Source organism: Ammospiza caudacuta, chromosome 7 (assembly GCF_027887145.1).
Source record: "Ammospiza caudacuta isolate bAmmCau1 chromosome 7, bAmmCau1.pri, whole genome shotgun sequence".
NCBI classification, from domain to species: domain Eukaryota; kingdom Metazoa; phylum Chordata; class Aves; order Passeriformes; family Passerellidae; genus Ammospiza; species Ammospiza caudacuta.
The window spans coordinates 40,134,121-40,241,413 of record NC_080599.1 but is presented as its reverse complement, the minus strand read 5'-3'; the positions used below and the strand labels follow the sequence as shown (position 1 = coordinate 40,241,413).

The following is a 107,293-nucleotide window of genomic DNA, read 5'->3' as shown; positions in this document are numbered from 1 at the left end:
ACATACATACATTTATATATATGTATGTATGTATGTGTGTTTTAAAATATATGTATGTATATATATATAGATACATATATATATCTATCTGTATATATATATCTTATACATATATATATATATACACGTATTTTATATGTATATATATGTATTTTTATATATATATATATTCATATATGTATACAGCACCATGTTGCTGACAACACACTGAGCACAGAGCAGATGAGCAGGAATGGTACCACAAGTATTTTCTTGACTTTAATTTCTATGAATTACAGATTGTTGACTATTTAAACAAACCCTTTAAAGCATCCCTTGCCTTTTTAAAGCCTCCCTACAAAATTTTAGCTGCTAACCCCATCTCCCCATTGGCCTGGGAGCCAACGCTTGCTTTTGAGGGTTCTAGGCGAAACTTCCCCCAGATGGAAGAGGGGAGCCCTGTGCAGAGCCCCAGAGGAGGGACGTGGGGGTGTCCCCTCCCAGCCAGGCTGAGCAGAGCCCTGGAGCCGGGGCTGGGCTGGTTCCATGCCAGGCTCTGGGACAAGGCGTGGGGCAGGTGTGGGCAGTGTGAGGCTGCTGGGTGCTTATCTGGAGCTGGGAGATCATGGCTGCACATCTGGGTTAACCCCTGTCTCCTGTTGTGCTGCCAGCCCAGCAGGAGCTGATAGCTCACCCACTGGTTATCTCTGCCTCCCAGCTCCTGTCCCCTCCCTCCCTCCCTCCTTCCATTGCCTGCACAATCCTCCCTTCACCTCCCCCTTCTGTTATTTTGCTTTCTTCAAGTAAAATATCCTTGATGGCCACAAGTATTTTGCAACCAGCAAAGGAAAAAGCATCCTTAAGGGGAAACCACCTGCAGGGTGAAGGCTTCAAGTAACTCTGTGCGCATTTATAGGTTCTGTAACCTATGGAAAGGGCTGAGAGGCTTCCAGTGCCACCTGCACCATGGTGGGATGGTCAATGTGCATCACTCCTGATTGACCCTGGTGGTGGGGACACCCTGGGTGCTGCTCTGCTGGGACAGGCTCCAGGGTTGTGTCCTCAGGTGGTGGCTTCATGCTGGCCATGCTGGAAGAAGCATCTTTCTTCCATCATCTTTTTCTCCTGAGCATCTGGACCTTGGTGCTGCTTGGCCACCAGAATGCAAATGCTGCCTTCTCTGCAAGAAAAGGCAGCAGACACTCACCTGCCTTTATGTTTTGTTTTTTTTTAAGTAATTTTTAAAAGCCTTTCCCATTCTTGTCTTCCAAAATTTAATTAATTACTCACCAAATGGCGATTTCTTTCTACAATCGTGTTGTTTTGCAAAGGATGATGTGCAATGCTCTGTGGATTCAAATATATGGGGAAAAAACCCCAACCCAACACAGGTTTTTTTCTGTTCATGCAAAACAGAAAAGAAAGCTGGGGAAAGCACCCTAAGGTCCTGGTTGCCCCTGGATGGAAGGGAAACAGCCTGGGTGCCATGGGTGGCATTGGCCTCAGCTGGGACAGTGCTCGGGACCATCTCTCATTTCTGGCACCACAAGGTCTGTAGGACAGGAGATTTTCTGGCAAATAGCACTTTCTTCACAAACTTGAGACAGATGCATTTAAAGGTGTTTTGTTGTCATGTGTTCCAGGAACTGAGTGACATTCAGGCTTCCAGTGGCAGGAAATTTCCCTTACAAGTGCATGGATGACACTGGGGAGTGAGAACAGCAGGACTTGACATTGAGATAAAATTGAATTAAAAACCAGAGAGAAGGTGGGAGGATTGCATATACCCAAAATGATGAAAGAAGGAACACAAAACCCCAAAATCACTCCAAATTCAGGCAGCTACTATTTTCCAGCTTCATTATCTGTTTTTAATTACAAAGCCACGTTGAGGGCAGCCTGGCACTGGGAACACAGCCGAGGCCAGGAGCAGGGACCTGCTTCATTAGAGGCATTCCCACATAATTGAATCAAAAATGCTCACGGAAACGGCAGCACCCAAACATTCCCACCCCGGCAGCCCATGAGAAAGCTCCTCCTTTTCGCTGTGACAGGCGAGGTGACAACAGGAGGGAGTAATTGATGGCTTCTGGGACTGCTCGGGCTGCCCTCCATCCCGGGGCTCATCCCTGACATTCCCAGCGCCGCACAAAGGCTGCAGCCGGCCCGTGGTGCCCAGGGGACACCGCGCTGTCACACGGAGATGAGCAGCGAGCAGCATCCTCTCTCTCCTCCCAGTCCTGTTTTTTTCTCTCTGGTCCTCCTGCCTCTCATTTCACCTTTGTACTCGCACTCCGGTTTTAAAAATTTTTTTATTTTCCATCGCAAAACTGGGATGGGAGAGGATGAGGATGCTTTGAGGCCACAGGGGCAGCAGCGGGGACGTGCACCACTGATGAGGATGCAGGAAACCTCCCGGGGTGGCTCCAGCACGCACTTTCAGACTTGTCCCCCCGGTAGACATTCCTTTTCCCCTGCTCTTGGAGCTATTCTCAGCCTCCCCGGTGACCTTTCCGGGGAACAATTCGCCATTGTGTTTTGGTGAAGCCCAGCCTCTATTTTTACACTCTGTTTTGCTGATGCGGGCACAGGGAATCCAGCAGGAAATGGGAGGGAGCGTCTGGAGCGGGTGAAGCCCCGGCGCTTTGATGTGAGCCCGGCCGGCAGCACCTGGGGGGCCCGGGGGCTCCTCTCCCGCCCATCCCTCGGCCAAATCCCGCATGGCACCAGCGAGATCCGGCCGTGCCGAGGTGGCAATGGGTGCTGCAGCAAAGGGATTTTGGCACAGGGGCCGGCAGAGCTGAGGTGGTGCCGCGCTCCTCAGGGCTGGCAGATTTCTGCTGGGCTGTGCAGCTCAAGGAGTGCTGGAAGGAAGGGAAGGAGGTGACTGCTTGGCTGGGCTAGAAGAGGTTTGAGGGCGCACTCAAGGGTGTCAGGAAAGGCATGGCAGAGCATCCTGGCTGCACCTTGTGAAATAAGCCGGCAGGTATTTGTGTGAGGGGCCGCCAAGCCGTGCTCCTTCCTGATGTAGGACAAGGAGCTGGGCTTGTCGGGAGTGAATGGCTCCAAAAACACCAAGCATCCAGCCTAGAGAGGCTGGGGAAGCGTGCTGCCTGCACACCCTGCTCACCCCGTGTTTGTGGCAGGGAACAGCAGTGTCCCACTCCAGATGTACATCTGGGAAGATGGCCAAAGGCCAGGGAAGGGAAGGGAACGTGTCCAACCCTGCAGCTGTTCTGCTTCCACCACTGTCAGCACCTGCAGCACAGCCCCTGAGGCAGGACCCTGCTGCCAGGGCTTGCCCAGAGCCCACAGAAACCAGAGTGAAGCCATCCTGCATGTCTGAAGGGTCCAGCTGGGGTCTCACCTACGGCCTGTCCAAGGCTGCCTGGGGGATTGGGAGCCAGGGGATGCTTTCAGCAGCTGTCCCGTCTCCAGAGCACTTTGCTGGCTGTGAAATATCCCTTCACACGCTGCTGTAGCTGAAACAAAACACATCCACACCGTCCCAGTTGTGTCTTGCCACCATCCAGCATTGCAGCACCACTGCTGTGAGCATCCAGCCTGCTCCATCCCCAGGAATGGCACTGGAAGGGGAGCTTGAGGCTGGCAGGGGTGTCCTGGATGGGGTCAGCAGTGTGCCACTGTGGATGCTGTGGGTGGGAAGCACCTGCTTCAGGTGGGGAAATCTCTGTGCTTGCCAGTGGTGCTGTTGGTGAGCTGGTGCCCTGTTCATGCTGGGCCAGGGTGAGGAACAAGCCTGGGTGAGGCTCCATCACTGAGGTGGGTTGGCAGTGACACATCAGCACAGCCACCTGTGTGACAGGGAGTGACAAACACACACCCCACAAATAGCTGTCCATGCTCAGGACAGGTGGGTGTGCACTGACCTGCTCAGGAATGCTCTTGCTCTGTAATGGTGCACAAACACAAACACTCCTTCCTGCACATCCCATTCCTGTGGGTGCATCCGTGGATGCACATTTGTGAGCAGTCCTAAACACACATTTGGATGGATGTGGACATGCAGTCCTGCACGTGTCCTCAAGCCACCTAAGCCCATGACATGCTCACACACGTGTCCCCCCTTGCACCCTGCCCTGCTTGTTGTCCCCACCAGACAAAACTCCAGGGTGGCTTTGCTTTTGGCTGCCATCAGCACAAATCACTCACAGGTTGATCCCTGCCTCATCCTTGCAAACCCTGAGCTGTTGTTTTTTTTTTTTCCTTTCTGGGTCAGGTGGCACCAAACCACCCAAGGCAGGTATGGATGTTTTCTGGGGTATATCCAGGGTGGCAGGAAGGCTGAGCTGAGCCGGGGCAGCCGTTGCTCCTATCTCGGCTCTCTGCCCATCCCTGGGACCACCTTGCAGCTGGCTCCATGCTGCTCCGAGCTGCTCCCCTCTATCGCAGCGTGCAGGTGCCGCGGGATGGGGATAAGGCCCTACACCCATACAGAAGGCAGAAAGGCGGTGAGAGCGGGAGCGTGTCTGTCCCCTCCTGCGGGGACACTGTCACAGCACCACCGCCCTGCCCGCTGCTCCGCTCTCCAGCAGGAGCCCCCGGGGCTGTCCCGCTGCCCCGAGTGGGAGTCCCACCCGCGGGTCCCACCCGCGGGTCCCACCCGAGCCCTCACCGAGCCCGGGCGGGGTTGCGCTCCCCGGGCCGCCTCCTCCGGGCGGGCGCCTGCTTTGACCAGGCCTGGGGGAAGCCCCGCTCGCAGATAAACGGAACATCAATCGCACCGCAGCCCCGGCGCCTCCCGCCGCGGGGCCGGGCCGAGCCGCCCCGGAACCGGAGCAGAGCCGGAGCAGCTCCGAAGCGGAGCCGCGGCCGGGGTGGTTCCGAAGCGGAGCTGCAGCCGGAGCGGAACCGGGGCCGTTCCGAAGCCGAGCCGCGGCTGGAACAGAACCGAGGCGGTTCCGAAGCGCAGCAGAACCGCAGCAGATCCGGGGCGGTTCCGAAGCGGAGCAGAACAGCAGCAGAGCCGGGGCGGTTCCGAAGCGGAGCAGTACCTCAGCAGAACCGGGGCGGTTCCGAAGCGGAGCAGAACAGCAGCAGATCCGGGGCGGTTCCGAACCGCGGCGGTCCCTCCCTGCCGCCCCCGGCGCTGCCGCCAGAGGGCGCCGCCCCCCGCCCCGAGCGGCCCCGCGGGAGCGCCGCGCCCGCGCCGCGGTTTGCTCATAACGGGGTTTAATGTTCATCATGTTTTACAAATAAAGTGTGTTACAGACTGTCCTTTCCCATCCTCCCTTTCTCTGCTCCTCCCTTTCTCCATTCCTCCCTCTCCTTTTCCCCTCTTCACCCTCCACAGATCTTCCTGTGATGATCGCTGTGTTAAACCCGCTGTATCTGAACACTGCAGCGATTTTCCCGCAGAATTTTGTATTCTGGGGTAGAAAGGCAGAGAGACAGCTTGGGACAGCTGCTGTTCCCCCAGCTCGGCCAGGCTCTGGGGGGGTCTCAGTGCTCTCTGCAGGTTCCCATTCCCTGGAATGTGAGGGCAGGGGGTTCTGTGCCTGTGGTCAGCAGCTCCCCGTTGGCTCTGCCAGAGGAGCACAGGCAGCCGAGTCTCCTGGGATTTCACCAGAGGTGAGGGGACCTTGTGAAGACTCACACTCCCCAGTGGCTGTGCTGATGCCCTGCTAATTACTGAGTTCAAATTAATGCCCCGCCAGTCCTGGAAACAGCCTCTTCTCCTCAGTCCCAGGCAAAGGCATCTCCCAGGGGCCTTCACCTTTTGTCCTCAAAACCTGTTCAGGGCTGGATCCAAGAGGAGCCTGTTCTGAGCTGCTGTGGCATATCGGCACTGTGGCATTGTTCAGCCCTTTCCCATCAATCCTGTCCCTCCTGCAGGAGCCCTGGATCCCTGTCCCCATCTCAGGGTGCTCAGAGTGTCTGCAGCAGCATCCTGAAGGGGCCAGCAGCCTCCAAAGCTTCAGGAATGGGTTAAGGTTTCCAAAAAGCTCTTCTAACTTCATTATACCCTGAGAAATGCCTTTTTCAAGTCTCTCACTTGAAATCCCTCTGGCCTTTCCATGTCCCTCCCGTTCCCTTTCCCAGCTGCAGAAGTCACTGCTCTGAGGAGACGAGGACAATTTCCCCCTCTCCTCCATTACCTGCATCTGTTTGCTTGGTTGGCAGCCAGAAAAGTGACTTCATGCATTCAATCTTTTTTCCCCCTGCCCTTTATTTTTCATTTTATTTTCCTGCTAGCCCAAGGCTCCCGCCCGTTGTAGAGTCCAGGGGGAAGCATTCCGGCCAAATCCTACCCTTGTGTTATGGTAATCGCGGCTGCCACCCAGCAGATGCAGCTCGCTGAAATGAAAAGGCTGTTTAACAGGCAGGGAGAAGGAGAGGGGAGCTTTTGTGTGGCACTCGCCAGGGTTGGAGTACACTTGTAAAGCAACAACTGGAGCTCGTTGAAAAGAAGTGGAGGTTATTAGGTTCATTTCACTTACTGCCGATGGCTCCGTTATTTTTTTCCCCTTCACATTCTAGGTTTTTGCCCTGGTTCTGAGAGGGAAGAGGAGAGAGATGCACCTGAAAACCTGCTGCCTCTGCTGCTGACCGTGGAAATAGGGCTGGTGCCTGCTGGCAGGGCTCTGCTTGATGCTCAAAGTTCAAGGATGTTTAGGATGGTTTCCAGTATTGGGGATGCTCCTCCCTCTGCCCAGGGCCTTTTCTTTTTCCCAATGAGGATGTGGGGATGAAGGAAATCACCTTCCTCAGGTGATGCTGAGCAGGGGTGCCCTACTGAATGCAGGCTCTTCTCTACTCCTTGGGGACCTGGACAGTCATGCAGGGTCATCCTGCTCATGGCACCTGGCCTTTCCTGGTGCTCCTCTAGGTTCCAGGATGCTTGGTCCTGCCTGTTGTGAGACAGCAAAGTTAAGAAGACTCAAGAGCACATTAATTGTGCTGGGAGATACCAAACACAGGGCTTGTCAGCAGCAAAGGTGGTCCAGAATTTGTCAGAGCTTGGACAGCAATAGGTGGCTGATGGGGAGGAAAAAATTCAAGTGACTGCGGAAGCTGGGATGGTATAAACTGCATCCTTGGGAGTTATAGTCTTGTTTTGGATGGGAGAATGACAGAAAGTAGTGCCATGGGGTTTTTATCTTCCCCTAGGTAAGTGGGGACAAGAAAATTATTAGATGGGTTGGATTTCTGTCCCTGGTTCCCTCTACCTACCTATCCACCCTTCTGTCTCAATGCATCTTTCACCAGCCCTCTTTGGTCTGAGAAACAGCAGTGATCCCTTCAGATGCCAGCAATAAAATCAATACATTCCCTCTCCAATTCAGGTAGCTGTCCATAAATCCTCCCAGATTCAGGCTGGTCTCCAAGGACCCCCACATCAGCTGGGAACCTATTTAATCAGCTGAGATGATCTGTGCTGTCTGTTGCCCAAGGCCCTTTGCACTCTTTGTCTGCTCGCTGAATGATGCTCAGTCCCCGAGGGTTCAGCCAGCCTGGCCCATTCTGTGTGACAAGGCTCAGGTGAAAAATGCCTGGAGCTGGCAGTGCCCAGGCTGCTGAGAGGAGTCCCAGCCCCTCTGCCAAGGCTTTATCACCACCACATCTCCCCCTGCTTGGCTCTCTGCAAAGCTCCATAAACCCACACCAGCGTGAAGAGCACCCAGCCTGGTGCCAGGGCAAGAGAATTATGGCTCTTTTTGGGAGGGCTTGGCAAGGGGTGTATGAAACCACAGCCTCCCCCTCCTGGAGCTGCAGGCTTGATTTTCAGCATATTTTAGTGGCTGGGAATCAGTTCCATGCAGCAGCTTTGTGGAGGGACTCCTGGAAGAGGTTTTCCATGCTGGTCTACCCCTTGGAAACACAGAACTCAGCATTGCTTAGGATATGGCCTCCAGGAAACAAATCTAAAGCTGGCCCAAAGCTGCAGGACTCTTGGATCGGTTTCCAACCAGGGAAAGGCTGCAGCACCACCTTTAATAGCTGAGATTCTCTCCCAGGCTGTGTGGAAGTTGTGCTGGAGATGCTTCCCCTGCTCTCCAACAGCCTCCAAGCATCACAGACCTGATCCTGCCAGGTGCCTGCCCCAACCCCATCCAGCCCTGGCCCAAGGGGTCAGTGTTTCCAAAGGCTTCTGCACTCCATAAATCACAATTTAGCACGGACCACCATCAAGACAGACAAAGTAACCTAATCTGCCCCCATATTAGGGTGCTGGAAAACAATAATCCAAGAAGGAAACACATTATCTGGCCTTGTTACTTTACAAAGTAATTTAAATTAATTTTTCCCTAGAGTGGTTAGGGAGCACTGCAACTTGCCCTTGTCTATTCTCTCCAGCTAATGAAGCTTTACCAGAGGCTGCTCGTGAATTCCTATTAAGACCTCATCTTAGAGGTTACAGGGCAAAGCAATTTCTGCTCCTGGGAAAAATGCCTATGAATTTGTAATTGTAAGTCCATGTTTGATAGGGATTAGCATCTGAAAGGGGTAGAGTGGTGGGTAGCAGAGAAAACATTATTTCAATTATCTGAAGAAAAGCAATTTAACATCTGATTATAGTTTACACTTTTAATTTTCTCCTATTTCTCCTCTATTTTTTCCTAATTTTCTGGCATCTGAGGTAATTATTTCCTGAAACTTTCCAACTTCACCAGACCAGCCATCTTTCCATTCTCCTCCTTTCATCCATCATAGTTAAGATTCACATGTACATGGTTGCTGAGGTGAGTTTTTCCCTTTCCCTTCTCTCCAGATTCACTGAATTTGGGGCTGGTGTAGAGGATGCTGTATCAAATCATACTGAAATGGGACATGATATTTCTCTTCATGCCAAGGAGGTGCAAGATGGGGAAGAGGAGGCTTTACTCCACATCCAGGCTCACATCAGGCTTGTGCCCAGCAGCTTGACACAGTGCCAGCGCCCGACTCTCCTAGGCAGAGCCCCAATGCCTGAAGATCCTCTCTGTGCTCAGAAATCACTTCCAATTCCCTCTTTTTCTTAGCCTGGAGCTCAGCTGTGCTCCATCTATTTTCTCGTGGCTTCTTGGTCCCCTATTTCCTAATGACGATGCAATCAGTTTTCAGGCAGGAGATTCCTCCTGAGGAGGCTTGTTGTTATTTAAGGGAGCTCATGAAATCCATCCTTAATGAAAGGACAGGAGAAAACCCTTCCACCAAGTTACACTGAAGCCTGAGATTATCATTTTTATGGGCTCCCAATCTTTCCTGCCTCATGTCTTATCAGCAAATGCAGCTGGAGGCTTCAAAAACCCTCCCAGCTTGCTGCTGATTTTATGGGATGAAGATTAGAGATGATCGGATAGCGAATTATTCATTCCATTCGATATCCCTGGGCAGGAGGGAATATCCAGAGCAAAGTCAGCTCCTTTCTCCCTCTCTGAGCGTTGGGAACCTTCCTATCTGCCACTCCAGCAGCGCAGCAGCGCTTCCCCCCCGTGCTCAGAGGTGATTAGGGGTGCAGAATTCCCTCTGAGCAGATGGAGCAGCCAGGGGGAATCACAGAGGCAGTAAGGCAGAGCAGAGGCAGGTGCGGTTTCTTCTTGCTGCAGGGGTTTTTGGTTTGATTCCTCCCGGCCCTCCCAGGCAGGGTGGATCATGTGGGTGTTTTCTCAGCCTGATTTTCCAAGGTTCTGGGGCCTGAGGCTGATGTGAAGGGGCTGTCAGAGCCCTGGCAGCTCCTGATGGCAGGGACAGAGGAGCAGGGAGCTCAGGGGGGACAGTGGAGAGACCCCATATCTGCCATTGGATGGAGGAGCAGCAGCATCAGGCCCCTGCACAGGGAGTGGAGGGAGTGAATGCTGCCCAGAGATCCATCCCAAAATCAAATGGGGTAAAAAACATCACCCAGAATGTCCCATGAAACACCCACGGGCCACAGTGGGGCTGCTGAGCCAGCCTTAAGGGCAAGGGAAGACCATGGATGCCTCTGCCAAGCCATTGACACTGGGGTGTTCAACATAAATAAGAAAATACACATAAATAAGAAAATGCATGGCAGTTTGAAGGCATTTTTAAAGAGGAGAAGCCGGGTACAGAGCTGTGATAGATGAAAACCCAGAGCAGGAGCTGCTTTTCACTGCTGCCTTTTACCCACAGTGGCACACTGAGCCAAGAAAATGCCCTTTCCACAGTGGCTGTAGCTCCTGCTTCTCTCCTGGCAGCATTCAGAGCAGGCAGGATTTGAAAGAACAGTGTCAATGGGAAATGGGAGATCCCTGGCACAAGCAGAGAATATTTGGATGGTAGATGTCAAGAGAAACAAGAAATTTTACATTTGATTGGTGTTTGGTGTTTGGGTTTTTGGTTTTTTTTTTGGTTTTCTTTTTTTTTTTTTCTTTTTTTTTTTTTTTTGTGTGTGTGTGTTTTTTTTTATGTTTCATAGCAGCTATTGAAATGTAATAAATTTATAATTACATTTCTATGAAAAAACACAATCTTCTTTAGGGAATGTTCAGGTTTGCTGTCCTATAGTATTTTTTTATTTTTATGACTTTGTCTGGGAGACAGGGAGGAAATGGAGAGGATGAAAGAGGGAAGGAAGGAGGGAGGAAGGAAGGAAGTGAAGGAGGTGAAGAAGAAAGAAAACAATTTCCATTAAAACACAGAGTCCCACAATGTTTTTCAAAGAGGCATCTGTGCTTTGAGATATATCACCCAGGAACTTTGCTTCGAGAAAATATTAATTTTTCCTAAAAGTTATGTATTTTTAGGGGAAATAATCATCAATTTTCGGAGTATATGAGTGTAAAGCCTGAAATTCCAATCCCTGTGTTGTGTAAAATCTGTTTTACAGGCCACTGCTCACGTGGGCCCTTGAAAGAGCAATGAGCTGGCTCTGGCTCCACTTGGCTTTGCCCAAATGCTGCCAGGGGGATTTGTCCTTCCGTGCCTCAGTTTCCCTCAGCTCTAAAATGGGCCTGTAGGGCTTTGCCTCACCATGGCTGGGTTTTGCTGGAGACTTAAATGAGAGAGACAGCACGATTTCCATCAACCAGCAGCAGAAACACACAGTTATTTATCATTGCAGTTTCCAAGCCACAGCCAGGATGCCAAAAGGAAAACCTGGCTGGCAAATAATTTGTTGAAATGTCAGTCTTTGCCCCTGCAAGGAGGCTGCTACAGTGACCTGCAGCTTCTCATGCCCCCAGGCCAGACTCAGGGACTTGTAACCAAGGAGGTGCCAGGGGAGCTTTGTCACAGAGGCACCTTCCTTCCTAATGGCTAAACGTGTTTTGGGAGCTTTGAGATAAGCACTGAGTGATTCCCTGGCCTCATCAGTGAGACAAAAATCATTGACTTGTCTTAAATGTCATATAAATGTGGGGAACATGCAATTGGTAAAGTATTATTGGCTCCTCAGGATGGAGCTGATAGCAAGACCACTGTATGAAAGGCACGGACCCCTGCCTTAATCCCAAGGCCTGGCCTGTCATCTCCTGTCACCATAGCACTTGGATGGATCCTTGAGACCTCCCTGTCTTTGGGAAATCACCCCAGGCCCCTGGAGCTGTGCTCTGCAGAGCCCTGGGGTGATTACACAACCCAGAGTATGGAGGAGGAACCCGAGGAGCCAGCCCCAGGCGTGGCAGGGAGTGGACAGCAGCAGCAGAATGTCCCAGACCTTGAATTTCCCGGGGCCAGCAGCAGGACCAGCTCCTCCAGGACTTCTGATCTGCTGATAAAGCCTTCTGCTCCAAACAGCCAGGCTGCTTTTGCTGGGCTTTTGCAGAGAAAAGCAAGAGGCAGGCAGCAAAGATGGAGAGCTCTGCACGCTTTCCTACCCAGGTCTTGGGGAACCCAAAGTTCACTCTCATTTTGACTCATTCACAAGCCATTCCTTTTCCTCTGTGACATGATCAGATGGTTTTACAGGGCCTAATAATGGGCCCTTGTTGTGACACTTCCTTGCTGGAGTGGAAAGTCCCTGCCCCACTGATTTTGCAAGCAAAAATTAGTGGGGCTGGCAGTGGGGTTATCCCACACTGCAGCTGGGCCTGACCATGGAAAGGAATTTGGGAGAGAGTTGGGAACTGGCCTTCAATCTTGTACAGCTCAAAGTCAGATCTGCTTTGTCTTCAGGATAAATGGTATTATTGTAAATACAGGGTAAAGAGTTGAGGTGAAGAAGGGCAATCCACTTCCAGTGGGTGAGCTTTCCGAGGGTGCTGCACATTCCTGAACATGGGTCCCAGCGGATAAAGTGTTATTTGGAGCACCCAGGCAGGGTCCCTGGGGTGGAAATCAACAGACCCAAAGGCCTGGGACTCAGATGCTGCTGTGGGGTTTCAAAGATGCTGTGACACCTCGCAAGAAGTGTGACAATGGAATCCTTGGCTCACAACTTAATAATTTCCTTCAGGAGCAACTGAAGTTTCTCATCTGTGAAGCCAAATATTTTTTATTCTTCCAGTGGAGTGGGTTTGCCAGTCATCCAAACCTGACATGGGCTGGGAAACTGCTTAACTCCGGACCTGCAACTTTCTCTGCCCTGCAGCATTTGTGCAGCTTTTGTGAAGGACAAGCCTTGAGGCCTGCTGCAGCTCTTTGGCTGTTTCTACCTCTTCTGGTATTGAAGAAATTTTGGGGCTAGCCCTGATGACTCAATAAAATGAAGGCTGCTCTGTTTAATAGTGTCCCCATTAAACAAGGTGTGGGAGGTGAGAGGCAGCACCCAGCATGGAGTCTGGTCTATGAATTGGATGTTTTAGAGTCACAAATGTGTTTTGCTGGGTTATTAGTGACACCTGTTGAAAAGAAAAAGCAGGGAGGTGAGTGGGGATCCCACAGAGTGGGAAAGGGTGTCAGAGCTGGGGCATTGCTGAGCTGTTCGTGCAGGGGCATTGCCCTGTTCTCCTCCTGTGGGGAGGGGAATGGGGGACACCACGCTCCTCTTCACTGGGGAACAGTTTTACCTACCTGGGTCTCGTTTTTTCCCTCCTGGGCCGATGCAAATATTTTGTGCCTGAGTTGCCTCCCACGCCCCACCTAAGGGGACTGTCAGGTTCAAGTCACCGCGCCCCGAATTCCCCTGCGGCTGCGGCGGGACAGGGCGAAGAGGCGCCTCCTTCCCGCAGCAGGATTTGAATAACCAGGTGAGAGCATCGGCCTTCCTCCTCGGGGCGTTTGATAATTGACCAGGCGCTCATTCCTGCGGCAGGGCTCTGTGCCCGGCTCTCCGTGCCCGGCTCTCCCTTCCCAGCTCTGCCTGCCCGCCTCTCCTTGCCCGGCTTCGTACCCGTGCCCTGCTCTGTGCCTGGGTCTCCTGCTCTGCTCTCCCTGCCCTGCTCTGCCTTCCCGGCTCTTTGTGCCCGGCTCTCCGTGCCCTGCTCTCCGTGCCCTGCTGTCCCTGCCCTGCTCTCCCTGCTCAGCTCTCCCTGCCCTGCTCCGTGCCCGTCTCTCCCTGCACAGCCCGGCCCCGCTGCCACCATGCCCACCCGCTGCCTGCTGCTCCTGGGGCTGCTCCTGCAGCTGCCAGCCGCCTTCTGCCAGCAAGGTAAGGGCCCGACGTCCCGGGAAACAGAGGCAGGGAAAGGCAGCGAGCTCCCGGCAGGTGGGAGCTGCTTGTGGGGGACAAGGGACAACAGTGCTAGGGGAGGGAAAATTCATCCCTGCGTCTTGGGGAGGGAAAATTCATCCCTGCTCCTGCTCCTGGATGGGTGGGTGTTCGTGGGGTTTTGCTGGAGCTGGGATATAGAGACTCCCTACCTGTTTTGCAGAACTGCCACCTGAGGTTTATCTGAGGTGCTTGCACAGAGATAAACTGCTCTGCTTTACCTCTGGCGGGACTGTGCGCTGAGATGAGCAATATGTTTTCTTAAGGCTTTTTTTTCTTTCTTTCTTTTTTCTCACTCTTATCCTTGAGCAAGTGTTGTTCTGGGTTGCTCCCTGAGCTCTCTGATCCTCCTGTTAATCTGTAATTTTGATCATTGCTGAGGAGAGGGAGCAAATATTTTCCTCAGCAAATTGACCTCCTCTTCTCTTCCCAAAGACTTAACAGAGAAACTTCCTGTGCTAGGGTATTATTTTTAGGAAAATCACGAAGGGCTTCTCTAGTGCTAGGAATGATGAGGAGTAATTAAAACTCATCTGGTGCTGCCAAAGTCCCGGAAAATTCTCTCCCTTTTTCTCCTCCTGATGCCCCAGCCCTGACCGCTCTTCCTGTGTTTGTTTACCAGCTTGCCAACAATTGAACAGACTGGAGTGTCTATTGTCAGCAGGGTTGAAAGTTTTGCTTGGAAAGAGTAAAGAAAAAAAAATCCTTTAATGAGGATTCAGATCCTGGCACAGCTTCCTTAGACAGCAGAAAAGACAGGCCAGCCAAAGCTTTCCAAACACTCAGAGAAGATGCATTAAAAAGCAGGTCTGTGTCTTCAAATTAGCTGTTGAGTGTGGAAATGGAATTGCAACAAGTGCACAGGTTTATTTTGGCACCGGCACTTCCCTTGGTCTGGTTTGTAGCTGCAGATGTGAGGAGACACATCTGCCAGGGCTGCATATTCCACACTGCTTAGCTTGGCTTCAGAGATCGTGTTTGTGGGGGAAAACCCCATCATTACCACGGGGAAACACAGAGAGGAGGTGGCAGAGCCCGAGGGACAGGCTGGCCCAGGAGGGGCACCCCGGGTGAGGCATTTTTCCGGGAACACAGCCCTGTTTCCACAGGTGAGACTCATCTTTTCAGCCATCCCTCCCGGCAGGGCAGCAAGGTGTGCTGCTGGTGGGACTGCGGCCAGGCAGTGCCCCCGAGGGAGGGCTGGGACCCGAACATTTACTCCCTGAATAGATCCTATCAAGCTCTTGCTCCTGCCTGATCCCCATTCCTCCTTTGTTATGCCCGTGCAAGTTTCCCAGTGGGTACTTCAGCCCAATGCATTTGCCATTCCCCTACCATCCTTATCTCACTCTGCAGCCAGGCCCTACATGATCTCTGGAAGCCAGAAACCCTTGATTTTGGTTTGGTGTTTTCACTCTTGGCTTTGGATGCTCTGGAATCTGGTGGAAGCAGCCACAGGAGTGAGATTTCACTGGCAAAACCATCCAGTACCTCCTGAGCATTGCTCCAAGGAGGTCTGCTACCACTTTTCTTCCCCCCTCCTTTCCTGGGAGATCACGAGATGCAAATTTGGCAGTTTAAGTCATTGCTGACTTCATTCCCTGGCTGCCCTTGAGCTCCCTTAACCCCAGCAAGCAGGAACCTCACAAAGGGCTGGACCTGACCATCCCTCCACCCCCGCCAGGCTTAGGCTGGAAACCCTGGGTCTGGCAGGAAAAATAAACCACAACTAATAAAAAAATGTGGCCAGCAGCCAAGGGCAGAGTGAGGGAGGATGTAGAGTGAGCCAAAATTAAGCCAGCAGGCAATAGGTGTGTTTGGGGCTGCACTCACAGGCATGGTGGGCAGCAGGGCAGGAGCATCTTTGTCCACCAGGTAGGACAGGAGGGGACTGACCCCTGCTCTTCCCCACTGTCACCACCCCTGGCAGCCTGCTGATCCAGTGGTATTTCAGTGGAAACACGCTGATACAAGAGGGAATTTCTGTCTGAGCTCCTCCTGCTTTAGTTTCTGCCCTGGGACCTTGCAGAAACACAACAAATGTCTCTGTGGGGAGAGGGGAATGAGAGATGCTACTCAGGGCTGTTCTCACAGCCCCTTGCCCAGCAGTGCTACTGCTCTCCAGACTGGCACTGCTGGTGACTCAGCTGGCCAGGCTGATTGCACTCCCAAGAGGAAAAAAAAAAGCTGTGTTTTGGGGGTTGAGGTTTGCTGTTGTTTTATTTTTTATTTTTAATTTAAAAGTCTCTTGTAGTAAAGACTCCAGGAGCTGGGGATGCTACCAAAGGACAGTCTCCCTCCCCAAAATCAGAAGGAGGAGAGGAGAGCTGTTAGCAGCAGAGCCAGCGTGAAGCTGGCTGTGGGATATGAGTTGGCACGTGTGGAGCACGCAGCCTGCTCTTACTACTGCTAGTAAAGATTATTTTCTGCTTATAGCAGAGGTTGTCTCCTGTGAGAGAGAGGGAGTGCTCAGTGTAGAGTTCCTGAGGGAGACTGAAGCATCCACTGCTCATCCTGGGGCAGCTGAGCCTTGCAGTGTCCCTGGCTGGCTCTGAGTGTCCTGAGGCTGCTGCTGGGGCTGGCAGGTGTCACCCTGCACCTGCCCCTGCAGAGGGACCAGGGCATGTGCAGGGGTTGCTGCTTTGATCAGCAGGTGAGGAAAAGCTGGGGCTGAGTAAATGGTAATTAAATCTCAAAGGCTGTGTGGACAAGGTGTGCTTTAGTGCTGATGTGATGGCACTTAAGGATGAGTTTGACTACCTTCAATGCTCCATTGTCCAAAATCCAGTGGGAGGCAAGGAGCAGCCATCCCAGCAAGGGCTGGGACAAGGTTTCCTCCTCTCACTGCCTGCCCTTGCATCCTGCCCACATCCAGGAATGTGTCTCACAGCCTTCCCACCCATGGCTGGATTCCTGCTTAGGTCTGGATAGAGAAGAATGAACCTGTCAGTCTGTTCCATCCCTGGGGTAAAAATGGGGCCATCCCAGCCAGCTCCCAGACCCCCACTCTCCACCCCAATGCTGCCTGGGCCTCCGCCAGCCCCTCCTTTTCCTTGTGCTGAGGTTATTCCTCTGAATGCCTCAGCCTTCCATTTCTGTCATGAATCATTTGCTGCTCTAGAAATTTGTTAGATGGTGCATTTTACCAAAATTCACAATGACAACTTTTTGCTGTGGGAGTAGCAACCAAACCTTACACTCTCCCTATTATGGAGTCCTTATTTTACTGGTCAGTATTTGGAAAATATCCCAGGAATGGTGTCTGTGGCATCTGGGGACAGAGAATAAGCAGTTTGCTGAAACCTTTCTGCCTTCCTTTGGCAAACATTCTCCTTCTCTCCCTTCCTCCATGTCCCCCAGGCTTTTCTCCCCCTGCACAGGGTCACCAGCCCCCCAAGGTGCGTGTTTATATATTTGTATGTGGATGTCAGTGTATATGAGACCCCAGAGCTGCCAGGCACCACACTCCACATGCAAACACCAGTGAAAACTCTGTTAATTGTACTTTATTTCATTGCTATCACCCAGGTGAGCCTGCCTGAACCCACAGCAACGTTCTGCTCAGATTTCCAGGATCAAGCTCTCATCTGGAGGTTGCTGAAGCTTCATGGGAGGAGCTGGGCAGATGAGGCTGAGGATGAATGTCTAACCCTGTCCTGTTCTCTCCCTGCAGCCCGGGGCAGCCTCCAGCCGTGGTCACAGGGCGTCATCGCAGTGGTTGTGTTCCTAGTCCTGGTGGCCATCGCTTTTGTGGTCAACAGGTTCTGGTGTAAGGACAAAGTGTAAGTGTGGGAGGTGGCTCTGAGCTGGGCTGAGCTGCACGTGTCCCTTCCAGCAGCCTCTGTGCTGTGCCAGCACTGGGAACACTGTGCTTGCTGTGCTGGAGATGGGCTGGGAGAGCAAAGACTCCCTGTCCTCATCTCCCTGTCCTTGCGTCCCTGTCCTGGTCTCTGATCCCTGTTACTGATTGCCAGGTGGGAGCTTGCACCGTAAAAATGCTGCCATGAGGAAAGAAAGCACTGGGCTGGGAATGGCAAAGCTGTGGCATCGTGGCTGGATCACATGGGAATGTGTTCAGGGACCTGGCCCAGCCTGGTTTTCTGTGGCTTTTGGGTTTGCAGCTCCCATGTGCCTTATATCCATGGGATAACAAGCCTGAGCCAGCCTTTTTTTTTGCAAAGCAGACAGAGCCAAGTTGTGAGAACACACTGAGAGGAGCTGGGGGAAAAGGGAGGTAGTGGCACTGGTAGTACCTCCACCTGGAGCCCATGGCACAGGCAAATGTGGTGTCTTTCTTCATCTGAAAAAGGCTCTGTGGTATGGGTTAACTCCTGCCTTGGCCAAGCAGTCACAGGCTGCTGCTCCTGCTCGGTGAGCAAGGCCAGCTGGCTAAGTTGTAGTAATCTGATCTTGAACCTGAGCCCAAAGGCAACAGGGGATGAAGAACAAAAGCACCCACATATGTTTCCTGGTCCCTCTGCACTGGTGGGTTTGCTTTAGGCTGGAATCTTCTTGCTCCTGTATGTTCCTGCAGCCTCTCCAGGCTGGGGAGGTGGGCAGCTGGTTTACACTCTGAGCATCAGCAGGTTAGCTTTAGCCCCAGAGATGTTTTAAGCAGACCCCTTTGGGATGCATTCTGGGCCAATGCATGATACAACGTGTGTGTATATATATATATATATATATTTATATGGTCTGATTTGCCACTGTGGTCTTTGTTTCCAAAGAGGAACCTTTGTCCTCACACTGAAGGAACCCTCAGCCCATGAAGTGGCAGGCAGGGGTGGTGTTTCCCACTGCTGCCTGTGGCTGGCTGCCTTCTCCCAGCCTGGAGGCAGAGGATGCTGAGGAGGGCTTGAGGAGGGAAGGTGCCTTGTTTTAATTAATCTGGCCTTTCTTCAGAAGAGCAGCAGCAAGGCTCGGCAGCCTGGAGCCCTGCCAGCTCTGTGCTGTCACTGTGACAGCAGCTATCAGCTCGAGCCACTGCCTGTTTGTGCCAGGCTGTTCCTTGGAAAAGCCTCTTGAATTGCTGTTGGGCAAGGGCTGGAGGAGGCAGGGCCGTGCAGGTAGGGTGGACCTGCACCCACCCTCTGCTGCTAAATCCCCCAGTGCTGCTCAGGCTACAGCTCACTCCAGAGCTTTTGGAGTCGGGCTCCAAACACCCCATCCCTGCCCAGTGGATCCTTCTGCAAGCCATCCAGGCTCACTGTTGAGAGAGAGCAGCTCAGCTTTGCTCTCAAGGATGTGCACAAGGACAGCCTTCCTGCTCCAGGCCTGAGGCACCAGCGGAGCCCTGACTGCTCTCTCTGTGTCCATCGAGATCCACAGGGACTGTTTTGTAACAGATTACACAGAAGTAGACTGGAAAAACCAGTCAGCAGGAGGAAACAATCCCAGGTATTGACAATGAGTCCTGCTGACTGCCAGCACGGTGCTGGGAGTCACTGCTGCAGAGACAGGGCTGGCACTTGGCACAGCCTCTGCCAGCCTGCAGGGAGGGTGTTCCTCCTTGTCCTTCTGCTGGGAAGGAGGCTGAGCAGGGTGTGTGAGGACAGAATCACATCCAGGTCGTTTATTGTCTCTGTGGTGTCACCAGCAGTAAGGGACTGCTCCCCTGCATGGCTCCTTTGCTGCTCCTGCAAACTCCTCTCTTCCCTCCCTGCAGGGAAAGTGCTGAGAACGTGGTGAGTGTGGAGGACAAGCCAGATGCTGTCACGTCCAATGGCCATGAGGGGAGATACGTATCAGCTGCAGCTGACTTCAGGTGAAGGACCTGCTAAGACTTCTTCCCCTTGGCTCCCAGGCTCTGCTCTGTTCCCCTGGGGACAGCTCAGACATGCAGAGCTGTGGTCTCACCCACTCAGGGTCCTACACGTCCCATACACCTGTTTCTGGGGCTTTTAACCTTTCCAGGGGCTAAGCCCAAGGCAGTGAGGGAGTATCCCCTTCTCCCTCATCTCTCCCTATCCCTGCATCTGAGCCCCACAATCCATCCAGCACCTCACAACCTGCTACGCCACATTTTTCTTGTGCTACATCACAGCTTTCCAACAGAGGAAACCACCAAAAGTGACCACCAGTCACCACATGGATGGTGACAGCCAAAACAGCCCTCACTAACAATTAGAGCAGTTCCCACCCCACACTTGGCTCTGATCCTTTCAGGGTGACCCCTCCTGTGGTCCCCATCTCACCCCTCACTCAGAGCACAGCTGGCACCAGCAGGATGAGGGCATCAGTGGGGCTTTGGGGATGCTGGTGTTGGGATTGAGCTCAGCATTGCACTTGTCCCTCTTGGTGCAGGTCCAAAGAGAACCAGCATGCCTACGAGAACACTGTGGAGCCTGAGGAGAAGGTGATCACCACAGCCATGTAGCAGCACCCACCACCCTCCTCTGCCCTCGATCCACTCCCGCTGCTGTGATGGGCATTTCCACAGAGACCCTCTGCACTGGCACCCCTGGGACTGAGGGGCCCTGGCCTCTCCACAGCACCACCACCTCCTGATCTTCTCCTTTTCCACCTGTGGGACATGCTCTTGTCCCCCTTGGGCTGGTGTCCACCTGGGCATCAGTCCTCAGGACAGGTCTGGAGGTGCCACCTCTCCTGCCTGGTGGTCACCCCGCGAGGTTGTCCCAAGTCCCAGGAGGGTGTTGACCTGTTCAAGACACAGAGGGGATCCTGCTGAATGCCTGGGACATCCCCACACTCCCAGCTGTCCTCCAGGGAGCTGCTGAAGGAAAACCTGCTCTTTTCTCCCCAGTTCACCCTCCTTTTTATGACCTACACCATGCATTTTAATGTCAGAACAAACCTCCCCCTCTGTACATATCTTCCCGGTGAGCAATAAAGAGAATTGTTGCCTATGACAGCAAAGAGGGTCGTTCTGCTAATCAGCCAAAGGATTTCTGGCATCCCACAGCTCTCCCAGCCTTCAGGCAGTTGGGAGAATGAAGGACATCAGGGAATGCTCAGCATTTGGACTGCCCCAGAGCCTCAAAGGGATTTACAGGGCAGTGAGAGCATCATTCCCCTCTGTTTGCCAGGTGGGGTTACTGAGCCACAGAAACAATCCAGCACTTCTCAGAGCTGCTTAATGGGTGAAAGGCAGCATTCCCTGAATCCCACTGACCCCAGTGTGCAGCCCTACAGCCAACTGGGAGCCATTTCCAGGCTGGAGGCTGTCCATTGATCAGTGCTGCCAGGAAGTGGCTGAGGGCCACTCTGGCCAGTGCTGGCTGTCCTGGGGCAGCTGGCCATGGTGCAACCTGCTCCTGCCAGGCTGCTCATTAACCAGGGCCTGCCTTTTGCTGCGGTGGGGGCAGTGCCAGGGCCACCATGGCAGCAACAAGTGTTTCTAAGCTGTGGCATTTTGAAGATTGAAATGAGAGGCCTCTGATGCTTTGGCCATTCCTGGAGCATGAGTTACTCCAGTGGCATGAAGGGTCCTCTTCCTGACCAGTGAAGAAGGACTCTGCAACCAAGGGCCACCCAGCTGGAGCAGCACTCGGGTGGGAGGTTTATAAGAGGGCATTATTGGCAGCCCCTGGGAGCGAGGTGTTTCTAGGGCTCTGCTGTGCACTCCCCACATGTGAAGGTGCTGATGTCCTGAGCAAGTGGAGACGCAAAAATTCAGGCAGGTGTCTTCCAGTAACAGGTGCCCCACCTCAAAAGGTATTTTCCCTAGAGCCTGAGGTAGGTGAGTATTTTGAAAATGCCCTCAAAGCCTTGGCATTGAGAAATCACAGCTCCCGTTGAGAAATTGGATGGGAGTAGAAGAAAACAGGCAGAAGGGTTAGAGGGGTCAAGCCCTCAGATATGAGGGCAGGATGGCTGCATCCCCACCATCACGTCAGAGCTGTTGCCATCTTCCACCCTCCCTTGGGTAGCTGGAGGCTGAGCCAGCCCCAGGCTGGGTCCTGGAGCACCCCAGCTCTGTCCTGATGGATGCTGCTACCTGACTCTCCTCTCACAGGTGCCAAACATCACGTGGGTTTGGAGCAAACCAAGCTCCCCAAGGTTCAGTGGTACTGCTGCTCTCAGCAGGGTTTAAGGGTTAGTCATTGCCTGCTTCTGCCCTGTCAGCACTTGGGCTGGGGGTGTGGCAAGAGGAAGGGAATCCATTAATTTTTTACCTGTCAGTGGCAAAAGAGGTGAACAATGTCATCCTTATAATGAGTAACAACAGGAGTTCATTCCCTGACCTGTGTACACAGTGAATGTGTGACAGATGCCTGAGCTGCTCACCCTGCAATGCCTGGATGTGGGGTTGGAGTGCAGGTGTGCTCAGAGGGTCTCAGTGTCCCTTTCCCCACGGACCCCTGGCATGGCTGTGAGTCTGAGCAAGGACAAGGCTTCACTGCTGGGCTTGCCCAGGAGCTTCCCTGCTTGTTCTTATCACAGCCAATGCCCCTTTGGAGTTCCCTTCCCTGGGGAAAGCACCCTGTGCAGGGGCCAGTGCTATGTCCTAGCAGGATCTCACTTCTGCACTGCCTCAGTTTCCCCTATCTGTGTGAAGCAGAAGCTGAGGCTGACTGAAGCTGCCTTCCCTCGAGCTGAGCAGTCGCTCGCAGACGCTTCTCGGTGTGATCCTAAAAAGAACAAAAGGGAGCGAGCATAAATGAAATTTATTGTTGGAAAATCTTAATTAGATTTTAAGCCCCAAAGGGAGAAAAGTGAGGTATTATCTGACACAGCTAATGAGTGTTAAGGGTCCATTGTTATATTTCTTGTTTACCTTTCTGTGCTGGCTGATACAGCCCAGATCCTCGTCTGTACTGCCATAATTAGGATATCTCATCTCTTGCTGATAGGGTCGGGATGCTCTTTAAGGCACAATGCTGTCTCATGCCTCCCTGGCAGGATGAGCGTGATTGGGAAGACAACTTCTGGTGTTCCAGTGCTCGTGCCTTCCACACAGCCCACATGAGCTGGGGAATGTCCTCCAGAGTCTGGGCTCTACCTGAGACCCCCAGGTGAGGAGCACTTCTCACAGCCTCACAGACCTCTCTGAAGGGCCCTAAGCCAACTTGCCCAAGGGCCAAATCCTCCCCAACAACTCTCTCCACACAGCACAGGGGGATGTAGGTGTCCATCACAAGCCTCCCCACACCCACCAGTGAGGGGTAAGGACACCACGAGTGCTCCATCCTTCCTCCCATTCCATATTGCCATTATCTCTGAAGCCTTGGGCTTCAGGAAGATGTCCATGGTTGTGTTCTGCTGCTGACAGGAGCAGAAGATATTCAGGGTGGGGGTTTTTGCATCCTCACTTATTTACAAGGTGTATAATGACCTTTCTTTGGGACCTAGGAGGGTGCAACCCATCTCTTGGAACCACAGATAATGAGATATCTTGTTGGAAGCCACCTTTACTCTGATGCTTCCCCAATCTCTCCTGAGGCTCTCTAGCTATGAGGGCTTGAGATGTTTCAGCTGTAACTGGAGCAGTTTGGGCAGGTGGACACCTATGACACAAATTATCCCAAGGTAGTTTAATTACAGATTTGCTGTATTCAGGTAAACTGCTGCTGCAAGCAGCTCTATCCCTGCACCTGAGCAAACCTGGAGGTTATATCCTGGCCTTGGGCACCTTGACACCCAGGAGGTGTGATTTGGATCTCCAGAGGAAAAAAAGGAGCCTGTCCCACCCCCGTGGTCCTTTGGGTGGGGAAGAATCCCAGCCACCCAGGTGGGATCCAGGAGCACAGCATGGAGGCATGGCTGTGTGTGGGCAAGGGGGCTGCAAAGTTTTTGGTCTCGATTCAAGCCACTGAAAGCCAGAAGAAAAATGCCATCCATTGTTGGTTTATACACCCGTAGTAGCCAAACAAACATCCCCCGAGCCTGTCCTTATCACTTTATTACACCTGCTAGAGTGAATAGATTAAAGAGAATGGGGGAAGGGGGAGAAAGCTGAAGAATCCAGCAGAAAAACTGGGTTTTGGGATTGTTAATTATTCTCTGGGGTCTCTAATCTTTAACTGGCAAACAGCATCACTAACTGTCTTAAAGCCCCTCCTGGAACATCCTGATAATAAGCCATCTGCATGAAGGCACCCCGTTATCTGCCCTCCTCCAGCCGCCTGTGACATGGCTGGAGTGGGAGATAATGGATGTGTGGTGTGTAATAACGACACGTCATTCATGATTATCGGCCTGATACCCAACCTTTTAGCTCCATTGTTTGTGCTTCAAAAAGAAAAAAAAAAAAAAAAAAAAAAAAAAAAAAAAAAAAAAAAAAAAAAGAGAAAATGAAAAGGAGAAGGGAAAAAAGGAAAAGGGAAATTTTTGGTGCTGTGGATTGTGCCGGGGTCCCCGAGGTGTCTCCGTGCCAAAGGGGCTGGCTCTGCCAGCATCTCCCAGAGGGTTTGTGGTACTCGGGAAGGGCTCGCCCTGGATTGGCGGCTGCTGTAGCCATGGTGACGGAGGAGCGAGCTGAGGCAGCGCAGAAATGTCACTGCCTGCCAGGGAGATACTGGGGCAAATGGGCGATTAGATCAGTGTCACTGCCTGCTGCCCCGCTCCTCACACAGCTCCTCGGCTGCTCTCCCAGCCGTTTGGGCTGCCTTGGCAGAGGAGGTTATCTTGTACAAGCTGCTGTCCAGAAACTGCCACCGTTTGAAGGTGGGGACATGTTTGTGCTGCTCAGTTTGACCTGGCTAAGCTGAAAACTGGAAGAGTTTTCTCCATTAGGGCTTCACGGTGCATCGGTGCTGTGAGATCTTCCCTCAAAAGCTTTGGCCCTTCAAACTGCAAACCTGGTTTAAGCATGATTCTTAACAGGAAGAGATTTTAAAGTGTTTGGCTCTGCTTGCCTCAATTACTGTCACAGCTGCCTGGAATAACAATCCATTTTTGCATCAAAAATGTCAGCAGTTTCTCCTCTCTCTCCCAAGCAGATTACCAAGAGCATTTTCCCTGGAGAAAGTCTCTGCTGGAAATGGTTGGGGTTTGGCCATTCATAAAAATCTAGCAATCAGAAGGACACTTGGAAACCAAATGGGCAGCTTTGGTCATGGCAGTGAATAGGGTGATGGCTCCAAAACCCAGGGCACTGTACAGTTAATGGGGTGGGCAGCAGCTGGGGGTCCTAATCCCAATTCCCAAACCAGGAGATGCTGTAGTGACACCTCTAAGTGTCACCAGGTTTCTTTTGGAGCCCACCACCAGGAGACTGGGATGGGTCTTTGTGGCCAAGGGAACCCAAAGCTTGTTTCTTGGACCACCTGGAGAGTACATGAGCAGAGCTTCAGGGTGGTTTGCCTCTTCTCAGATGGGTGGCTGAAATGCCTGACAAATAAGATTTTTCAGTAACAAAAAGGTGTTTTTAAACCACTGCCCTCTGAAGGCCTGGCTGTGCTGGAGCTGGGGAGGAGGACAGCAGGAGTCTGACCTTTCAGACCTGAGCCCACCAGGGTTTCCAGGATGGTGGCACTGGCATCTGCACAACCTGCCCCCAGCCTCCCTCTGAGGGTGAGAAGGGGAGGGTTGGGAGAAGAGGAACTTGGTCTTCATCTGCCTTGCAAAATAAATACAAACTGCACCTTGCTGGTTAACGTCAGCATCCCTGTCCCTTTTGGTACCCACATAGCTAAAACAAAGGTGTGGATCCAGCCCGAGGAGAGTTTTGTTTCTCCAACTGAGGATGCAGCAGCAGCAGAGATGGGGAGCAGGAGGGCTGCAGGAGTTCAGTAGATGGGGAGATGCTCAGGTTTGTCTGTCCTGATCTAGCCATCAGCAGAGAGCTGCTCAGGCAAACAGACAGGCAGACAGACATGGTTTGGATGTGTTGGTGATGCCAGTGCTGGGGGTGGAAGCTGCACAGCCTTGTCTGTCTCAGTGTCATGGCACCCATGCAGGCCTTGGTGCCTCAGTGTCCCCTGCTGCCCGCTGAGTGCCTGAGCCCTCACAGTGACAAACTTCCCCTGAGCTCTGGGTAATGCCCAGACCCACGGGGGACTCTGACAGAGTGGCTGCGGAGGGTGGGGACAGGGACAGGACACATCCCCTGCCTTGCTGGGCCTGGCCCTGCTGCCTGCCAGGCCCGGGGGTTTTGCCAGGGGCCTGGGAGGATTTTTCTGTGTCTCCCACTGCCACCTACTGATCCATTGCACACCCTGGGCCTGCAGGTCACCCACAGTCCCACACCTGGGCTGGTGCTGGGGAAAGGCTCCCTGTACCCCCACAACAAACCCAATTCCAGTGCTCACCTTGGGCCACCCTGGAACTGAGCAGTAAGTTCTCAGTCTCTGCAGGACAGGGTTTGAGGCAGACTCACATCTCCTCTTGTTTTATTTTGCAAGGCGACTTTGTTCTTACCACCAGCAGTTTTGTGGTATTTCTGTTTTGCTTTGTTTGAGCACAGATCATTTCAGTTGTTTCCTTACTGGAAACGCCTGGAGTCACAGGTGAGGTGATGGATGGTGTGGGATCTGTGGAAACAGGCTCAACAGGGTGCATGGAAACACTGCTTGTGGCTTGGGAAAGCACTGACAGCCCTGCACAGCCTTGCCTCTGGCTTGCTGGGCCTCCTCTTGCGCCCTGCTGGGCCCCCAAATGCAAAGGAAGCCAAAGTCACGCTTGGAGCTCATCCCCACAAGGCTTTATTTTCATGTCAGAGAGGAGAACAATGCTGACCACACTGTTTCCAGTGTGCCAAGTGCATCCTCAGGTTAGCTGGTGGCATTTTCTGTGCTGCCTGCTGAGCGCCCTCAGCTCAAGGAAGTTCAGCGCCGGGGCAGAAAAGAACCAGAAGGATTCACCTCCATAATGGTGGGCACAGTGCCAGCCCCAGAGCAGGAATTGTTGGGAGGGAGGTGTGGGGATGCAGGGAGGGCCCTCCTGGCCTGGCACACCCAGGCTGGAGGCAGGGCAGGGGCTGTGCCCAGGCTTTAGGCATCCCTGCAAACCAGGCTGGGTGTTGGTCACTGCCAAGCCCAGTGGGGAGCTGACAATGGGACAAATCTACAGGCAGGGGACAGCAGTCCTGTCAGGGAGTGTGTGAGGGTGGGTTGGAGATAAGGAGATGAGCAGGACAGGGAGGATGCTCCTGGAGGTGAAAGATGAGCCACAGCAATGCTGTGGAACCCCCTTAGCAGCGCTGCTCTCCTGGCAAGGAGGGGAACTGAACCTGCTGGGTTTGGTGTTTGTGGGCTCAGCGAGCCCCTCTGGATGATAGTAGGACAGGGGTTAATGTGGGAGAGCTCCACTGTGGGTCTGTTTGGTGATCTCCTCTTAAACATCTGGGTGGAGGGTGTCCCTTGGGAGAGGTCTTGCCTCCCTGCCATGGTACCCTGTGGGATCAGATGACCTTCTTCAAATGCAGGTGTATCCCATTGCTGGACCTGAGGACGATCTGTGGTATCATTATGGGAAGCTTGGATGGGTCTGGATAGAGCTCGAAGCGCTGCAGGGTCAAGGCCAGGGCCACCTTCAGCTCATTCATGGCAAACTGCTGCCCAATGCAGTTCCTGCAGGGAGGGGACACGTGCTCTGATTGCTGCCTTTGTCCCCAGCCACCCCCGAGCTGGACTCACCCCATGTGAGAGCTGGGGCACCTCCAGCTCCTGTGAGGATAACACTAGAGCTTATCTAGTAAGCCCCTGATGCATTTATTTTATTTATTTTATTATTAATTAATTTTATTTAATTTTTAAAATAAATATTTATTTATTTTTATTATCTATTTATTTAATTGCTTTATTTATTTTATTAATTTTTGTTATTAAATATTTATTTTATTTTAAAAAAGAAATTTATTTATTTTATTATTAAATAAATCTAATAATTTATTTATTTTTATTATTATTTTTTATTATTAAACATTGGAAAGTTATGAGACTGAGAGAACAGGGGTTTGCTTCACTAGGAAGTGCAGCCAGGAGCCAGCTAAAAGCCCAGACACTTCCAAAAGGACATTTCTGGCTCTGTGAGGTGATCCTCTTGCAAGCTACTGTCACCTCAGTATCCTACATCTGTCTATTGATACAGCATGGACCCATGAAGACTTGGCCCCCTTGGCTTTGAGGCACTCTGGGACTCACCCCTAAACAAGGGACTGGTGTTCCCAATGCAGGCAACAGAAAATCTAAACATCTCCACAAAGCTACAGGAAAAAATGTGTGAAATCCTACAGTGACCACAGAGCTGATGGAGCATGGAAATCCTATTAGAGGAGATGCTGTTAGGGAAAGCCTGCTTGAGCTGGCCAAGCCAGCCTGACTTGTGGAGACTGAGGGGGGATTGGCCTTAGGAGCTCACATCTGAGCTAGGTCTCACATGCAAGGCAGCCTGAGAGGAAGGAGAGGGATGAAGGATCTCACCTGGATCCAGCAGAGAAGGGCAGGAAAGCGTGGGAGTGCCTCTGTGCTGACTTCTCTGGAGAAAACCTCAGGGGATCAAAAACCTGTGGGAGCAACAAATACCATCTGGTCAGTGTTTGGTGTGATCTGAGCAGCACCAAGCTCTTCTCTGGTGCCCAGGTTAGGGCTGGATGTGGCCTCTGCTCCTGCTGGGGAAGCTGCAGATGATCTGCAGTCTACCTCTGCAGTCACCTCTCTGCAAAGCCACTGAGTGGATCTTCCCCTCAGACATGCCCAGGTCACTCACTACAATGCCCAAGGTGCCTGCAGTTGTTTTCTCATCCATGGCAGCAAGGATCAAGCCAGGATCCCTCCATTCCAGAGATGCCTGATCCTGGTTCTCCAGACAGCCTCGAGACAGGCAGCTATGCAGCCTTCTTCAAACTTTCCAGTTATTTCCTGAAGCCTCTAAAATATCATCTTCAAATCACACACTCTCTTGTGGGGCTTGGGGCTTGTCATACCATTCTAAGTGTGTGCAGGGCAGCTGGAAAGCTGCCAGAGCATCTCTGTGTCCCCATGCGCAAAGGGAGACTGTTGAACACCCTTTCCCAGCCCTTTGTCACATTCAAAGCCTTTGGGGTGTTTGGTAACTCGATTGAACTTTGTATTTAGATGTGGACTGTTGGAATTACAAGGGAAAATGAAACAACATAGTAGAGAGGCACGGGCTGCCTTCTTCAAGGGGAGTGGGTGTCTGGGCTCAGAGACCATCCTCCCTTTCTTGTTATCAAGGTGAAATACCTCAGGGTCCTCCCACACATCCTGGTTCCTGTGAATAGCAAATATGCTCAATCCAACCTGGCAGCCTGTAAAAGAAAAGTGAGGAAAAGCTCATGACAGCTCAGAGTCAAAATGCAGGAGAGGTGTTTTGGGATGCTCTCCCTCCTTGGGCTCTGCAGGTGCTGTTGCAGGAGATCTGGCAGGGATCTCCTGAACATTTCACACATCAAAAACAAAGACCTCAGAGCTGGGTCCCCTTTTGTCTATCAGTGTGTCACTTTCACTTGGCCAGGAACAACACTCCACAATCCCCTCTGAGCTCTGGAGCACATCTTGGACTCTGTCTGGCCACCCTTTCCAGGCTCACTGTGGCAGCAAGCTGTGGTAGCTCCATACAGCTACAGGAGAGAGAGAAGGGAGTCTGGAAGACCCTCCAGCCCCTCCACACAGAGCAAGGAAGGCCCCCTTGTCACAGACAGCAACATGAAGGAGGGACAAACTCAACAGACCTGCTGGCAAGCTGCGTCCATCAGGAAATGTCACGGGTTTGGAGAGCTCTCGGGACACACCAGGAACGGGTGGGAACAGGCGTAAGCTCTCTTTGATGCACATCGTGGTGTAGGTCATCTTCCCAAGATCCTCCCTGAAAGCAAACTTGCTGAGCATGCACTCAATCCCTTTGTCTGTGTCATTGACAAAGGTGTTACTGGTCTGTCCCAGTACAGACCCCTAAGGGAAACCTCTTGTCACTGATCTGGACAATTGGCCACCACCCACTGGGTGCCACCTTCCAAACAATTCCTCAACTACTGAAAGTCCACCCATCAAATCCTTCTCCCACCAATTTAGAGAGAAGAATGTTGGGGGGAACAAGACCTTCAAGGGTAAATTAAAAGAGTTCAAGATGAAGGAGTAAGAAGTCCTAGCTCACCACTCAATGGTGTCTCTGTCCCCCAGGATGCCCTGGATCTCCTCCCTGCAGCGCTGCTGGTGCTCAGGGTGCAGTGACATGCAGTAGAAGAGCCAGGAGATGCCACTGGCTGTTGTGTCATGGCCCTCAAACATGAAGGTGTCCACCTCAGCACGCAGGTCCTCATCAGACAGCCCAACTCCATTCTCATCCTAAGAAAGAGGAGAGCATGTCATTCCCAAGCACGCAGGTCTTTTGTTTTTATACCCAAAGGACTTGTATGATTTGGTGTCTCTTGTGCTCCCCTTCTTGTGCTGATGCCCCCTCAGTGCCACACAGTTCTGTTCTTTGGCATTTGGTGCAATCATCTCAAACATTTACCTTGCTACAAAGCAGAATGTCCAGAAAATCCAGGTGCTTCTTCTTCTGGATCTTTTCAAGCTCCTTCTCATTGGAGAGCAACATCTTTCTTTCTTTTATTACCTGATCTGCACAGAGGAGAGATCAGATCTGTGCATCCTGTCCCTCCAGAGCACCCTCATGTGCTTGGCTGCTCGGCCATCAGCTTGGACTCTGTTTAAGGTGTGACCCTCTGGCCAGTCCATGCTGTAACCCCACTCTGAGCCACTCCAGGGGCAAGTGGCAGAGAGGTTCAGCTGGGAGACAGGGCTGGGAGAAAGGGGCAGGAATACCTGTGTGGGTGTGGGCCAGCTTGCAGGCATCCTGAAACGCGCGGCCATTGTGAGTGAAGTCGTAGAAGAAAACCTTGAAGGGAAAATTCCGGATCCTATTGCTCAGGAGGTAGCTGAGGTCAAAAACAGCTCTAATATAATAGTGGGAGTCGCTGTAAGGAGACCGAGGGCAAAGCTGGTGTTAGCAAAATGAGTGGTGAAACAGGAGCGCTCGCTTTCCCAGGGTTTGGAAACTAAGGCACCGACCTCTGAGTCTGACAGTTGGAATTAAAGCTGAAGGCACATTTCATGATGCTGTCTAGTGTCATCAAGCTGACATCCTGAAAGAGCTCCACTGACCTCCTCTCTGTGATCCTCTTGTCCCATTTATCCTGGAGGAAGAGCCAGGGTAAGGAGAGACCGGCCACCATCTGTGGTCAGGTCATATTTTCCTGTCCTTCTTCCCAGATCCACACTGCTAATTGCTTTCTTTTCTGGAAGCAGAGGGCCTAGCTCATGACACATTCTGTGAACCTAATCTAACTCTCTGTGCACTTCTTTTCCCAGGTATGAAAGGATGCACATCAGGGTATGAAAGGATATCCTTACAGTAGTTGATTTTATTGGCAAACAAAGAGAAAGAATAAGTGGAAGGTCCAAAGGAAGGTGAGGAGAGCAATTTTAGAACTCTAAAACTACTCCAAAAATTCAGTGAAAGTACAAACTCTCTAAGCGCTGTCTCTTTCTCTTACTCATTTTTTATTTTCACTGTTTCACTGATGAAAGTGGCAGGAGTGGGAATTCTTACCAGCATCACTTTGACTGAGTCTGACATCAGGGTCACGTAAGATTTCAGCACGTCGTAGTGAAAGGCTGGGGTGATCATCTTCCTGTGCTGGAACCATTTGCTTCCTTCCAAGATCAGCAGCCCCTTCCCTGAAGCACAAAGAGCAAAGGCACAATCAGCTCCTGCAGGCTCTGATCACAGCTCTGACAGCCTCAATACTGCTTTTGCCTTACCAATCCAGGGAACTAGGAGTTTGTAGACTGTACTAGCCTTGGGATCTGTAAAATGGAACAAATATCAGAAATCTATTATTAACTGATGAATTCAACACAACCAAAGAGAAAATTCAGGATAAAATTGCATTAGATTTTGCCCTCTAAATCATATGATAGAATTAATCTCATTTAAATACTGTACCACCAGAGGTAAGAGTTTAAAAGTGCTCGTCTACAATTATGGCTGCAGTGGACTTGAAAAAACAGGGAAAGTTAGAACACGAAAATGTGTGTGGAAAAGAAACAGCCATGGCAAATTCCAAAACTGAGAACAATGGATGGAATGGGAGTTACTGGGGAAGGCCTTGTATGTACCACTGATATGATGCACAGAAGGGAGCAGATGGGAAGACTTAAGAGACTTCTGAGAGACATTACCATGGCAGTTTACACTTTTTACAGAGTTTACTGGGAAGTACAACTATTGTGGTGGTAGAAGCCATAAGAGACAGTAAGACAGATGACCCTCAAACTGGGAACTGACAGGAAACTGGAAGGAACAGGCACCTGGTCTCTGTTTTGCACAGGAATACACACTGCTCCATGAAACCTGGGGCAGCCTGGGAGTGTGTGAAGAGGAGCAAAAGAATTGCAATAGCTCTGAAGGAAGCTGGCAGAGAGGATAACTCCAGGCAAGTTTCCCAATATTTTCTTGGTAAGAAAGTGTCAAAGACTTCTCAGAACTGGAGGCAGAGACTCACCTGCTCGGCCAAGTATGGTTTTGGCATATTCAGGATGGTGAATGATTATAGACGGCAGGATTGGTCCAAACCATCTGGGAAAGGCATGGGGATATTCTTCTCCCCATGACACTACTTGGTGTAAAAAATTTTCAGATTTTAACTGCAATGAGAGTTAATCAGGGATTAATAATGGCAGAAAAAGAGGGGCATGCCAGGGAGAGCAGAATTGTCTATTGGGAAATGAAGGAAGAGTGGGTGGACTTGCCACACAGGGGCTTTTATGCTGCAGGTGGAGGAGGGGATGAGCATTAAAAGGGACTGTGCACAAGAGGAAAAGCTGCCTGAGCCACCAAATCCCTGCAGCACAAGAAAGTTCCATGGAGAGTCCCTTGCTGGGCTGGTGGTATCTGAGACACCTTGGGATGGCCTGGGCTTGGAGCAGCTCCGTGTTGCACTTGGGGGCTGCAGCTGGCACAGGATGTCTGGTGGACAGGCCAGGAGGACCAAGGTTGTTTCACCCCTGATTCCCAATTTCAGCAGTGCAAGGTGGGCATGCAGTGTGAAAAAGCAAAGCATCTGCACTATAGCCTGGTGAAAATGGCTGCATTAAAACACCCTGCCTTTGTGGCCATGTCTTCCTCAGCAGCTATAGGGTAAGACACTCCTTTTGGTAGAAGGTTTAATGTAGCAAAGAGACAATAATTATGATTGCTCATATTTAAATAACTTTATGGAAATCCCATGACTCTTTATTTAACAACATGATTGAAAAAACATGATTTTTTTTGCTAAATGATGCACACCACATATCCAGCACCTTTTCCTCCTGCCCTGCAGAAGCCTTGGCATTCCCTGCACAGAAGTTCTCTCCTGTAGGAAGAGACAGGAGCAGGGCACATGCACACCCCATCCAGGCCTTCTCCATCCTGACTGACACCTTGCACAGCTGGAACAAACCCACCCTGGCTGGGCCCAGCTATCCTTACCAGGTGATTGTGGCCATAGAGCCAGTGTTTCGGGGGGCCAGGGAATGCCTCCAGAGCTTTGATGAGCTTCTTCCTCTCCCAGTAGAACTGGAGCACCTTCAGCAGCACAAAGGTTACACCAAGCAGCACAGACAGTTGCAGGATGGCAGCAGAGGGTCTGGTTATGTTGTCCAGCAGAGATGCCATGCTGTTCCCAAACATTGCCTTGTCCTGCCTGTTTCTCACCTGCTCCTCTCACACCCGAGCCAGGTGCAGGTAAAAATCCTCTCTGTCCTCCTCTGCAGGAGCTGAGCGTGGTGAAGCGGAGCTGGCAGCAATTTATAGCCGCTGGAACATCAGGGCAAACATTGCGTCAGCACGGCCGGCAGCCTGTGCACCCAGTCCCCCTTTGACCTGCTTCCTGCAGCCTGCCCCTGCAGCCTGGAGAACAGCCAGCCCCTGAACATTCCCTGCTTTTGCTGAAGCCCCAGCAGCGCTGTCACACCCACCCAAGTGGGAACCCAGTGCATCCCTCTGGCTGTCCAGGATGGCCAGAAACCCTGCCAGGGGGCTCAGAAGCCCTGGCACAGAGCCCAGAACACCTGTGGGTTTGATTATGACCCGTGGAGCAAATTACCAACCTTAGATGAGGATCAGCAAGCCACAACAGTTTAGGTAGAATAACAGTGAAGTTATCATGGGGTGGAAAAGTAGATTTTGGGGTTTCTAGAATGGAGATCCAGGGGGCAAGATGGAGGGATCTGGGCATGTCCAGCCTTTCTGCTTCTTCTTGACCTCCATCTTCTGCTGTGATGCTGGCAATTACAGATTGGTTTAGAGTAGAAGCTCACTGTCTAGTATAGGTGACAGGTATTGGAATGTAATTGTAAAACTTGTATACAGAGTTTTTAGTATAAAGAGGTAACACTACCCTGGGGCAGGCAGAGTGCCTGGAACTGTCCTGCTAGACAGACCTCCGCAGGGCAGGAGAAAAAGTTTTATAGATAAGATACAATGAACAACCTTGAGACCGAGAACTGAAGAGCTCTGACTCATTCTTCAAGCACTGGGCTGGGAAAAGAGACTTTTAACAATCTCAGGGTCACGGTGAGCAGCAAAAGATCCTGAGACACCCACAGCCCTCCATGCCCAGGTGGATGAAGCCAGAGGAGGGAGGAGGTGAGATGCAGGCAGGCTGGGGCTCTGGCTGGGCTCTGTGCTGTCCTCAGAGGGTTCAGGTATAGAAGGTGTTTGTCTGCCCTCTGGAAATGAGAACACACAGGACAGCTCTTCTCCATGAGCCCCCTGCACCTGTGAAAGCAGTGCCCTGCTTGAGTAGGGGTGCTGTCTTGAGCAAAACATACCCTGCTTTGCAATATCTCTGAGATTCAAGAAACTTGCTGAAAATCTACCACTAAGACAATCTTCACTAAAACAAAAACTGTTGGAATTTACTAAAGTACTAGTGGCTGAAGCTCCTTGATGTCAAGAAACTTGAAAGACATTTTAAAACATCAACTTGCATGAGATGGTCGTGAGCCAGAGAATGGGCATCACTCTAGCAGCACACAAGGGATGTGGCCCTGCTCCCCAAGGGCTCCTTCCACAAGCCAGGAGACAAAACTGCTGTCCAGAGGAATCACCATGGCCAGTAGATGAGGCAAGGAGATGAAAAGCTGCAGAGCAGGGAAGTGAGGTAAATGCAGCAAAGTTGAGAGCACATGATGGGGAGGTGTGATGGCAGGGCCATGCTCCCTCTACAGCCCTGGTGAGCCCTCCTTCCTCTGCCCACATGGCATCTCAGCTTCTCCAAAAGGGCTCTGCATCTTTGCATTTACCTCTCCAATGTAGTGCTTGGTTGGGGCCCAGGTAAAACCCTCCTTGCAATCCCTGCGCAGATCCTGCTGCTTCCCTGGGTTCCCATCCCATAAGCCCAGAAACCTGGAATGGCAAGGTTGGGTTGGTGGAGAGCTGGAATTCTGACATGTGTGGGTGACTTCCATGCATATTGTAAAAGTCAGGATCCCCAGATGGACTGAAATAATGTTCCATTGTGCCTTGGGATATTATGAGGATCAAATGGGTTATCAGCTGGGGAGGCTCATAGTCTGATAGGCTACAACACAGGGGCTGCTGAACTCTGAGAGTGCTTCCTTTCAATATAACACATCTCTGAGACAGGGCACTTCCCTTTAGTTTTTATTCTAAAATAGCCATGTCTCACATTTTCTGCTTGTAGGGTCATTTTGCTGACAAAACCACTGTTTATCTGAGGTTCATTGTCATTGCCTTGGAGAACATCCCTGGCAGGCACCACACTGAGCAGTGTTACCTTTTCGCACACTTGGCCATCTTCATGAAAATTGGTGTGTCTTTTTGTACTGAGCCAGCTGTGTCTGTGTGAAAGTTCAGGGCAGAGTTAAAGGTTGATCTTTAGGAGGCAGAAAGCTGTAATCAAGTTAGGCATCTCTTAGGGAAGGCTTTGGGTACAGCCAGAGCATAAGGGACCCAGTTTGACATGACAAACTCTCATGGGAAGGCCTGCAGAACATTAATAAATATTATGATGCTGTGTAGTTGGGTCCCTCACAAGCTCTGCACAAGGAAAAGAGGGATATGTGATGGTTGAGCCTTTGTTCAGTGCCAATGGAGCTGTTTGGACTGTCCTGTGGTACCTACATCATTACCAGACTGACCCATCTGGATTTGGCTGGCACCTTTCAACAATCCCCTACAAAACAACACATAAATACCCCCAAACCCAGAGGTGGAGGGGCCAGGCAAGTGGATGGAGCTTCTGGTGCAGCTTCAGATGAAACTTTTATAGCACAGAAATTTTCAGTGCTGACAAAGTACCTGGAGAGTGAGTTTGACCATGAACAGGGTTAATTTTTACCAAACTGGCTTCCTTACAGTTATAAATTAACCAGTAAACTCTGATTTACTGGTTTAGATTTTATTTTTAGTTTTACTGGTGAAGACAAGGGATATGGTTTGTCTTGAAGTTCATATGAGATGTCAAGTGATGAGCTAATATGGAGGGAACATAGGGGACAAACTGGCTAAATCCATTTATGGGGATTTGGAGCAAGAATCTGATCTTTGGTGATAGCAAAATTTGGGCAGGTGGATGGAGCTTCTGGTGCAGCTTCAGATGAAACTTTTATAGCACAGAAATTTTCAGTGCTGACAAAGTACCTGGAGAGTGAGTTTGACCATGAACAGGGTTAATTTTTACCAAACTGGCTTCCTTACAGTTATAAATTAACCAGTAAACTCTGATTTACTGGTTTAGATTTTATTTTTAGTTTTACTGGTGAAGACAAGGGATATGGTTTGTCTTGAAGTTCATATGAGATGTCAAGTGATGAGCTAATATGGAGGGAACATAGGGGACAAACTGGCTAAATCCATTTATGGGGATTTGGAGCAAGAATCTGATCTTTGGTGATAGCAAAATTTGGTTTAATCCAGCCTCCAGCCTCTGCATTCTATGTTTCACTGGTAGAGGGGAGAGAAAAACCTTTCTCATGTATTTCAGAGGTTTCACAGCAAGAGAAACCATGGACACTCACAGCCTGGGAAAGAAAACTCAGGGGGTTTTGCTGGGGAAGAAACAATGAAAGTTCAAAAGGCAAAGTTGCTGCAGAGCTGCTAATGAAGAAAAGTGAAAAGGGGCAGTATTGGTCTGATCATTGTAAAGGCCTGGGACAAGGCCAGAACCATCTGTTAGCACCAGGAAAATCTACAGTCCTGGTGATGGAAGACTCCAGAAGAAGATCTCAGCATGAAAAAGCAGGTACAAGGGTTTTCTGATAGGGGGAATAGAAGCTTGGCTTGACCTTCTGAACATTTGAGACTGGTGAAACTGCAGCTGGGTGTTAAAGGACACTTGTAAAGCTGTTAAACATTTGCAGAGAGCCTCTGGAGGGTTGTCTTAGTGCTGTGGATGTCCATGTGATGGCAGAGGGGTCACAACAGTTCAGGCCATCAACAAGAAACTCACACTGGAGAATTTCCATCCCATACCACAGCCATGGACTCAGCAGGCTGTGGGATTTGCTTTCTGGGTCTTGGGGATTTCTCCACTCACTTGAGACACCTAAGCAGAAGAGGGAGAGGATCTTCCTCACTGATTTAACTCACATGGTCAGAATTCATTGCAGAAAAAGTGTTTTGCTGAGCAGGTGAAATTTAGGTGGCAAATGGGTGCTTTGGCCCAGAGGCTGACCTTGCAGCAGCTGCTTTCCCTGGTTGTGCCTGTGTTTATTCAGATAGGAGGAAGAGTCCAGGCCCTCTGTCCCTGTGTGTTCCTGCAGCACATCGTGATGACAGATGAAATGTAGCAGTAATGCCAAAAAAAATAATAACATTTCAAGCTTCCAAACACATGATAGATGAGAAAATCATGGCAAGAGCCCAGCAAGTGTTGCAGAGTAATGCAAGCTGCCTGGATCCCATCTGACCACACATGTCTCAAGGATGAATGTATATCTGGAAGCATTTAATACAGCTGTCTGACAAATATGTTGCAATAGTTATTTAATTTACAGGCTGCTTCAAGTGTAAAATCCCAGCGGAGTTTAGATGAAATTGCTGGTGCCATCTGACAGTAAATTTGCCTGGAGAGCAGCGTGGGTCCTGTGCAGGCACTGCATTCCTGGTGCTGCCAGCCAGCTGCTCTCCCTGCTGGTCCTGCCGCTTCCAACATGCCTGGCACCATCTAAAAAAGTGCCAGCATGGAACTGAGACAGACAGACACCTTCCTGTGGCTGGGATGTGGCTGCACAGCGCCGGTGACAGCCTGTGGGGACAGGAATAACTGCAGGAGTAGGTGGCATCTTTGCCCTGCTGCTGTCGGAAAACCAAGCAATGAGAAAAACCCAAGATGTTTTTAGGTGAAACCAAGACTGACCCTTGTCTTGGCACAGCCACCACCAGGAGCTCTTGTTACAACAGTTATCTGAAGGTCTGAATCACTCAGTCCAAGGTCAGCCCATCATCTTTGTAATTACCCTTTCTGCAAAAAGTAGGGAAGGAAGAGAGAAGGAGGTAGGCTCTCTGCACCTTGACTGCCCTTATAGCAACACATCCCATGTAACCAGGTGTTTTTATTGTTGCCATATCTCTAATATCTGGGAGGGGAAAGGTAGATTTGGGGAATTGCTGTCAGGAATCAGGTTCTGGCTTGCTCTGGCACTGGGGCACAGTAGTTCCAGAAGCTCTGTTGCAGCCTCAGCCCTGCTGTCCATGGGCAGCCATGGGAGATCTGTGATGCAGGACATGAGATGATGCAGGATGTGGGATGATGCAGGATATGGGATGTGGGATGCAGGATGTGGGATGCAGGCTGGCTGGCCTGGCATGCTGTGGATCAGGGAAATTGTGAGCTGGGCTGCCATGTGGGGTGTTATTTAACAGTGTCTCTGGTTCTTGGCCTCAGAGGGTGACAGAACCATCGCAAGAGAGACTTGTGAGCAGATTTTATGCTGGGTTTGGGTGGCTGCAGGGGAAATCAGGCTCTGCTCCCTTCTGATGTGAAGAGGCCTCAAGCACAACTCTGAGAGGACAGTGAGAATGCTGCAGGGCATCTTCCCATTTCCTCTTCAGATATGAAGAGGCAGTTTTTTAGTGAATCCTAGAAGTCAGGAGGGAGACAATGACTGAACAGGATGAAGACAGGAGCAGTCAGACTTTTCCATCCCAGGGCCAGGAACATTCACTGTTGGATGGTTCAGCTGGGACAGCATCAGTGCAGCTTTTCCTGTATCCCCAGTTCAACCCACTCACAAAAACCAAACAAAACTTGCCTTCTACCACATCCATTACCTCCTCTGGGCTTCTGGAGAATTCATAAAAACAGTCACCAACTTTTAAAACCTCTGCAAATTCTCCAAATAACCTATGCCAGGGCTTTAGAAATCTTAGGGAGTGCTTGATGTTGTGCAGTGTGTATCTACCCAAATGCAATTTAGCAGCTGCCATGTATCTACATGAGGTATGTCAAGTTCCCCTGCTGTGATCCCCTCTAACCCACTCTCTTTCAGTGGGTACACCATGATTTCAGCATTTGCTCTTGCTCATTAGATGCTCGTGCTTTAATCTTCCCCATTGGAATGCCAAGATTCATCCACTCTTCCTTAGATGGTATTTTCTTCAAATCTTGTCTTTGTAAGAAAATTGCATCCAATGGAGAGATGTATGCAATTTACTTCGGGTAACTTCAGTTATTTTGATTAAAAATTTTCTCATTTTGCACTTTAGAGTATGTAAGCTTGGAGCAGATGCTGTTGCTTTTATACTTAAATCTCTAAACAGAGTTGAAGGACACTGTCTCATTTCATCTGCTGAAAGAGGCACAAGTGAAAAATTTTTGAGAAATATTTGTGCTATGCATCCAAGCATGATGTTTGCTGTGATTGCAAGAGCAGGATATTATTGATTCATATTACCTTTTCTGTGTCTCTGTGTACAGAACATCCACTGGAGAAATTGCTGCCTGTCAGTCATTTTTTCTCTGGGTTTTGTGCCATGCCTGTGCCTGCTCTTGTGTTTATGGACTCGCATTCCATTCACAGCAGCAGTTTTTCAATTTATCAAAATAATTTTGTATCCTGACATGGCCCTCCAAAGAGCTTGTGGAGTCTCATAGTTTCATAACTTTTGACATTTTGATGAGCATACTCTGCCTCTCTCCATTGCGTAATTCTGATTTCAGCGCAAGAGCTGCACCTCGTGTCTGAAGAGGGGACAGGCAGGTGGAGCAAGTGGATTTTCTCCTGGGCTGTCCCAGCACACCCCTGCAAACCAGACCCTGCAGGTGAAGGCTGTATGAAGTCAGCTGCACAGCAGCCTTCTCCCAGCTTTTGGGATTTCACAGTTTGGTGTGTGATATTCTATCCCAATAATGATTCCTGCAGAGGCAGAGGACAGCTCACTAGTGTCCTCCAGTGTACCAACTCTCATAATTTTATCAGCTTAAGAAAATAAAAGAATACTAAAAATTAAGAGGAAACCCATCCCCAGACACACTTTCTACCTATGAGAACTTTGATTGATGATTGATTATTGGGCCCCTATTAAAGAGTTGTCCATGGAAGGAGATGATGCTGTGCTGGCTGGAGACCCACAGGCAGTTTCCTGGCCTGTCCAGGGTGGTCTCTTGTTGCTCATGGGCTTCCTCTCCACGTTTTCCATTTCTAAAGGAATTTTACACTGCATTTGTGATGAAGCAGGAAAGCACCAGCAATATAAACAACACAGCTGCTGTTTGCAGGAAAAATTATTGGTTTATTAAGACAAAAATTACCGAATATTTTGCAGTTTGGGCACGATTTCAGAGCCCCAACTGGAATCAGTGCTTTCAACAAATCAGAGGCCCACTGAGTGTGAGAAGTGAGACAGAGGTCTGTCACAGCTGTCCCCACTGCAGGACAGGAGGGCTGACCTCCAGGCACTGAGGAAGGTGCTGATGACAGAGCAGGGCTGGAAATGGCCACAGATTTGGCCAGGGCACGAGTGTGAAGGCAGGATTTGGTAAGAAGGAGGCTGGTGGGACCTGCAGATGTTCCCAGCCCAGGCCAGGCCTGCTCTTATGGCAGTGCAAGGGGACAGAGATCATGGCCATGCCTGGCTGCTCTCAGATCAGTGCCCTGGAGCAGATGGCTCTGTGCCATGGCATCCCAGCCACCTGGGGCCCACCTGAAAAGGGCTTTCAGCTGGTGGATGAAGCACAGAAATCAGGAATGCTCATCCCCAAATCCTGCCCTGCACTTCCACCCCAGAGAAACGCGGCCCCGTCATCTGCTCGGTCCCTCCCTCTGGTGAAGGCAGGATGTGTGCCAGCTTCAGCGGAGCTTCCTTAAATACAGGTGGATCCCGTTCTTGGAGCGAAGGATGATCCGAGTTATCTTGAGGGGGGGCGTGGCAGGGTCGGGCAGGAGCTCGAAGCGCAGCAGGGTCAGAGCCAGCGCCACCTTCATCTCGTTCATGGCAAACTGCTGCCCGATGCAGTTCCTGCAGGGAAAGGGAGCAGCTCAGCCAGCCCCATCCAGTGTGGGGCACTGCAAACCCCACAGCCCATCCCACACAGCCCAATCCCAGTGCTGGGCACAGCAAACCCCACAGCTCATCCCAGTGTGGGGCACAGCAAACCCCACAGCCCATCTCAGCCCATCCCACACCAGCACACATCCTCCCCCTCAGAACACAGGGGGCCCCAGGGGCATGGGCTGAGCAGGAGGAATGGAGAGGAACATCAGGAGCTCGATGTGTGGTCACGGAGAACGAGGGAGATGGGGAAGCCAAAGGAAGCCAGTAGGGATGAGGGGGTGGGACTCCAAGCAGGGAAGGTCTGCAAGGTGCTGGCCTTGAAGGAGTCAGCACAGGGCATAGGGAAGGATTGGGAGGAAGGGAAAAGGGGAGAATCAAAAGGCAAGAGGGTGGGGTGGGGTCTTTGCATCAAGGAGAGGAGAGCAGGTGAGCTCAGAATGCTGCAGGCTCCCTGCAGAATGCCAACAGGATGTCCCACAGCTTTGGGATCAGTTCCCTGTCCCCAGAAGGGGCTTAGCAATGCTGCCTTCCCATTTTGCCTGCTGGTATCAGAGCCCTTCTGTTGCACAAACAGTTATACCCTCATTTAACAATTTAACTATGTAATTCTGCAGGTAGTGGTCTCTGCCCACTACCCTTCAGTGTTCAGTTCCCTTTACCTCATTCCAGCAGAAAAAGGCAGAAAGGCATGAGAGTGCCTGCCAGAGACATTCTCTGGGGAAAAACGCAGAGGGTCAAACACCTGGAAATGAAGAACATGCAGCAAGAAAAAGTGATTATTTAAAGAACACACTACTGACTGGTTTCTTGAGAAATGTGACACCCCTTCATTTATTAACAACCCCATAGCAGAGAGAGAATTCTAACTGGTGAAGGGTACATGGGAAGAGGCACATCACTGTCACAGATATATTTTATGAAAAATCCTTTCCTTAGGATTTTTTCTCCTGAGAAGCTGAGAGGCCTCAGGAACAAAATGTAAACAATGATTATCTGCTTATGTGGAATGCAACAGGTGGATCTGTGATTGGTCTCATATGGTTGTTTCTAATTAATGGTCAATCACAGCCAGCTTGCTCAGACTCTCTGTCCGAGACACAAGCCTTTGTTATTCATTCCTTTTTTTCTATTCTTAGCTAGCCTTCTGATTAAATCCTTTCTTCTATTCTTTTAGCATTGTTTTAATACAATATATATCATAAAATAATAAATCAAGCCTTCAGAAACATGGAGTCAGATCCTTGTCTCTTCCCTCATCCTAAGACCCCTGCAAACACTGTCTCACACACCACAAAGGGAAAGAACTATTAGGAGATCAAAAAAAAAAAAAAAACCTCACCAAAGGATCTTTCCATACTTCAGGGTTTCTGTGAATGAGGTAAATGCTTATTGCAGTGACGCTGCCTGGAAAACAATTGAGGAGGAGACAAGGGCTCACTGACAAAGGAACAAGCCAACATCTGCACAGCCCCGGCTGAACATGTGTGCCAGCAGGATGCAGCTGGTGCCTGAGAGCAGAGGCAGCAGGAGGGGGATGTACAGACCTTCGGGCAGGGTGCGTCCGTCAGGGAAGGTGATGGGCTTGCTGAGCTGCCGGGACACGCCGGGCACGGGCGGGTAGAGGCGCAGGCTCTCCTTGATGCACATGGTGCTGTAAGGCATCTTGCCCAGGTCCTCCCTGTTGGGACAGCCAGGCTGAGCCCCACACCCCCCCCAATGCCTGTGCTGGGAGGTCCCTTCAGCCACAGCCACCCAGCCCCTGAGCAGACTGCAACAGAACAGAGGGACCCACAATGCCCACCTGAACAGCCACTGAACAAGCTCAAGTGCAAAGAGATGGGGGAAAATGAAAAGCACATCTATGATGTCTTGTGGTGAGAAAATAGGAGAGAGCCAAGAGCAGTGCTGGTGGCCCAGGACTTGGGATGGCATCCAGAATGTCCCTTCCAGACTTAGCTGCAGGATCTGTGAAGTCCCTGTGCATGCAGCAACCTTTAGCACTCGCAGTTTTGAGCCTTGAAGGCATCGCTCACTGAGAAATGGCAGCGATAGGAAAGGAGTCACCAGCAGAGGAATTGGGGCAGCCTTACCACTGGATTGTCTCCCGGTCCCCCAGGATGCCCTGGATCTCCTCCCTGCAGCGCTGCTGGTGCTCAGGGTGGGTTGCCAGGCAGTAGAAGAGCCAGGAGATGCCACTGGCTGTTGTGTCATGGCCTTCAAACATGAAGGTGTCCACCTCAGCACGCAGGTCCTCATCGGACAGTGCAGCTCCATTCTCATCCTACAGTCCAGAGACACTCTCAGCGGCCCACATACATAAAATTTATATATATATATATTACAGTAACACACACACATATATAAAAATATGTAACTATCCCAGTAGGGACCATTATATTCTTTCAGCTCTTGCAAAAGGGGTGTGATGATGCCTGTGTGATACATGTAAACAAAATCAATGTCTGTTTACACTGAATTCAGAGCTCCCTTCCCTTCACTTTTAAATCTCTTTACCCCCCCTTATTAAACCACCAGGACTACAGAATCCCTCTGCATGCTGTATACCCAAAAAGACACTGCCAACACTTCAGCAATGGAAAATTGGATCACCTTGGCCTCTCTTCAACTGGGTGGGACTGGGCTAATTTTTTTTAATGGCTTGTGCAGTCCTGAGGTTCTCTGGTGGCTTGTGGCCCCCCTGCTAAGACTGACTTGCTTTTGCACTCTGTGCCCTTCCACACATACACTCCTTGCCACTCACTTTGGCACACAGCAGAATGTCTAAGAAGTCCAAATGTCTCTTCTTCTGGATCTTTTCAAATTCCCGTTCATCTTTAAGGGATTCCTTTCGCTCCTGGATCACCTTGTCTGGGGCAGAAAGAGTTAAAGGTTCAGCTGCAAAATAGTCCTTCCTTTGAATGCAAACCTCACCCAAGGAGATGAGCACTGCTCAGCCCATGATGCATTTGACCTGTGCTTCTGCATCCCAGGCACTTTGGTTTTTCCAGCAGCATGGCCACAAATGCCATGGATATTGTCACCCTTTTCTTTGTTCACCATGGACTTCTCAGCCTACTTTACACACCTCTCATGCATTTAAGTCACACCTGGCTTGGAATGGAAAATCATTCGTTGCACTGGTGTTGCCTGCAATGCCCATTCCTTGTCTCACCAGTCTCTGGACATTTTACAGGAGCATTTCCAGAGGGCAATTCCTCCAACAGTCCAGTTTAATGACCCAGGAGCTGAGAGACCCCTTGGTTTCTTGCCTAGATCAGATCACTACTGCAAGCTGATGCCCTGCTTGGATCTCAGCTCTGAGCCTCTGCGCAGAATTCACTGCACAGGCAAGGAGAAAACCTGACTGCCTCTGCCCAAAGCTTTGGGAGAGGATGCCAGCACGGAATACCTGTGTGGTCATGAGCGATCCTGCAGGCCTTCCTGAACTGAAACCCGTGGGGGCTGAGCCAGTAAATGATGTCATTGTGGTAGGGGAAGATGCGGAGGCGCTGGTGCACCATGTGGCAGAGGTCGTAGACAGCCTGGATGTAGGTGTTTTTCCTGGACAGAGGGGAATAGGAAGCTTGTAAACTTGTGGGAGCACAGTGACAAGCAATTTGCCCATTTCCCTTCTGAGCTGCAAACTTCCTGCCAGGGTTTGGGGCAGCCAGCACTGACCTGTTAGTCTGGCAGTCGCTGTGACAACTGAAGGCACATTTCATGATGCTATCGAGAGTCATCAAGCTGACGTGCTCAAAGAGCTCCACTGGCTTCCCATCTGCTATCAGCTTTTCCCACTTATCCTAGGGCACAAAGGAGACAGAAATGAGAAGAAAATGGTCAGCTCTGCATGATCTGTAGTCACCCCCTGGTTAAATGAGTGCTTAGATAGAGATACATCCCACAGAAATAGAAAAAAAAGAAGGGGATCTCTAGTTGTCAGCAAAATCCCAGACTGGGATGGTTAATATGTGATTTGCCTCAGGCAACTGCTGTTCTTGGATCCTGGTGGTGGTGAGCCTGGCTACAGCCCATCCTGAGGCAGGAGCACCTGGAGAAGCCCAGGACAGGTGCATTTCTGGGTGATGGGGAGTTACCCAAATCTTTCCTAGGATACAGTGTGTTTTTCTGTACAGGAGCAGCATATACTGGAATTGGACTTCATTGGGTGCCTTCTTGAGCAGATTTGAGCTTTGTGCCCAGGACACAAACTTTGGAGCAAGGTTTTTTCTGTCACATGATCTCTGTGCCAGTGTTTTGCCAGTAAGTAATACAGGAGCCCTTGCTCAACCCTTTGCACAGGGCACCCCTAAAGAAACAATAAATCCTGCCTCTCCTCCCCTGCAGACACGCAGTGATGATGAATCCACTATTCCCTCGAGGCTCTAAGGAACGAGTGGACTTCAAAGCTGAGAAAGGGAGGGGAGGGAGGAGCACGGTGACATCTGAGCTCCACAGCACCAAACCAGGCTTGTGGGGACAGATGCACGTCCTAGCACAGGCTACGATTGCCACCTGGTGGCACGGGCTCAGACAACTGGCGCTGCGCACAAGGAATTTCAAACTCCCAGGCACTTCTGAGCCTTGCAAAAGCTCTCCTGGCTCTCCAGCCCCCGGCTCCTGGCTGCTCCCTGGGCCAGTAGGAGGAATCCAACCAGGATATATTTGAAGCTGCCAGGGAGGTTGGAGTGAGGGAGGTGAAGGAGAAGGGATAGATTCAGCATCCAGACTCCTCCAGTTCGCATGCACAAAGCCTGGTGCCCGTCTCCTGTAATTCCTACTGGTTTCCATCCTGCCCAGCACCAGTGGATTGAAGAACAATGCATTTTCACTGTTTGTGAGCCATGGCAGGGGTTGCAGTCTAGTCACGGGTATGTTGACAGCAACTAATACCCTTTAAGCTTAGATCACACTATAGCTGTGCTCCAACCTTTATTTTTGGCAGATTTATAATGAACATATTTTACCTCAATTCTTTACTTAGACAAACACCTTATAAGAAGTTGCTGCTGGAACTGTGATCATGCATGGGATGGCAGTAACATCAATCCTGAACTCTCAGCCACAGATCCCAAGGCAGTAGTACCAGAGACACTGTCATTGCAGGGAGGCTCAACCTGCTCATCCCTTCCAAGGGCTGCTCATCCCTTCCAGCTCAAGGGCAGGGATTTGGGGTGATTCAGAAAGACTGACCACCAGGACACAGCATGTCCTTACAACTACTAGATAAAGAGAACCCTGCTCCAGCATTCACCTCCTAACCAGACAGGATGGGGAGAAGCAAACAGGGCAGAGAGGGGAGCATCATGAGTCCTACCAGCATCACGTTTGTAGATTCTGCCATCAGGGCCACGTACGGCTTCAAGACGTCGTAGTGAAACCCTGGGGTCAGGAGTTTTCTGTGTTGGTGCCACTTGGGCCCATGTAAGATCAGCAACCCATTCCCTGGGGAAACACAGGCAAGGCATGTTTAGCTGGGCATGCTCTCAGCTGCCTGCAGACACAGCCTCAGCCTGCACACAGTCTGATTAAATCTGCTATCTGAGCTGCTGTGAGAGGGTATTTCCAAATGCTGCCATCAGCCCCAGGGTTCCCAGAGCTGAGCAAAGCCCTGCTCACCAAAATGGCACAGTGGTGTCTCTGAGAAGAAACACCAACACTACTGGAATTGAGAAATTCAGAACAGCAGATGTATTTTTCACCAGTCCTCCAATGAATTTAAGCTTTCTCCATCACCAGTCTTCACTACCTATGGACTTGTAAGTATTTGTACATCTTTTATGTCTGAATTTTCCTTCCTTGAAAATAAACTCAACTACTTAGCACTTTTTCAGTAAATGCAATAATTTCAGGAAGCTTTTAGCTATAACTCCATCAAGGAACAGGTGCAATGCTGTTTATTTATAGCATGCTTTTGACTAACTTCAGAATCATTCCTTGCAGGCAAAGCCCTGGGAATACATACCAATCCATGGGACAAGGTGTTTGTAGCTGATGTTATCCTTGGGATCTGTTAAAAAAATAAAGAAAGAGAAAATAAAATGGTAAAAATAAAATGGTAAGTGTTTCAATAGCATAAACCCAGGTTTGCAGCTGAAAGCTCCCTCTAGGCTCTCACTTTTGGGTATGAAGCAAAACCAGTGACATCCCTGCAGAACTCCCAGTATTTCAACACAAAACAACATTGTCTCTGCCAGCAGCAATAAATACATATAAAAGCAGATGCTCACACTGGAAAAAACAAGCATATTGGTAGTCCAAAGTCTGCGCAGTGTGATAAATGATTAACCCTCTCAGACATCACTGTTCAGCACCTGTTCTTCTTGATGCACTAAAGATACTTCTCTATAGTAGGAGCCAAAACTCTGAACCTAGAAAAAAGCTCCCAAGTGTTTTCTCCTTGCTGGGATCAGGCACTGAGTAGTTAAATTTTCAAGGAGCACTTGAGGAAGTCTGATTTTCCAGCAATGGACTTAGGTCAGTCCTGCAGCCTTGTGCCTGAAGCACCCAGGGCACATCATGAAGGAGTGGTGTCTCTCCATGCCTTTAAATGATTTCTGCAGAAAACCTCTCTCTGAAACCCCGCCTTGCTGCAAATTTTAAGGCTGGCAGGGGAAATCTGGGGTTGTTGCTCCCCAGCTGAAGCCATAATCTCTCACCTCCTCTGGCCAACAGAACCTTGGCATAGTCGGGATCAGTGATAACCAGGAATGCTGAGAAACTCCCAAACCACATAGGGTGAACAAGTGGGTACTTCTGGGCCCAGAGCTCTGCCTTGTCCAGCACCTCTTCCTCCTTGAGAAACTAGTTCAGGAGAAGAAAAAAGAAAGAAAGAATATACAGATTTAGAGGAAAAAAAATCTCACAATACACTGTCTTAAAAGTTGCATGTCTTTCTGAGCACAAAATCAGGTAAGGATAAACAAGGTGTTTTTCCTCCATGTTTGCAGAGGATGGGAGGTAGAGATGTTTGCTGCTTTTAAAGCTCCTATAAAATAATTCTTCCTTATCACTTAAGCTAGAGAACATCCTTGGGCACTGTGGTGGTGCCTGTGAGCTCATATGTGTTATCTGCTCTTTTTCCATGGCCAGCCCATAGAAGACAGATTTGCCCCAACCAGCATCTGCATTTTGTGGCATGCAGCTACATTCTGACTTGCACATGGCTGAGCAATTAGCATCCTGCAGATGAGAGAAAACAGAGCAGCCAACAGCATCACTGCTAACCCCAGTGCAGCTGTGAGAAACCACAGCCCCCTCCAGACATTTCAGTGGAGAAGGCCAGTGTCCAGGAAAAATTGAACAGAATTAGTCCAAAGTCACCAATGGATTGTGCAGAGAAGGGAACACTGGTTAATAACATTACATTAAGAATTCATTGATTTCTGGGAATTGAATTTAACAGGCAATGAAGAGCTGGCAGTCCTGGGAAGATTTATCTCCTGTCCTTGGAAGTTGCAATCTGAGGAGCAGCATTGTCACCAGCTTTCATATCACCAGCAGTGGCAGGTTCATTCTGCAGTAATCTCTCCTTTGTTGCTTTTACAGTCAGTGCTGTTGTGTACAGGAAATAGACAGAAAACAAGTGGAAAGATCCACAATCACAGGCAGAGAAAGAAAACCACAGAGACAAAACCATGTAAGATTTTTTTTCTTTGAAGAGAAACTACTCTGGGCCAATATGCAGGGGGAAGGATTTTGGTAAGCTGGGTCTGACATAGCTGCTGCTGCTTTGACTTGAAGATTAATTAAATCAGCATACTGGTGCAGAAATCAGCCTCAAAGTTACCCTACTGGCTGTATGAAGTGAATATTTGCTCAGTTGCTTTAGTGCTGAGTTATCCCAGCTCAGCTTTTGGTCTGGCTGCTGTTTCTCAACCCAGGACATGGCTCATACCCAAATAATCACCCACATCAAATATTCAGCCACGTGTGGCTTGTCTTGGAGATCATACTCCTGAGTCCTGGGTGTCTGCCAGGGGCAGATCTGGGTTCAGCTCCAAGACTGAGCCCCCCCTTCCTCACAAGCTGGGGTGTCCCTGCAGCACATCCCATGTGTCTCCCACATTCAGCAGAATTATGAACTACAACCAGTTATTACAACCTCCCTCGCTCAGGTTGAAGATTTTGAACTTAATATAAATATAAATAGAACCACTTAATATAAATAGAACCATCAATTTCTCTGACTTCAGGGATCAAATTTTGGGGCAAAAAGAGGCAGCTCTCCTCAGCACCCACCTCTTCAGCAAGTTCCAGCAGAAGCAGTGCTTGGCACAGTGCCTTTAGCTAAGTGACATCTGAACATGTGAAAGCCCCTTTGATACAGCTGCCTGTGCTTGTCCTGTTGTGAATCACAAAAAATATAATGGAAAGTAACTGGGCGGTGCTGAGCAAGTCTCGTTGGTAGAAGTCCTAATCCTAGAAGCTTTTGCATGCAACCTTGTTTTGGAGCAGCGCTTTAGCTTGTGCTATCAAGAACCACCCCTGTGCTGGCAGAGGATTGAATGGGTTTATCAGAGAGGAGAAGTTACCCTCAAGGTGAGTAACCTGCTGCACCAAGCACTCCTGGAGCAGAGGTTGTAAAGTTCTGTGAGCTGCAGAGGAACTGAAAGCTCTCATGCCTTAATCACGGCTCCACATACCCAGCTCTGCATGAAAGACCATTACTTCTACTTCTTCTTCCCCTGGGGGCTTGAAAAGAAAAGTATTAACCCCACTTGGGTCTAAGAAAGAAAGGTAATTGCCTGATCTCATGCTGAAATGCAAGGTTTGAAATGGATCCAACACTAAAAGCATCCGGGAAGAGGCTTAAGGGCACATTTAATGACTACACACTGATAGCAAATGAAAGAGAGAACACAGGAGCTGAAATCTGAGCATGAGGGTGTGTTGCAGGCAGCCAGAGGGGCTGGCTCATCCCCACACAGGGCACAAGTGGACAAAGAGCTGCCGAGGGACTGACTGACACCCTCCCTGGGCCAGCAGGGCAGTGACCCTGCCCTCCTCTGCCTCCCACCAACCCCGGCCATGGCGAGTCAGTTTGGTCAGCTCAGGGCCGGCAGTCTGGGTTTAACTAAGCCATGCTGCTGCAGTGAGACTGAACAGCTCTACACAAGCTCTTCCTGATATCTTAATGCCATTTCTACTGAGTGACTTGGATAAGCAGAGACTAATACCCAGAGAATACTTTAAAACAAAGGAGATCCACCCAGAGCACGACAAATACATTTGAGATTTTAAACTGGCCTGGATCAAAACAAGAAAACAATCAGTTAAATCAGCAGAACAGGAAATGTCAGTGTTCTCCCTGAAAACAACTCACAGGTCTTCCTTGAGGTGTATGCAAACTTTGTATTCACTGTGTGCCCAGAGCATTGCCAGTTTCCAGTTTCTTTGCTGGCTCAGTGAACTGTTAGGCTCTGGGGAATTCAGCAGCATTAATCAGCAAATTGTTAAATCTTCAAAAAAGGAATTCTCATAAAAACATTGAGGTAAAAGTTGAGGCACGAGCAACCTAGGTATTATGACAGCAAGTGATTGGCACAAATGGTTAAATTTCCTTCCAGAGCAAATAGTCACAACTAACAAACAGAAGAACAGACTTTATTTAATTGCAGTTTTAAAGTCTAACTGGCAGTGTAACAAAGCTCTGAACTGGCCCATCTTCATGTTTACATTGCCAAAAGACTGCTTGTCCTCTCCAGCACAGCAAAACTGGCACGGCCACTGCAGAAACAAGTCCTATGAGGTCTGCTCCTGATTTCCCAGACACTTTTCAGGGTGCCAGCTATTTAATGTGCCACAGAGGTGGCCACGGCAGGACACCAGCAGAGCCCAGTAGCGGGTAAGGTGATTTTAGGCAGCCTTTAGCACATATGGAAAAGCCTTTTGCATCAGGCAAGCTCGTGAGGCTGCTGCTGAGTTGTGAAAATCTGTTTGCCAAGGCAGCCATGGTGATCTGTGTGGGCAAGTGCATAACCCAGGGAATAATCATCCCTGACTCCAGTGACCAGAACCAGGCTCGCCTATGTACGTGGGTTCAGTTACTCATGACCTTAATGCAATTGTAAGTAGATCCACATCTCCTGTGCTGGATGCAATGCCTGTGATGTGTTCTATGGCTGAAAAGTGGCTCAGAACGACCAATTGTCAGGTTCACCTGGCCGTGAGGGCGACGCAAGCTGGGAGGGGAGAGGAAGTGCCTGTGGATAACGGGAGCAGCGAGCATCTGCCCAGGGTGCCACAGGGAAAGCTGCAGCGGCCCTGCCCTGGCTGTCAGAGGAGCAGGGAGGTGACACTGGAGCCTGCCCCGGCACAGAGCAGCGCGGCTCGGCTGCCTCCAGCACCTCAGCCCGGCATGACCTTGCCTATGCCACACCGTGCTCTCTTTACTTGCGAGGCAGCCACCACCCTTTTCCACCGTGCAGTCTGCAGCAGCCTGCGGAGCTCTGCGTGAGCCGTGCTCTCGCTAAGCATCACAGGCAGGGAAAATACATTGGATTGGCCGGGAAAAGGGATGCCCACCTCTCACCCGTCCGGCAATTCTCCCGGACAAGTCCCACCAGCATCACTCCCACACGCCCTCGGAAAAGCCGCCCCCCGCACTGCCCCCGCTCCCGGCAGCGCAGCCCCGGCTCTCCCTTCCCCACCTCGTGGACGTGGCCGAAGAGCCAGTGGGTCGGGTGCCCGGGGAAGTCGGCCAGCGCCCGCAGCAGCTCCCGCCGCCGGTGGAACAGCTGGATGGCTTTCAGCAGCACGCAGGTCAGGCAGAACACGGCGGCCAGGTGCAGGACCCTGGAGACATCCACGCCCAGCCACAGGAGCTTCATGGTCCCCGTGAGAGCCGCCAGCCGCTGCCTCCGGTGTCCCCCAGCGCCCCGGCGGCACCGGCCGCGGCAGCCAATGCGGGGCGGAGAGGCAGGTCCAGAGTCCGAGCGGCTGCCAAATCACGGCAGCGCTTGTTGGGAGGGAAGGGAAAGGAAGGGAAAGGGAGCATCCCGCGGGAACGCTCCGCTCGCCGCCGCACCGGCTGGGAGCTGCTGCCCGCCCCGAGCCCCCGCCGCCGGCACGGGCTGGCTCCGCGCCGGGACCTCAGGCTGAAGAGAGAGGGAAAGACCGTGCCTTGGGATTGCTCCTGCCGAGGTCTTCATCACCTATTCCTGCCTCACGAGCTTTCACCCTCATCTCCACCCATTCCCATCGCGCATCCCGGCTGACAGCTCCCGCTCTCCTTCCCTGTTTCCCTCCCTGCTGCCGGCACTGTGAGCCGCATCCCAGCGCCGGCCGGGACAGCGAGCGCGGGGAATGCCGCACTGCAAGATGCCGCGCCCCAGCCGAGCGCCGGGCACCGTGGCAGGTTTGGCACGGCTAGTAGAGGGCAGGCAGTTGCCGGGCAACACCGCTTCCGTGACACCGCTATCTCTGCGAACAGCAACTCCCGCCGAACCCGGTGGGCCCCAACCGGGCCGTGCTCCGCCGCGCCTCACCGCCCCCTTCCTCGGCCGTCCCACCCTCCGGGGGCGGGACTCGAACCCGCGGCCCTGCCCGCGCCCGGCGGCCCGCGCGGGGCGGTCCCGCGGCGGCCAGTGGGAGCGCGGTTTGCTGGCAGGCGGGCGCGGCGCGGCCCGAGCGGCCATGGCGCGGGCGGGGCGGGCGGCGGCCGCGGGGCCGGGCGAGCCGCCGCGGGGCCGGCGGGGGAGCAACAGCCGCGGCCCCGCGGAGCGCCTGTAGCCGCCGCCGGGCCGCAGGCTGGCGAGCCGGGGCGCGCTGGCGGCGGCGGCGGCCGAGGAGAAGGAGGAGGAGGCGGGCGGGAGCCAGCCGCCGGCCGCGCCGCCGCCCCACAAGAGGATGAAGAAGCGGAAGGAGCTGAACGCCCTCATCGGCCTGGCCGCCGACGGCCGCAGGAAGAAGCCTGCCAAGAAGGGCTCGGGCCACCGGCTGCTGCGCACCGAGCCGCCCGCCTCCGACTCCGAGTCCAGCTCCGAGGAGGACGAGTTCTCCGGGGCGCGGGGCCGCTGCGGAAAGTGAGTCCCGGGCCGGCGGGGCCCTGCTCGGACGGGTCCTGCCCCGGCTCCGCGGCGGGGCTGCGCTGCCTGCGGCCGGTCGGGTTCGCGGCTGGGGCTGTGAGGGGGCGTGTGGGGCTGGGGACTGCCAGGGACGCCCCGAGCGTGTCCGACCCCTCAGGTCGCCTGTCTGGGGATAGAAGTATCATTGGGTCGCAGAGTGGCTTGGCTTGGAAGGGACCTTAAAGATCATCTAGTTCCAAGCCACGGCCAGGGACATCTCCCACTGGACCATCCTCTGGCTTTTTATTATGGTTTTTGTTTTTCTGTTTTGTGCTCCACGCAGCACAAGCCCTGGTGGACTAAACTTGGGGAGATGCTGGGCGCAGTTTCCCGTGTGTGTGTGTGCTCAGCCTGCGGGCTGGCACGGTGCTGCTTTTCTCGGGGACGTGCTGTGCTTTTGCCAGTAAATAAGCTTTTCAGTTAAGTAACAGCATTAATAATGGGCCTCTGTGCATACCTGAAGGTAGGCATGTCTCGGGGAAACCTGGGCTTTCACAATTTAGAACGCTCTAGAAGTAACATTATGGTAATTCCTTGTTTCCGAGCGTGTTTTTCAAGCTATCAAGCAGATGTACCTGGCATAAGTTTATGTCGGCAGAGCAGGATATTTTAGTAAAGGAAACCTGACAGCTGCTTTTAAATAGGCTAGATGTGCCTATTGAGGATAAACTGAATAGAGAGTAACAGCCCTGACCTGACTTTATAGCTTTATTTACTCCTGAAAATGCTCTTTGTTAGCCCTTGCCAGCCAAAATGTGTGTTGTTAAAATACTGTCCCTTACTTTGTAGCATTTAAAATAACGCTTTTCTAGGCACTGCTGTATACTGACAAGCTGTTACTTTGTTTTCTGCAGGGGAGACTACCTGCGGTGCTGCAGGTTCTGTTACCCTTTATGTGCGTTTGTCATTCTTGCTGCTTGTGTGGTCGCGTGTGTTGGCTTAGTCTGGATGCAGGTGGCTCTCAAAGAGGATTTGGATGCAATAAAGGAGAAGTTTCGAACTAGTAAGTATGAATATAGCTACTATTTCACATTTTCTTTGGTTGCTTGCTCAGTCAAAGTCTGAAAATACTGAGTAGACAAATAACATCTGAATTGAGGAGTGCACTCAGCCAAGAACAGAGAAACTTGGTGAATTTAAGGTGAATGCTAGATATTCTTGCCTGCTTTGTTTCTTTTGAGGAGCAGGGACTCTGGACTGGGTGGGCCTGTAGTTGCTTGTGGATACATTTCTAAAATTCCTGACTTTGATCTTCAGAGTGCTCTCTTCCAAAGGACAAGTTCTGATCAGACCTGTCAAAGCAGTCTAGGGAATTCTGAAAAAAAAAAATTACGGTTTTGTCTTGAACTCTTTTAAAACCTCTGATACTTGCTATGGAATTCCTGCCATTTGAATGTTGCTTCAGTACTATGTTTTCTCTCTGTATCCTCTGAATGTTTGTTTTGCTTGCACTGACCTGTTTTTGTTCAACTTTTATGTCAGATTAGGTGTGGTGTGGAGTGAATATGTTTAATGTTTTGAAGGGTGGAGTTAAGATGAAGTATTTTGCTTGTAAAGCTCAGGTTTTCTCTGTCCAAGTCAAGATTCCCATGCCAAGACTTTCAAAATAATAACTTCTGTAGGCTGAGGTATAACAAATGGTGATATGTGCATGTAAGGTATGCTCTTGGCTCTCTGTACCTCACCTCTGGGCACAAGATGTGTTTTGGTGCCTTATGTTAGTAGTGTTTGAAATCCTGTGTAGATTAAAAAGGAGTTGTCTTGGTTGTGATAAAAGAGGCATTGAGGAAGTGTGTGTAGAAATTCTTTGGTGTTTGGGTGTTCCTGTTCAGGAGTGTGAGGTGGGACTTGTCTGCCAAGGTGGAACAGGCTGGCTGGGTGTGAGAGAATTGCTGATAGGTGTGCTTTTGTGTTAACTAATATTGAACTCTAAAAGTTAGCTGTAGTTGCTGTCCACCCATTCTGCAGGATACCTTCAGTTCCAGGTGCTGCTTTGAGGCTGTTTCTGTGTTCTGGTTCAGGACCTGCTGCCCTTCATGAACTGCTCCCCTTTAAGGGTGTGCTGCTTGTAAAAGTTTAGCACCAGGACAGCATTTGTTGGCTTTGGTGTAGCTAAGTTTCATCATTCCTGTTGGACACAGAGCTCTTTGTTACAGCAGCTGTTCTCCCTGTCTGGCAATTACAGATGGCCTTATTTTCATCTTAATAGCTCTGATAGAAAAGCTGTGCATTTAATGCTTTGCCTGGTGATAAACGTGTCAGATTTCCTTGCCATCATAATGCCATGCCTAGGAGCTGGATGGGAGCCTCATAATGAGGTACAGAATTTAAATACAACAACAAAAAAAGCAGGCAGCAAGAACAACCTGGTTCTCAAAGGTAACATTTTGCCTTGGTGAAGTGTGTGGGTGAATAGAGAAACAAATGCAGGTGACCTCCATCTGTCATACAGCAAGTTTGGAAAAGGAACTTTTCTCTGAATCTTCATCCAGACTTTTTTCCCCTTAAGAGCAGGTGTTTGTGACAGTATTTGGTATGTTCTGCCATCCTTTGCACAAAGTAAGGATGGGATGAGTGCTTTTTATAAACAAGATGTCTTTGCATCAAGTGTGTTTGGAACAGGAGGAAGTCATGTAGTGTTTTCCCTTCAGTTGTCAGCAGATGCTAAGAACACAGGGCATTTAACCTTCCTAGTGCGCCAAAAAACTCTTCAAGTGGAGTCCCACTGTTCACAGTGACAGTGACAAAATGGAAAATAATTTGTCTACAAGAGCCTATAAATACATGAGACTTAGTGTGAGCTGCTTGTGTCAAATGCACAAAGTAGTTCTCAGTCTGTTTTGGCTAAAATACACCTTTCAAGGTCTTACCTACCCAGAAGCATTTGGACCTTGGGTGATCCAGTGCAGATTTCTTTGCACCTAGAAAGTATTTCTAGAACCTGCTTAAAGAGAAGTGAGGTGGGTTTCTGAATATGCACAGCTTTCCAGTTTTGTGTGTTTGGGCTTCTCCTTTTGACTGGATGGGTCACACTTGGAAGTTTATTCTGGGATCTGCCAGGTGCCATCACACAGGTGCCACTGCTCTTGGTCTTGGCAGTCTGCTCTGAACAAGGGCTCATTGTTGTGGAGCTTTCCAGTGCTGCCTTACAGGGTGGACGTGCAGCTTTTGGAGAACTCTGTCATCTTCATCTCAAAACCTTTGCTTTTTTGTTTCTCAGACCTAGGGATTTAGGATTGCCTCACAGCACAGCTAAACAGCTTAGTCACTGCAGATCTGGAAGAGCTGCATTTCTGAGGCTCACTGGAATTGCTTTGAGCTGCATGTTTCCCCTTTCCTGTAATATTAATTGCAGTAATAACTGACTTAATTTCCAAGGACCTTGTTTACTGATTTGTTTACCAACAGCATTAGTGCCTAAGCTTGTACTTATTATTTTTTCAGTTGTTTTTATGTCACACAGAGCAACTAATTACATTAATCTCCTTGGAATTCACTTCATTGTCAGCAGCCCCTCTGCAGGTTTGAAAAGGACACTGAGGTTCATTTCACCTGCCTCCTTTGCCCTGGAACTGTTGGCAACTCTTTATTCACAGGCCCATTACTATTTCATGCTCCCCTGTGGAGGTAATGCAAAATAACTGCACTAAATAAAGACCTACTGAGGTTTGCCAGAATGACAGGACTATGCAAAGTGTTAAATTTAGTACAGTCTCTCTGGTTTCTCTCTGCAGATATTGGTACTCTTAAAACAAAAAATAGCTGTCATTCTGAGCAAACACTGAATCCAGACTGGCAATAAACCTCTATATAGAAACTGTTATTGCCTTCTTTCACTGCTGTGGATGTTGTTGTTTGTAATTTATTTTATTCCTTTTAGTGTTGTTTGCCCTGGACCTTTGTTTTGGTTTGCTTTTAATTATATTTTCATTCTTTTAGTGGAATCTAATCAAAAGACATCATTCCAAGAAATTCCTAAACTGAATGAAGATTTGGTGCAGAACCAAAAGCAGCTAGAACAAATTGAGACTGGAGAACAGGGGCTGAGTAAAATTTGGATCAATATCACAGAGATCAATAAACAGGTGAGAGGGAATCAGACCTTTATTTTGAAAAATAATAAAATATTCCATTCAGTTCTTTTTAATGGAAATTAATTTTATCTAAGGACTTCTGTAGCCATATACATAGCTTTTATTTTTAAAGTTCAAATAGAGTATAAACCTTATTATAAACAAGCAAAAAACAGCTTGAGCATCCAGCTGGGCTGGAGACTGATCACAAGAGGAGAAATTGCATAACTGGTGGAGGGAGTTCAGGCAGAATTTAAAAGAACTCAAGAACTGTGCAATTCTTAATTTTCCTGCCAAATAATTGTGATGTTTATGATGAGAGATCTGACATTTCAAATTTCTGAGAGCATTTTGTAAGTGTTTGAAAGAGTTACCTGCCTCAGAGCAAGCTCCTGTTGCTACAAACTAAGGCCTGGTGTCCTGTGAGTATAAAAGCTGCTAACACACACTCAGCCTCTGAGCTGGTGTAAATCTTGGCTCTGCTGATGGGGCTAGAGCTAAGCCACTTAGCAGAGAGCTCTTTGCTCAGCTGCTCTATTAACTCACACTTCAAATGAAGCACCCAGCAAGGCTTTTACTGCAATTTCTGCCCTGCAGGGTAAAAGTTCAGAGCTGCTCACAGTGAATGGTATCAAGAGGTGTATGTGGGGAGCTCTTCTTGACCCAGCTGCTCTGGTTTAATTTGTTAGAGTACTGTAGTGCCTGCTTAGATTGATTTTTCTTCAGTCCCATGTGGTGGTTAAGTGCTCACTGGGGCACATCTGAAAATTTGATTTGCTTTCTTTAGCATCTCACTGTTTTAGCCACAGTTATTCAGGCTCTTCATGAGACTTAAAATGCTCTTACCTGCACCTGGCTGTTAAAGATACTTGCACGTGGTTCTTGCAGGCCCTCAGGTTACTTCAGGGTCTGGTTACACTCTGAGCCAGATCTTCAGGGGATCAACATTTTCTTGCTGTTTTTTTATCTGTGAATTGTTGGGATGTGCTGCTGGGAATAATCTCAGCTGGTGTTCACAGCTGTGAGCTAGAGAGTCTGCATGCCAGCTGGTTTACATTGACCTAATGTAAAATTAGGATCTTTTCCTCAGCTTGCAAAACAACTTTATTTTTTAACCAGAAGAAAGTGAATTTTAGTCTGTTCCACTAGTGTAGCAGAGGGTTTGGATGATGGGTGCAGCTTTGCCATCACTCAGCTGGAGAGGTTGCATGGCTTTGCTGGGTTTTGCCAGACAGGTTTCATTGCTAAATACAGAAGTGGGTGATGTTTTCCTGCACATGAAGACTTCTTGCACAATTCTTTGAGTCTTTCTTGGGCATCAGCCTCTCTCTAGGAGGATGAATGTAAAACTGGCAGAGGGTACCTTACTGAAAAGAATGGTTTTCTGTGGCTTTCATTTGGTTTTAAAAAATAGTTAAATAAAAACTTGCTCTTTTGTAAGAGGCAGAATATTTTTAATGTAGCCTAGGCAAGATTTCTAACCTAGAGATAGGGGTGGTTTTTGTGTGCACATGTGTAATTTTGTGTTGCCTTATGTTTTAATGTTTCACATTAAGCCATCAGTATTGGGGGAGGTCAGGATCAGGATTGTGTTGCCTAATTCTAAGTACTCCTTTTTGGTTTTAGATATCACTATTGACCTCAACAGTAAATCATCTCAAAAACAATATAAAATCTGCTGCTGACCTGATTTCTCTTCCCCTCACAGTAGAGAAACTTCAGAAGGTGAGTTCTGTAAATGTGGCTACCACTAAATGTGTTCTGTGTGTTAAGCTGCAGCTGAGCTCTTGGGGTAGCACTGACAGTAGGAGCTACCTGAGCTGCAAGGAATATTTGTCTTTAAAATTTGACTTCATAAATTGTATGGTCCTAGCTAAAGGCTTTGTTTATCCCTTTTGGAGATGCATTTGTTTGTATTGTGCTGTCCCATGTGCACCTTGCAGCTGATCTTTCTGGTTACTTTCTTTCAAGTTGCTAATCTTAATATCATGTGAGACACTTGGAAAAAGTTTTATAACTGCATGCAAATAGGTGGTTTGTTTAGCTGTTTTAATTGGAAAATGAAAAACGTTAATACAATGTCTGACTGTGTGCCTTGCTGAGCATTCTTTACCAAAGAACTGTCCTGTTTATTTAGGTTAAAAGAATGGCTTCTTGAAATGTGCCTGGTTATTCCATGGCAGTTCTGTTTATTTAGCAATAAACATTTATGTTGGGCTAACACCTAATGTTACTCCAGTCTTTGTGGCATTATGGGTTGCCACATCTCATTTCCTATCCCTACAGAATTAATGTATAATTAACGACAGTGACATGCAGAGCTATGAGTGTGGTGTGGCTGATGTGGCTGCCAGGATTTCTTTTTCTGGGAGGAGTACAAAGCTGTTTCCTAAGCTCCTTATTTGCTGCTACAAGCAGGCTGGATTTTCACTGTGTCCTGGTCAGAAGCAAGTCTGAAGGCATGTTGCTGTCAGGAGGAGTGTGGCCAGCAGGACCAGGGCAGTGATTGTCCTCCTGTACTGGGCACTGCTGAGGCCACACCTCAAATCCTGTGCCCGGGTCTGGGCCCCTCAGTTCAGGAAGGGCATTGAGGGGCTGGAGAGTGTCCAGAGAGGGCAGTGGAGCTGGGCAAGGGTCTGAGGAGGGGCAGCTGGGAGTGTTTAGCTTGGAGAAAAGGAGGCTCAGGGGGGATCTTAGCAGTCTCCACAGCTCTCTGAAAGGAGGTTGCAGCCAGGTGGGGGGTCAGGCTGTTCTCTCAAGTGACAAGGGGGATAGGACAAGAGGAAATAACCTAAAGCTGTGCCAGTGGAGGTGTAGGTTGGATTACAAGAAACATTTCTTCACTGAATAGTTTGTCAAACACTGGCTGCCCAGGGAGCTACTGCAGTTGCTGTCCCTGAAGGTATTTAAAGGGCATGGATAGGAGCTGGGGGACATGGATTAGTGGTAGGCTTGGCATTGCTGAGTTAACAGCTGGACTCAGTCTTAGAGGTCATTGCCAGCCTAAGTGATCCTATGACAAGATTGCCTTTCTTATGTGGGATTTGCTTATCTTGAGCCTTTTTCCTTGTAGGTACCATTCCTGGAAATAAGGATGCCTGCTGGTGTTAAAATCCTGAGGGATTACTGAGGGAATTCCTCTTGGGCAGTGGCTTTTGTTCCTGGTGCTCAAGGTGTCCTGAGGTCCTCCAGGGCACAGGTTGCATTGGGTGTAGTTTGCAGTTTTAAGTGCATAAAAACTTCCAAATTCTTCCAAGTTATGTGCCTGATTTTGTTCCACTAACAAAATGTTGTGTTTAATTGATTGGTACTTTGGGACAGTGCAGTTTGGGGAAGGCTGAGCTTTCTATCATCTTTTTTATTGCAGACTGTAGCCAACATAGGTAGCACCCTTACCAGTGTGGCTCATGATGTTGAAAATATACAGACAGCTATTGAGGAATACAAGAAATCCATAGAAATACTCCAGAATGATGTGGTAAGAAAAATACACTGCTTTCACACTGCCTAATATGAAGCAAGTTAAAGAAATGCTTGAAGTTTGGGGTTGTCAGAATATTGATGTAGTTTGTTGGTTGAATTAAAATTCTCTATAAGGATGAAATGACAGACTGTCTTCAGCAAAAAATTACTAACTGTGTTTATCCTGACCTCTCACTTGGCATTATTGAACCATTAATCACAGTTTTTCAGCTAAAGTGCAGTACAAGAATTCTTGCAGATAAAATCTGAATTAGACACATAATTAAGCTTGATTCAGTCAGTGGGTGTTCTGAAAACATTGCAGATATGGCAGCATGTATGGTAGCAGTGAAATGTGTGTATCATAATACTTCATTAAATGGGGAAGAGTTAATTAGGGGGGTTTAATGAAAATAAATTTGGACCTTAAGTGTTTAACTATTAGCCTAGTTAAGATACTGCATGCACAGCAGACTGAGTGATCATACTTGTAACAAAACATCCTTAGCTACAGTCTGCCAGTTATTAAACACTTATTCACAAGGATTTTGTAACACAATTTTCTACTTCTTTCCTTAGAAGGAATTAAAACAGCTGCCTTCACTTCCCTCCACTGTTGTGCCAAGGACTGAGGGAAATCAGACAGAATACTGCAAAAAGGTATTTTTCTCCCTTTTATAAGGAATTTTGCTACAAGTGTCATGGATATGTGACTTACCCATGTGTTTTGCAGTACTATAGTGTGCAAAAAGTGTGGTTTTTTATCAAGACAATGCAGATAGCATGCTTTAAAGCAAATAATAAAATAATTTTGCTCTAGTTTGTTCCTGTGTATGTGCAAACAGGAAAGTGCCCTGGTCTGAGAGAGCGATTTTTTGTGTTCTGATGGGTGAGGAGTAAAAAGAGTGAAACCAATATCTGACAAATTATAGGTGTGCTTTGCTAAAGTAAATGAAAATAAGTTAAAGGCTTTTAGTGGAGTGGATTTTATGGCAGGTATTTGCTAATCCGAGCAAACTTGGGAGTGGCATGTACTGAGTCACTCTCACTGTAACGAGGTGTGGAAAACATTAATTCAGCAACAAAAAAAAAATTAAAAAGGTTAATGTGTAGGTGTTCAGCTGAATGGGTTAGAAGAGAATAACTGCATTTACTTACATTTAATACAGTCAATATCTTCCTCAAAAATGAATCCTGTATATAAATATGCCCAGTACATGCTTTCTTGGGAAAAATCATTGTTGTGCTTACAAAGCTTGACCTGGAAAATGAGATGAATAGGCTTCCTGTGCTCACTGCACAGCTGAAGTGATTATATTAGCAACATATAGGTTAGCCCTGGGGAAGAATCTCAGTTTCTCAGTTTCAAACTTTTAGAAAGTTAGAATAACTTTCTGGAAGCTTCCAGTTGGATGTTTTCAGTGGTGTCAGAGGAGAGCCAGCCTAAAGCCTGCCCAGTTAAACTGGGTCAGTCGTGTTGTTAATAGCAGGAGTTGCTGCAGAGGCTGGGTAAACTGACACAGGCTCTGTTTATATTTCAGGAAAGCCAGGCACTGCATGCAGCTTTGGAACAGCTAAATAATACTGTAGTGGTGTACCAAAAGTTGAATGACATCAAGCTTCTAAATGTGGATTCAGCCATTGGCAACCTCAGCCGGAAAGTTACGCTGTTGGAAAACTCTCCCCTGGTTGTGAAAAACCCAGACAAAAGAGAGAACTCATCCACCATCGTGGTAAGGGTTTGATGGCTCAGGGTGTCCCCTCAGGCTGCTACTTCCCTTACACTGCAGATACAGCTTTTCAGAGCTAACTCAAGAAAATGTCAGAGTGAAACTTGAGATATTTAGGCGTTCATTTATAAAAGGCTCAAGTTTGTTCCTGAACAGATAAACAGCATTAAGAGTGTCTCAGAAGCAGTATTCCATTTCTTTCCTGCAAAATCTACAGGAAAGTGTCCAAAACACTGTGACATTTAAGAGTCATGTGGTTGTTTATGAGGCAGGATTCACAAACTGAGCTATGTTTCAGGAATCACTCTGGCATAGATATGTTAAGACCCACCGAGGGGCTAAGTGGGACTCTGCATTTGTTCAACAGTGGTTAAATTCTACAAAAACCCAGTAATAAAAATAATCTGATAAATAAGTTCATAAATTCTCCTTCATAAATTCTTCCAGTGTTTTCTGTTTGCCACACTGGGGTCAGTCTGTGAGAACATGTTCTGTATGTTTAACAATAAAGGCACATGCTGACGTTGCTGTGGTAAATTATATAACCCATTTTTATGACTTCATGTTTATTCTATAATCTATCTGCCCTGGCTTATCTCTGCCTAATGTTTGCCACATTTGAAAGAAACTCTGTTGTAGAAAATAAAAAGCACATGAGTAAACTCTCCTCTGTTTTTTCTCTAGGGGAATAATGCAACTACCTCTCTAAAAGTGGAAAATGAAGATCAACTAGATAGTGAAACTCAGTCAAATAAAGAACTGAAGGTAAAGTAAGGAAATACAAATTACACTGGATTAGTAGAGCATGTAATTGTCTTTCTAAATATGTTTTAAATGGACCTTAATTGAGCAAAGGTCTGCAAAGAGGCACTGAAGGAGTCAATGACTTGCTGAGAGCCCCTCTCAGTAATATTCCATCACTGGCTGGGAGTGAGTACAAGTAAATGGCCAAACTGGGGGCTAGGAATAGGAGGGGATGCTGCTGAGTTTAGTTTCCATCTGCTGGAAAGAAGGTGGGTGAGTGAGCAGGCTGCACTGTCGTTTCTGGGCTTGTACTGATGTGAACTCAACCTGTCCTTGGGAATATACCAATTAATAGAGTAAGGGAGCTGCAGTTTAAAAATATGGTTGTTTTATTTTAGCAGAGATGCAGTGGCTCCTGCACAAAGGCATTCACTAGTGCAGACAAGCCTTTGAAATAATGATGTAGTTTAGTTAATGTGCAAGTGCTCACTCCCAAGTATGCTTGACTGTTTTATATTACACCTTTCCAGTGTCTTGCTCTTTTCTGTAGGAAATACAGAAAGTAAACATCAGATGCTTTTGAAATGAGTGTGTGCAAAATAATTGACTGTTTTTCAGGTTGAGGTATTGATTCTGCTGTTTTCCTACAGACCGTGTGAATTTATTAATTGTATCTTCCTGTAGATTATTTATTTATTGTTTTAAAATCTTGTTTATAATTTTAAACTTGATCAGCCTGGATACCTCAAAGTCAGTCAGAAGTGCTGACATATTTTAAATTACTACCTTTTCTGGTCTTCTGCATTTACTGTAGAGGTGCATTTTAAGATTTTTTTTTTTTTTTTGGCACATATGCAGGAAGCAGGAACTACTAGAGATCCTCAGGTATCAAAACTAAAAGAGACTCTTCAGCTGATCAGTGCTCTCACAAGCAAGTCAGAAAATGACAGACCCATTGAGGCATCAAAGAATGGTAAGAATGTCTTGAAACAGTAATCCATGAACCTGGAGCTTCCCTGTGTAATTCAAAGAATTACTAATTAAGGTGGATAATTAGACTGTTCCTTAAGATTTTGATGAAGGCTTTTTAGTCAAAGTGGTAGGAAACTGAAGTTGCTAAAACAGAAAACTGTGTATGACTCCAAAAGTTTGAAGGTGATTTAAAAGATGTATGGCAGGATTCACGTGGATCAGTAGCTGGTGTTTGAGGGCAGGCAGTGATTAACTAAAACTTTATACCCAGTAACGTCTGGTTTTGCTTTTTCAAAATGTAAGTGTGACAGATAGGAAAGGTGTCTGCCTCTGCTGACTTCAGTTCTGCACTTGGCTGAACATCAGATTTTTTAATACTTCATTACAATAGAACTGTGCTGCTTGTTCTTTCCAAGCAGGTGCTTGGAAGTTTACACCTTGTTGTTGGGGAATGTTGGTATTGATAAGGTGAAAGCAACCCAGATGCAATTTGCTTAATGAAGCTTCTTCAGCACCCTCAGAGTGGGGAGCAGAAAACACTCCCGAGTCATTCTTTGTATGGGAATTTATAAATAGTAAGTAAATAAACACCTCCTAGTACAGAATGAAAGATTAAAGCTGTGTGACTGTTCTTTCAATTAAAGTAAAAAGGGACAACACTGCTACATTCTGAAATATGGCAGCTACAATATTGCTACATTCTGAATATCCTTATCCCACAGAGCTGCTGTGATTTAAAAGAAATCACTCTTATTGGATTTTTATTTGGTTTAGGTAGCTGTAATTCTGTGGAATTAGTAAGACTAATAGAAATTGTTTTGTAACAGTTGAAAGTAGTCAGACTACTACAGCAAAGCCCACAGACCTTTCAAGGGTGGCTTCAAGGTCAGCTGGTGACAACACAGAGAGAAATGGGCAGCTGAGCCATCTGTCCTTGCCAGGAATTTCCAGCATCGAAGGTATGTCCGTTTTAGGCTGACCTTTTCTTCTGAGTATTTCATGTAGATGTTTAGGAGACGATAAGTATAAACATTCTGGGAGGTGTGAGGTCAATTTCAAAAGCTTGAGGATAATGTTGTTTTTTTTTTTAAAGCAATTAAGAAAAAAACTGAAAGAAAAGCATGTCAAAGAAAAGAAAGTGATTTTTAAGCAGGAGTGTGCATTATTAGTGAATTATAATTGTTTTGAGTACCAAAGTACTACATTGAGTGCCCCAGAGACTGGGAGGAAAGTCAAGGGCAGAATTAACATGCTGAAGGAAACAGCAGTAGCTATGAGTGTGTATGTTCTGGGGCTTTTTTCTGTTCTGTATTTTTTTTTCCAAGAGAACACTGCCTGGTCAGATGAATGGTTTCTGGATCTTGCTGTTCAGTCTCTTCAGCTCCTGAAAGGGCAACTCTTTGCATCAGGAAGTGAATGGACACTTTTCCCTTTATATCATCTGTCCTGTTGGTATAGCAACAGTCATTCAGAGCTTGCTTTTGTGGGGGATAACTGCATCTGTATGCAGTTAGTGGTTGTAAAATGGGCTGTTAGTTGTAGCCCGAAATACGGATTGCTTTCTTCAGATTTAGTGTAATTTAATCCAGAAATGTTCATGCTTTTTTCTCCTAAACCGTTACCAGCAGCTTGTGACAACACAGGAGGAAAACTCCTCACTCAGGGATGCTGTTTGTAATCACTGGGTGCTAAGAGACAGTGCTGTAAAACTGGGAAAGCAGCTTATAGGACATTCCTGTAGATTTAGAGGAGCTGTTTCTCAGTCCTTGTTCTCTTTGCAGATCTTCAGAAACTGTTTGAAAAAGCACCTGCAGATGCTGATGGAAAACTCTCATACAAAGACCTTCAAAAGCTGTTTGGCTCCACAGCCCAAGAATCACAGAGCTTTAAGGAGTTTGACACAGATGGAGATGAGAAATACACACTAAAAGAACTGAGATCAGCATTAGGTCTATAGGGTATATGTTTAGGAATGTGATATTGGTGGATGTTACTGTAGCTGAAGGAAGCTACAGACATGAAAATCTATGGCTGCACTTTCCCAGTGTTTGACTGATCTTTGAAGCTAAATTACTGTACACATTACCACCTCTTTTTCAGTTGCATTTATTGAAAAGAAATTTACAAATTTATATGTCAATAGGACATAATATTGGGACTTTGTTAAAATCAAGAAAATTCCCAAACTTGGAAACATTTTCCTCTCATTATTTCCTTTTCAAGGGAGTTATTGCTTATAATTTAAAATGTATACATACTAAAATAAAACTATGGTTTTATATTTCACTGAAATTTGCCTTAAATTAGAGAGCTGCACTTTATGTAGAGCAGAAGGGAAATCTGTCTTGTGAAGATGGGCTGCTTCTGCTTGTAAATATTTAAGATAGAGTAAATTATGCATATTTAAGGACAAGTTGTGTCAGGGGCTGTGTTGGTAGTAATCTGTTTATAATGAGAGACTGAGCCTGGAATGAAGGTTTAAGAGATTCAGCTAAATTTCTGATTTTTACTAACTATATCCATGAATAAATTTGGCCTCAGTCAGAGGGAAGCAGGAGGGGTAAGTCACGCCCATCTATAGCAGGATGTATTTTTAAAGGGAAGAGTTGAAAGTGTTTTTATATCATGAGCCTACAGGAGCAATTAACTTGCTGAGTGCTTGAGTTTTCACTTCAGCGTTGTTTAGGCTTTGCTGTGTTGCATTCAGATTATATTTTGTGAGATGAGCCTGTCTATTTATTTTTTTTAAATGAACATATTTAATAGCTTTAATAGATGCTTAAGAGGTAAAAGCCTCCAGTGCAGCCTGCTGAGCAGCACCTGAGCAGCTCACATCTCAGTGGTGCTCTGGTACACTCCAGGAGTGTGAGCAGGTGGGAAGGCCCAGAGAACACTTGTGAGCTCTTTCCTGGCTATTGTGACTGTGATCCCTTCTTGGTACCTTTATTTTTTGTCTCCTTGCCAGCAGAAGGATGTAAAAAGCTGTGTAGGCATGTGCAATCCCATCATCATTCTGTACTGACACATGGTTTGTAAGTGAGGTTTCCTTACTAAAGGAACTTAGATCATAGTAGTGGATCTAAACACAGAGTGTATTTATCACCTTCTGGAACATTGAAAAATTAGTTTTGCAGAGGGGATTCTCTTGCAGGCTAGATGAGGGCCAAGTTGGGTAATTGTGCTCACAAATATCGCTGATCTTGTTAAGAGTTTTTTGCATGATTAGTGAGTTGAAATTTCCCACCTCGCTGAAACATCAGCTTATGAGGAAGTCAGTTCATAAATGTTGACTTTTATATTACTTTAGACTGGATGTTTTATCAATAATTGTATTTTGGAAGTATGAATCAGCAAAGGAATGTACAAATTGGAGCCCTGTTACCCATTTCCTAAGCTTCTTTCACTGTTGCTCTTCTATCCTGTTTGGGTAATGCAGATGCCACCCAGTACCAAAATGCTTTTGATGTGACATTTGAAAACACCGTATTTAAAAACAAAACCAAACCAACCAACCTTGGCTTCAGAGAGGACAAGAAGCCAACACTTGCTTCTTGCCACTTCCCATACCCTTTTATACATTACTGTATAAATCCTTAACCAAATAAAGAAAAAAAAGCAATAAAATGTAACCATTCTGATATTTTATTTGTACATACTGTATCATAGCCATATGCCAGAGTTTGCAAAATATTTTTGGAAGTTTATTTGTATGAAATTTAACTTTATCTTAAAATTTAAAAGATTATAGTACTGCCTTGTGAAAATCTTTTAGTGTTTTGTTTTGTTGCAGTCTGCTTTATTTTTAGAAGGCTTTTCAGCAAGCAGTAGTGAAAATGACAGCTAAACCTGCTGTGTGCTGTTGCACTGCCTGTGCCCAGGGAGCTCAGCTGGTCACACTGCTGGGACACGGCTGCCCAGGGCTGCTTCTTAACTTGCATGTGGAGGGCACAGTCGATGGCTGATTGCTGGGGTCACTTGTAGGATGGGCTTGTGCTGTCACTTAGACAAAATCCGAGCATTCCTAAGTACAGTGGTCTGTTCTGTGCTGCAGCCTGGGGGCACCGGTCCCATCCCAGTGAGGTTTCTGCTACGCTGCTGCTCTCCATCCCGCACACTTCCCAAAGCCCTGGTGCCAGGTGTGGGCAGGGCGCTCTGCCGTGTTTATTCACAGTGCAGATGAAAAGTCGTGAGTGTAGTAAATACACTGGTCCGGATCTCCTCCCTGCCCTAACTCGTGCAGCTGCTGATGTGATACCGAGGGGCGGCTGGATGCTCTGGGCAGCGAGTCCTTGAGAAAAATGCGATATCTGAGTGAAATCAAAACCAATGAAGTTGTGAGAGCAAACTGTAACAGAAAAAGAGCTCTGCCCTGCCGAGACTTGCTGCTGTGCCGTGATTCCTGGGTTCGCTTTCGGGCTGTACCTGTGGATTTGGGTGACCACTGTGTCCCTTCACCTGCGCCGGGAGCGGGGCCGTGCCCACCGCGCTTGTTGGCTCCGCGGCGCTCCAGCATGTAACGCGGCTTTGCTCTCAATAAAAGCTCCTTCCCAGCGTGCGGCTGCGGCCCGTTCCTGGCGGAGGAGGTGGGGCGGAGCGCGGGCCGGGCTGAGGGGAACGGAGGAGCGGAGGGCAGGCCGGGCTGAGGGGAGAGCGGAGCAGAAGGCAGGCCGGGCTGAAGGGAGAGCGGAGCGCGGGCCGGGATGAGGGGAGAGCGGAGCGGAGGGCAGGCCCGGCTGAGGGGAGAGCGGAGCGCGGGCCGGGCTGGGGGAGAGCGGAGCGGAGGGCAGGCCCGGCTGAGGGGAGAGCGGAGCGGAGGGCAGGCCCGGCTGAGGGGAGAGCGGAGCGGAGGGCAGGCTGGGCTGAGGAGAGAGCGGAGCGCGGGCCGGGCTGGGGGAGAGCGGAGCGGAGGGCAGGCTGGGCTGAGGGGAGAGCGGAGCGGAGGGCAGGCCCGGCTGAGGAGAGAGCGGAGCGCCGGCCGGGCTGGGGGAGAGCGGAGGGCGGAGCGGGCTGAGGGGAGCGGAGCGCTGGCGGGGCTGGGGGAGGGCGGAGCGGGCTGAGGGTAGGGGAGCGGAGGGCGGGTGAGGGGAGCGGAGCGGAGCGGAGCGCGGGGCGGGCTGAGGGGAGGGGGGCGGAGCGGAGGGCGGAGCGCTGGGCGGGTGAGGGGAGCGGAGGCATGGCGGGCCCGCTGTGCCAGGGCTGGGGCCTGGGGGTGGCCCTGCGGAGCCGCGCCGCGCTCCGGCCGCTCGGGCTGCTGGCACCGCCGGCACGGGGCGTGCTGGGGCCGGCTGAGGGATCAGGAACGGCGGCGGGATCGGGAACAGCAGCGGGATCGGGACAGGCGGCGCTGGAGGAGAACCCCTTCTACGGGAAGTACCAGCACAAGATCCAGGAGCTGCGGAGGTGGGCCCTGAGGGAGGGAGGAGGAGGAGGCGGGGCCGGGGTGGGTGGGTAGGCGGGGCCGGGGTGGGTGGGCGGAGTTTTGCGGAACGGGCGGGCCTGGGGAGCGCTTTCCTGAAGGAGAGATGTCCTTCTGCTTTAGCTTTTCGCCCTCTTGAGAAACTCGATCAGTTTAGGCCAATTGCCTTGAAATTGACATGTATTTGACAGCAGGTCAGTGAGGATTGTCTCCTAGCGTGGTCAGCTTGATTAGAGATAGTTTTGCCAAGATTAAATTTAAATTTGAAGTTAACATGAATCAGTATCATAGTAAACAGTTTAGAAGGCCAAAGGATGTTAATCACCCAGCAATGCTCTCCACCTTTGTAAACCTTTGGGACAGGCAAAGAATACTCCAATTTTGAAAACCTTTGGAGCAGTCAAAGAGTATTCCAACTTACAGGCTTCCATCTTATTATAAAGGAGGATTTGAACAGAAAATGAGTAGGCAGAAGTTGAGTCTTATTTTAGGTGTAAGTTGATCTGCTGGTAAGGTAACAATGCTGGTAAGGTAAGCCCATAGAAGAATCATGGGTTTGAATTATCCTGATAAAGATGGATTACCTTCCTTAGCAACATAAATCAGTGAACCAAAAGAATTCACAGACTCACTCACAGAACCATGGAATGGCTTGGGTTGGAGAGCACCTTAGAGATCAGCCACTTCCAACCCTCCTGCCATGGGCAGGGACAACTTCCACTGGGACAGGTTGCTCAGAGCCCCATCCATCTGGGTCTTGTTGGAATGCAGTGCCAAAAACAAATCCAAAGCCTTGGGTCATAGGAGATGTTGTGCAACAGCTTTCACAGTTTCTTAACTCTGCATTGATTTTTCCTGTTTATCATCATAATTAAAAACTTAAGGTTATTTAAAAGCAAACTGGAATGTTTTAGTTGTATGAATTTATGTTCAGTTGGACAAGGAGCAGGGAGGAGGACTAGGATGATCCTTGTGGGTCCCTTCCAACTTGAGCTGTGCCATTGCTCTGTTGTACTGTTAACAGTCCCTGTTCCAATTCAGGTCCAATCCAGATGTGTTTGAATCCCGCATGGAAAAAAGAAGTGAAGTGAAAAAGCAGCCCGTGGGACATTCCAAACAAGGAGAGTTTATCAGATGCATGGAGGAAAAGGCAAGGACAATTTTCTTTGTAAATCACATACACTGAAGCTCTAATGCTATTTTTATGAGATCAGAGTAATGCTACAAACTGGAAGTATCCCTATCAGAAGGAGCTCTGAAATTTCACTGTGTGATGGCTTAAAGCATTGTTCTGTACTCCTCTGTATTATTTTTTAGACTGTAAATTCCCTGTTTGAAACCTTGTTTAATTAGTTCCAGATTAGTTTGGCCAGAAGAATGACACGGTCCTGCATTTATCATTTCTTAGTGAAAGCAAGAAAACAGTTCAATAATATTGGATCCAAAATGCACAATAGTTTCCTTTTCACTAATCCCTTGTGGCCTTGAAATTCATAATTCATATTAGGGTACTAATCTTATTTACTTCACCTAATCAATCACTTATTTTATTAAAAATACACTGCAGTGATCTTCAAGTGTCTTGAGCTCCCACTGAGGAGTTTTTGTCAGCAGGCAGGTTGTGTGTGGCAGGGAATGCAAATCAATGGTATTAGCTGTAAAACTAAAGAAGAATGTTTTCTTGCAGGCAGAAGGCTTGGGCAGCAAGACATCAAAGGGAGGATTCACAAAGGATAAGGTAAGAGAAATGACCCAAGTGTTAGGAGGGTGGCAAGGCAAGGGTGTGGATTAACTTGTATTGCCACAGCCAGTTTCAGTCAAGAACACTTTGATATAAACCTGGTGTTCCTTATGCTGCATTTGGGTGTAAGATCTTGGTTTGCTGTTGGGATCCTATTCAGCCTTAAAACTCCTGGCACTCTGGGTTTTTATTGCTCTGTCCTTTTTCTGTGACACCCTGGAAATTCTTTACAGTTGTGGAATCTGTTCTGAACATTAAGTGGAAAGGGTTGAGCTCCTTTTACAGCATGGAAATACATTTGCAGTGATCAGCCAGCCCAGGGACAAGATAATTCTGTTTCACATTCTTGTATTTCAGTGAATCTTCAGTGTAAATCTGCCAAAGAGCACATCTTTGAGATGGCTGAAGGCAAAAGCTGCTCCTCTTGCAACTTCAGTAGAGATCTGCACAACTGGAGCAAAGCATGTGCTGTCTCCTGAAAGAATCTATTCTGCCTCAGTGTGTGAATCCACTTCTCAGTGTGTTGTTGCTGTATTTTATTTGGCAATTAGAGAGGCTAAGTAACGCTATAAATTGAATTAAGTTCCCCTAGGTTGATTTTGTTCTCTGTAATTGCATCCATTCATTCTTGATTCTTACAAGGTCAGAGAACTGCCATCATGCCAGATTCTTTATGCTTTCTCTTGCAGACACTTGATTCAATTCTTAATGTTGAGATGGTGAAAGAAAAATCAGCAGAGGAGATAACACAGGTGATGGATTTAAATGGAATAAACTTTGCTTCATATCTGTGCTTAATAGTAACCTATGTCTAAGGATGGAAATTTTACTTAGACTGAAAAGTAAAACACAGCTGTGAATGTATATTTACAAAAAGCATATTCACATGGGGATCCATAGGAGAAGATAAAGTTTTCTCCATCTAGGTAAGTCCTCCTAGGGGGTACAGGTACACTGGGTATTGCCATCCTGCTGTGGTGAAGAAGAAGACTGTTAACACAGAGGAGCATCATGCAAAGACTTGTCTTCTGTTGAAAATGTTTTGTATATTCTTTATTTAAAAAAACACCACCAAAAAAGTCCACCAACCAAAAATCACTAGTGTGATTTCTGTGAAAGATGTGAGAAGCACTAATGATGGTTAATAAATACTGAGCCACCTCTGAGCCCACTGCTGATTTCTGTCACCTGGTTGGCATCTGTCCTTTGGTACATCTGGAACCTTTGCAGAAGTATGTTGCATCAGTAGGAAAATCAGTCAGGCTTGATTGAAAAATTACTTCCCAAAGTGCTTACAAAGGTCAATTGATGTTTAAAAGCATTTAACATTACTGCTAAATGCTGGACTTTAACTGTATCTCATCTTCTTTGTTTCCTACAGATTTGGAATCAGTATTTTTCTGCAAAAGACACAGTTTATGCTGTTATCCCTGTAAGTAGTTCTGTTATAGTTCTGCACTTGAAAAGCCAGCAGGCAAAGCTTTCCTTTCCAACTGAGATTCTGCTGCTTTTAAAAGCAGTCAGTAAAGGAAAGTGAGGTTTCAAGAACAAACTTGCTTGCTGAGTGACTTTATGCCCCAAACAAAGGCTTTTGTTTTCAGAAATGCATACCCCTTTTTTTCTCACTCAGAGGAGTCTCAATAAATCAAGGACCGTTTTCTGCACACCTGGCTGGAATTTCCAGGCTTATTTTAATACAAGCCTCCAACACTTTTTGCAAGGCCCTAGTGTTTGTTAAGTAGCATTTGTATTTTTAGAGTTCTTTTTCTCAGAGTTGCTTGTTCCTTTGCCCTCTTCCCCAGCACAGGCAGCTGCCTCAAGGTTAATGTGGCAGTCCAAGAGCACTTGGCTGGTAACTTGCATGTGGCTGATCACTTAGGACTTATTTCATACATTTACAATTATTGGCAGCTCTGTCTTTCTTGAGATTGCAGGGTGTTTCCTGAGATAAGATCATACTTCTTACTCCTGGTAACTTTTCCAGATGTTAATTGTTCTTTGTTTGCATTAGGCAGAAGGAGAGTTTTTTCACTATGGGGATTTCTCTTGATTTTTTCTTCAGGGTCATTCTGTGATTGCGATCTCTTAAATCTGTCTTTTCACAACTGTGTGTTCCTTGAGTTCTTGAAACCTCATTTAGATCTGGGGTCTGATTTATGATTGTATTGGCCCTTTGAGTTGCAGCTGAACTCAGTGGGAGGGAGTGTTCTAGATGTGTGATGTGCGGAATGCTCTGAAAGTGGAAGTGTGGGATTTGAAGTCAAGCAGCCTCATGTTTCAGTTTTCCCAACATGTGGATGTTGTGAAAATAGTTTGATTTGCACTTTTACTGTAGCAGAGGGCCACAGCCAGGGACTCCAGCTAAAATGTAAAACTCCTCATTAGTGGGGCTGGCACTGTGCTTTGGTGCACTGTTTTAGGAGGAGTGTTGGAAGCTTTTTAAGGCTTCAATGCAAACCAGATCCCAGGCACGTTAGGAAGCAGTTCATGGTGTCACCGAGGGGAAAAAAAACCCTTTGTCTTTTGCCAGAAGCTTTTTGTTGGCTGGAAGAAAGCCCTTGCATAATTCTCCCATGCTCAAAAGTACACATGAAGGAATTTCTTCTTGATGAATGGCATATGTTTTCTTTCCTGAACACCTAAGAGTAGATATTAATACAGTGCTGGGAAGAAAAAAAAAAATTAGGCAAAAGATTTGGGGAAACACAGAGAACACTGAATGAAATTGCCAGGTTTCATCAGGACTGAAATAGAGTTGTGGTTTTAATTTAAACCTAAGCAATAAGTATGTTATTGAGTGTATAGATGGGCTGCATTTTTATACTAAGAACAGATGACAATGATGTAAATCCACAATTTGGAGCCAGGGATGTGTTGTCTCGCTCAGCTGTTGACACTACATGATGCAGTGGAGCAATTACTGAAAGAGGGTGTAAGCCTCAGGCTTGGGGCCGCCACATCCAAGGCATGAAGCTCTGCATCCAAGGATTTTGCTGCTGCATCTTAGAGACAGCCTTGTTAAAGCAGGATGCTGATGGCTTTTAGGTAAATAAGAACTAAATGCAGCTTTCTAGGCACTCATTGCCATCTGTCCCCACAGTGGGACCTTCTCCAGATGGAAGCTGTGCCCTCTAAAGGTTAATGAGGTGACTGTGAACAGTTCTGCATCCATGTTTGTGTTACTGAAATTGAACTTCTCTTTCTCCTTCCCCAAAGGCAGACAAGTTTGATTTGATGTGGAAGAGAGCCCAGGAGTGTCCATCGGTACGTACAGCAGTGTGGTTGTAGAGCTGTGATGTTTCTCTTCAGAGCCTGATCCATTAACTTTTGACCCTCCTGTGTTCATACCCATTGTATCAGCCTGATTAGTAAAATCCAGGTTCAAACACTTGTCCTGGTGCTCAGATAAAGCAGTGCCTGTTCATATGTATGAAACAGTTTGATCTAGATAGAAGAGATGGAGGGTTGAGAGAGCAGCAGCACAGAATCTCCCAGGAATAGAGACTTGGCTGATGCATTAGTCCTACCTACTTCACTTGCCAAGAGCAAGATCAAATGTATCTGGCTTCGTGAGCTACTTGGAGATTGGGAAGTTATTTAGAGCCTGAAGTGCATTTCTGTGCATTCAGTCAGGTGTCCTGCAAGATTTTCTGCTCCCATGTTGTCGTTCCTTGGTGTGGTAAAACAAGCAGGTCTGTACCTGTGGAGCTGGGTAGGCTGTGAATGTCTGGAGAGGAGATGCTTGCTGTCTGTTCTGGAGCAGCTGATAAAATGACAGGATTACATGCTCTGCTCCTTACCTTATATTTGACCATTTCTGCTGTTAGTTTTCTAGGTGAGAAAAGAAGGTCAGAGGCTGAATGTTCTCCACTCTCCTTTTTATGTCTCAAAATACTCACAAAAGTATTTGTCAAGATATTTGCTAATGAATTAATACTGATAGGGTAATTCTGTTTTATTGTGTGCTTTGAAGTCTGATTCTTGCCGTCCTTTCACTTGTGGTAGGCCAAAGAAACTTTTTTCTGTTGTGGTTCTCTCACTAAAGCATTAATACTTGAGGCCAGTGTGACACAGGCATCATTTTGTTCTGTGTAAGGGAAAATTGTTTTGTTTTTTTTTTTTTTTTTAATAATTTCTCTGCAGTTTCTATATGCTTTGCCAAGAAAAGAAGGCTATGAGTTCTTCGTGGGGCAGTGGTCTGGAACAGAATTACACTTCACTTCCCTGATAAATGTTCAGGTGAGCATTTGAAACAAAAAGTTCAAAACTGACTTAGGATCCAGAGATAGATAGTATCAGCATATTGCAATATATGTTATTTACTAAGTAGTTTAGCCAACAGGTTGTCTAGCTTAACTTGAAAATAATTCTCATGGTAATAGGTGTTATTAATTATGTTTTAATTGTACATTAGTTATAGGTAAATTAGGAAGGTTATGGGTATTAAGTGTCTCTGTAGTGTAGAGGATAATGAGGTAGAAATTTAGTAGACTCAAAACATGAGCAAGAGGCAAGCTTTTTAGAATTGTTTGTGCAAGCTACTTAAAATAGCAGTAGATGCTGTAAGATAAATACTTTCCTAAAAATTATGGGTTCTTTTAAATGCAAAATGGTCTTTAGTCAAGTTAAAAAACAACCTAACTCTGCAAATCCCTTGTTTTCTGTAAATACCAAGAGTAATGAATTTCTAATTAGAACTGACCCTTCAGCCCTGGAAAGGAACTGCCTCTGTGGCAGTTAATGCCCAAAGTTTTGTAGTCGAGCACCCAGATCTGCAGTGGAGTGAAGGTTCTTATGGGATACTAACAGGTTTCCTTCTCTCCTTCAGACCCAGGGTGAAACTGCTCCAAGCCAGTTGGTCTTGTACCATTATCCTGATCTGCAGAAGGAGAAAGGGATAGTACTAATGACAGCAGAAATGGACTCCAAGTTCTTGGTAAGAGAAGTCTGCTCATTGGCTTCCTTCATTTTATGCTGCAACTCCTCCTACAGTTTTGAATTGAAATTAAATTACAGTGAAGCCTTTCAATGACCCTTTGCCAAAGAATGGTCTCACTCTTTTTCTTTAACCTAATGTACTTAAAGATAGGGAAAGCCAGAAGAGACTCATCAGTCTTTGGTAATTTCAGTTCACGCATTCTTTTTTTTTAATTTGAGTATTACAGGTGATAGTTGTAAAAGAAAAAAGCTACTGTTTTTCTGACAAACAGAAGCAAATTTAAATGAAAGCTGTTGCTACCTGCAGGCAAGTAAAAACAGTGTTTGAAGCCTAATCCTGTTTGTCAAAGCAGGAGACTCCAGACAGAGCTCTGTGTTCAGTGTGTGCACACCTGTGTTCTTTGCCTCTGTGTGGGCACACCATTATTGGCATAACTGTACCAGTGCCTGGAATGGTGGCACTGGGCGCTGTAGTGGTGGAACAGAATGATTAAAATATCCCTCCTCTAACTGACCTCCTGACACCCATTCTGAAACAGTGACTGGAGTAATTGGTGATGCTTCTCTTTTTCCCTGTTGGATCTCAGAGCAAACAATCAATCTTTGCAAGTAGGTCAGCTGTAAGAAGGGAGAAATGAGGATGTGGTGCATCTTGGAGTGGGCAGAGATCACAAAAGCCACACTTGACCTCTGAGACAGATGCACAGCAGGAGAGTTGCTGAAACACACAGTGCTGGAGTGTTTAAGTAGGTCAGGAGCCACAGGGAGTGGTTTGTTAAGAGATTTGCTGAACTAAGGTGGCTCAGAGTTGAGCCACATGGCGAGCAGGAGTGTGGCATTTCTTTTCCAGTGGGACATGGGCACAGCCCCACCCAGCGGATGGTGACAGCTCTGTTCTCCCTGCCAGGTGGTCCATGGTGCCCAGTGCTTGTGACACAGCTCTGTTCTCTCTGCCAGGTGGTCCATGGTGCCCAGTGCTTGTGACACAGCTCAGTTCTCCCTGCCAGGTGGTCCATGGTGCCCAGTGCTTGTGACACAGCTCAGTTCTCCCTGCCAGGTGGTCCATGGTGCCCAGTGCTTGTGACACAGCTCTGTTCTCCCTGCCAGGTGGTCCATGGTGCCCAGTGCTTGTGACTCAGCTCTGTTTTCCCTGCCAGGTGGTCCATGATGCCCAGTGCTTGGCCAACCAGGTGCAGCTGTTCTACGCCACGGATCGCTCCGAGACCTACGGATTGGTGGAGACCTTCAACCACAGATCCAGTGAATTCAAATACATGGCAGTTATAGCAGAGCTTGAGCAAAGTGGCCTTGGAAGAGAACTGAGACCTGGGCAGGCTTCTGACAAGTCATAGAGCCTGGCCTGGGGTGAAAGGAGCCAGCAGAAGCAGGGGGTCCCAGGGGGAGTGGTGCAGTGTCTTCTGTTTTACAGCTTGGGTTTGGACACAGAAGGAGTTGCAGACATCCTGGGAGAGTGACAGTCACGCCTGTCTGACACTGGTGCAAGATGAGGACTTGGGCCATTTGAACAATAGTAACTAATTGCTAAAAAATGGAGCCCAGTACTTCAGTATAACTTCATCAGAATGAGCCATTTTCCAAGTCTTGTAACTTCCTGCTGCCTGCTGGATTGTGGAAATCTGAAATAAAGTGACAAAAAGGGAGCTATGTAACGGCTGTACTGACATCAGGAAAGAGATGACAACCAGTAAATGCATTTTAAAAGCCCTCCACCATTATAATTGCATGGTTCAGTGCTTTTTAATCTGTGTGGAATTCATACAGACTTGTCCATCAAGAAGAAAGAATAGGAGCAGTGGTCTAAGACAGACACATCTTTGTTTCTTTGTGAAGCTTGTTACACAGATTCTATTGTGGTCTAAACTTTTCTCAGGATTAAAAAACCAGAGTCACTAGATTTGTTCTGGGAATTTTCTGCTTCTTAATTGATTTATTAATTGTATCCTGTTGTGATGTTTCTGTATTTAAGGTGTTGTTTTTGCACAGTATGAACACGGGTTTATTTTTTAGTATATTTTTAATAGTGTAGAGGAACCATTGCCTGTTTTACAGGATTATTTTTTCTCAGGCTGGCATCTAGTCAGCCAACTCACAAATGACATTTGAAGGAACAAAAAATAACTCTTGTTCCCACTTCAGGAAAGGCACTATCCATAATAAAAGAAAGATGGACTGGCATAGTGACAGAGTCACCAGCCAGCTTCTTGTTTGTCAAGTGAAAAAAATGTCTTGGTATGAAAATGCAGAGCTGCTTTAACACAGCAGTGTTGGTAAGAGCCTGGCTTTACAGACTGCAGCAGGTAGGGGGTTTTAAACCTGCCCCCAGCAGAAGAATCCCAAAACTCTGATGCTTTGAGCTTCTCTTGTGTCATTCCCAGCAGAGGCAGGCAGCACATCCATGGACAAGGATGCTGCAGCAGTGTGATGTGCAGCCTGTGGGGGTTACCAGCACTGCCACCACTGCTCAGGGGGACACAGGACAGCCAGGAGCTTCCAGGAGCCACTTTGAAATACTCCCCATGTCTCCATCAGACCCCCAGCACTAACTCATCCTTAGCACTAATTAGCTCTGGGCCACACTGCACTTTGTCAGCCTGCTGGAGCTGCAAGCATGCATCCCTCCTTTGCCAGAGAAAGGGGGAAAGAAGGATCTGCAGTTTGTCTCTGTTGGAAGGCATACCTGGTATAAATTTTCTTCATTAACCACAACCTGATATGAAGCTGTGATGAGTAATGAAGGTTTCTTGCAGCATCTTTTTGCTGTGTAGTTGTAGGATCCTGTTGCTGTAATGCCCACTGTCACTCTGTACTTTCCCAGCCCATTCTTTGCCCTACATGGCCTTTGAAAGTCCCTTCCAACCCAGGCCATTCTCTGATTTTATGACATGCACACTTCAGCTGAGCACTAAAGCTACACACTGCAGTTTTATGTTGAGGTCTGTTTTACCACCAACTCTTAGATGTTGGGTGTGAACTCCTGTCCATTCAGGAAATTGCAGGATGTTTCTAGAAGAGGCAAATCTGGGGGCTTGCTGAAAGGAGATGGTCTTGCTCCCTGGTGATGTCTTTTGGTTTCTGTTCACTGAGTGTGTGCAGAGCAGTCTGCAGAGCAGGGGAATAATTAATCAGAGGAGGTGTGGATAGGGCTGTGATAATCTGAACAGCAAATCGCCTTTATTAAAAGGCATTTCTGCTTCAGGTTTGTGGTGTTCATGCTCCATTTATCATTTTTCCTTAGCTGATAGAAGGGCTGTTTTGATTAATAATTCACTTTCAGCTTTGAAAAAGTCGAAGTTGCTGCGTTCATTTTTAATGTAGCTATAAAGTAACATCCCTGAGAGTGAAATCTAAGGCTTCCAAATTACACCTCAGCCTCTTTCTGAGCATAAAAGATCAAATTCTCAGGTATAAGGCTGTAGTGATTTACCTGTAATTCTGAGTGGTGTTTTTTAAAACCCATAGTGGGATTTTTTCCTAAAATAAGAACTTCTCCAGGGCTCAATAAAAGGCAGAAATGGCCAGTGACAAGCCTAAAATTGGGATGAAGACCCATAATAAAAAGGTCCAGCAGAATCTCATCCTTTCCCCACTGAGTGAGTGTTACAAGGGGGAGTAACCCAGCTGAAAAACTGGCCCTACAAGCCACCCTTGCTGCAGAAACCAGCGGTGATTTGTGGCTTTGTGGCTTCTCCAGTGCCTGGGACACATTTGTTCCTGAGCTGTGCTGCTGACCATGGGCATGGATGGGCACTACCAGCTGCAGAGTGGGCACAGACCCCCGGGGCTGTCTGGCTTTGTGCAAATCAGCAGCTGTGCCAGTTTCAAGCTGCTAAAAACTCACAGAGTTTCTAAGATTTGATGCCCTTAGGATCTGTGCTGAGCCTTAGGGCCGGTGAAAAACAATTGTTAGGCTTGGCATGGGGGGAGAGGTAAGAGAGGGAGAAGGTGGCTGTGGGATTCGTGTGCCATCCAGCCACTAGAGGGAAGGTTTGTCTCCTGATTCTGAGCTCTGGGCACTCGCACAGCTTGCCTGAGCCTGTCTGCTCGGCTCTGTGAACTTTGTGAGTTGTGTGCTGAGAACCATACAGATGCTCAGGCTGCTCCTGGTGGTCCATGACGAGCTGGGCTGCGCTGAGTTCAGCTCATGGTTCCACCAGCCCCATGTCCCAGATCCCACCTGAGCTGCCTCGGGGAGGGCAAGCATCCTGCAGTAGTTTCCCAGCATGTTTTGTTGATTTCCAGCCTTTTTTGGGCCAGCACCTTCCCAAGATGGATGTGTCTGGTTTTAGTAGCTGTCAAATGGGCACATTCAGGGAGAAGAAGCCCAGGACTCCCAGTGCCCCCATGTAAAGTTCAGCCCCTGCAGCAAGGTGCTGTAGGAGCCCCCTCAGTGCTGGCTGTGCTCTGCCTCCAGCTGGAGGAGAGCCCGGGATGTGGCAGGAATTCCTTGGGACTGGTGGAGCAAGTTTTGCTGTCAGAGGCTCTTTGTTACCAGCATCCCAAACCTCTGTCTTGCCCACCCAGCCCTATCACCCTGGGGAGATAAACCCAGAGCCCTCCTGCTCCCGAGGGAGGAGGTGGCAGCCAAAGCAATCAAGGAAGTGCAGATTGATGGATGACGTTCTTATCCTCCCTTAAAATGATGACTCCATCCGTGCCTGGCTTTTTTTCCCTGTGCCTTAGAAAATGGCAATACTCCAGTGCCCTCTGCCCCACGGCTGAAGAAGCTCTCACTCACTCCCTGTCTCTGAGTTTGCACAGGACACAGTGGAGCAGAGCAGAGCAGGGGAACTGACTGTTCCCAACGCTGCAGAGCTGTTTTGTGGACACGTCCTGTTCCCCTCTGGGGATAACTAGAGCAAACCCACTGCTCCCTCTGCTCTGTCTTTGGTCTGCACAGGCGTGCCCAGCCTGCCAGCCCTGTCTGGAACAAGCACCTCCCCGCTGCTGCAGGGCAGTGCCCATGAGGTGCCGTGCAGGGCATTGTGTGAGAGCCCAGCGCAGTGTGGGGCTGGCAGGGGGCTGCCCCCTCCTTTCCCCCGGTGCAGCCGTGTCCTGACAAGCCTTGCGAGGCTGCTCCGCTGCCCGGGGCCTCTTCCCGTGCCTGCCCCTGAGCTCCGATGGAGCCGCCCAGTGCTCCGGGCTCTCTTCCGTCCCTGCTTCCTTCCCCCGACAAATCCAGCCATGCACCTGCCTCCAGGAGCGAGGCCAGCATTCCGCTCTTCCTTCCTGCAGGGCACACAAATGCCCTCTTCACAATAACGCATCCCTCCTTCCCCAAAGCTGTCCCTCGGACCTTTTCCTCTCTCCCAAGTGACTCCTGCTTCCCCTCCCCACAGCTGGGATACCGGCTGGCTCTGGCACCGTGGGCTCTCTGCTTTTTGAGGTTTCCAAAACCTCATGTGAGGGGTAAGTCCCTGAGCAGGAGGTGCTGCTCACCCCTGTGGGCTTGTGGGGCTGCAGCTGATGTAACTCTGGCCCTCCTTCGGTTCTCCTGGCCCCTCTCTTTTGGCTCCAGACTGCTGAGAGTGGGAGGACCCCATCTCATCTCCAAGTATTTTGGCTCCATTTTGCCTGGATGTAAATCCTGGCTATGAGTTGCCTTTGGGATCTTTGCTGTTCAGCCAAGCCCCCTGACTTTTGGATTTCCGCCCATTTTCTGCAGGGATTTCAGTTGAAAGTTTCCTCCTGGCTTGGCATTTGCTGTTGGGAGTACATCTGCTTCACAGACCTACACTTCCCATTCACAAGGTCTGAGGACATTTTGTTGTTTCCTGCATCCCAGGTCCCCAGGATGGAGGACAGCAGCATTGCTCAGCCCTTGCTGGGACTTGAGGTGGCTGTAATGAGCATCCAGCACTGGGGATGGGAAAAGACTTTGCCTGAACCTGCTGGAATCAGGAGTGTGGCTGGTTGGCTGGTGACCAGGAAGAGTCTGCTGGGTTACTTGAGCTTGATTTTAGGGGTGTTACATGGACCTACCTGCAATGACTGTGAGAGATTCACTCATGAGCAGGGCAAGGATGATGTAGAAAAGGCTCAGCCTGCAGGTCCAGGGAGGATGCACACACAGAGCTGAGCTCTGGGGTGATGGCTCCTGTACTGGGTTAGCTGCTGATGGTGGTGGTGGGAAGCAGCTGCATAGATGTATTTCACAGCTTGTGCTTCCCTCCTGCCTCAAGATCTGTGCAGGGCACTTCAGCTCAAGGTTTTACCTTTTCTGCAGATGTGAGACACCTCAGCCATCTCATGCTGTAGTGGAGGCGGAGCACAGATGAATCCTGCCTGTCCTTGGTGTGTCCTTCTCCTGTCATCCAGTTCAGGATCTGACCCTAAGCCATGTCCCAAATGGGGACAGGCAGAAAAGCAAGGGGCTTCTGGGGTGTGCAAGCTCCAATTCCCTTCAGCTCCAGCCAAAATTGATCCACCAGTGGCTGCTGCCCAGTTAAATGGGCCCGGCAGTGTCTTCTTCACTTTTAATAACGTGCTGCTGCAGGTGCCAAAGAGTTCCTATTGCACCTGCACCAAACCAAGCTCACAGAGAGAGGGAGGAAAGCAGAGCAAATGCCTTGCAGGGCTGGGCTGAGCTCCCTTGTGGCTGGCTGGTCTGGGAGGCTGCTGAATGAATTTACTTTTAAAGACTACCTCTGAATATTGTGCCTCAAGAGCAAACCCTGGCATCACCTACAGCTGAGAAGCTGTGTTCTGGCAAAGGAGTATGGATCCTGCAGAGATGCATCCTGCTGCCAGGGAGTCAAACTCTCATCCTAAACCCTCCAGCTGTACGCAAACGTGCCCATCAGCCACACCCTCCTTGCCCTGTGCCCCACTCCCCAGCTCGCCTAGACCCGAGTTTAACACATGTGTGAGAAAGGCCAGAAGCGCTTCCCTCACTAGAACTGTCCCGCTGCCAAACAATCGCAGACGTTTCAGCGAGGCCAGAGCATCACACATCTCATCCCCGGGGAGCGACACGTCACCGTGCCCGGAAGGGAACCGCGGTGTCAGGGCCACGCTGTGCCTGTCCCTGCCGCGACACCCGTGGGGTGCCCAGCGCCGCTCCTGCCCCACCCGGGACTCTGACCCCACGGCAGATCCCCGCTCCTGCCAAGCCATCCCACGCTGCCTGGCCGCTCCTGCCGGCGCCGAGCGTGCTGGCTCGGGCTTGCCTTTGCCGAGCAGCATTTAAATACCGCAGCGCGCTTCACAACTCACCCCACCTCCGACAGAAACGGAAAGTAAGTGCTCTGTGCAGAGAAAGTTTTTCTCTTTCTTTCTTTTCCCCTCTCCGGCATTTCTGTTTTGGATGGCGTCCAGCTTGGCCTGGCATGGAAACCCCCGGCTGTTTGTGTGTGTGTGTGCAGAGCGCGGAAGGATGAAGGGAGAGGGATTGTGAAAAGATGGGGGGAGGAGGGGAAAACACTCCGGGATTTCATCTCCGCTTCCCAGCTCCGTGCTGTCCGGTGAAAGCCGGAGCCAGCCAGGGGCACGGCGCTACCAGCCAAGAAGGATCTCAGCGCCCAGGAATGGAGCGTGGGCGCGGCTGGGAGTGAGCGCCCACCCGGGAACCTGCGAGCCCACGGCGGCGGATGCTGGGGCTGGCAGGCCCGCTTCCAAGCGGGTTTTCCAGGGACAGCTGGAGCTGCCGGCAGGGTCAGGATGTGACATCACTGACCGGAGAAAAACCCTCGGCCCCGGCTTCTCTAACGAAACCCCCGTGAGCGCTGGGGCGAGGCGGTTCTCCCTGCCGCTGCTGCTGCTGCGATCCCCAAACTGCCAGCAGTCCCCACAGAGAGCCGGCCTTGGACTTTGTATCTTTTTAATTATTTTTTTCCTTTTCCTGAATAAGAGCCCAAAGTGCAGCGGAGGGGTTTGAGAGTGGAAGCCGCCGTGCCGGGGAATGAGGTGAGTCCTGGAAGGTAAAAAGCCAGCACCGCACTCCTGAGGATGCTCCTGGGGGGCTTTGGCGAGACCTGCGCTGGCATTAGCCTAGGAAAGAGCAATTCTTCACCCAGCTGGGCCATGGACGCCTGCAGAAGGCTCTTCCCCTTCCTCCGAGGTGTCCCAGCCCGGCAGTCAGTGTGTAAATACTCACTGTGTGTAAATACCAACGGGGATCCCCGGTCTGGGGGATGCTGGGCAGGGATCCGTGCCAATGACCGGCGGTGGGCTGGGAAAGGGGTCCCTGGGGGCAGGGGACAGGCAGGGGAAGGCAGCACACGCCTTTCCCGATCGGGACAGCCCCCGCAGCGGCTTAGCCGGTGTCGGAGCGAGGGTGGAAAGTTGTGGGCGGGGGAACTGGTGAGAGCAAGCGGCGGAGATGGGTTTTCTGCAGCTGGTTTATCTCCTCTCGTCTTCTTCCTTGAGCTCGCAGGCCTGGAGCTCCCGGTGTTTGGAATTACGGCTCTGACAACGGAGTAATCACCCTTGGGACTGAACCAGAGCTGTTGGACACCACTGAGGCCATTGGACACTTGTTTTCAGGGCTGGCAGCAAGTTACTGCTAGTAGCAGTGAGATCTCAGCTCCCAGGAATGAGGTACCCCCAAAAGCCCCCAGCCCCACTGGGTATCATGCCTAAAATGAACGGGACATGCTGCCTCTAACCGCGAGAGATGCTGCTTTGCTTTTCTGCTTGGAGGTGTCTTGTGTGAGCTGGGAAAAGCTTTTTTGGTGCCTTTGTGCCAGAGAGCTGCTGCTCTGTTGGTGGTGTGGCAGGGAGGCAGGCAAGGAGCAGGGCAGAGCAGGGGAACAGCAGGGGACGTCTGTAGGGCGGGTGTAAGCAGCCCCGTTCCTGGAAGCCATCCAGGTCTGTTTCTCACGAGCTGGGGATTTCCAAGCACCATGTGAGTTGGGGGAAGCACCAGCACAGCTTCCCGCTGGCAGCTGTCCCCAGCTGGAGCGTGGGGCCTGAGTCCTGCTCTGCTCCAGGGATTTGGGCTCATGGATGCTCTCATGGGTCTCTGCAGCACCAGGGGAGTTCGCACAAGGAAGGTTTGGCAGCAGGGAGATGCTGCTGAGAGCCCAGGGCTTCTCTGAAGTTCCCCCAGCCCATGTGCTGGGCCTTGATCCCCCTCCCGGCGTTCTGCCTTGGCTCATTTCCTGGAATGTTCTATCGTTTAGGTTATATTTGGGAGCAGCAGCCAATAACCCCGTTCTCACGGACAGCCCAGCTGGGGCTTGGCTCCAGCAGGAAGCACAGAGGGAGTGGGGCCAGTGCCCCAGGACTCTGCTCCCAGCACCCTCCTTCCTCAGCCCCCCTGCCTTAGATGATGACAAGGCTGAAAAGGCTTGTAAAAAGAGGGAATGTGTGTGCTCCCTTCCCTGGAAGCACCATTTGCCCACAGTCCCCCCCTGGGTCAGGGCTGCAGTGCCTGCAGTTCAGGGTTGCCTGGGAGAAGTCTTTGGGACATGAGTCCCAAGGAGCAGCCCTGGTTGCAGAGATGCTCTAGGACAGGCTGAAGACTAAACTGCATCTGGACTTCTTTGGGGCTTGAGGGGAAGCTCAGAGACAGGGCTGCTGACTCCTCAGCCAGGCAGTGAGGCTTCCTAGAGCAGTGAAAAGCCAAATGGGGCCTGCAGGTTTCTGGGCAGACTGTCTGTCTGGAGGCTGTCTGTCTGTCTCAGGGCTCTGGCACATGGTGGCTGAGCTGATGCTGTCCTTCTCCTCCATCTGGGATGGGGCTGGGTGGGACTTTGACACTACCTGTGGTGGGGAGAATCCCCTAAAGCAGAGAAGCAGTAGATATCTGGGTGCCCCAAAAGCAAGATCCCCTGGGGAAGCCCGAGGGGGATGTGATAATTAACCTGCATTTTGCTCTGAGGTGCCTGGAGCTGGACAGGTCTGTGCTCTGCCTCCTTGGCCTCTTCCCAAAGCAGTGGGAGCTGGAGTCTCCCTGCAGGTTGCCACAGTGCTGGACCCCTCATTGTGCTCCCCAGTGTAGCACTGCCCACGAGGGTTGGAGTGTGCTGCTAACACTGCAGTTTCCAGGCAGATGCTTCTGCCAGGGTGTCACTGTCCTGTGGTGGATCCAGGGAGGATGCACTTGGCTCTGGAGCATGGGAGGTGCTGGTGTCAGAGCTTTCCTCTCTCCTTACCCTTCGTGGTTGTTAGTGCTTCCCAGAGACACGTGCAAAGCACTCTTTCCCCTGAAGCCTCTGCTGTTGCAGCCCTTAATATAAAGGGAGCCTGGGGAGGGAGATCAGTTTTGAAACTGGGGACACTGAGGCAGGGAGCAGCACTGTGACCATCCTGGAGTCTGACAGTGCATCTATCTGATCCTCCCTGCTGGTTTTCTGACTAAAGCTTATTTAGGGTCAAACCCAGAGGTTTTCTTTGGCGACCTTGCCCCCATGCCTGCAGGACTGTGAGGAGGAAGGCACACTCCCACAGCTCTGCCTGCTCTTCCTTTTTGTTTTGTCGTTTCTAAACAGATCCTTCAGAGTTGTTTTTAATTTACAACAAAGCCCTTGCCTTGTTGTGTTCCTCTGTGGTTTCCAAATGATAAGAAAGTAAGAAAGAAAGCAAGCTAGTTTAGATAAAAAAACAAAACCAACCCTCAAACCTGAAACTAGCGCTTAAGTCTGACCCTGAACTTGCATCCCTCCCATCCAGTTAATTTCCTTTCATCTCTGGACTTGCCAGCAATCTAGGACATCCATTTTTCAGATGTCTGTGCCTGCTACCTCCCCGGCAGTGGTTCTGCCTTGTCCTTGCACAGCTGAACCCTGTGCTTTTCTGGTTCTTGCTAAACCCCACTGAGTTTTGCTTCTGCTGCTGCTTTTAAAACCAGCAGGACTGAAGCCAGCAGCAAAAACAGGGGTAGGAGTGAAGCCCAGCAGCCTTCATGGACGGGGATGGGATTTGTGGCCACTCAGCTGGGTTTGTAGCCAAGCTCCTCAAAGCCAAGGCTATTTTGGGAGCATGGATGGGGGGTGAGCACTAAGGACATCACAGCGTGGATGTCCCGTGGGAAATGCCAGTCTCTGTCCTCCCAGAAACTTCACTCATCCTCTTCCAACCATCCTCTGTGGGGACACAGGGTGACAGCAGGGCGAGTCTCCAGCTCCACCTGCTTCACTTCTTGTCCACTCCCGAGCATATGAGGTTTGATTTGGGGGTTTGCAGATGCTTCAGAAAGGGGTTTGTGGACCCCTGGTGTGCCAGCAGCACGCTGTGATGGGAACTGTGGCGTGGGGAGGAGGGTTTGCAGCCTTTGCCAAGGTTCCTCTTGGGAAGCTTTGATTTTGCAGTGGGAGCTGAAGGCAGGGAGCTGCAGGCTGCTGCCGTGGCACCGGCCAGGGCGGGACCTGTATGATCATGTTGTAGGAAGTTGCTGCCTGAGCTTGCTGGATAACACTTTGCCCTTAGGATTTCCCAAAACAGGCAGGGTGAGCAGAGATTAGCACTTGGACGGATCTTCTGCCCCACCCCAAGCCCCAGTGCACCACAGCATGATTTCTAGGAACAGACAGCCCTGAACATCAAACTTAGCTGAACTTTGCACCATAAACCTTGGAAGATTTCCCATTTTCCATCTCTTTGCATGGATCTGTCCCAAATACTTGGTCAATGATGGAAGAGCACCAGTCAGGTCGTATGCATGAAGGTGGAAACCTGGAAAATCTGATTTCGCATTGGCTGGAACCCTTTTCCACTAGTTAGATTCAGGATGTGTCTGGGTCCATTCACAAAGGATTTTGGTTTTCTTCCCAGAAAACAGGTGGGTGCTGAGTCTCTGCCTGAGGGGAATCTGAGGCATTGGTGACTTTGCAAAGCCTGTTTGCTCCAAGATGGTGCATCCCATCTCAGTGCCCCATCTGCAAGGGCCAGAGCTGGGGTCTCATCTCCTGGTCCTGGCCACCACTGCTCCCTCTACATTGATGTCTCTGGGCAGTGAAAGCTCTGAAGTGAGCTAGAGGACAAATGTGTTCTTTGGCTCAGTGCCTTTCTCTGCTTCTTCAGGTCATTAATCCCAGCATGTATTTTTGGCTTTGTGCTAAATGTAATTTCTGGAGAACATTTTTCTCCAGTAAAGATTAACAAGGTCTTTTAACGACTTGGTGATTTGATGGTGGTGATGGTGAGGATCTTGAAAAGAAAACTGCTGCCTGGGGAGCAGAGAGGCTGTGCTGCCATGCTGGCATCCTGCAGGCTCAGGGACAGGTCAGCTCCAAGCACTTGGGCAGCAATGGGTTTTGCTCTCCATTCCCACTCAAACAGATGCATGGTAGAAAAACATCTGGCAGACGTTTAACAACCTTGTTGCTCCTTTTTTTTTTTTTTGAACTGGTGTTTTATTCAGATGGTGCTGAACCACAAAGCACATTCCCACCTGCCTGATGAGTGAGAGTAGCGCAGAGATCCAGCTGTGGATGATGCAGGGATGCAGTTTTAGATGAGTTACAGGTCTGGCTTCAGCAGATGAAATGTTTATTTCCCAGTGGCTCAATATTTGCGGAGGACTTGCAGCGTGGGCACTAAAAGAGAACTGATTTCACTGCTGTCAGCCCCTGCAAGTGACATGGTTGATGGGATGTCACCTGCCAGGGTGGCTGCTCATCACCATGGAACAGCCCAGTCTCTGCATGGAGGAGTGTGCAGACAGCAACAGCTCCTGAAGCAGAGCAGATGGAGCCAAGGCCAGCAGAAATGGTGACACAGAGAAATGTTTGTTGGCATGACTTCCCCTGCTGAAACTCCAGGGAAGCCTGGTTGCAGGGCCAGGCACTGCTCAGCCCCATCATTCCCACTTTGCACTGTGGGCAAAGCCTGCTGAGTGCCTCACCCTGAGGGTATCCCAGCACTTCCTCCATTAACAAATTAGGAACCCTCTTGCAGTGGTTATATATAAATATATATGTATGTATGCATACATGCCTTTGAGAGTGTTATGTGTTAGCAAACTCCCCAGAAGGCTTTTTTTAGAGGTGTTATCAACAGGATGTGCTTGAATATGTGGAATCCAGGAAGTCCTGGATAAGGGCTTTTCTTTAGAGCCTCACTGTGCCCAGAGTCCTCTGGCCTCCCATGGGATCCATGGGGATTGCTGTAGCACAGGCCATTCCTGAGGGACAGATAGGAGTCATGACATCATGCAGGCTGCATTGGCTGGCATTTTGGAGAGATTGTGCTCTTTTCTGAAGTGGGAAACAAGCTCTTTGTCATGGTTGGAGCCAGTTGCTTGGAGCAGGGAAGAAAAAGCGTCCAAGAAACAGCCCCCAGTCATTGCCCAAAAATAAATGAGGGTGACAGGGATGTGGCTCTAGAAATCCCACCCAGCTACATGAGATGGGGAAGGTCTGCAGATACTCTGGTGTTGAAGTCATACTGCATAACATTGCGTGGTGGCTGTGACCCCCTCTGAGGGGCAGAAAGCACCTAAAAACACACAGGTTTTTGTATCTAGGTACAGCAGAACGTGGTGGGGCTCACGCTGTGCTGTGAGCTGTGTAAGAGTGGCAAAGCTCTGGCTTCAGCCTGTGGGAAAGGCTGTGGTTGTGCACTAATGGCATTCATGCTGGGCTTCCCACCAGCACCAGGGTGTGCATCCATGAGAGGGCTTTGGCAGCATGTGCTGGCTGCAGTGCAGAAATCCCTGCAGGCAGATGCTGCAGGAATTGGGATGATCACTAGGTGCTGCTCCCTCCCAGTGATGACTCTGGGGTGAGCCTTATGGGGAGCAGAGGATTTCACTTGAGAGATGTTTAGCTGATCACAAAGTAGGACCTGCCTCAGGCTCAGGACTGAGTTTAGGAAATAGAATTTAAATAACAAGCTTTTGGCTAAAGTTATCTTTTTAATGATGAATGTTTGTCCAAGGTTTGTACAATTCCCTCCTGCTCGTGACTTTGGGTCAGTCACTTCCCTTTTCCATAAATGTTTTCCTTCCTTTTTCTTAACTGCTTCTCCATCTCTTCCAATCAGAGGGAGGCTGTTGGAAGACTTTCTCTTCCCTAAGCCTCAGCAAGGCATTTAGCACAAGGAGGCCTTGGTCTCACATTAACACCACTGGCGATTAATGCAGGTAACAAAACACACAATTCTAGCCTGTCCAGGACAGCCTTGGGTGGATGGGATTTCCACTGCATTTCAAGGAGGAAAAGGAAAATACAGCCCTCATCTGTGCTGCTGCTCTTGGGCAGGAAGGGGTGAGCTCAGCACTTTGCTGAGCCCTGGAGTCCCCTGGATCATCAGCTGCACCACCAAGGGCTGCCGTGTGCATTGTGTGCATGCCGGGAGAGCCGGCGGCATCCTGGCAACGTTGTTCTGCTGTGCTGGGCTGCGTTTCCCTCCTTCGGATGTGGGTTTTGTTCTTTTTGGACAAACACACCAGGCAGAACAACAGAAATAATCCCCCCTTTTCCCATTGATCCTGGCTCTGGGGCTGTGTGAACCAGCAGCCAGCTGTGGTCGCAGCGCGGTCCCCGGGGCCTCGCTTGCCAGCTGCTGCTGCAGGGTCAGGGGTTGTTTGTACTGACAAGTCCCTGGGAAAGAGATGCTTCTCCTTTGCCAGGAGAGGAAAAGGCCACCAGAGTGGGACTGCTTGAACTGGTGAGCTCTGCTGATATCATGGCTCTCACTTTATTGCAGCACTTGTTGGTAAAAGTGTGGAAGGGAGAAGTTGGCTGGAGCCTGGTAAACTCCTGGGGTTCTCAGGAGAGAGGAGGGCTCTGTCTGTGCCTTGCATGGGGCACATGTGGCAGGAGCTGCTGTGTGAGGTGGCAGCAGCTGCTCCAGGTCACCCTGGTGGGTGTGAAGGGGTCAGAAGCTCACTCCAAATCTGTGTCCCCACGTGCTGTCAGAGCAGTGGGGTCAGTGGTGCAAACCCCTGCAAGTGTGTCCACGCATGCTGCTGTCTTCATGTGTGACTGAAATGTGTCTCCTTCTCCTCCCAGAAACCTCCATCCCTGAAGACCCCAGCCCTGGGTTCCATGTTGCTCTGAGCCTCTGCCCTCACCCTGGCTGGCCCTGCCCACAATGGCCCTGTGTCTCAAGCAAGTCTTCAACAAAGACAAAACCTTCCGTCCCCGGAAGAAGTTTGAGCCGGGCACGCAGCGCTTTGAGCTGTACAAGAAAGCCCAGGCCTCCCTCAAGTCTGGGCTGGACCTGAAGGCAGTGGTGCAGCTGCCTCCTGGCGAGAGCATCAACGACTGGATCGCCGTGCACGTGGTGGATTTCTTCAACCGCATCAACCTCATCTACGGCACCATGTCCGAGTACTGCACCGAGAGGAGCTGCCCCATCATGTCCGGCGGGCTCAAGTACGAGTACAGGTGGCAGGATGACAGCAAGTACAAGAAGCCCACCAAGCTGTCGGCCCCACAGTACATGTGCATGCTGATGGACTGGATCGAGATGCTCATTAACAATGAGGACGTCTTCCCCACCAGGATAGGTGAGTGGGCTCTGGTTCCCTGCAGGAAAGATGGGCTTGTTACTGGTGCAGGTTCCCAAGCTGGTATTGATGAACTTTGTGATTCAAAGTATTGTGGTGTTTCCCTTTCCTGGTGTTTCTCAGTGTCACACCCTTTTGCTCCAAACTGAGTTTGGGATTTCTCATCCTACTACTAGGGGATGTGGAACACAATGTTCTCCCTTTCTGTGCTTGAACTTATTCTGTGTTTGTGAGAAATGTAGGCTTGTAGGTCATTAGCTTCCTTGCCTTTCCTCAAGAGGCTGAGCTGCAGAGTCGGTTAGAGGTGGTCATCACATCTCTGCTTTCCTCTAAACTAATCAGCTCAGTTTCTTTCTGGTTTTCCATGTAGGTTCATGTTCCCAAGATCCAACCCTTGCTGCTTTGCTCCTCAGCCCCTTTCCATCTCAGCCCTGATTAGACCTCACATTTTGCCAGGTAGCTCAGGCACTGCTTGAGCAGAGATGTCCCTAGGACGTGGCCTTGCCACTGCCAAGGCCCAGGGTGTAAGATACACCTCTTCAAAAAGAGCTGCCTGCAGCAGCTGCCAAAGGTAGCACAGCTTTCAAACTAACCCCTCTGCTGCTGACTGCAATGCTCAGCAGCTGCCAAGGCTGATATTAGCTGCTACTTAGCTGCTTTTTGTCATTTGGAGAGATGAGTTCAAGGGTTGGAGCTGATGGGGCTTCCAGAGTCTCAGGTCATGCCTTGGAGAACTTGTTTTTCAGACAGAATGTGAAACTACTTGAGTGCAAAAAAAAAAAAAAAGATTTAAGGAGCTTGGGGCTGGAAAGGCATAGCTTTGCAAGTCTGCTTGACCTTTTTTGTTTGCCAAGCAGACAGAGCTTTATGAAATCAGTGCAGCTTATGGTCAAGATTTTCATTAATGTGCTGGGAAACATTGAGGAAAATGGTCTTTGTGGGATTACTGGCATTACTCACTGTTGCAGCCCCATTTGGCTGTGCTGTACATGTAGCTGTGTGCCTTTTTAAGGAAAGTCTCTGGCCCTTGGAGCTGAGAGGGGTCATGGGTCTCTGCAAGCAAGAGGGCAGGCAGTGCCTGCAGCCTGATTGTGCCAAACTGTTTTGGCTTTGGGATGGGGTGACAGCTCCAGACCCCTGATCCGCTCTGGCTTTGCCTGGAGTGAGGGTGGGACAAGTCCCTGAAACCCAGAGCAGCAGGCACTCACTGCTTCTTCCCCTTGCTGGTGATCTGGACAGGCAGGGTGGCACAGTGCCAGCTGCTCATGCTGGAAGACAGGCAGGATGATGCCTTTGGGGTGTGTGGGACAGGCAGTCCCTGGGACTCACCAGGGCATTCCCTGTGCTATGGAGGCACCTTTCCCTCGTGGGTACAGTGGTGTCCATGCCCTGCAGAACAGAGGAGGCTGGAGGTGTAGCTGTCAGTGCAGGATACCCTGGGCCAGCAGTCCCAGCCCTGCTGGGGACAGTCCTTGGTCATTCTGGCTGCTGCTGAGGGGTGAGACAGCAGCCACAGGGAGCAGGGTAGGTGTTCCTCTTCCTGAGGTGGCTTGTCCCCAAGGAGAAGATCTGCATGCCATTAAAAGCATTGTTTTACTCTGCTTTCCCTCCAGCCAGAAAGGAGTGTCCTGATCCAATTTCAGGCCTTTCAGGTAGGATTTGGGATGTGATGCTGCTTGACACTGCTCTGGGAAGTCAAGGTGCACAGGGAGTATTAACACCTCAAAAAGCAGCCAGCCATGGGAGGGAAGGGACATTGCAGCACCCCCTGCTCTCCCACATCTCCGTTTCTGAGGTACAAAAGCCAAATACAGTCATGGTCCTGGTGGTTTTCACTTCATTTCTGGCACTTCTCCGTCTGAGTTGTGCACATGGGAGGGATGGCTGGTTTCCATTTCTCCTTTCATTTCAGTTTAGGGGCAGTTCTGGGTGAGATCCAGGATGACTGGAGATGAACATGGGTCAAATCCATTTTCTTCTCTTCCAAGGCTTTCCTGGAGTCCCTTTTCCAAGCCCTTTTGTTGTGGGGACCTTCATGTCCCCTGATTGACTTCAGGCCCTGTGTCAGCATGTCTTGGTGGTGTTGGCCTCACACAAGTGAAAAGGAGCTCAGGCTGAGGTGGCACTCTAAAACACATGAAAGGCTGTTGGGGGAGGCAGAGGGAGGAGGGAGCTGGTGGCACTTTGTCATCAGTGGTAATTGCTTGGCAGCTCTTGCTCATTGGTAATTGCTTGGCAGCTCTGGCATTTCAGAAGATGGAGTGTTTGGCTGAAGGGAAATGCACTGGATGACAGAGGAGGCTGGCCAGGATGGGGGACTTAGGGACAGTGGCCAGGGTGGCCAAACAGAGGTGCTTAACCTCTCTTCTAAAGAGCAAGCCCTTGGGAAAAGACCCAGGACAAGGAGAATAAGGCACTGAGAGGACACAGAGAAGATGTGAGCTGTTTTAAGGAGAGGAAAAGAGCTTGATGAGGTGATGAGGGGAAATTACAAATGTCATGCTTTGGAGTTGTGGTGAGACTCTTGGATGTTAGCAGCAGAGATGGATTTAGCTTGAAGGTTTGTTTCACTCCTGCTTGTGCTGGAGAGGTTCCTGGGCACAGCTGCCCACTGTCTCAGTGTTTCATGGGCTGTGTGCAGCTCAGCTTCCCCTCCTGGCCCCTCTTTACCATGTGCAGTAAAGCTGTCCCAGCACAAAGATTTCCCTGGCTAAGGCCACCTGACCGCAGACAAAACAGACTTTTTCATTTTAAATTTGTTTTTAGAAGCAGCAAGTGTTCCCCAAACTCACAAACATTGCTGGAGGCTAACCTCAGCATCCTCCTGCATCCAACAGCCACACAGCCTGAAGCAGTTCATGATTGCTGCTAGGCTCCTGACAATTGAGAGGTATCTCATGGGTCAGAGGAGGGAATCTTTCACCCCAGAGTGAGTGGCTCAGCTAGAAATGAGTAGAGATGATTCATTTGTGGGCTCACAGGGTCCTTAGGCCTCACAGGGGACCCCTTGATGGGGTAAATGGTCACAGCTGCAGCGACCAGAGCAGAGCTGGGCTGATTTGCACATTAAAGCATCTGCTCCTCCAGCACAAGTCAGAGGTGGGAGGGGAGCAGAGTGACAAACACCTTTGGTTTAGCCGAGCTGTGTGACACAGAGCTCTTGGCAGCTCTGCAGTGAGGCCAGAGGGACAGCTGGCACCCCACATGGCAGGAAGGGAGCCCGACACCAGCAGACAGTTTGTGACCTGGCAGAGTTAACCAGCAGTACTGCAGCCCTGGGATGGCACCAGCAGAAAATCACTATGGTGGAGATTATTAGCAGGTCTGGGGGGCTGCCAAGCCCCCTGCATTCCACAGCAAGGGTTGGGAGAGATTCTGTGCCTTCCCCATGCCCAGGGAAATCTACCTGCAGGGCTCCATTCCAGTGTCTAATCCTTTCTCTGGAGTGGGAACCTGTTTGTCAGCCAGTTAAGATGAGACAAATCCCTGCATGGCCTGAGCTCTGCCATGGTGGCTATAAATCTACAGGAGCAGCAGCCTTCCCAGACAACCCATATCATCTGGTGTGTGCTAGTGCTTTGTTTCCACTCTTCCAACCAATGTAGCTGTCCTGAAAAATACATTTAAACAGAGAGCAAGCATTTTCCCCACGCAGGGGAGATGAATAAATGATTCTACAGGTGTACTTTCACCAGCTGGTAAAACTATATCAGTAGATTTATTCAGTGAGTGGACATCCATGAACAAATTACCAGCTGGGAAATCTCCTCTCCTCCCTGTAATCATTGTGCCCCGTGGTGCCTGGTCTCAGGGAGCTGCTGCTGGGCAGTGCCGTGCTGAGGAGCAGGGATGGCTGGGTGGCTCTCCAGGCTCCATGGCTGTGTCTGCACTGCTCAGGCCAGCACCAGGCTGGCTGCACGAGGCCAGGTGTGCTCCACCAGCACCATGGTGGCTGCTGGAGCCTCGCTGCTGTTGGATGGGTGCAGACACAGGGTTTGGAGCAGCCCCAGTGCTGGAAGCACCCCGTGCTCTCCGCCAGATTTGCCCGTGGCTCAACAGAGCACTGGCCACGGGAGGTTTTGTAACAGTTCTTGGAAAGCTGTTCAAAACTCAAACCTGTCATTCAAGCATAGCTCCAGAACAATTATAAAAACCAGAGAAAACCTGATGCGAAATTATCCGATACTTTCTTGCCATAACAACAGGAGAAAAATGTTCAGAATTCAGCTAATTATTGGTGTTCTCTCAGCTGGCTCTTTTTTACGTGATTTGTTGAGGTTTTTTTCCCCTGCTTTTTTTCTTCCAAAATTAATACCACACCAGCTTGCAGCTGCCATCATGACATTAGTTTTAAACAGGGCTTTAAACACTTATTTTTAGGAAAAATGAATCACTGAACACCACAGTGGCCAAAATGAAATTGAGAAATAACAACAACAATTCATCACGAAGTTCACTGAATTACTGCATTTGCAGAGGAAAAAAATACAATTGCCAAGAAGCAAAATAGCTTCCCAGTACTGATTCACCATGAAAAAATTAAATTGGCTGGTGCACAAGTGTTGGGGATAGGAGATGGCAGGAAAGATCCAGGATCCTTTGGCAGTCCCTCACCCTAAGCGCAGGCACTTTGTTACCTCTCATTTTCATTTCCTTTTACACATGCTTGCCTTATGTTTTGAAGCAATCAGCACAGAGTGGGGAAAACAGATTCCTTGGAGCTTTAAATAATATCTTGGGATTTTCAAGCAAAACGTCCAAGACAAACTAAAGGTGCCAATTCATTTCAGGGCTGTGAGTTACTCTGCTTGGAGTGAAATTGTACCTGCTGTACTTACAGCTTTTTGCCTTGGCTTGGAGCAGAAATTCTTCCTAATATCTAAACCAAACATCATGCAAGAACAGTCAAAGGGGGGCTGCTGCCTGCCAGACTGGGATCTGCTGCTGCTTTCTCCAAGGTTGCTGGAAAGTAAATGTAAATGTAATTTCAGTGCTTTTAAATCAGTCCAGGTGGGTTTTGTGATATTCTGCTCCCCTAGGGCAGTCAGACCACTATCAATGGGATGAGCTGGGATGGTGTTTTTTGGTCTCTGCAGGTGCTCAGGGCTGGGGAGGGAGAAGCAAACCCAAGCAGTGTCACCCGGTTGGGGTGATTTGTCCAACCTGGAGGTCCATCCTGACTTTCCCCTGGCCTGCTGTATTTCTGCTAAGAGGACACCTCAGCCATGCAGGGCCTGTCCCACTGGACTCATCCCTCTGTCTCATCCATCTGCTACTGCCTCTGGTTTGTGTCACGATGTGCCACCTTCAAGATTGGAGCAAGTTCCCTGAGCAAGGGCCACCAGTGTCCCACTCCTAGGTGGGAGCCCTGTGGGGAGCAGCTGTCCCCCTCCATGCATGGGGAAGGGGCCCCATCACTCCACGGTCGCTGTTTCAGTGACCCCTCCCAGGAGCCAGAACAGCCCTGGTGGGAACGGCAGCGAGCTCAGTGTGGGGCTGAGCACCCGCACGGGCAGGAGGGGCACGTGTGGCCACAGATCCCTGTGCCATGGCTGTCCCCTGGCCGGGACGTGCTGGCTGCAGGGAGGAGACACGGCCTGCCCTGGCTGTGTCCCCTCCGTGCTGGGGAGGATGTCACATGTGCTGTCTGCTGGACATCCGCTGCAGCCGCGCTGACCCGGGGCAAGCCGCGTTCATGCCGGATCCTTCTGCTGCTCTCAGAGGCAGCCTTTACTGCAGAGTCTCTTCTTTCAGCTCTGGGTGAGGGGATGGGGTGTTTCTCCAGTTCCCCACCAGCATGGCCAGTGCCTGCTGGGGCTGCTGTGGGTTTCTTTCCAAGTCCAAGGCAATCAGCAGCGAGGCACCGCTGCTGGCAGAGGCAATCTGCATGTCAGAGATCCGCCCTGCTTCCTTCCCGAGGGGAAGTGCTTTGATCAGCTGGCACGGAGCCCTGTGCCAGATGCAGGGTCCAGTCAAGCATCTCTGGCCTGTATTGAGGATCCTGGCACAGGAGACAGACCTGGCTGCAGCATGGGGACAGGAAACAGGACCTTGCTGTGCCTCTCTGGGCAGGTGTGCAAGCGAGGGTGTTGTGGGGAGAAAGAATCAGAGCCGGACCCGAGCCATCCCAAAGGACCTCAATGAGGGGGATGTCCTGGCACGGGACCTGTAGAAATTAGTGACATTAGTGACAGGCAGCCACCGCTGCAGCCTGGCCGTGCCTGGAGGGGACAGCCGCACACTGACACCTGGTGATGGACACAAAGAAGGGCAGCTCAGCCTCAGCTCCGGGGAGCTTCCGATGATCCTGGTTCGTGTGAAACACAGTGGCTGAGTAGCCCAGAAGTGAGCTTGGAGGTCCTGGCAGCCTGATGGTATCTTTCCATACATCATTAGGTTTAGGAGTTCAACAACTCACATAGTTGCTGGTGACTGTGAGATTTTAATTAGCTAACCTTTAAAGATTCTTTGTAACTCAAACTATTCTCTGATTCTGTGATTTAAGCTAAATCTCTGCTCCCTGATACAAAAGCTGCTTCTGGAGAACCCAGCATGCAGCTGGAGGTGTCTCTTCTCTAAGTCTCAGCTGCCAGCATGTCCATGAGGACTTGCTGGTGACAGATGTATGAGACAAGACAATTCCTGGCTAACCTCAGGACAAAAGCTGTGGAAAGCCACTTGTCACCATCTGCCATGTCTGGAGGTGGCCCATCTGACATCTGCACCATAGGTGCTGTCAGCCCTGGGAGCCTGAGATCTGTTTGATCTGCTGTTCACTTTCTGAGCTTATTTCCTTCTCAGCTCAGGACTGGGTTGAGGGTTGCTGCTTTCCTTCCCTATCACTGTTTGCAGTTTGGCAATAAATTCCCAGTGATGGTCAGCTTGGATTTCTCCCTCACTGCCTGCTTTGACTGGGGAGGCAGTTGGTGACTGGGACAGGTGACAAACTGAAGGCAGCAAATGCCTTCCTGTGTGCTCCTGGGCATTGCTGAGATCCTGGCTTCTTCTGGTCCTAGAGAGATGACAGGCTGTCCGGGACAGTGTGTCCAGTTCCCCAGCCACTGCCCAGAAATGTGCATTCATCAGCAATTATTTGCTGTGATCAGCTTTATTAAAAAAAAAAAAAAAAAAGTTTCTTAACTAGTTCTTCAAAGCTGGTCTGCAGGGCCACCCTAATGGCATGTCTGAGTCCCCAGCTGGGTGATTCCAGCTTTTATTTGCTCAGCAAATCCTCACTCAGAGCAGAAAGCTCAAGGGGAGCCATTGATAAAGCACTGTGTCCCTCCTGCCTGCAGGGGAACCTGCAGAGCTCTCTGCTCCCTGCCTGTGTCAGACTAGCAGGCAAGGAGAGCTCTGTAGCCAAGGGTGCTGAGCAGAGGCAGATCTGCAGTCACATCCCTGAGGTGCTGGCATAGGGACAGCCTGGTTGTACTTTGCCAGATGTGAACACCTCTCCTGAAAAGTCCTAATGGGTTCTACCAGAGCTGGTGGTGAAACAGATCATGCTGAGGTCCCTGCTGCAGGAGCAGCCCTGGGGCTGCAGTGTGCTTGTGGTTATGCAGATTAGTGTCCACAAATCAGTCTCAAAACCACCTCTGTGTGATGCTGAGCCAAGGTCTGTGTCCTTCTCCAAAGGGTGGCTGGGACATCCAGATGTGGGATGAGCACAGATGCTTTAACCTTACCCTCTGCTCCAGCAGTGTGCATGTAGGAAAGGGAAACTGGGCTTTGCTCAGGGTGACTCTACTTTAGACCAAAAATAATATTATTTTATGAGTTCCAAACCCAACACCTTCCCAGCCCTGGTGACTGAAAACAGGCTCCACGTGTGAAGGAAGGACAGAACCTTTGTGTTTGCCACCCACAGAGGAGAGGGGCTCGGCACTGCTGCTGGGAAACAAAACTGCCAGGAGCCTTTGGGGAAAAAAACCAGCTTTAATTGCCTAGCAAGGCTGGTGAGAAAGATTCAAAGATAAAATTACCATTTTTAATTTTTTAGCTAAGAGATTTTCTGATGCTTTCCTGTGCACAGAATGTGTGAGCTGGCTATGGTTGAGCAGAGTTTGTTTGGAAGGATTTTCGAGAGGTTATGTGCTGCATTAATAAGAAGCTGAGGGAGGAGGCTGGTATAACCGTGGGAAGGAAGGTTTTTATTTTGTTCTTTTTGTATTTGCATTGAATTGCTCTGGGGAGAGAAAGAAGCCTCAGGAAAACAAATATCAGTTGTTTCATTCTCCTCCTCACAAAAAAACCCCCACAAAACAACAACCCAAAAAGTTTAGTGTTTCAAAGCCATGTTTCCTTTAGAGATTTACCCCAAGGTTGCTGGCACTGATGGAATCACACCCTGAGATTTTCATTGTGATAGCAGTGTGTTTTGAAAAGGATAGAAATATCCCACAGTGTGTCCTTGTGTGGGACAAAGCTGAAAGTACAGAGCCAGATGTGGTGGGTCCCAGCCTATGAGGATATCTGAGGATTATACAGGCACAATGAAATGTTTAGTTTAAAACCTAAACATCTTTAAGATGGGCTGTTTTCTTCCTGATTTAATGAGACATTTTATTGAAATAAGGATCAGGAAAAAGGTAGAAACTCCATCCATTTCTGCTGATGCAACAGAAGTGATGTGTGAGGATGTGAGGAGGAAGGAAAACAGTACAAGCCATGCTTTTGGGTTCAGAGGAAGGTATCTTTTCTGGTGGCAGATGGTTTGGCTTTGTTCATTGACCTGGGTAAATACAATTTGACTTACATTGTACCTGTGCAGGCTTGTACGGAAAGGCAGGGAGAAGGGGCAGAAGGATCTTCTGCCAGATTCCTCTGGATTGAGCCAGATGTGGAGAGTTGCAGCCTCCTCAAAAAAAACCCACTTTTTTTTCTCTCCTATGGCAACTCTCCACATCCTGAGCCCATGCCTGTGTGAAATTGCTGGTTGGGCAATGAGGGAATATGTGAGAAGAGCTCAATGGCACACTGCCCCAGTGTCACTCTTGGCATTAGCCAAGGGTCTCCTTCCTTGTCATCTGACTGCCTGTCAAGCATGACAGAGACTTTAAATGCTAACTGGTTTATTTTTAAAAAATGTTCATATGGCTTCCAATTTGCTTCTGCTTTGCAGGTGTTCCCTTCCCCAAGCAGTTCCAGCAAGTTTGCACCAAGATCCTCACCCGCCTCTTCCGTGTCTTTGTCCATGTCTACATCCACCACTTTGACAGCATCATCAACATGGGTGCTGAGGCTCACGTCAACACCTGCTACAAGCACTTCTACTATTTCATCAGGGAGTTCAGCCTCATTGACCACAGGGAGCTGGAGCCTTTGGTAAGGATGGCCCTGCCATGGGGAGGTGGAGGGTGAGTGGTGTGGGCAGGACACAGCACTGGTAGGTTTGGATCGGGGCTGGACTCCGAGCAGTGCTGACCCTCTCTGGACTCTCTTGGCCACCCTACCTCAGACAGACAGTCATGTTTTCTGTCCTGGGACCATCAGCCTTGGCGCTCTGAGAGAGAAATTCCCAGCAGCACCAAGGAAACCACTGATCCTTTCTTAACCTTTGCCTCTGCTGTTATGTCTGTGAATTGAACTTCAATACCCTTAGGACCCCACAGAGTAGTGTCCCCATGGTGACTTGGTAGCTCTAATGCAATTTGCACATCAAACTGTTTCCAGCCACTTGTGCCCAGCTGGCTTCCAGGAGTCAGATTTGAGCCAAAGTCTCTTCTCCATAGTTTTTCTTTCAGCATTCCCTGCTTGAGATCCTAGTGTGAATTACACTGAGGCTGCAGGGAAGGCAAGCCCTGATAGGACACACAGCTTCAGACAACAGCTGTCCAGGCCATGCTGGAGAGGCCTCACTGGATCTCCCAGCTTCCCTACAGCCTCCCTTGGGAAGCAATTAGTCAGGCAGGAGGTGAGAGCCCTTGACAACAGCAGGATTTGTGGGAAGCAGAGGCCAGACAGCCCAGGGCTCATAAAGCAGAAAATGCACATAGTTGGTTTTGTAAGAGAAGCAGGTTTGTCACAGACAAGGTTGAGTGTAGTCTGACCTAGGGAGGACATGTTGCAGTGGGGAAAGAATTAATAGGAAACCCTTTTTTTTTTTTTGGCATGTTGTGATAAGGGCTGTGCTTCAGAAAAGGCTATATTCAGCAGCAGAGAGTCAGGGAAGACCAAGAGGATATAATAATCCAAGAAAGAGCTGAGAAGAGTTCCAGCTGCTTGCTTAAGATCTGAAGGTGGGGGAGATGCCCTTGCCCCTAAGTGCTAAGCACTTTGCTCCTGTGCTTTCATTTGTCTCAGTCATTTTTCGGCCTATCTGCTCTAATTATGATTTAAGGGGATGGAGAGGTGATGGTCTAATTAGGGGAGACTTGAATGACAACAGTCTCGACTTTAATTATTTTGTAGAATTCAGTTGTAACACATATTATCACAATGGCCCTCAGCTCCATAAAATGGCAGCTCAGCATCAGCCTGTCCTCTGTCAGTGTTCCTCATGACAAACCTCTTCAGCATTGCTGTACAGTCCACAGAGGTGTCATCTCCTTGGACTGCTGCTTGCTAATGTAAATAATTAACACCTGGCAGCCAAGGCAGAGGCTGACTTTGCTAAATAGGCTTTCAATGCCAGTGACTCACATGCAACATGAGATGACTGATGGGTCTCCATAAATCTCAGGTGAACAGATTCTTTCCCTGTGAGGCAACCACTGCTAAACTACAAGGAAATGAGACACATTTGCCCCTGGTCTATCTGTGTCTCATTGCCTGCCATCCAACCTTCAAGCAGAACCAACCACAGGGTTGAGAGGAAGGACCAGGGGGGAGGAAGGGCCTCCTCCCCTCAGGCACTGAGCTGCTTTAGGTGTGTATGAGTGTCCCTGCAACCAGGCTGCCTCATCAGCCCAGACAGCTGTCCTAACCTTGCATTTAGTTAGTCCCCATGAATCCCATGACAGACTTCTGAGCTTTCTCCTGGCTGAACCTCCCTTTGCTGCTTCAATTTCCCTTTTGTCAAGCTTCTGTGGGATGTGATTTCTTAGCTGCAAATCTTGGGAACTGAGAATGAGATCCTTTGTATGGCAGAACTAGCAAAAGGCAGTGAACCACTCTCTCAGTAAATCAGGGAAGATGGGGCCAGAGAGAAGCCATGCACTTGCTTCCTTGATGAGGGCAGCTCGTGGTGCTGGGCTGCAACACTGGCAGGGCTCCACTGGTTATGCTCTAAAGCAGAGCTGTGGGGATTTCCTGGGTGTGAGAAAAGCCTTGGACATCTGGGGCTGGCTGAGGACCTCACTGGTGACTTATCAACCCTCTGGTCACTGCAGTGCCCCCTGTTCATGGCTGCTTTAGTGCCTGGTGTTGTGCTAGCGGGGTGGGTGCAATGCTGCTGCAAGAGGATATGCACAGTCCTCTCACCCTCTTCTTTTCCTTTCAAGATGTTTGCAAACATTTCCTGTTTGCAAAGTGATTTTGTGGCAGAGCACCAACTTTTCATTAGATGGCCAGGTTCTGAACTCAAGTGATTTTGTATGTTACTCCTATAGGAAAACCCTCTTTGTCACCATCCCTGATGGATTTGAAAAACAAAGTTCTCAGCACTGAAAATCAGTTTGCTGCTTCTGTCTCCCTTGGTTATATAACTAAAGGAACTTTTATGGGGTTATTCAAGGTTCATCATCCTTTCCTAGTTCCTCTTTTTCAGAGTTGCAATCTTCCTTCTCCACAGATCAGTCCTACTTCCAATCTATTTTTAATGTGCAAACCTTCCCCTGGGGTGCACGAGGAAGACCAATCTGTGGGCACACAGATTCACAAGCCACGAACCCAGTGAACCAGAATCACACTTTCCTCACTTCAGGATTTACAAGATGCTAGTTGAGCTTTTCAAGGCAAGGACAAACACCATCTTCCACCAGCTGAAAGCTGGACACCTTCCCAGTGTGGCTGGCATGATGCCATTCTGGCTAAAGAAAAGTCTGTAATCCTAAACAGAGCTGGAGGTTTCCTGTGGCCCTGTTATTAGCACTCATTTGCATTTCAGTGTGACTGTGGGATCCCTGCTGAAACCACAGGTCCTCTGGGTGAGCTGTGGTCAGCTCCTGGAGTGACAGCAGGGAGCTGCTCCTTGTCCCATCTCCTAAGGCTGCAAAGAGGGCTCTGAGAGTGTCATCACCTTGTGTGGCTACTCTGCAGCTGAGCCAGGAGCAGGACCTTCATCTTTCAATATCTCAGCCAAAGCTCTTTCCTTGGACTGCTCTCAAGGCTAGGGCACAGCCAAAATAACCTTGTGCCACAGAGACGGGGGAGAGTGCCAGGATGGAGCTGCTGAGGCAGCTGAGTTCCCAGGAGGGCTCTCATGGGAAACACCAGAAGGCTCCCCAGGACTCCCACGGTTGTTTCCCTGGGTTGGTTTTGGACACCTCCCAAACTGCCTGACACGTCACACTACTCCAACCTGTCTTTTGCACTTACTGTTTCTTTCTTTTCTCTCCCCCTTCAATGCAGAAAGAAATGACAGAACGAATTTGCCACTGAAGTCTCCTGGCAGATGAACTCAGCTGGATCACTCAGAGTCTGGTGGGACAAGACAGACCTGTGGTGGGAAACCTCTTCCCTAGGACTTGCTCTGGGCATTCCAGCTCACTGACCTATGAACACTGCAGAAGTGCCTCTTCAGCCCAGGACTGAATTCTAAGTTTTTCAAGAACCTCTGGACAGATTTTTCTTCTTTTAATAGATACCAATCCCTGTTGTATGGTTCCTGTTTTAGAAAGCTACTGACTTACTGGAGAATGAGGCAAGTTGGTTTACTTTTGCACACTCTGATTTCTAAGACTCAATCTGACATCAAATTTTCAGCAACTTTCCCTCTTGTTTTGTCCTCAGCTACATTGATCTTCAGATGTTTCATTATCAATTCCTGCCCTGTGAGAAGGTGTGACCTTGGCTACCAGGTGTTACCTTTCCCACAGGCAGTGGGTTTGTGGTAACACCTGAGATCAGCCCTGCAGAGCTGGTGGCATTTCATCCCACTGCCTTCACATGGTTAGCTGTTGATGTGCTGTTTTTAACCATGAGCTGTGAATGTCTCCTTCTGCCCTAATTCATGCTTTACCAAAGGGACCATTTTTCCCTTCAAGGGATTTTTCACATTTGGAAGAAGGGACTTGATGATGTTCTAAGATGCATCCAGTAGTGCTTGGACTAATGGGAAGTGCCCCCATGACTGAGGAGGTGAACGAGGTCACTATTCAGTGTGATCAGCACATACTACCTGAGAAAATCTCAAAAACTGGTGGGAAGAGACCCTTGCCAGAAAATGACATTTTCAACACGTCAGCATTTCCTGAAGTGTTGTCTTGGCTCAAGATGGGCAAATGCTGGTTATAGAAACTGTTGGTTTTCCATAACCAAACCTTCCAGCAGGTGAAGAAGGACTCATAAGAGATATCTTCACTACTCTGCACTCAAGGTCCCCTTCCAACCCAATATTCTGTGATTCTGAAACCTTTTTGACCACCTGCAAGCTTACTATTGCTTCCTGGTCTGTGCCATTACTCCTCCAAAAGGTATCATGTCTCAAAATTTCCTCCCCTTCTGCTTGCAGTGTCTGATAATTAGTGTTGTGTTCCTTGTGCCATTTTAATTTTGACAAAAATATTTTTATTTTTCCTTTTTTATTGTTTTGGGGGAGTGAAAATCAATTCATCTGAGCCACAGAATTTTTATGCTTATGTTTCCTGTTCTTTTTTTGGGAAAGTTTTCTATATCTGACACAGATAATATTTATAGTCTGGGGTTTGCCCACTTTTGGGATAGGGAGGGGATGTGGCTAGAAAATGTAAATGTTTAGGCCAACATTAATGTGCACAAGTGAATTTTTAGTGCTCAAAGCACTTATTTTGTTGTGAAAATATTTTTTTAAATCTTGTGTACCAGATGTATATTTTTACATGGTAATAAAACAGAGCAAAATGGACACAAAACCACCTGATGCATCATTCCAATATTCTCTGTGTAAAATAATCAAAATCCAAACATATTTGTTCTGTTACTAATTAAAGAAACATTAATAAGCCTGCTGTACTTCATTCTTCCCTGATCCATCTGTATTTAACAGGCCTAATGAACAAGGATCACTTGCACAGTGGTTTTCCCCTGAGAGCTGCAGCACTGATGGATCTCAATGTCATGCTGAGACCTTGGCTTGCATCTCAGAGAGTGGCTTAACCCAGGTCAGTGCTGCTGGCCAGCATCCTCCCCCTGCAGGCTTTGCACCAGAATTCCCCTGAAGGCAATTTCCCAGCCATCCATGGTGGTGAGCTTCACTATTTTTTGCAAAGCTGTGTATCCTGGAATCCGTGTTCCTGCCTCTTCACATAAATCAGAACTGCACAAATTGTTTGTGTAGCATGAGTTGACAACAGCTTGGTCAAGAAGCTTCTGCTTTCCTGAGGAGTGAAGCCTGGCTGGGCTCAATGCACAGCACCCTCTGGCAGCTGGGAATGTTGGAATTATGGAGAAGCTGTTTCACCAGCAGGGTCTAAGGCATGAACTGATAGCAGCCTACAGCTACTTCCAGCTGAGGTACAAGGATGACAAAGTCCAGCTCTTCTCAGCAGTGGAATATTGTGAGACAGTGACCAAGAGCAACAATTTGCAGCTTGGGAGGTTCAAAGTAGACTGTGGAAAACAAAATCCAAGGGAATGGTGGAGTCAGCAAACAGGTACCCAGAGAGAAAGTGTTAACCTTCTTTGGTTAGACAAGACTTGGTGTAAATAATTTCCATAAATAAATGAAGCACAGAAGCTGGCTTTTATTTTTGTCCTCCCCATAGCCCTGAGGCAATGAGTTCCACCAAGTAATTTATTCACTATGAATTGCAAAAGCGAAGTGTGCTTCAAACCCATGCCTGAGGAGTTCAACCTTCCTGCTTTGGGACTGCTTCCTGTTTATCTCCTCCACACCATGGAGCTCCTATAGATTCCTAGGGAACAGAAAACACTGTTTTTGAAAGATCAACTCACAGCCTCATCTCAAGCACTAATTTACAAAAAATTTCAAAGGTCTTGTTGTGGTGTTTTTGGGGATTTTTTTTTCATTTCTCTCCCTTTTAAATCTGGTTTACCCAAGGAAATAAAGCTCATGATTATGCTGTGACAACTGTCCTCAATAACTCTGGAAGCAGTTTAGAAAGGAGACAGGGAGATCATTCACTGCCAGAAAGATCTTTTTGTTTCTCCCCAAAACACTGAACTATTCCCCAGATCCTCATCCATCTGAGTGCCTCCCAGCCTGGAGATTTTAAGGCCTGAGATATTTATGAAGCAGAAAGTGCTGAGATAAGTATCAGAGTCAAACTGCTCCTTTCATGGGTCTCAAGTGTGCCTGTGAAGCTCCAAATCCCCAGAGCCTCAACAAACATCCCTGAGCCATTTGAAAGCATACAGGAATCCTGGGATACATTAAATATGCACATATCACTTGTCAGCCCCAGCTCCTCAAATGACTCATCTGCTCAGCTGCCTGCCAGGTGCTTGGACTCGTCTGTCCCTGTGCAGAATTCCTGGATTCCTCTGATGAAGGGCAGATGTGCTACTGCCAGGATTTTGGTTTTCGTCTCTGCAGCCAACATTTCCTTTGGAACTGATCAAAAGATCAGTTGTGGTGCTGGTCACCAGGTCAGGTAGAGGCTGGCATGGGACAGGCTGTGCTAGACAATATCTGCAGACATTGAGGAATTTAGGAATAGCTTTGGATGTGAG

At 49.1% G+C, this 107,293-nt stretch overlaps 6 protein-coding genes across 6 annotated transcripts; 4 read left to right on the top strand and 2 right to left on the bottom strand.

The window, feature by feature from the left end:
* Positions 1-13,261: 13,261 nt before the first annotated feature.
* On the top strand, positions 13,262-20,356 carry PDZK1IP1 (PDZK1 interacting protein 1). The gene is made up of 4 exons (XM_058808220.1): positions 13,262-13,474; positions 17,208-17,316; positions 19,200-19,298; positions 19,838-20,356. Exons 1-4 carry the CDS (start codon positions 13,408-13,410, stop codon positions 19,908-19,910), a joined length of 348 nt encoding a protein of 115 aa, XP_058664203.1. The 5' UTR covers positions 13,262-13,407; the 3' UTR covers positions 19,911-20,356.
* A 5,758-nt stretch (positions 20,357-26,114) lies between these two features.
* On the bottom strand, positions 26,115-33,203 carry LOC131559771 (cytochrome P450 4A4-like). Its single transcript, XM_058808219.1, has 12 exons — positions 32,933-33,203; positions 31,965-32,106; positions 31,222-31,266; positions 31,010-31,137; positions 30,469-30,593; positions 30,223-30,374; positions 29,912-30,018; positions 29,552-29,742; positions 29,130-29,263; positions 28,642-28,706; positions 27,859-27,941; positions 26,115-27,006 (listed from the first exon to the last, which is right to left on the bottom strand). The coding sequence occupies exons 1-12, from the start codon at positions 33,131-33,133 to the stop codon at positions 26,838-26,840; spliced, it is 1,542 nt and encodes a 513-aa protein (XP_058664202.1). The 5' UTR covers positions 33,134-33,203; the 3' UTR covers positions 26,115-26,837.
* A 6,975-nt stretch (positions 33,204-40,178) lies between these two features.
* LOC131559773 (cytochrome P450 4B1-like) lies at positions 40,179-52,381 on the bottom strand. Its single transcript, XM_058808221.1, has 12 exons — positions 51,616-52,381; positions 47,623-47,767; positions 46,929-46,973; positions 46,281-46,408; positions 44,642-44,766; positions 44,373-44,524; positions 43,725-43,831; positions 43,054-43,244; positions 42,508-42,641; positions 42,303-42,367; positions 41,623-41,705; positions 40,179-40,927 (listed from the first exon to the last, which is right to left on the bottom strand). Exons 1-12 carry the CDS (start codon positions 51,793-51,795, stop codon positions 40,759-40,761), a joined length of 1,524 nt encoding a protein of 507 aa, XP_058664204.1. The 5' UTR covers positions 51,796-52,381; the 3' UTR covers positions 40,179-40,758.
* Positions 52,382-52,698: 317 nt separating this feature from the next.
* Positions 52,699-68,558, top strand: EFCAB14 (EF-hand calcium binding domain 14). Its single transcript, XM_058808009.1, has 11 exons — positions 52,699-52,989; positions 53,886-54,034; positions 56,971-57,116; positions 58,731-58,829; positions 60,472-60,582; positions 61,146-61,226; positions 62,108-62,299; positions 62,981-63,061; positions 63,899-64,013; positions 64,840-64,971; positions 65,794-68,558. Exons 1-11 carry the CDS (start codon positions 52,814-52,816, stop codon positions 65,967-65,969), a joined length of 1,458 nt encoding a protein of 485 aa, XP_058663992.1. The 5' UTR covers positions 52,699-52,813; the 3' UTR covers positions 65,970-68,558.
* Positions 68,559-69,178: 620 nt separating this feature from the next.
* ATPAF1 (ATP synthase mitochondrial F1 complex assembly factor 1) lies at positions 69,179-79,214 on the top strand. The gene is made up of 9 exons (XM_058808473.1): positions 69,179-69,412; positions 70,470-70,578; positions 71,116-71,166; positions 71,859-71,921; positions 72,551-72,601; positions 74,386-74,433; positions 75,313-75,408; positions 75,998-76,105; positions 77,265-79,214. Exons 1-9 carry the CDS (start codon positions 69,186-69,188, stop codon positions 77,457-77,459), a joined length of 948 nt encoding a protein of 315 aa, XP_058664456.1. The 5' UTR covers positions 69,179-69,185; the 3' UTR covers positions 77,460-79,214.
* Positions 79,215-83,848: 4,634 nt separating this feature from the next.
* Positions 83,849-105,555, top strand: MOB3C (MOB kinase activator 3C). Its single transcript, XM_058808677.1, has 5 exons — positions 83,849-84,030; positions 84,493-84,663; positions 91,023-91,522; positions 100,644-100,846; positions 104,033-105,555. Exons 3-5 carry the CDS (start codon positions 91,105-91,107, stop codon positions 104,060-104,062), a joined length of 651 nt encoding a protein of 216 aa, XP_058664660.1. The 5' UTR covers positions 83,849-84,030; positions 84,493-84,663; positions 91,023-91,104; the 3' UTR covers positions 104,063-105,555.
* The last annotated feature ends 1,738 nt before the right edge of the window (positions 105,556-107,293 follow it).

Coding starts and splice junctions, on each gene's coding strand:
- ATPAF1 (XM_058808473.1), top strand. CDS start 69,186: ATGGCGGGCCCGCTGTGCCAGGGCTGGGGCCTGGGGGTGGCCCTGCGG. Junction 69,413..70,469: donor AAGATCCAGGAGCTGCGGAG/GTGGGCCCTGAG, acceptor GTTCCAATTCAG/GTCCAATCCAGATGTGTTTG. Junction 71,167..71,858: donor GAGGATTCACAAAGGATAAG/GTAAGAGAAATG, acceptor TTTCTCTTGCAG/ACACTTGATTCAATTCTTAA.
- PDZK1IP1 (XM_058808220.1), top strand. CDS start 13,408: ATGCCCACCCGCTGCCTGCTGCTCCTGGGGCTGCTCCTGCAGCTGCCA. Junction 17,317..19,199: donor TTCTGGTGTAAGGACAAAGT/GTAAGTGTGGGA, acceptor CCCTCCCTGCAG/GGAAAGTGCTGAGAACGTGG. Junction 19,299..19,837: donor TCAGCTGCAGCTGACTTCAG/GTGAAGGACCTG, acceptor CTCTTGGTGCAG/GTCCAAAGAGAACCAGCATG.
- LOC131559773 (XM_058808221.1), bottom strand. CDS start 51,795: ATGAAGCTCCTGTGGCTGGGCGTGGATGTCTCCAGGGTCCTGCACCTG. Junction 47,768..51,615: donor TCTTCGGCCACGTCCACGAG/GTGGGGAAGGGA, acceptor CTCCTGAACTAG/TTTCTCAAGGAGGAAGAGGT. Junction 46,974..47,622: donor GGTTCTGTTGGCCAGAGGAG/GTGAGAGATTAT, acceptor TTTTTTTAACAG/ATCCCAAGGATAACATCAGC.
- MOB3C (XM_058808677.1), top strand. CDS start 91,105: ATGGCCCTGTGTCTCAAGCAAGTCTTCAACAAAGACAAAACCTTCCGT. Junction 91,523..100,643: donor CGTCTTCCCCACCAGGATAG/GTGAGTGGGCTC, acceptor TCTGCTTTGCAG/GTGTTCCCTTCCCCAAGCAG. Junction 100,847..104,032: donor ACAGGGAGCTGGAGCCTTTG/GTAAGGATGGCC, acceptor CCTTCAATGCAG/AAAGAAATGACAGAACGAAT.
- EFCAB14 (XM_058808009.1), top strand. CDS start 52,814: ATGAAGAAGCGGAAGGAGCTGAACGCCCTCATCGGCCTGGCCGCCGAC. Junction 58,830..60,471: donor CAGTAGAGAAACTTCAGAAG/GTGAGTTCTGTA, acceptor TTTTTATTGCAG/ACTGTAGCCAACATAGGTAG. Junction 64,014..64,839: donor CATTGAGGCATCAAAGAATG/GTAAGAATGTCT, acceptor GTTTTGTAACAG/TTGAAAGTAGTCAGACTACT.
- LOC131559771 (XM_058808219.1), bottom strand. CDS start 33,133: ATGTTTGGGAACAGCATGGCATCTCTGCTGGACAACATAACCAGACCC. Junction 30,019..30,222: donor GCTGGCCCACACCCACACAG/GTATTCCTGCCC, acceptor TCCTCTGTGCAG/ATCAGGTAATAAAAGAAAGA. Junction 29,264..29,551: donor GACAGAGACACCATTGAGTG/GTGAGCTAGGAC, acceptor GTTTGCTTTCAG/GGAGGATCTTGGGAAGATGA.